This window comes from Leucopleurus acutus (assembly GCF_964270905.1).
Source record: "Leucopleurus acutus genome assembly, chromosome: 13".
In the NCBI taxonomy this organism is placed as follows: Eukaryota; Metazoa; Chordata; class Mammalia; order Artiodactyla; family Delphinidae; genus Leucopleurus; species Leucopleurus acutus.
The window spans coordinates 70,331,533-70,473,001 of NC_139155.1; the positions used below are offsets into that span (position 1 = coordinate 70,331,533).

The 141,469-nt window shown below is 49.3% G+C and overlaps 5 protein-coding genes across 6 annotated transcripts; 3 read left to right on the forward strand and 2 right to left on the reverse strand.

The window, feature by feature from the left end:
• Positions 1-20,025: 20,025 nt before the first annotated feature.
• TPST2 (tyrosylprotein sulfotransferase 2) lies at positions 20,026-40,184 on the forward strand. 2 transcript variants are annotated; one of them, XM_082852540.1, is made up of 7 exons: positions 20,026-20,093; positions 24,501-25,406; positions 29,403-29,601; positions 34,909-34,959; positions 35,877-35,915; positions 38,451-38,499; positions 40,078-40,184. In XM_082852540.1, the coding sequence occupies exons 2-6, from the start codon at positions 24,565-24,567 to the stop codon at positions 38,490-38,492; spliced, it is 1,173 nt and encodes a 390-aa protein (XP_082708666.1). In that variant the 5' UTR covers positions 20,026-20,093; positions 24,501-24,564; the 3' UTR covers positions 38,493-38,499; positions 40,078-40,184. The 2 variants fall into 2 exon arrangements, with proteins under 2 accessions (XP_082708666.1, XP_082708667.1); XM_082852541.1 differs by lacking the exon at positions 35,877-35,915.
• Positions 40,185-45,385: 5,201 nt separating this feature from the next.
• On the forward strand, positions 45,386-67,609 carry TFIP11 (tuftelin interacting protein 11). Its single transcript, XM_082853427.1, has 13 exons — positions 45,386-45,460; positions 47,114-47,334; positions 59,000-59,153; positions 59,460-59,616; positions 60,761-60,888; positions 61,284-61,436; positions 62,921-63,448; positions 63,552-63,658; positions 64,241-64,409; positions 64,512-64,755; positions 65,194-65,336; positions 65,760-65,925; positions 67,160-67,609. Exons 2-13 carry the CDS (start codon positions 47,123-47,125, stop codon positions 67,513-67,515), a joined length of 2,517 nt encoding a protein of 838 aa, XP_082709553.1. The 5' UTR covers positions 45,386-45,460; positions 47,114-47,122; the 3' UTR covers positions 67,516-67,609.
• Positions 67,610-67,628: 19 nt separating this feature from the next.
• SRRD (SRR1 domain containing) lies at positions 67,629-88,515 on the reverse strand (the record flags this gene model as incomplete). Its single annotated transcript, XM_082853428.1, has 7 exons — positions 67,629-67,867; positions 68,284-68,329; positions 68,833-68,987; positions 70,676-70,774; positions 70,861-71,120; positions 72,679-72,719; positions 88,307-88,515. 7 exons carry the CDS (start codon positions 88,513-88,515, stop codon positions 67,646-67,648), a joined length of 1,032 nt encoding a protein of 343 aa, XP_082709554.1. The 3' UTR covers positions 67,629-67,645.
• A 47-nt stretch (positions 88,516-88,562) lies between these two features.
• On the forward strand, positions 88,563-114,067 carry HPS4 (HPS4 biogenesis of lysosomal organelles complex 3 subunit 2). The gene is made up of 14 exons (XM_082852667.1): positions 88,563-88,612; positions 90,090-90,610; positions 92,935-93,025; positions 95,053-95,196; positions 99,832-99,939; positions 100,396-100,512; positions 101,957-102,051; positions 102,629-102,701; positions 104,583-104,619; positions 105,512-105,608; positions 106,244-107,162; positions 111,484-111,616; positions 112,070-112,178; positions 113,787-114,067. Exons 2-14 carry the CDS (start codon positions 90,570-90,572, stop codon positions 113,956-113,958), a joined length of 2,136 nt encoding a protein of 711 aa, XP_082708793.1. The 5' UTR covers positions 88,563-88,612; positions 90,090-90,569; the 3' UTR covers positions 113,959-114,067.
• A 9,079-nt stretch (positions 114,068-123,146) lies between these two features.
• On the reverse strand, positions 123,147-130,038 carry ASPHD2 (aspartate beta-hydroxylase domain containing 2; the record flags this gene model as incomplete). The annotated part of the gene is made up of 3 exons (XM_082852668.1): positions 123,147-123,256; positions 123,852-123,965; positions 129,156-130,038. The coding sequence occupies 3 exons, from the start codon at positions 130,036-130,038 to the stop codon at positions 123,147-123,149; spliced, it is 1,107 nt and encodes a 368-aa protein (XP_082708794.1).
• Positions 130,039-141,469: the final 11,431 nt, after the last annotated feature.

Below are 141,469 nucleotides of genomic sequence, written 5' to 3' on the forward strand. Positions count from 1 at the left end.
GGAGACATAGTGGAGTGCTTACTACAGGCTGGGTGTTCAGGGAAGATTTTCTGGAAAAGGCGATGCTTAAGCAAAGGCAATAACAAACAGGCCAAGGTAAGGATGAGGAGAGGGTATGTAGGTACCAGTTAGTTGGGGCTCTTGAGTAACAGAGACAGAAACCCAGTTTCCATGGAATTAAGCCAAAAAGTAAATTTATAGGCTCATGTAAAAAGTTGAGGGGTAGTGATGGCTTCAGGCATGGCTGGATCCAGGAGCCCAACTAATATCAGTGATTCATGTCTCTATCTCTCAGCACCACCTTCTTGGGTTGGCTTCAGTCTCAGGAAGGCTCTGAAGTGGTGACTAGAAATGGCCCTGTACCCTAATTGTTTCGCCTCCCCAGAGGATCTTGCAAGAGTCTCTAGCCAACTGCCATTGACCTAGATTGAGTCATGTATCCATCCCTGAACCAGTACTGTGACCTGGGAGCAGAATGCTATCATTATCCAGGCCCGGGTCAGGTGTCTGCACCTGGAGTCTAAGGTAGACTGAGAATGTGGATAGGAAAATCAGGTGTGCGTGCCACCCTCCGGGCTGATAGTAGTTCTGTTTGGCCAGAGCTCGGGGTCAGATGGTGAGGCCCCCATAAGCCATGTGAAGAATTACCTCCTGAAGGTAGCGGGGAGCCTTGGGGAGTCTGAGCAGTGTCGTACAAGCAGAAAGTGACAGGCCCGCTGTGTAGAGATGGGCAAGAGCCGGGGGCCAGGTTTGGGGCGCTGGACAGGGCTGAGTGGTGAGCTGGATCAGGCTCATGGAAGGGAAGGGGTTCACAGGGATCTTGTTCGACAGGGAAGCCTGGAAGGGAACCAAGGTCAGGAGATAACGTGGTGAGTTGAGGTCGCCCTGGGAAGTTGGGTATTTCATGATTGCTGTGCAGAGAGGGGCCCGGAGAGGGGCCCAGGGCAAGAATTCTGTTCAGTAAGTATTTAGTGCTAAGTATGTACTATGCTCCACTCTGGCGAGCAAAGCACTCAAGGACCCCAGACAGTTAAGTATGGGAAGTCAGTTACGGGCCGTGTTAGCTACTGGGAAGTGCTGGGGAGGAAAGACAAATGGTGCAGGTTAGGGGGGTCTGGGGTGCTGTGTTGGTGGGGGCAGGTTGCAGTGTGAAATGGGTGATGGGGTGGGGGCATGAACGAGGACAGGAAGGCCAAGTGGATGTCTGGGGAAAGGGCATCCGGGCAGTGTGCGTGTGTGTGTGCACACACGTGTGTGTATGGAACAGCAAGGGAGCCGTGTAGCTGGCAGAGAGCGAGACAGGGCAGGTGCGGAATGAGGACAGAAGGCTGTGGGCAGGGTTGAGCCTCCAGAGCCTGTGGGCCGTGTGGGGACTGGCTTCTTCCGAGTGAAGTGGGAGCCATGGGAAGATTCAGAGCAGAGGAGGGGCCGAGACCTGATTTCCATGTTCATCCAGTCACTGGCTGCTCGCTGACAATGGACGGAGGAGACTAGGGCGGAATCAGCGAGGCCAGTTAGGAATTAGGCAGACAAGAGACCTGGGTACCTTGGTCCAGGGTGATGAGACATGGATACACAAACTACAAACGCCCAGCAAGTGTGAGTGATGTGGAGCAAGTGGGTTCTGGCTGTGGTTTGGTGGGGTTTTTTTCTCTTTTTTTGTTGTGTTAGAATACGCACAACATAAAATTTATCATCTTGACCATCTTTAAATGTGCAGTTCAGTGGTATTAAACGTCTTCACATTGCTGTTTAGCCATCACCACCACCCATCACCCCAGTAACTCTTTCATCCATCTTGTAAACTGAAGCTCTGTACTCGTCAAACACTGGTTCCGCATCCTCCCTCCCCCAGCCCCCGGCAGCCACCACTCTGCTTTCTGCCTCTATGAATTTGGCTGCTCTAGGGACCTCATATAAGTGGAATCATCTGGTATTTGTCTTTTTGTGGCTGGCTTATTTCACTCAGCATAATGTCCTCAAGCTTCATCCATGTTGTAACATGTATCAGGATTGCCTTCCTTTTTAATGCTGAATAATATTCCATTGTATAAACCACCACATTTTGTTGATATATTCATCTATCGATGGACACTTGGGTTGCTTCCACATTTTAGCTATCGTGAGTAATGCTGTGAGTAAAAATACCTCTTGGAGACCCTGCTTTTCAATTCTTTTGGGTAGATACCCAGCCCTGGAATTGCTGGATCCTATGGTAATTATCTTTGTAATTTTTTTGCGGACCCTCCATACTGTTTTTCACAGCGGCTGTACCACTTTACATCCCCACCAACAGTGCCCAAGGGTTCCAGTTTTTCAACATCCTGACCAACTTGTTATCTTCTGTTTTTCTGGGTTTTGTTTGTTATTAACGCTAGCCCTCCTGATCCGTGTGAGGTGGCATCTCATTGTAGTTTTGACTTGCGTTTCCCTGATGAGTCGTGACGCTGGGCATCTTTTCACGTGCTTTTTGGCCGTTTGTATGTCCTCTTTGGAGAAATGTCCTTTCAAGTCCTTTAGCAGTTTTTGAATCGGGCTGCTTGGTTTTGGTTGTTGAGTTTTAGGAGTTCTCTATAGATTCGGGATATGAATCCCTTATCGGTTGTGTGATTTGCAAATATTATTTTCCCGTTCTGTGGTTTGCCTTATTACTCGGTGGATAGTATCTTTTGAAGCGCAGAGTGTTCTCATTTTCATGAAGTCCAGTTTGTTTATTTCTTTTCTTTTATTACCTGTGCCTTTGGTGTCAGATCCAAGCAATCATTGCCTGGCTCTGTTTTGAAGGTGCAGTTGACAGGATTGGCCGCAAGGTTGGGTTGGGTTGGAAGAGACAGAGAGGGGTCAGGCCTTCTTGCTGCCTCTGAGGCTTTTGGCCCGGGCATAATGAGCTGCCCACCACTGGAGTGGAGAGAGTTAGGGGGAGAAACGAGGAGATTAGCTTTGGATACGTTAAGTTTGAAGTCCCAGCTCAACGCCAAGTGGAGGTGACGCGGAGTCAGTTGCTGGCCAGGTCTGGTGTCGAGGAGAGAGATTTGGGCTGGAGGTGACAACACAGGAGTCATCAGCCTGTGGGGAGCAGAGGAAAGCCTGGCAGGAGGGAGGGAAGACGGTGGCAGACAAGTAGCAGAGTACGAAACCTTTTCTACCTGTGCCAGAATGGCCAGGATTGGTCCAGCATAAGGAAAAAGCCGGAAAACTTTCTCGCACCAAGCGGGAGAGAGAGAGCAAAACAAGCAGACATCACCTCCTTGGCCCCTGATCAGAAGCCACCCCGGCCTGGTGGTTCATTTTTTGTGTGTGGGGTTGGGGCGTGTGTGTGCCAGGCACTGGGGTGTGAGTGGCAAAATCGGGGGCCGAGGCTCAATCCACGTTTCTGTCCCGGGCACCTGGCATCAAGCCGGGCCCCGGGAGAGTGTCTGGCAGCCAGAGGTCCTTGAATGAATGAATGGAGTCCTATGTGTTCCTTTGGAACAGACAGGAAAGATGTGTGGGTGGGAGGATGACCAGCTGCATTTGGCAAAGTGTGATTCTTTAAGACTATTTTTATTGAAGTCAAGCAGACATACAGAAACGTGCACACATCATAAGAGGACCACTCGATGAATTTTCAAAAGATAAACGTGCCCGTGTGTACCCAGATCGAGAAAAACACATGCCCGGCACCCGCCACCCAAGACACCTATGCCCCCTCCAGGCTCCACGAAGGGTGACCACCATCCCAAAGTCTCCTACTAGAGATTAATTTCACCCGTCTTTGTACTTTATTTACATACAAAGTGCTTTACATACATAAAAATGCTTTACATACATAAAAGCTTATGTTCTCTTTTGTACTGGCTTTTTGGGGCTAATAGCTCAGCATAATATCTGAGCGATTTACCCATATTTTGTGAAGTTCTGCCTTGTTTTCTCTCCTGGCTGTTCAGCATGGATGGATTTATTTGTATTTGCTTATTTATCCATCCTCTTGTTAGTGAGCATTTGAGTGGTTTCCGGTTGAGGGCGGTTGCAAATAATGCTGCCAGGAACGTGACATGTGCTCTGCGGTGAACAGTTAGATGCATTTCTGATGATATATCCTTAATGGTGGAATTGCTGGTCATAGGGAAGGTGCAAGGTCAGCTTTTGTCTCTTATGCCAAAGAGTATTTCCAAAGAGATTGTGCCAGGTTACTCTCCCACCCGTGGAACGTGAAAGCTCTGATCGAATCACATCCTTGCTAACACTTGGTATTATCCTCTTTTTTTTCTTTTTTTAAACCATTCAGAGGTATAGTGGCCCCACGTTGTACTTTTATTTTGCATTTATTTCCCTGCTGGATAATGAGATTGAGCACCTTTTCACATGCTTATTAACTATATAGATAACGTCTTGGATGACGTGTCTCTTAAAATTTGCCCCTTTTCCTGATGGGTTGCCTTTCCTGTTCTTATTGATTTCCCAGAGTTCTTTATATATTCTGGATACAGATATCTTGTTTGCCATATATATTGCAAATATCTTCTTCCATGTGTAACTTCTTTTGATCAGTAAGAGGTGGAACCAGGAGTTTTGAGCCTCCGAGTCATTGATTTGAACAGCGCTCACCTGTCTGAGCCTCAGTTTCCCTCTCTCAACACTCTGCTAGGCTAGAGTGTTTAGCCTAGTGCTTGGTGTGTAAACAGAGCTGGGACTGTTATTAGCACCTTTGCAGGGATGAAAACCCTGAACTAAAACAGGCAAAACTAGCCCTGTGGGGCTTTTCATAAGTCATCCCTGTTTCTTGGGTCAGTTCTATAAATATCTATTAAGCATCTACTATATACCAGTTGCCGAGCTAGGGATTGAAAGTATGGCAGTGAACAAGACCCAGTTCCTGCCCTTGGAGGAGGTTGCACCAGGGTGAGTGCGGGGGGCTGTGGGAGCCCAGAACACTAACCGGGCGAGGGCATCATGGAAGGCTTCCCAGAGTAGGCGAGCTTCATAGTGGAGTATACTTGGGTAAGCCTCTTCTGTTTAGGTGCACGCTTGGATGCCTTCTGTGTTCCAGGCACTGGTTTCCAGTCAGGAGTGATTGTGTCCCCAGGGGACGCTTGGAGATAGTTTTGGCCGTCACCGCTTGGGGAGGGGACGCTACTGGCATCTAGTAAGTAGAGGCCAGGGATGCTGCTATACAATGCACACGACAGCCCCATAACAAGAATTATCTGGCCTAGATGTCGATAGTGGTGAGGCTGGGGAACCTCTAGATGGCCAATGCCAATGCCATGTGAAATTATTACAAGGGGGATGAGCAGAGGGACCGGGAATGTGATCTTGTGCAGTGGATGTCAGAGAGGGCTTGAAGCGCGAGATGCCGAGGAAGGACGCGGATGAAGGAAGTGGAATTGGCAGGAAATGGGGGACGCCGAGGAAGGACGCGGATGAGTCACGGTGATAGGAGCTCAGGGCATGCTTGGAGATTCCCCTCGTGTCTGGGCCAGGCCTGGAAAGGAGGTGTGAGAGGGCTGTGGGGACCAGACAGTTAAGGACTGAACCTGTGTGTCTGCTTCGGGAACCACAAGCCCCTTGTGGCTGTGGAGCCCTCGAAATGTGGCTCCTGCAGCTGGGGCACTGAATTTTCTATGAATATGATTTAAATGTAGATTTCAAAACAGACACTCCATTCCATTCTCGGCAAACGTTTAAATATGTGTAGAACTATTCGGGGATGTGGATGTACTTTTCCATCTGTGAATTTTATGAACTTTAGCTGCAGATTGGGTATTTCTACTGACAGTTGGTCATCCACATTGAGATGCATTGATGATAGAAGATACAGCCCCGATTCCAAAGAATTAGTACTAAGAAAGCAAGTAAATTGTCTCATTAATCATTTTTATATTGATTAATAATATTTTGGGATATACCGGGTGAAATAAAATTATGAAATAAAATTATTATGAAGTCTTTAAGTTCACCTTTTTCTTCTTACCTTTTTAATGTGGCTGCTGGAAAATTGACTTTCACGTGTGGCTGACCTTGAACTTCTACTGGATGTTGCTGTTATAAACCGTGGGGAGGAGCTGCAGCGTCCTGCCGAGGCTGAGGGCTCATGGAAGAGTTTAGACGGGGGGGACATGGTCAGGTTTCCGTGGCAGCTACACCCTCTGGCCACAGTGGCGAGAGAAGATTCCAGATAACAGGCCAAGACCAGCCATAGGGAGACCAAATAGCCTGGAAGGCCTGAGCTCTGGCCGCAGAGGGAAGCTGTGATGTCCCAGACAGGTAGTGTCCACTGCCAATCCATGAACAGGTGGCCAGGCTGGGCCCCCAGGGAGGAGGAACGTTTGGGGAGAAGTGGGCACGTCCTGGGACTGACCAGTCCTTCAAAGGGGCCTCACTGCTAAGAGCCGGTAGGAGAGACCTCGGCCGGTACAGGTCCACCTGTTCCTGGTGGCCACCGCTCCAGACACCCACCAGCCCCGGCCTGGCCTGCACCCCTACGCTGGCTGCTGCCTGCACCCCACTCAGGTTGGATACCCCGCCTCTTGCTGCCTGGCCCTGCTCGCCACTGCTTACCAGTTGTGCGACCCTGAGCAGGTGGCTTTCCCTCCCAGCGGGCCACCGGCTCTGCCTGACCTCACCCATGTTGTACAGAGAGTACAGGAGAGATTATAGATGCTGACAGGTGACGGGTCTTCCTGGGCTGGGTCTTTTGGGGATGACAGCATGGAGCCCGGGGGGAGGAACATCTGGTACGTTCTCCAGTTTGCCGGGGTTTCCCATCTCCGATCCCTGCACTACGTTCCCATTTCACAGCTTTGGAAGCTAAAGCTCAGAGAGGCGAAGCAGCTTGCCCTGTGTCACACGGCACAACAGAGGCAGGGTTCTTAGGAGGAGTCTGACCTTATAAGGTCCGTGGCCACCGCTCTCATGGCCACCGCTCAGTGTGTGATGAAGGGCAGGGTGCGGCACCTCTCTGAGCCTCAGCTTCCTCATCTGTCAAGTGGGGAGGATGGCGATGTGGAGCACAGCCGACTGCCGTGTCGCGGTAGTGAGTTGAGTGCAGCGGCGCGGTGCCAGCCCAAGGCAGGGCTCCAGACGGCGGCTACGGTTTGTTGACTGATCTGCACATAAGTCCTCACGGCAGCGCTCCAAAGTGAGTGGCATGAGCCCATTTTTCAGGAGAGGAGACTGATGTGCAGCTAGTGAGAGCAAAGCTGGGGTCCCCACCAGCTCCTTGGCTCCAGAGCCCTTTCCTTCCCCCATCCTTGCCCTTATCCCAGAGTCCTGGCATCACCTCCTGTGCATTAAAGGGCAGGTGGGCACCAGGATCCAGCCGGTCCTTTGTCCTGGATGACTGGACATGAATGGGCACAGGGCAGCCTCCCCGGTGGTATTTTCAGAAGCTCCCCTTCCCTCTACAGAGCTGCTCTCCCGCAGGACGTCTTCCTTTGCTAGGTAAGCAGCTTTGCTCTCTGAGAGCCAGAGTGCTTGGGAGGGAAGCTGGCATGGAACATGCTCAGGATGTGGCCAAATCCTAAAAGCCAGAGATGGCAGAGGCCTTAGAAGTCATCAGCCCCGGGGTTTGGTTGTCTAGCCTCAGTCTGCACATCTGGAAAATGGGAGGAATCGTCAGCTCGGCAAAAACAGTAACATCTGACAATACAGAGTTGGTGCAGACGGGGGAATTGCAGACCGTTGGCAGGAGGGTCTTTGGAAGGCACTTCTGCTGAAACGTAGAGGATGCCTGGCCCCCAAGCCAGCCAACTGCTTTTAGGTGGCTACCTAGAGTGGAGCCGTGCTTCTCAAGTTTTAATGTGCGTGGGGATGCCTGGGGGCTGGGTGAAATGCAGACTCTGATGCTGTACCTCTGGAGTGGGACCAGCAAGCTTCCAGGGAACCCTGCTGATGCATCATCAAGGCCGTGGGGTGCCTCTCACTCACGAGCACGAGGAGGCATGTCCCTTTGTGATGGGGCATGTTGCGTCAAAGATGGAAATAGCCTAAATGTCCGTCAGGAAGGCTTTGGCCAAACGAACGGTCAGCCATCCCTGACGGGGATGCTCTGGAGCAGTTAAAAAGAGGGAGGGAGACCCACTGGGGTCCTGCACATTGATGTGTCTTGTCTCCCGAGAGGATGGCCGGGGCTTTGCCTGTGTCATTAACTGATGTGGCCCCATGCTAGAGCAGGGCCTGGCGCACAGTGGGTGCTCAGGCAGTGTTTACCGAATGACAGAATCAGTATGCTGACATGGGAAAATCTCCCCAACCTGGTGTGGAGTGAACCGATCCAGTTTCAGGTTGCGTGTGATCCAGGACCTCTCAGCCCCAGTAGCATTACCGACATTTGGGGCTGGATGGTTCTTTGTGGTGGGTGCTGGGCATTGTAGCATCCCTGGCCTCTACCCATCAGATGATCCCTAGTTGTGACAGCCCAGACTGTCTCCGGACATCGCCAGTTGGCCCCAGAGGGGCAAAATCAGGCCCAGTTGAGATCTACTGTGTGACAGGACAGTGTGTGGCTAGAGGGGGGAAGCGTGAATGGAAGGACGAAAGGATGGGTGGCAGGGGGGCGGGAGAGGGGCCCTATGTGATTTCCATTCAGATTTGATTTTGGCTGTAACTTCATGGAAAGCAGGTGTCGGGTGCTCCTCCCTAAGATGGTAGACAGCGGTTACCTCTTAGAAATGAGGCAAGAGGACAAGACTGGAGATTTTGCTCCAAGGAGACTTAAGCCTTTTCTGTTATTTTTAAATATGGAGGTTATAAGTGTGACTTGAGTAATTAAATAAACTTAAAAAACAGAGATGGTCCAGGGACCCACTTCTAGAGTGCAGGGATTTAGTGAGGGTACACACCTGAAGTGCTCAGCACAGCGCCTGGCACCTAGCAGGAGCACAGTCAGAGGAAACCATTGTTATTTTATTGTGTTGCATCCCTCTGGCAGCCCCTAAGCATATGAAGCAGTTAAGCTCTTCTTTCCATATGGGCAAACTTGAGCTCAGAGATGGGAAGGGACTTTCCCAAGGTCACACAGCAAAGTAGGAGCTCGGCTTGACTGAAAATCGGTCTTCATGGCTCTGATGTAGGGGCCACTTCTCCTCTGCCACCCTGTGTTCCCTGCCGGGCATCTGGACCTCCTGATCATCACATGTGAGGCTGTGTGGGCTGCTTCAAGTCCCCCAGCTTGTTGATCACTGGATGTTCACCAGCCAAACTGGCACCCAGGAAGCGGGCAAGGCCGGAGGTGGCAGGGCTGTAGCCTGTGGCAGTTGCACTGTGGTTTGGCCCAGCAACTCTGGAAGGACTGCCAAGGATGTGGAGCCTGTGATGGAGGACCTTGGCGGAGACAGTCCCTGTAGGTGGGCGCTGGCTGCCAGCCCTGTGCAGCTGCAGAGTCGTACTGCTCCTCTCCTGCTCAAACACCTGCCATGGCTCCCTAGTACCCAAGTCGAAATTTCCTTCCTGTTGAGTTAGCATTGTATGCCCTACAAAAGATTCTCTATGACATTGCTAGATTCCAAATACTAATACTGGTAGTAATAATAATAGTAACAACAATAATAATAATAATAGGGCCTAGAGTACATACTGTTTGGTAGGCATGGTACAAAATGCTTTTCATGCATTATCTTATTTAACTCTTACAAAAGCCCTATGGCACTGCTGCAAGTCTGATTCTCATTGTACAGAGGAGGAAACTGATGCCCACAGAAGTTAAGCGTCTTGCCCAGGGTAACGTAGCTCATGGCCCCGCCAGGATCTGCAACCTGACTCCAGAGCCAGGCTCTTAACCAGGAGGCCAGCCTACCTCATCTTACTAGGAGAATGAACCAGCATGATGCCAGCAGGGAGGAGCCTGGGTCAGGGTGTCTGGAGAGCTGGGCCCAGGCCTGGCTGCACCATGACCTTGCTGTGTGACCTTGGCCAGACTCTTTGGGCTTTCACCAGGCTTCCTCCAAGGCCAGCTCTACCTTCCGAGGCTTCAGGTCTCAATATTGTGCAACAAACCTAGAAATCACCCAATTTCTTTTTTCCGTTCTTTTATTTTACATCACACCATTGATAAACGTCCACTGTAGAATAGTTAGAAAATCCAGAGGGAAAAAAGGAGAAATTAGTGAAGCTCCAGTTAGCAGTTTAAGGTATACCTTTCTGGAGTATTTTCCCAACATAAATGTCTACCAGAGTGGGATCAGATAACCTTTTTATCACCTAACATCACATCCCAGATGACCCATGGGGTAATGAATCCTTCTTTTTTTACGGTCGTATCCGTAAAAAATACCAGGTCTGTTATTGTTGTGCCGTGGAATATTTAATTAGGGTGTCTAGTTAGAGATGATGATAAATTAAGAGCTGACATTTACTGAAATCCTCCTCCTGCCGGGTCCTGCCCTAAGCACTTGCCTCAGTGGTCATCACAGCAACCCTCTGAGGTGGGCCGTTCAGCCCCATTTTACAGATGAGGAAACTGAGGCTGTTGACGTTAACCAGGCCCAGGTCTCCTGGCCTGTCCTTGGCAGAGCCGGATGCGGCCCCAGCCCCTCCCGAGCCCTCCATTGCAGGCCCTTAACCACTGGGCATCCCTGCCATGTGCCTCACCTCCCGTGTTCTCAGATGCCCTGTGTCTTTGAGGTGGGTGCGCTGTGACTGTCCAAGGAAAGGGAATGAAGTGGCTGCCCACTGAGCCCAGTGTGTGGAGAGGTGACACATGATGTATACAGCCAGAGCTCAGTAAATGCTCGTCTCAAAGCAGAAGTTGCAGTAGGATTTCTCAGGGCAGGTGGAGACAGAATCACTCCAGGAGGAGTGGGGCTTTGTGGGGACCCATTTCCACCACTCCACGTGGATTTCCTCAAGGGACTCCCAGCAGCCTCTGCTGTCAAGGCCGGGAGTGTTTTGGGGCGTGTCCCAAGCTCCCCGGCTCCTGGGTACAGTGTGAACAGAACTGTGTACTCAATTTAGGGTTTAGTCTGGAGGGATCCCAAGACCCAGAGCTGAGATTAGGTATATGAGGCCCTTGACTTGGGTACAGAATTTAAGGGAGTGCCCCAGAGCTCAGCATCAAGATAAATACTATTTTAATGCAAATTAAAAAAAAATAAAAACCAACGGGTGAACCTTGAAAACATTATGCTAAAGGAAAGAAGCGAAAGACCCTGTTTTATGTTATTCCGTTTATATGAAATGTTCAGAAGAGGCAAATCCGTAGAGACAGAAAGTATTGGGTTGGCCATAAAGTTTGTTCGGGTTTTCCCCTAAAGTGTTATGGAAAAACCCAGAACGAACACCTGGCCTGAGGCTAGAGTGGGGTCTCTGTGTCACCTCCTCTGGCCCAGAGCATTTGGCCTCTTGGCCACCTTCTTCTCTCTGTCCTCCGTCTCCTCTCCTTTGAGGTGGTCCCTGGATCCTCCGGCACCTCTAACCTGGCCTCCAGCCCTCGTCTACTAAGCCATCCTACACTAGAAAAAGCCGTGTCTACCCCCAGAGCCCCAACCTCACCAGCACTCACCACTTCCCACTGCCCCCAGGATAACCCCAAGCTCCTTACTTACAGCCTGGGCCCCGCCAACCTCCTTTGCCCACCCTCTTGCCCCTGCATTGCTGACTTCTGTCTCACATGTTCATGTGGAACCTCAGCCTCAGCCCTATGTGCTTTCTCACAGTTAAGCCTCCATCTCACTTAAATCCTCGCCGCAGCCTTGCTAGTAAGAGTTGGTGGACCCATTTTACAGATGAGGAAACTGAGGCCCAGGGAGAGGAGAGGACACCGCTAGGGGCCTGGAGCAGAGGCAGGTGTACACCCGGGCAGACTGACCACATACCTGGGACTCTGTCCTCTGCTGGCAATGGAGATGCACACGCCTTGTTCTCCTTCCCCTCAGGGCCCTGTGTGCAGTGTCTGAGGCCAAGGTCACCCCCACTCCGGTCCCTGATGTCCTCCACCCACTTCTGACTGGAGTTACTCTCCAAGGTCACGTGCTGGCATGTGAGGCCAGCATGGGTGGACGTCACATGCCTTTCATAATAGTTCCATTGTCTCTGATTTTTATTTATTTATTTTAAATATTTATTTATTTATTTTTTGCTCATGCCACACGGCATGTGGGATCTTAGTTCCCTGACCAGGGATCGAACCTGGGCCCCCTGCAGTGGAAGCGCAGAGTCTTAACCACTGGACCTCCAGGGAAGTGTCTTTTATTTTTTAAATAAAATCAAAACGGCTAAACCACACCCCAGAATATGCCATTGAGCTTTTCCTGGTACACACCCTTCCCATGCTCTCGTTTGATGGTGGAGCGAGGAAATGGGCAGGGAGAGGGAGGAATGGGACCCAGGGCCCTCCTGAGGCAGGGGTGCAGCTCTTGGCTCCCTGAGTCACAGTCTTTGGTTCCCAGGGGCCCGGGAATCTGGATAGGAAAAAAAAAATGACATCTTTATTTATATTAATTAACATCTCCAGGCATCAATGTAGGTGACAAATGGCAGTCATGGTAGTAGCAGCAGTAGTTGGGCCTTGGTCACCAGCAGAAACCGTATGTATCTTCATATCATATTCCTGTTGCCGCAGACACCTGTACACATCACAACACGCCAATGACGGTCATTTTGAGGCCCACCCCTAGATCTGGTTATTCATGGCTTTAATGAAGCAGCATATAGGTGACAGTATCACAGCGTCTTCATCAGTGTGTTCTTAGCCGGACTCGACTATAAATGGTTTCCTTTTACTCTTACGTAATTGATTCCATTTAAAAACACTCTTCTGGGAAGGGGTCCGTAGGTTTCACCAGATGGCTAACAGGGTCCATGGCAGCAGAAAGGTCAAAGACCCCATTGGGCGTGGGTTCGAGTCCTACCGCTGCCCGGCACCGCCCTGAGAGCATGGGCAGCCGCTTCCCTAGTCTGCATTTCTTATTTGTGCCCTGATCAGAGAGGTGCTTTCTCCCTCCGGGTTGTGGGAGAGTCAGTGATGGTGCTGGACGCTGCCCCGTGCGGGGTCCGTCCGGCTGACCGTTGGGTGTGGCCCTGGGAGCTCTAGCACCTGGATGTGCAAGCCCCCTGTCCTGGGGTCCTTCCCCCTCTGGGTGGCTTGTCTGTCTGTCCTGTGTCTGTTGCCCTGACACTCCTCACTGGCAGACCTGTGTCTCTCCTAAGAAACGATGTCACTTAAGCTCACACTGTGTGCCAGCCTCACGACAGCCCACCAGGCGGGTGCGCTTTGCACCCTTATTCTGGAGAGGAGGCAAGTAAGGCCCAGAAAGGAGAAGTCGCTGGCTCAGGGTCACACAGCTAGCGGGTGGGTGAGCCCAGATTGCACCTGGGCCTGTCCGGCTCTTGGCCTCCATGCTGGGACCACTGCAGTCCCCGAGCCTGGCCAGTACATAGCCCTCAAATGCTGAATTCAGTGCCCCACGCAGTGTTTCATAGCTCAGGGGGAGGGGCAGCGCTCGGTAAATGCAGATTCCTGGGCTCCGTCGGGGAACTTCCAAATCAGAATATTTGGGGGCAGGACGCAGGAATCTGTCTTTTAAGAATTTCAGGGGATTCTGCTGCGCGCAGAGGTTTCGAACCACCTTAAAGGGGAGAAATAACAGTGATACAGTAACAAAGCTCTGAGCGCTGTCAGTTCACGGTAGCACCCACAGATGAGAAAACTGAGGCACAGAGGAGTTAGGTAACATCGCTGTTTACCTCCCCTGCTCCAACCAAGGCTGCATTGCTAGTAACCACCAGAACCGGACTCCAAGCCCAGTGTGTACAACTCCCACTACAGTGCTCATCCCACCCCCCCACCCCTACTTCTGGAAGCTTCTAGACAGAGGAATGGAGACAGGTCGTGTGTGTGTGTGTGTGTGTGTGTGTGTGTGTGTGTGTGTGTTGTGTGGCGTGGGTGAAGGAAGCCCGGGCCTTGCAAGGTCACCCTGGCCTTTTCCTGTTTATACTCTTGATCAGGCAGGGGCCCGTGTGTTCCCGAACAGGAAGCCCAGAGGGAGGGCTGCACCAGGCGCTGGGGGCAAGGCTGGGACAGGGGAGCCAAGAGGCTGAGCTGGTTACTGCCCTGGGCAGCTGCATGACCTTGGACATGCATCGCCCCCATCCGTGAGTTGGGCAGGGTACAGGTTTGGGGATGATGGTTAAAAGCTTGGCTTCTGGCATCAGACAGAGCTGGGTTCCACTTCAGGCTCAGACCGTTCCTGTCTGTGTGACCTCGGGCTGCACGCTTCACCTCTCTGAGCCTCAGCTTCCGCCTCTGTCAAACGGGGCTAATAAGCGTGCCTCGCCCTACTCCCCGGGTTGTTAGACGCAAAATGCACAGCAAAGTGCCAGGCACACACAAGTCTCTCTCCTTAAATCTTTACTTGGCAACAGGCCAGACACCGGATGATTCTGTGTGCGCACATGCATTTCTTTTTCTAAAAAATATCAAATATTTTCCCGAGTTGTCCATTTTTCTCACCAGAGTCTGGCTGCCTGAGTCCTCCCACTAGGCCTTCTGAGATTGGGCCCAGAACCCGAATATGCACCGGCTTCCACGGTCACCCACGGCATTTGCGTTTTGTGAGTTTGTCCTAGTTCCCCTGGGAGCTCACACAGAGCAGGGGCCTGGCCCACGATGGCCTGAGGGACGCTTCGAGGTTGCCGCCTGATTTCGTTAATAGTCTCGCTGGAATCCAGCCGTGTGTGTTCCTGGATGTGCTGTTTCTGGCTGCTTTCATGGTGCAGAGGCAGAGTGGGTAGCTGTCACAGACCCTCTGACCCACGGGGCCAAAATCATTGGCTTCCTGGCCCTTCACAGAAGTTTGCCAACCCCGCCTCACCGGGCCACTGGCGTCTTCGTCTTCGGGTTCCTTCCAGTCTTCATCCGCGTGCTGTGATGACAATGATCATAATATTCAGTGCTGACGTTTTTGCACGTCTGTGCTGGGCACAATGAAGTTATGGAATTCCTCATGACTCTCTTTGTCCCAAGTGTTACTCCCATTTCTCAGATGGCAACACTGAGACTTGGAGAGCTGGATTGACGCAGGACACCCAGCCTCTGAGTACAAGAGCCAAGAAGTAACCTCTGCCCTCATCATTCCCCACCCTGAGCTTGTGCCAACAGGGTGCTGAACTGGGCCTCTGAGAGGGAGGCAGGGTGGCACGTGGGGGTCCAGCTTTGATCATTTTAGGTTAAAAAAAAATGCAAAGCTCGTCAGGAAGGAGAGGTCTAGGAGCATGGGCTATGGAGAGAGAGGAAGATTTGGGTTTTCCTTTTACTCCCCTGCTTACCAGCTCTGTGGCCTTGGGCAGGTGAACCTACCTCTCTGAGCCCCAGTAAAGAGATGGTTAATAAGGGGGCTTCCCTGGTGGTGCAGTGGTTGAGAGTCCACCTACTGATGCAGGGGACATGGGTTTGTGCCCTGGTCCGGGAAGATCCCACATGCCGCGGAGCGACTGGGCCCGTGAGCCATGGCCGCTGAGCCTGCGCGTCCGGAGCCTGTGCTCCGCAACAGGAGAGGCCACAGCAGTGAGAGGCCCGCGTACCGCAAAAAAAAAAAAAAAAAAAAAAAGAGATGGTTAATAAGGGAGAGTCAGATGGGATCATGGACAGGGTAGTGAGGACAAAGTTCCGTGATATATGCAAAACCCTTAGCTCAGTACCTGGTGCACAGAAAGTGCTTGGTAAGTGTGAGCTAATAGTTCTGAGGCCGCGCTCCAGCCTGGCTTTTCTTCTTTCCTCCTGAGCCACGTCATGGTGCTTCTTATGCTCAAGCATCATCCAAAACCTCAGAATTATTCTTTTGCCTCTTCCTCTTGCCCATTGGATCCTGGCAGGCTCTTCTTGGCTGGCTTCCCTCCGGAGTGGGTTGGAGGTCTCTGATCCCCAGGGATCCTGAAGGGAACTCCGGTCTCCCCTAATCTGCTCGGGAGGCTTGGGGCAGTGAGGTCGCAGGGCCCAGCGGCAGGTGGTTGCCATGGTGATGGAATGTTTGGGAGTTGGTCCCCACTGAGAGGGCTTGCGAGGCTGATGGCTGAGCTTAGGCATGTGGCTGCCAGGTACCCCTCCAAGGCTCCTCTGCAAGTGCCATGACCTGCCCCCTGAGCTGGCGTCCTGTGCTCCAGCCCCCCACCCCTGCCCCCCAATCTTGGGAACCTCTTGATCTGCCGAGCTTGGAGAAATCATGCCGAATTGGAAAGTTCAAATGAGTCTGACCCCTTAGGGCATGCCTTCCCCTCCCACGGAGGGCATTACACAATCACAGTTGTGATTATCTGATGTGCTGGTTTCCTGGATCCCCACTAGAACATCATCTCCGTAAGAGCAGAGGCCTTGGTGTGCCGCCCTTGAGGTGTTCCAGCATCTACTTGCAAGCATAGTACGTGCTCAGTAAACATTTGGGGAATGAATGAATCCGGCCTAAGAGCATCTTGAAGACTGACCAGCCCCCCTCCCCTCCCCTTCCTTCCAGTGGTCATTCAGGGCAGCCCATGGGTCAGTGAGAAGGGAGCGAAGTCCTCTCCCATCCTCTCCTGCTGCCCCCGTTTTATGAGCCATGTGACATGAGACCAAGGATGTTATTGTTAAGACAGAACCAGATTTGGAAACTGGCTTTCCCTCTTAGTAAGGCACACTTGCTGTGGGCCAGGTTCTGTTCTAACACGTTCTAACATTTATACTTCCCAATACTTGTATGAGGCTAGTTCCACATTTACACTGGCCACGTTTCTAGGGCCCTGGGGCCGTACATGAGCCTCCTAGGAGGTATTGTTGTCATCTCCATTGTACAGAAGGAAACCGAGGCTCAGAGAGGTTAAGTGACTTGCCAAGATCACACAGCCAGTAGCTGGTGGAGCCAGGATTTGAGCCCAAACAGTCTGACCCCCTACTATGGCTGGCATACAATTCAAAAAATACTAGCCATTTTATTATTATATAGATCAAGGTAATATAACAACACCATGTGTTCTTTTTGTTTTTTTTTTTTTTTAAATAAATTTATTTATTTATTTATTTTTGGCTGCGTTGGGTTTTTGTTGCTGCGCAGGGGCTTTTCTCTAGTTGCTGCAAGCGGGGGCTACTCTTCGTTGCGGTGTGCGGGCTTCTCATTATGGTGGTTTCTCTTGTTGCGGAGCACGGGCTTTAGGCACGCAAGCTTCAGCAGTTGTGGTTCGCGGGCTCTAGAGCACAGGCTCAGTAGTTGTGGCTCACGGGCTTAGTTGCTCCGCCGCATGTGGGATCTTCCCAGACCAGGGCTTGAACCCAGGTCTACTGCATTGGCAGGTGGATTCTTAACCACTGCTCCACCAGGGAAGCCCAACACCATGTGTTTTTAGGAGAAAAATATTATCACCTACCACCCCTGTGGCATTTTGAGTCTGTTCCCTTCTCATTTTTCGTACATGGGGTTTGTGTTTGCTGGTTGGTTCGGTTGACTTGGTGGTTTCGTTTTTTGGCACAGTCGTGCTTACCCTGAACCCCCATGGGCCTTTGTCATCCGTAAATTGGAGAACCGAGGCGCCCCTCCCCACTCCGCCCTGCCATTGAGTTATTGTGAGGAGAAAATGAGGTAGCGGTGTGGAACTTCCTTGGTCTGGTGTTAAATATACAGTGGTGCTTAATAAATGCTGATGTTCCTCCTGCAAGAAAAGGAGGGCTCAGTGACCCCTCCCCATGCCTCTCACGTGTCTTCCAAGTCTGCGTTGTCCAGTAGAACTTTGTGTGAATATTCTAGATCAGGGGCCTGAAAACTTTTTCTATAAATGACCAGATAGTAAATATTTCAGGTTTTGCAGAACATGTAGAATTTTTCTTATTGCTGCTGCTTCCCCCTCCCCCTCACCCCAGCCCCGCCCTGCATCCTCTTCCTCCTCTTTCCCTTAAAAAAAAAAATATGTAAAAGTCATTCTTAGCTTGCAGGCCTTACAAAACAGGCTGAGGGGTGGATTTGGCCCAAGGGCCCTCATGTGCTGACTCCATCCTAAATCTGCTCTGCCCAGTATGGTAGCCCCCAGGGGGCCACTGGGCTGTTGAATTGTGACCAGTGCCAATGAGGAGCTGGATTTTAAATTTTATTTAATTTTACTTTATTTATTTATTTTTAATTATTTTATTTTATTTTGGCTGCGTTGGGTCTTCGTTGCTGTGCACCGGCTTTCTCTAGTTGCGGCGAGCGCGGGCTACTCTTCATTGAGGTGCGTGGGCTTCTCATTGCGGTGGCTTCTCTTGTTGTGGAGCACGGGCTCTAGATGCGTGGGCTTCAGTAGTTGTGGCATGTGGGCTCAGTAGTTATGACTCGCAGGCTCTTGAGTGCAGGCCCAGTGGTCGTGGCACACGGGTTTAGTTGCTCCATGGCATGTGGCATCTTCCTGGACCAGGGCTCGAACCCGTGTCCCCTGCATTGGAAGGTGGATTCTTAACCACTGCGCCACCAGGGAGGTCCCCATTTTACTTGATTTAAATTGAAATACTGACCTGTGGCTAAAGCGTCATGTCGGAGTCTTGGCGTCACAGCTCTGAGTGACTGAAGGCTCTGACAGCCCCGTTTCACCACCCCGAAAGGGGCCGTGGGAGCTGCCCGCCTGGCAGGCCTCTTGAACTCTCTGGCATTTCAAGGGCCGCCTGAGGGCAGCTGGGCCTGAGCCATCTCGTCTCCGGAAAAGCTTCAAGGGCCCTGGCCCCTAATTGTGTTTGTTGTTGTTATTCCAAGAACCAGGCTTCTCTTCACTGGCCACCCATATGCCCTGGGAATGCCAAGCCTGTGTATTCTGTAGCTGGGAGGAGGGGGAGGGTCTGGGAACCCTTCTCCTCCTGGGGTTAGATATACTAATCCCGGGTATTTCAGGGAGAGGAAAAAAAACTGTATAGAGGCAAGGAGAGAGCGAATAGGAAGGGAAAGAGGACCCCAAAAATGGTCCTATGCCCAATGTATTTGCATCATGGCACAAATAAAATAATTGCTGAGATTTTTGAGTATTTGCTATTGTCTTGTATAAACCTCCCAATAGCCCATTTTACAGCATAGGAAAACCGAGGCTCGGAAGAACAACAATCTACCTAGTCAGGGAATCATCCAACTCCAGAGCTGCATCCTTAACCCCCCCCACCCCACCTCTTGGGCTGGGACTAAGCAGAGGGAAGTTGAGCCTCAGACTCTGTGACTCTGTGAAGAGATTTTTGCTCCCAAACCTCAATTTTCACATCTGTAAAATGGGAGAAGGCGAGAATTGGACTAAAAATCTGCCACCCACCCCCTCCCCCAGTAAATGGTAAGGGCATAGCAGTGACATGTACACCAGGATCCCATTGGTTCCCCATCAGCCAGGCTTCATGCCGGACCCCATGAGTTCACGGCCCATTCCTTTAATGCAGTGGTTAAGAGCTGGGCGTCAGAGCCTCACAGATGTGGATGGCGATCCTGGTTCCCCGGGTCAGTTGCTCTTCCTCTTGGTGTCATTTCCTCACCTGTAAAATTGGGAGTATCGTACTTTCCTCGTTGGGGGATTAAATGGCACAAGGCACTCACAGCAGGCATTTGGTCAGTGTTAGGTGGCAGTGGCGGCACGGCATTGTCCAACTCCAGGGGGCGCCATATTTGTCATAGGCTGGGTACGCAGTGCCCTTTGGAGTTGAGCAGTGCGCAGCCTGTTCAACCATACCCAGCAATTCCAGATGGTGATTCGTGGTACAGTGGTGGTGGTTGTTGCTTCTTGTTATATTTACTTTTCCTGAAGTCCAAGTTCCCTGGGCCAAGAAGAAGGGAGAGCCCGGTTGTAAGAGACCCATTACTTCCTAAGGCAGCAGTGCCTTAGCTCAGGTTCTCAGCTGACACCCCTCTGCCTGAGAAGTGAGCCAGTTCACTCCCTGGCTGAATCAGTGAATTTAGACCCCAGCTTCAACACCTTGGGCGGAGGTGGCCTGTCCCTGCCTTGCCGCTCGTCTCCCAGAGTCACTGTCGGGCACCCTTGGGAAGCCCAGCATCCCCTTCTGCCCCTCCGAGGGGGCCCAGCCCCTCTCCATAGCACCCACCCCTACTGCACCTAATGCAGCGTCTCTTCTGCCTCTGCAGGGCTCAACCCGTGGAGAGTCTTAGCAAGCAGCCACGAGGGCTAGATCCCAGGGATGAGAGTGTCCAGGGGAGGTAAGTGCTTCCCGAAGGTCCCCCAGAGACCCGGCTCCTCCAGGGACAGCCCCCAGCCTCCTGATTGGGCAGCCGAGCAAACTCCCCCAGGCAGCTCTCTCCTCTGTTAGAAATCCAGACAAAGCTGGATCCCAGCAGCGTGGAGAGGGCAGGCCTCTGTTCTTCCTCACCCCTTAGGAGAGTGATTCTCCCGGTGATGGGAGAAGGCCGAGTCCCCGAGCAGGCAGGACTTACCGGGCATTCGTGGGCAGATTCAAGCACGGCCAGAACCCAGCCGTCTGCGTGCCACCTTCCAGCCTCAGTGTTCGTGGCGTGCGTGCTTTGCCCTTCACACAGAAGCTCCCTGAACCTCATAACAGCTCCCTGAGCAAAGCTTCTTAGCATCCCCCCGTTCTTGGAGGAGAAAACAGAAGCTCAGAGAAGCGAAGTCTCTTGTCCGGCTCTCCAGCTGGCAAGTGGCAGGGGCTGGATTTGAACCTGGGGCTATAAGACTCCAAGTCTGAGGGTCTTAGCCACCATCCTCACTGCCAGGATGCCGGGACACCTCCCTCGACAGGGTCCAACAGGGTGATGGGGACGGAGGGCAGGCCGGAGTCCCTGGGCTGGGCCCTCTGGCCCTTCCTGGAATGGGCGGAGTCTCTGATTCTGGGTGGTCAGGAGGCCACCTTCTGCTTCGTAGGCTCCCAGCTGATTTCCCTCTGCCAAGTGGCCCTGCCTTTGCTTCTCAAGCCATCCTCCAGGTCTGTGCAGTCTCCTCCTCACGGCTGACTTGCCCGCTTTGAGCTGTTTTCTCCTGGCGACTGAGATGAGCCCTTCGCTGGGTGCTGTCCAAGGACAGTGAACAGCTCAGCCGCAGCCTGGTCTGACCCAGGCCTGCCACTCCAGCCATGCCATCCATCTCGGGCAAGTTGCCTCTTCTCTCTGAGCTGCTTGCTGGGCGGGAGGCATCCCTACCCCAGAGGTGGCGGAGAGGATCCCGCTACGTGAGGCATGGCATAAGCTTTAGCAGAGGACGTGCTCAGTCAATGTAAAAACACACAACTCAGTGCTTTGTTTTGAAGTGCTGTAGCCAGATGAATGCTCAGTATTAAGCAAAACTCATGAGTTGATAACATTTAAAAAAATTCTGTCTATCCCTTCTTCCAGGCCTTTTCCCCTGGTGTTTAGTATCCAAGTCACTTCCAACCCCAAACAGAAGCTCGAAGAGTACATAAACACACACACACACACACACACACACACACGGGCAGGCACACTGTGTCTATCCTTTTTGGAAACCACTTTCCCAAATTATCCCCTTTTCTCCCTTTCTCTGCATCCCCCATCACCATCTGTTCCCCAAAGCTTCAGTCTCTCACTCCCCACCAAGTGTCAGGAAGAAAGGGTGATTGTACTAATTCAAGCTAAAGTGTGATTGACAGTCCCCCAGGGTTTTGACACTGAAATAATAATCATTGGCAGAATTCTACTCTCAGGTCTAAGGGGAGAATTTCAGGGAGCATTTAAAGAAGCCGAGAGCTCCATAGAGGGATTTCTGAGGGACTTTGTGTCCTGTCCAGCCTGCTTCCCCGCTGAAAGTAGCCCTGGAATTAGATTTCCCCATGCCAGACATGAATCCAGTGTACACATTAACTGCCAACAGTTTCAGCAGCATATGATAGGCTCAGGTTTCTGGGGAGAGGGTCCCCAGCTATTTTCTGATGCTCAGAGAAGCCAGCAACCCCCGGATGAGACTCATCTTTGCTTTGTCAGTTGCTTCTAGAATCCTCACAGCAGCCTTTGAGGTCAGTGGACCCACCCGTCTTTGTAGCTGAGGAAACTGTGGCTTAGATGGAGGAAGTGACTCTCCCAAAGACACATGGCCAGGAAATGCCAGGGCCTCTTCGCAGTTTCGACCCCAGGCCCCAGGCTGTGTGCTTCTTCAGCTTTGATGTTTATTTTCCACTTGCTATGGCCTGAGGGGCCCCAGGCAGCCCAGGCCCTCGTGGGTGGATTGGTCCAGCTGCCAGCCGGGTCCTTTAGTGGTTTCCGGTGAACCTCCCATCCAAAGAAGAAGGCCGCCTCCCACTCCTTTCCCTTCAGACCCTGTCCCATCCGCCAAGCCACCTGAAGCCCCCCGGCATGCTGGGCTCTTTCCTGCCTGTTACTTTGCACTGGTTGTTCCCTTTGCCAGGAACTCCCTTCTCTCTCATCTCCACCTGGCTGTTCAGAACTTCCCTGTCCACTGCTTAGAACTCAGCACAAGGGCTGCCTCCTACAGGAAGCCTTCCCTCACCTACACAGGTCGAACCTGTCACCCCCTCCCTAGTGTGGGTCCACAGTATGAGTGGACTCGGGGGGCTGAGGCTGTGTCTCCTAACTCCATAGCCCAACTCCCGCACACAGTAGGAACTCATGAAATGTTGGGGTAAATGAATAACCAGTCAGTGATCATGGCTAATATTCTTTCAAATGCTCCCAATGTGCCGGGCACATTCTTAAGTTCTTAAAGGGGGTCATTTAATGTTCATAATAGCCCTTTGAGGTGGACACTCTTAGACCCATTTTACAGATGAGGCTCAGAGAAGTGAAGTCTGTTGCCCAAGCTCACACAGCCACACAGGAAATGGCAGAGCTGGGATTTGAACCAGGTCTGTCTGACTCCTTGAATGCCCAGAGACCTCAGGCCCTCACTTGGATTCTAGAAAGAGGTGAGAGAGGAAACGAAGGTTCTGAAACACAGTGGGGGTGAGGCAGAGAAGGGCTGGGTGGTCGGAGGTGGGCTGTCTGTCCAGCATCTGGGTCTGCACCTTTTGCGTTGGGCTGAGGTTGCGTAATCAAAGGGCCTTGAGGGTGAATTGGGGAGGAGGATAGATCTGACATTTGAGTGACTAGAGAAGGGGTGGCTGGGCTGGGTGGACCCCCACTCTTTGAAACCAGCCCCTACCTAAAGAATTGGCATTGAGGTCTCATCATCTTTATTAGTGACATTTGGGAGGGGTGAGGAGCTAGGCTCAGGGTCATAATTCATGTCCTAAGTCATCCCCTCCCCCTGTTCGCATGTCACCCCCCCCAGTCTGAGCATCCCCAAGTCTCCGCAGGACACGGGCAGGAGCCTCCTGACTGACCTCCCCGCCTCCGTTCCCACCCCTGCAGGCCCTCTCCCCAGGGGCTGCCCGTAGAGTAAGTCCAACTCCTTCCCCATCCCCTGAGGACATGCCTGGCAACTGCACACCATCTTCCCCTTCCCTCCCCTCCAGCCCCAGAAGCCTCCTCTCAGGTTCTTGAACACACCAAACCCTCTCTCTCCCATCTTGGGGTTTTGCACTCTCCGTTCCCTGTGCCTGGAGCCCCCTTCCCACACATTTTCACACCGCCAGCTCCCTCTCATCCAGGTCTCAGCTTGGACGTCACCTCCTCCAAGAAGTCCTCCTTAACCTCCCTCTTCCTTCCCCTTCTTGATCTCTCTCATGGTGTCCAGCTTATTTCTTTGCAAGCCATTATCACAGTCTGGCGGTAGCTTGTGTACCGTCCACATCCCCCACTCAGTTGTAAGCTCCTTGAAGCCAGAGGCCTGGCTGTCTTGTCCACTGTCCTGTCTCCAGCCTCAAGCAGGTGCCTGAAACCTTTTTATTGCTTCCGAGTGAAGGCTGAACGAACGGACGGCGATTCTGGAAGAAGCCCAGACCAGGATATTTTGCACCTTCTGAAAAGCCTCTCCTGCAGAGGCAGACTGTGGTCACTCAGAGCAGACACAGAGCCGGCTGATGAGCCTGCTGGCCTGGGTCAGAATCATGGACCCTGGCTTGGCCGCTTTCCAGCTGGACAACGGTGAACAGTCGCTCTGTACCTTGGTTCCCTCCTCGCTGTACCATAATCATTTCCTAGCACTTACTCTGTGCCAGGCCACGCTCATTGGACCCAAGCACGTTCTGTAAATATTTGTTAAGCATCTACTAGGGGCCAGGCACCGCGCTAGGAGCTGGGGAGACAGCCGTGAACAAAACAGGCAAAACCCATGTGTTTATCAAACGAGTGTGCTGCTGAAATCTGATGTTCTAGTGCTTTATTATTTTCACATTTCAAAGAATTTCACATAAATATATTTCAAGAAAGTCCATTTTTGAAAGAATTATTACTCTTTCCATTTATCAGTTGGGGAAACTGAGGCATTGAGTGGTTAAGGAACTGGGCAAGATCTCACAGCTAGGAAGTAGCCAGGAGGGATTTGAACCCAGGACATCGGGCCCCCTGAGGTAATAATAACAGCTACGCTTACGGTTGTTGGAGGACCTCATGAATTAGGATGGATGCAGCGTTCTGCTCTGAACGTCAGCACCCTCATACTTGCCGCTCTTGGGGTCTGGATGGTACAGCGCCTGCAGCCCGCAGGCCTCCCTGACCGCCCGTGTCCCTCTCTCTCCCCAGATGTGAGCCCGGCGGGGCTCCCGCCCACCTGTCGCTGAAGCGCGCCCCCCGCCCCGGGCCCAGCATGCGCCTGTCGGTGCGGAGGGCACTGCTGGCAGCCGGCTTCGCCCTGGCCCTGGTGCTGGCGGTCCAGCTGGGGCAGCAGGTGCTGGAGTGCCGGGTGGCACTGGGGGGCCCCCGGGGCCCCCGGCGGGCCATGCGGCCGGAGCAGGAGGACCTGGTGATGGTGGGCACGGACCACGTGGAGTACCGCTACGGCAAGGCCATGCCGCTCATCTTCGTGGGGGGCGTGCCCCGGAGTGGCACCACGCTCATGCGTGCGATGCTGGACGCCCACCCCGAGGTGCGCTGCGGGGAGGAGACCCGCATCATCCCCCGCGTGCTGGCCATGCGCCAGGCCTGGTCCAAGTCGGGCCGGGAGAAGCTGCGGCTGGACGAGGCGGGTGTGACAGATGAGGTGCTGGACGCCGCCATGCAGGCCTTCATCCTGGAGGTGATCGCCAAGCACGGAGAGCCGGCCCGCGTCCTCTGCAACAAGGACCCCTTCACGCTCAAGTCCTCTGTCTACCTGTCGCGCCTGTTCCCCAACTCCAAGTTCCTGCTGATGGTGCGGGACGGCCGGGCCTCCGTGCACTCCATGATCACCCGCAAGGTCACCATTGCCGGCTTCGACCTCAGCAGCTACCGTGACTGCCTCGCCAAGTGGAACAAGGCCATTGAGGTGATGTATGCCCAGTGCATGGAGGTGGGCGAGGACAAGTGCCTGCCCGTGTACTACGAGCAGCTGGTACTGCACCCCCGGCGCTCCCTCAAGCTCATCCTCGACTTCCTCGGCATCTCCTGGAGCGACTCCGTCCTGCACCATGAGGACCTCATCGGCAAGCCCGGCGGCGTCTCCCTGTCCAAGTGAGTGGAGCCCCCACCTTCCGCTCAGACCCCTGATCCCGGAGTCAGAGACGCTCAGTGGGAAGGTCGGCTCTGCCCCTCCAAGCTGTGTGGCCTTGGGCAAGTCACTGTGCCTCTCTGAGCCTCCTCTGTTGTACTGGAGAAGATCTGGGAAGAGAGTGGTTAAGAGCACAGCCTTGAACCAGATCTCCCACCTCATAGCTCTGTGGCATTGAATAAGTCACTGTACCTCTCTGAATTTCGGCTTTATTATCCAAAAAATGGGGCAGTCACTCCTCTCCAAACTGTGAATATGCTTTGTAGTGAGCTGTAGCAGGTAAAGGTTGAGAGTATAGTTTCTGGAACCAGGCTGTCTGGGTTTGAATCCCAGGTCTGCCATTTTTAGCTGTGTGACCTTGAGCAAGTAATTCTCCCTCTCTGTGCTTTCATTTCCTCATCTGTAGCATAGGGATAGAATCTACCTATGTTCACGTGTGAACATCAAATGGGTTAATACACGTTAGGTGGTTTATTCCCGTTATCATCGTTTCAGTGTTGATCTTGCTTTTATTGGAATACTCATCACTCTCGTTTATTGAGTGTCTGCTGTGTGGCCAGCACTGAGTGAAGCCACAAACAATCATTATTCCTTTAATCCCCACAGCCACCTAGAACATAGGAACTGCTCTTATCCCCATTTTACAGATGGAGAAACTGAGTCTCAGGAAAGTTACTGGCCTAAGGCCACACAGCTAGCAAAGGGTGGTGCCAGGATTTGAACGCAGGTCTGTTGGACTCCAGTGCCTGTGTTCTCAAGCCCTCCGTGGCTGGGACCCATCCTCCCTCCCTTTCTGTCCCTTGCTGTCTGCCTTCCTCCTTTGAGGAGGCTGTCCCTTTCCTGAGACAGTGCAGCACCAGAGTGTGCCATCCCCACGTCTCCATCCTGGTCAGTTGCAAGCATCTTTAACAGCCCAGTGGAAGGGCGGTCCTTCCTGGGACAACGCCTCCCATTTCTTTCATGGCTGGACCCTCCCAGGCTCTGCCCCCAAGAGCTCCTGATCCCTGAGCAGAGCGGGAGGCTCTCAGCAGCTCCTGGCAGCGAAGTGCCCATGGGCTGGGTACCCCCACCAGTTGGTGCTGGAGCCGGGATTTTTGTAAATCATCATGACAAGACATCAGATGACCAAAGGAATACATCCTGATTGCAGGAAATTGGGAAAATACATAGAACAGGAAAGAAAAACCACCCATAATCCCAACACCCAGATTTTGATTTGTGGCTTGCTGGTCCTTGATCAGGGTATATTGATAAAACTGGAGTCCTGCTGGTCATGTTCCTGTGTAACCTTTCTTCACCTTGTATTTGGGACGCTTGCCCATGGCCCCCAGCACTCTGCAGTGACATCATTTTGCATGGCTGCATAATATTCCACTACACGATCACCATATTCTGTTTAACAAATGTTTTTGGGCACTTTGTTTATTGACTCGTATCAAGCCTGGCTCCTATCCAAATTCTGGGAGGTATCTATGTGATTTCTGTCCTGTGAAGTCCTGGAGACACAAGGGTTGTGGCAAAGGCCAGGCACACGTTTGATCGTGTCTGGTATGTCCACTGTAAACATCTTTGCAACAAGCGTTTTGTTATAAAAGATGAAATCACTGGTTGATTGACAGTTCTGGTTTCATTACTCTAGGAAATGATAACATATCAGTTTCTGCAAATACTTCATTGAGCACAGTTATCCCTCCCACCTGTCAAAACCAAAAGGTTACTGAGCTGTGTGGTTCATAGGAAAGGGACAGCTGCCTTTGAGAGCATTAATGATGATCCTTTAGCTAATTTAGATACACTTACTTTCTCTCTCCTGCCATCTTTGCCAGATTTATCACACAGTATTAGACATTGGTGGCCATGTTCATAGCAGCACTACTCACAGTAGCCAAGACATGGAAGTAGCCTGTGTCCATTGACAGATGAATGGATAAAGGAGATGTGGCGTATATACAATAGAATGGTACTCAGCCACAAAAAAGAATGAAATAAAGCCATTTGCAGCCACATGGATGGACCTAGAGATTATCATACTAAGTGAATTAAGTCAGATGGAGAAAGGTAAATACCGTCTGATATCACTTATATGTAGGATCTAAAATATGACACAAATGAACTTAATTCATGAAAAAGAAACAAACTCACAGATGTAGAAAACAAACTTAGGATTACCAAAGGGGAAAGGGCGTAGGGGAGGGATGGATTGGGAGTTTGGGATTAATAGATACACACTACTGTATATAAAATAGGTCAACAACAAGGACCTGCAGCATAGCACAGGTAACTATATTCAATATCCTGTAATAACCATAATGGAAAAGAATATGAAAAAGAACACACACACACACACACACACACACACACACGTATGTATAACTGAATCGCTTTGCTGTATACCAGAAACTAACACAACATTGTAAATACTTCAATTAAAAAAAAAAAGAGGCAAAAGAAGCAGCAAGCTCCTCCTGTCCCCTCAGAAAGGAATGGTTACTGGATCCCTGATGTGTCTTGAAAACGGTGAAAATTCTAACAGAATCTGGCTTGGATTAGCTCACCGAAGGATTTGCAGAAACTGATATGTTATCATTTTCTCGTGTAATGTAGCTGTCAACCAGTGATTTTATCCCTTATGGCAGAATGGCCTTATGGCCAATTGTGGGGTGAAACTGCTTACAGTGAAGACGTTTATGGTGAAAATACCTAGAACCGTATTTGTGATTTTTTGACACACTGGCTAGAGTTGAGATTTAAATCCGGGTCTTCAGACTCCAGATCCATGCCCTCCCCACCAGTCCACACCCTCTCCCCTCCCCAGTTCCCCTCACCCCCCCTTCGCATCTTCCTTTTGCTCCATCTGTTTGCTTCTGTTCTTTGTTCCCAAGTTATCTCTTAGTTGGGATGGAAGCATCTAGAAATAGGTCCTCGATCCTAGGAGTTCCCCACCCTGTATCCTGTAAAGCCTCTGAACTATAATTGATAAGGTCATCATGACTCACACAGCTTGGTAACCCTGTTGTATGGGAGAGCGAGGAAGCACATATAAGATGATGACTGTTTCATCCTAACAGCAAAATGAAAACAACGTAAATATCCATCTTTAGGGGAATGGAAAAAGAATGAGGTATTGAGAGAGCAGGGGAAAAAAAAAACCCACCTACAAACCAGTACTATGTATAGTATATAATTTCTGTTTTTAAATCTGCAAGCAAAACCACAGATTTTCAGTGTGTATATGTGTGGGAGAGGGAGAAAGAGAGAGCTAACACTGAGACCTTAAAATGTACCAGATACGCTTTTATTATTACCTCATTTACTCCTCAGAACAGCCCCGTGAGGTAAGTACTATTATGATTCCCATTTTACAGGTGAGGACACTGAGGCTCAGAGAGGTTCAGTCAGTCTCCCAAGGCCACACAGCCAGTGTTGGTAGAGCTGGCATCTGCACCCAGGCAGTCTGGCCCCTGAGTCTGCGCTTAGCCACTCTGTTTTTAAAAGTACAGAAAACAGATTGGTAGGGTACGCTTCAGAATGCTGTGGTCAGGTCCCTGTAGGGAGCTGAAGGACTCAGAGTGGTGACCCCAGGGGGGCTATTCGCCTTACCATTTGTGTCTTCGAATTACTTCTCAAGAACAAAATACTCATCTTAGTCATATAAATAAAAAGTAATTTTTAAAAAGTCAGAGAGGTCAAGGAAGCAGAATTTCAACACCACTGAAGTGGTGTGCCTTGTCTAGCCCTTTCTCCCAGCTTCCCACCCCATGCTTTTATCCCCATTGTACAGAGCAGGTATGAGGAGGCCATATGACTTGCCCACATTCTTATACTTGATAAGAGCCGAGTGGGCCCTGGGGACCAGTCCCCCCAACCTTTCCTGCTGCCCCAGAGTCCCTGAGCAGGGAGCCCACCTGAGCACCACCCGGGTCTGCCCGTGCCCCGTCCAGCCCGTCCTCTCTCCCCAGGATCGAGCGATCCACAGACCAGGTCATCAAGCCCGTGAACCTGGAAGCTCTCTCCAAGTGGACTGGCCACATCCCTGGGGATGTGTTGAGGGACATGGCCCAGATCGCCCCCATGCTGGCTCGGCTTGGCTATGACCCCTATGCAAACCCGCCCAACTACGGCAACCCCGATCCCATCGTCATCAACAACACACACCGGGTGAGTGCACATGCACACGGGGAGATGCGTGCTCAGGCTGTGGTGGGGGTGGAGGCTCCAGCTACCCCAGAAAACACTTAGTTTCTTGATTCCTATGCAGCTGGTCTGTTTCTGTCTCAGGGACACGGTGATTCGGATGGCTGCTTGTATTTCCATTTTTGCTTGGGCCACAAGGAAGCTCAAAACCAACTGGTAGCCTGCCTCTCACACTGTATAGCATCTCACGGCAGGCCCATTCGTGCGCTAATTCCATCCTATTTCTCTACTTTGATTTACCCTTTTCCCCCTGCTTCCCTGGCTGTTTGTTCGTCTGTTTGTAAAGCACTTCAAGTCTCTGTTGAGACTGGGTGTGAATAAATCAATGATAGGTCCCTTTATGGCCCCCGTAAGGTTTAATTTTTAATTTTATTTATTTATTTTTGGCCCTGCCTCGAGGCATGTGGGATCTTAATTCCCCAACCAGGGATTGAAACCATGTCCCCTGCAGTGGAAGCACAGAGTCTTAACCACTGGACCGCCAGGGAAGTCCCTGCCCCCATAAGGTTTAATATTTACTTCTCAGACAAATGTAAGTTTAGGGTGGTTTAAATTACTTTTTAAGTTCTCCTTAGTGTAGGTGGTCAAGGGGAAATGACTTTGAGAAGATGTTTTTGGAGCATAGAAGTAGGCTAATCCTGGGTGTGGAACAGTTACCAAGTCGATATTATTTACATGTCACTGTCACTTCTCCTTTACTCTGGTTGCTGTGTTCTGACTTCCTCAGAGACACGAAGTTAATGAAAATATCTGAACATGGGACCCAGGCCTGAGGAAGAGCCCTCCTACCCCTTATGTCATTGAGACCCAGAGTTTTAATTTAAGCTGAGTTTGGCATTTCTTTTTTTCTCTTTTTTTTTAAAAATTAATTCTAAAGTCCTCTGATTCTACTTTCAGAGAACTACTTTGTGTTTGGTCTGTTGAACTAGAGAAGAAAAGGCACGCATCTTAAATTTATTTATTTAATTTATTTATTTTTGGCTGCATTGGGTCTTCATTGCTGCGCGCAGGCTTTCTCTAGTTGCAGTGAGCAGGGGATACTCTTCTTGCGGTGCACGGGCTTCTCATTGTGGTGGCTTCTCTTGTTGTGGAGCATGGGCTGTAGGCGCACGGGCTTCAGTAGTTGTGGCACATGGGCTTCAGTAGTTGTGGCTCACAGGCTCTAGAGCGCAGGCTCAGTAGTTGTTGCGCACAGGCTTAGTTGCTCCGCGGCATGTGGGATCTTCCTGGACCAGGGCTCGAACCCGTGTCCCCTGCACTGGCAGGCGGATTCTTTACCACTGCGCCACCAGGGAAGCCCGAGTTTGGCATTTCTGAGCACGTGCTGATTTTAGAAAGTAAACAGTTCTTTTTTTTCTTTCTCTTATTGCCTTATCACTGACTTATTATATTATTGTAGTTTCAGGTGTATGACAGAACAATTTGATATTTGTGCACATGGCAAAACGATCACTACAATTTGAGTCTAGTTACCCACTGTCTGTCACTGTACAAATTTACAACATACGCAGTACAATATTACCGACTATAATCACCGTGCTGTACATTACATCCCTGTGGCTTTATTTTATATTATCTTGACCCCCTTCACCGATTTCACCTCCCCTGCTCCCAACCCAACAGTTCTTGTATTGAATCAGAAAGGGAGAGAGTCATTACTCTTTATTCTCCTTTAATTCTTCAGTGGACTCAAGGAGAAAGACTCCATTTGATGCCAACAAGTCCTTAACACGTGCAAGCTTTCTCTCTCTCTCTCTCTCTCTCTCTCTCTCTCACTCTTTCTTTTTCTATTTTTTTGGCCATGCCGTGCGCCATGTGGGATCTTAGTTCCCTGATCAGGGCTTGAACCCGTGTTGCCTGCATTGGAAGTGCGGAGTCTTAACCACTGGACCACCAGGGAATTCCTGCAAGCTTTCTTTTTAACGGAGAGAGTTTACTAACACTGAGCGTAGGCAGCTCTGCCCTTGTCCTTGAAATGCAAGCCCGTCTATAGGTCTCATTACTTCCTCTTCCCCCGACATTAGTTGATTTTGTAAACATCTACTTGTGGAAATACTCAGGGATCCAAGGTAGATACCCAGAGTGCATGGAGGGCATGGGTGTTGGCAACCTGGATGTGGCTTATTTTTATGATTTTATTATTTTTGTTTTAAATATTATTAATTTCAATGTTTACTATTTAATAATAGTTATCATTCTTTAAACTGTACTTAGGCGCTTTATATACTTTTCTGTATACATGCTATATTTCATAATAAAAAACTCATTAACAGGATTAGGGACTTCCCTGGTGGCGCAGTGGTTAAGAATCCACCTGCCAATGCAGGGGACACAGGCTTGAGCCCTGGTCCGGGAAGATCCCAGATGCTGCGGAGCAACTAAGCCCGTGCACCACAACTACTGAGCCTGCGCTCTAGAGCCCGTGCGCCACAACTACTGAAGCCTGCGTGCCTAGAGCACGTGCTCCACGACAAGAGAAGCCACCGCAATGAGAAGCCCGTGCACTGGAACGAAGAGAAGCCCCCTGCTCACTGCAACTAGAGAAAGCCCGCGCGCAGCAATGAAGACCCAACACAGCCAAAAATAAATAAATAAATTTATTATTTTTTAAAATTCATTAACGGGATTAAAAAAGCAGCAGCAACTGGTGATGACCTTGAAATCCAGTCCCCAAATGCTTCTCAGAAGGGGTGGCTGGGACAGGATGAGGGCATCAGAGAAAGCTGGCCTCTCCTTACCTGCTTTTTTAGCCAGGGGCCCAGCTCCTCTGAAGTCCGTCTAAAAGGCAGAGGCCCCTGGCAGGTCCTAGACTATGGGTCAGAAGCTCCCAGAGTAAGGCCTGACCTTGGGTGTTGTATAAAAAAAACTCTGATGAGCAGTGATGGGTAGGAACAGCTGTTTGGAGCTCTGTTGTTTATTTAAAACAGAAGATGTCTCTGGGTTTCTTCCAAAGAGGTTTACTCCCCAAAGAAAAACTCTGTTTTCTACTAACTTATTTAATGACACAAGTGTTAAGAGAACCACAATTCCCTGATTCACTTATCCTCATCCCTAACTGAATTTTTGTGACAAATACACTTGTACTACTGAGAAGAAATATTTTGACACTTCATCTATCTATGCAAGTAGAGAATTGATAGGGTCACTTTCAAAAGTGATTTTTTGTATTTCAAGTTTCTGGCTTAAATATCCAACGGGGCAGATTTTTACATTTGTAAGAACTAAATTTGGTTTAAAAAAAGCCAAAAACTTGCTCTAGTTTTGTGACCCTGTGTACTTTTAAAATAAAATCAAGAAAGCAAAAAAAGGAAAAACAAAAACGAAACAAAAGAGCTTTACTCCTTGGGGGTTCCACAAGTTTTAACAAGTGCCAGACACCTTATTTAGTCTTTACAGTGGTTTTGCTGTAACTACAAAGGTAAGTCCCCTCGTTGAAAGCCACAAGGGTGTGCGTGTGTATGTGTGCGTGTGTGTGTGTGTGTGTGTGTGTGTGTGTGTGTGTGTGTGTGTGTATACTGAAGGCACAGAACGTTCCTGTACTGGATCCTAGGCAGTACACTCAGTTCTGAAATGATCCCAGTGCTAATGAAACTGTCTGTACCTGTGCTGTTCATTACAGCCACTAGGCTTGTGTGGCCACTGAAATGTGACCAGTGAAATGTGATGAGTCCAAATTGAAAGGTGCCGTGTAAGTGTGAAACACACACTGGATTTTGAGGTCCTCGTACCCCCCAAAAGCATGTAAAACTTCTCCTTAATCATTTTTATATTGATTACATAGGGAAGGAAAACTTTTCCCTTTTTCCCTTCTAGGTTCTTTGGCTGGTCTGATAATGAAATTGACATAAGACAGATTAATAGGGGACAAAACAAATTTAATATTGTACATACAGGGGCTCATAAAAATAGGAGATTCATAAGAAGGGGCCAAAGCAGGCATCTTTCATACCTTTTAGACGAAGAAAGAATACATTTGTGAAGTACTGATAAGACGAAGACATCTGGGCTTGGGGTAGTAAATTATTGAAGAAGTAACAAGGTTTGTGTACACAGCCCTTTTGGTCCTGATTTCTCCATCTCTGGTGATAAGGATGGCTCTCTACCTCCTGTTGCGGGGAGGGTACCTTTCACCTGGGAGATTTATTCCCTGCTCTCAAGGGCACTAAGGAGGGTCAGAGTGTCCTTCTGGCACCGGCTGTTTCTTAAATAACTTTAATTCAAAATAATGAATATGCCAAAGTGGTAGATTTGGGGGCAACCTGCCCTGAACCCCATCAATTACATGTTGAAGTATTAATATTTTAGCTATATCAGGTTAAATAAAAAATACCACTATAGGGAATTCCCTGTAGGTCCGGTGGTAAGGACTCCACGCTTTCACTGCTGAGGGTCCAGGTTCCATCCCTGGCTGGGGAACTGAGATCCCACAAGCTGCGCGGTGTGGCCAAAAAAAAAAAAAAAAAAAAAAACCCACTAGAATTAATTTCACCTGTTTCACTTTGTTTTTAAATGTGGCTACTAGAAAATTTTAAATTACAGACTAGGTTCACATTATATTCTATTGGACAGTGCTGGTCTATCCAGTGCCTTGTATTTCGAGAGATATTGGAAAGGCCTGGAATTTTCTGGTTCCCACCTCAGGGCCTTTGTCCCTTCTGTGCCCTCTGGCTGGAATGCTTCTCCTTCAGAGCGTAGCCTGGCAGGATTTCCTTGTCACTCAGGTCTCAGCACAAAGGCCATGCGTTCCAAGGGGCCCTTTCTGACCACCCATTCAGAAGAAGCGCCCTGGGCACTCCTAATCACACACTTTCCTTGTAGTACTTCCCATGGTTTGATATGTTCTTGTTTAATTGTGTTTGTTGTCACTTGTGGATTGTCTGGCCCTCCCCACTCCAGAACGGAAGCTCCAGGAGGATGGGACTTCTAATTGTCTGGGCAGTGTTGTAATGGCCCCCAACCCCCTCCCCACCCCCGAGCTTAGAATAACGCCGGAATAAGAGGAGCTTATTAATACATGTTTGTTGGATGGATGCATGGATGAGCAGGTGGATAAGCGGATGGGTGGGTTGGGTGGATGGATGGATAGGTGTGTAGATGGGTGGGTAGGTGGACGGGAGGGTAGATGGGGGGCGTGGATGGGAGGGTGGATGGGGGGATGTGGGTGGATGGAGAGGTAGATGGATGGGAGGGTGGATGGGTGGGTGTGCAAATGATGGACTCAATTTTATTTTTTGGTCATTTCTACAATAGCGATAATTTTTTCTTTCCTAGGTCTTGAAAGGGGACTATAAAACTCCAGCCAATCTGAAAGGCTATCTTCAGGTCAGAAACCCCAGGGGGAATTCTGCATCACCACTAGCTTCCTCTGTGCCCTTGAACACTTCACTTCTCTCATATGGTTGATGGTTTGTCCATCAGAAAATTGGATGGGGGTGGGATTCCGGTCAGAGGCTCTCAAGTGTCTGATCCACCTGGAGCGACATCTCAGTAGCCCTTCAGCCTGAGTCCCTTCCTTGTCCCCTGGCTTGAAAGCAGTTGGAGGAACTTAGTGGCGACTTTCTGTCAAACTTTCTGCCTCTAGCCTTAAATTCAGCTTCATTTAAAGTGGCAGTTCCTGGACTTCCCTGGAGGTCCAGTGGTTAAGATTCCGTGTTTTCACTGCAGGGGTGTGGGTTTGATCCCTGGTCGGGGAAGTTCTGCGTGCCGCACTGTGTGGCCAAAATAAAAAAGTATGAAGTGGCAGTTCCCAGCCCAGCACAAAAATTTCACCAGTCTACCAAAAAATGAGGGTCATGTGATGCAGGTATGTGTGCAAAAGTAGACATAATACAGTCCTGTGTCCCCACACGCATTGCCACAGGCTGGCCTCCCATGCATCCTGGGCGTGTCCATGGAGGCTGTCCCTGAATCTTGTCAAGAAGTACCGCTCCCAGGACTGACATAGCATCCTCCTTTTGGTGCCAAAGTGCTCCTTTTTAAAGGAAGGGTGGTGATGCTACAATCAGTAGTTTCAGTTTGTGTGTGTGTTTTATTTAACTTGGCCAGGAAAGGGTGGGGTCACCCTACGCTAATCCCCAGTTTAATCATGAAACTCTCAAGACTCTCATGGGTCGGGCAATGAGATTTTGGTCCTTTGGGGATGAGTCCACACTCCCTTTGTGGGAATCAGAAACCCATCTCTTGCCACTGTGAAAAAATATTGCCAGACTTAATCAGCACTAATCTGTTATTTGTTCTAGCCCAAAGAGGATGTAACAAGAACAACAAACAGAAGTGGGGTAAGGGGAATTAGCCACAATCTGAAACTCTTTTCATTTTTACATGCAGTCTTTTTTTTGCCCACCTGGATATGCATTTTTATGTTCCTTGCAATTCCATTGTATGAGCTGCTTTGTTTTACTTTCTTACTGTTTTTCCATCTTGGGGGTCTCACGTGGCCATTTCGATGGCTACATAGTTTTCTCTGGAATGCATTATGTGTCACCAGTTACTTAACTGTTGCCCTATGTAACTTTTGCAATATTTTGCAATATTTCAAATGATGTCATGCACCTATCATCCTGATTTTCCCTCTCTTCTGTGGGGCGAGGGCTGGGGGGGCCTCTATGGAATTGTTCCCTTCGAATACAATTTTCTTCTATAAATTTATTTATTTTTGGTTGCATTGGGTTTTCATTGCTGCGCATGGGCTTTCTCTAGTTGCAGCGAGCAGGGGCTACTCTTTGTTGTGGTGCGCGGGCTTCTCATTGCGGTGGCTTCTCTTGTTGCGGAGCACAGGCTCTAGGCTCACAGGCTTCAGTAGTTGTGGCACTCGGGCTCCGTAGAGTTGTGGCTCACAGGCTCTAGAGCGCATGCTCAGTAGTTGTGGCACATGGGCTTAGTTGCTCCGCGGCATGTGGGATCCTCCCAGACCAGGGCTCAAACCGGTGTCTCCTGCATTGGCAGGTGGATTCTTAACCACTGCACCACCAGGGAAGTCCCCAGATACATTTTTAAGGAGTGGAATCAGAGGATGGGAGGGTCTTTTTTTTTTGGCCGTGCGGCATGTGGGATCTTAGTTCCTGGACCAGGAATCATACCCGTGCCCCTTGCAGTGGAATCGTGGATTCTTAACCACTGGACCGCCAGGGAATTCCCCATGGGAGGGTCTTTTTTGAGACTCTTGAACTACAAGGTTAAAATTGCTTTACAGAAGAGTGGGACCAGTTTACACTCTCCTGCACTGTGTGGCGTATTCAAGCTGGCCTGGGACTGTTTTTTGCTCTCTTAGAAGCAAAATGTAAAGGAATAGCATATGCTCTGTCATCGTGAGCAGTCCCACCTTCTGGAGAGCTGCCCCACAAATTACATCAAACCCCTACTTTCGGCCCTTTTCTCCTCCACTGTGCACGTGATCTCCTGCAGGATATTGCAAAACTTGGAAACAATCTTAGGGCAACAGTTGAGTAATGGTGGTGTGTACATTGTATAGAATATTATGTAGCCATCCAAAATGGTAATCGTGAAACCCCAAAAATAGGAAGATAGGAAGCAAGCAAAACAAAGCTGCTCACACGTTAGAATGGCAACTCATGCAAAAATGTATACTCAATCCCTAAACTCCAAACACCCTCTCCTTTCCAGGGCTTTGCTAATCCCTCTGCTGGGAATGCTTTTCTACCCACATCCGTGCATGGCCGGCTTCATTTTCATCTTTTAGCTCTTTGCTTATGGGGTGTTTTCCAACACCAACAACTAATTCTCTTGATTATCTGGACACCAACTAGGTGTTGCGTAATTCAGTTCAATTCTGACGCTGATTTCCGGAGATAGCCTCTGACCCCACAGGTTAAGGGCCCAGTCCCACAAAACTGCCCCCACTTCAGATGCCCAGGCTACCTACCTTTCTGCCCAGCCAACTACACATTTGCGGGGTCCCCATGCCCCACCCCCACTCAGGTTTGGTAATTCACTAGAACAACACACAGGACTCAGGAAAACACTTTACTTCCTAGATCACCAGCTTATCATAAAGGCTGTAAGTCAGGAACAGCCCAGTGGAAGAGATGTGTAGGGCGAGGTATGGGGGAAGGGCGTGGAGCTCCCATGCCCTCTCTGGGGGCACCACCCTCCCGGCACCTCCCTGTGATCGCCCACCCCGACTCCCTGAACCCTATCACTTATGGATTTTTATGGAGGTTTCATTAAGGAGGCATGGTTGATTAAATCATTGGCTGTTGGTTATTAACCTCCAGCCTCCTCCCTTCCCCAGAGGTTGGGGTGGAGGGCGCTGAAATTTCCAACCCTTTAATCATGCCTTAGCCTTTTTGGTAACCAAGCCCACATCCTGAAGCCGGGGGCCCCCAGCCACCAATCATCTCATTTGCATACAAAAGATGCTTTTTCTCACTAGGGAGATTCCAAGGGTTCTAGGAGCTTGGTGCCAGGAACCCAAGGGCAAACACATGTAGGTTTTTCATTACACTCCACCTTAAATGTCATCCCCCGGTAGTGGCCTCTCCGAACCACTTTATCTGAAGGAGCCCCAACACCAGTCACTCATATCAGCCCATTGTATTGCCTGGACTTAATAGTGTCTTACGGATGTGTTTGTTGAGCAGGCTGTCCCCACTAGAATGTGAGCTGGGTGGGGATAGGATAGGGTCTATCATGTCCACAGTAGCCCCAGCACCCGGCACATAGTAGGTGTGCGGTAGCTACTCGGTGAGGGAGTGTGCCCGATTCAGTGACGCTGAGGGCTGAACCTCAGGGCAGTGAGGCCCTGGTACCACCACTTGGCTGTGACCCTTCCTCTGTGTGTTGTCTTCCTCCAGGTGAACCAGAATAGCACCTCTTCCCACCTAGGAAGCTCATGATTTCCAGGTAGGCCTGCGGACTTTGCCGGGACCTTCCGACACTTCTGAGCCCAGGAGTCACTTTTCTGAAAAGCTTGTCCTTCCTGAGCCTCCCTGGGGAGGAGTGGCCACCAAGGTGGGCTGACCCAGCCCCATCAGGAGGTTTCCCTGGCCCCAGCCTGGGGAGCTATTTATAGAATCGAGGCTTAGTCTCCTAGCTCTGGATCAGGGGTGTGGGCAGGGATCAATGCTGAACCAGCCAGAAAAAGGTTTATCTGGCGTTGGGGAGGGGGTACAGAGGACAGGTGTGATGGGGGGATTCTAGAACCATTTTGCACAGAATGCTGTCTGCCAACCCAGCTTCTATAAACAGCATCAGGTTGGCCCAAAGCAATTAATGTTGTAATAATAGTCGCAAGCAGTTCTGGTCTAAGAATAACCCCGACTGCACTGGGCTGAGTGCTCTTCCTGTGTTACTCCTTTAACCCTCAGCATCCCTGGGAGGCAGGTGACATGACTGTCCCATTTTATGGAGGAGAAAACCAAAGCCCAGAGAAGGGCGTTGATTGGCCTAAGGCCACAGAGCCACCGAAAGTCATCTCCCCCAGAGTTTGCTTTTCACAAACGATTTTAAGTGCATATTTATCCATCCATGTTTCGCCAAGGGGCAGGGAAGCAGGTTCTGAACTTGGGAAGTCAAAGATTTAAGGACTCACTTGAGGTTCAACTCCTGTTGGCCTCTGTTTTCCCCATCTGGAGAATGGGATTCATCACTGTCCGCCTGCAAGGGTGGTCATGAGATGAAGTGAGCCGGCCCGGGTGGGAGCGCTGGGACCTTGCGGCAGACGTGGGCCCTGGAGTTAAGGCTCCAGCGAGTGAGCTCACTTCCTTATGCTCCCCAGCCTCTCTGACCAGGCTCAGGGAAACCTGGGGGAGTCAGAGAGGCCAGGACCAACTTCCCTGGGTATCTGGCCTATTCTTTTAAACTGTAAAAGACCTTCTAGCCTCTAGTCGATTTTTAGTTTCCTTTTCTTATTTTTAAATAATCAGCATATTTTTTCATTTTTCTTGAAATCCACTTTGCACCAGCCCACAAGGCTGGAGACACAAAGTCACCCTGACTCTCAGCATTCCCATCCTGAGTTGTGCTAAGATCCAGGACTTCCGTTTAATTCCTAAGAAGTCTCACGTTGAAAGCAGTCTTTTTCCAAGTTTTTCCCCAACTCAATTTCCCTCTCTCTCTTTCTGCAGGTTCATTAGTAGAATCCTGAACCTTCTCGTTGACGAAAGCCAGATCTGTTTCTCGCTTTACTCTTTAGATGAGGTCCCAGAGACAGGGTACTTTAGCTAATCATTGCCATCTGCTCTTCATAAATCAGAAAAGTGATATCTTTGAGGTCAGGTGGCGACAGGTTGAGATGTGGGTAAGGACCCAAGAAACATTTTTAAAGGTAAATTCTCTCCAGCCATCTGGATGCTATAGAAAATCTCACATGCTTATATGAATGCATGAAGACCATCTGTCCTGCAATCGCACCTATAAATATACAATATCTCTTTCAGAATTGCGACTCTGGGCCTAACACCCGTTTTTCTCCCCTTTCAGATCTTTGCAAGTGGCTTTGTTGCCAGAAGAGAAGAAACGTTGCATTTGAGTGGAAATCGGACCTCAAATCCAAGCATATTGCTTGCTATTAATCGCCGAAACAGGACTGCTCATGAGGAATGTATTTGCATATGGTTGCAAAAGCTGAATCATTGAAAACTTAACCTTGAAACATTCTATCTTAGGATAGTCTGGGGTAGAGAACCAAGAGTGTGGAGGTAGTCCGGCTTTTGAAACTTAGGTATTTTATATTTTTCCCCTCGAGAAGTTTTTTTTAAGAAATGGATTTGCCATCCTCCTTAATTTGCAGGACTGCCTTGGTGGCTTTGTTTGCTGGGACAAGGCCCACCACCCGTGCCTCTCCTGTTGACCCTTACTTTTGAATTCAAAGAATCTATTTAAGAATTTAATATATGAACTTTCTTTGACTCCTCCTCAGTTTTACTCACAGAGAAAAAAATATATATATTATTTGAATAAACTGAACAGGGACTCATTTGTCTGTGCCTTACTTTACAGAGTGAATAGATTTTTTTCTTCCATGTCGAGTTTTGTCAGGTGGATTGATGATGAACAAAGGCTGGAGAATAGGTCCACACAAGGGCGCAACTGAACTCCTGTGTCAGGGAGCCCCAAGGCCACCCTTGGGTTTGGCGATTTGCTACAAGGACTCACGGAACTCAGAAAACCTGGTGGACTCACAGTTACGATTTATTACAGCGAAAGGATACGGATTAAAATCAGCAAGGGAAAAAGGCGCATAGGGCAGAGTCCAGGAGAGCCCAGGCACAAGCTCCCAGATGTCCTCTCCCACTGGAGTCTCACAGACACGCTTGATTCTCCCACCAACAATGTGTGACAACATGTATGAAGTATTGCCAGCCAGGAAGGCTCACCTGAGGCTTAGTGTCCAGCATTTTTTACTTGGCATCAGTCACAAAGGTATGCAGCAACTGACCATAGTTACTTGGTCTCCAGCCCTTCCAGAGGTCAAATGATACAGTGTGATCCAAGACCCCCCATAAATCACATTGTTAACATAGACTCTATGGCCTGTTGTGGTCCAGGGTCCTAGGTATTCAAAGGCACTCCTTCTAGTGAGGACATCCCAAGGGCTCAGAGGTGAGCTCCCAGGAGCTGGTCCAGGCTGGTCCTTTGTCACATGCAGGGTTTGTTGGAACTCTGCAAGCCTGCTGAGTTCATCTTTGGCTGCTCAAATGCTTAGGGATCAACCAGGCCCAGAATAGTTTGTTATCTTTTAAGGGTTAACTGTTTTACCCACACTGCCTTGCCTTAGCTCTCATGACAGTAGTGAGGCTTTGGGAAGGTAGTGACTCACAGTGGCGTGGGGTATGGAGTTTTGGAGTCAGGCCGAAGTACCAGCTGTGTGGTTTGCTCCCCTGTTTCTTCATCTGTAAAATGAGGAAGGTAGAACTTCCTGGGTTTATTGGGAGGGGCCGATGGGTGACGTGGGCTGTGGTGCCTGGTGTGTGATGAGCCCGCAGTGTGAGGCAGCTCTTGTCTCTCCTTGTCTTGAGACAGAGGTGGGATGGGTAGTTGATGGAGTCATGGGCACAGGAAGCTCATGATCACCCCTCAAGGGTTAGCAGAAGACATCCGGCCTCATTCACTGTTCTACACATCTATTGCTGCATGACTCAACAGCCCCCGGCTTCGTGACTTAAAAGCATTTATTGTTGAATCTCTCAGTTCTAGGAGTTAACTAGAGTGAGCTCAGTGGTTCTCACAGTCAGATGGTGGCTGGGGCTTCTGTCCACTGAAGGCTCCTGCAGTCACATGTCTGGTGCCTGGGCTGGGGACGGTTGAAGGATTTGGAGGCGTCATTATCGCCTCTCCCCACGGCGAGCCTGGACTTCCTTGTAGCATGGTTAGGCAGACTCCTTATATGGTGGCTGGGCTCCCCCAGAGTAGATGCCACGCAGCTAAGGGATATGCCTGGAGCTGGTGCAGTGTCACTTCACCTCACCTGTGTCCTTTTGAGGACGCTTGCTTTACAGATAATGTCCCAGGCCTGCAGAACCTTGTCCCAGCTTGCTATCTAAGGATACTGGTCACAAATTCTTGGAAGATAAGTAGGGTAGAAACCATCTGTAAGAAACACTTGAAAGGAAACCAAATTTGCTAATCTCAAAAGTTGATCTGGATCTTCAATTCTGCCAAGTTCAGGACATGATATATATATTTTTTGAACAAAACTCAAAATAAGACTAAGCCATGTGCAACTGTAGAATGTCAATGTCCCAGAAAAGGTACTTGTGCTAGGCTTTAAATATATCGTCTTTGAAATGCCACTTACAGATTGTTTCTATGGTACCAACCTATTTAAAGTTGTAACTGAGTGAGGATTCGCCCCGCCCAAATCTTTTGAAGGCAATATGGAAACAGTGCTGTATGGTGTGAGCTGCCTAAGGGGTGATTAGGAGTGTGGATTCGGCTTAGAAACGACCTTGGAAGGTTGAGGAATCGAAGAGATGACATATGCAGAGGTCTCTGTGACCCTGAACAGACAGTAGTCACCCTATAAGTATTAGCTCAAGTAAGTGGACAGAAATGATGTGGGTGGGTGCATGCACCATGTAGCAAAGAAAGGACTGGTCTGACTGTGTCCTTCAGTCGTCTGTGTGGCCCTGGTACCTCCCCTGTGGCGTGGCCTCCTCTGTTGCCTCTTCTGTGAGAAGGGAGGGCTGGACCAGTGATTGTCCGAGAGCCCTGCCAGGCTTCTGCTGAGGGACCTTATTGCCTGGCAACCCCCTCCTGGGAAGGCTACATGTCTGAGCACCTCATTGGGAATCTAGACATGGGCCTGGATGTCCCTGGGTCCCAAACCAAGGGTTTATCTGGGCAGTGCCAGGAGACCAGGCTGGGTATGAGATCATGAAACTACACCTCTGGCCACCTCTCTCCTTTCTTTTCCTGAGGCTGTGCATTTGAGTCCAAAAATCTGGAAAAACCACTATCTTTGAGGCTAGAGACCATCTATGCAGAGAGATGAGATTGGGTCTTTTAAATGAAAATAGCCACAACCATTTAAGAAGATCTTACTATGCCAGGGGCTTTACATGCATTAATTAGCCTTCCGCCTTTTTATTTTGGTCCTGGGAACAACCTTTTTAGAGCAGTGCTATCGTTATCTCCATTTTAGAGGTGGGAAAACTGAGGTGTAGAGAAGCAAAGCAACCTGCCCCAGGTCCCCTATCTAGGAAGCAGCAAAGTGGAGATTTGGATCCCTAAACTTTTACTCCAGAACCTTCACTTTTAAAAAATTCTAAGTACATAGAGAAAACATTATTTCTCTTAATCATTTGAGACTTAGTTGCCTATGTGATGCCCCTCCACCCTGCACCAAATACTTTAGTATTTCCAACAAACAGTGACATTCTCCATCGTAACCACAGGACAACCATCAAAATCAGGAAATGAACATGGACACATCACTACCATGGAAACCTCAGCTTACCCCATTTAAGTTTTGACAGCTGCCCCAATAACTTCCTTTATAGCAAAAAGATCCAGTTCAGACTCATGTGTTGCATTTAGTTGTCATGTCTCTTCAGTCGCCTTCAGTCTGGAACAGTTGTAGGGTCTTTCATTTTCATGACCTTGGCACTTTTGAAGATGACAGACTGGTGGTTTTGTAGAAGTCCCTTTAATGGGGTTTGCCTTCTGTATCCTCATGATTCCATTCAGGTTATGCAGCTTGGCAGGAAATCACAGGAGTGATGCTTCCATCTTCTCAGGACATCCTATCACGTGATTCCCATTCGCCCCATTCTAGGGGACACACACTTGATCAGAGCCTGTATTCTCAATGACCCCACAACCATCCAGAAGGTTTCCTTTTCCAGAAGCCACATGGTAGGGTCCATTTGGTGAAACAAATCCACTAGCATCCGTCTGTCAAGAGCAAAGTAACTCAGATCCATAAAATCTGCTGTAGAGCTATGGACATAGCTACTGAGAAGCCAGGCTTATTTTTATTTTTGACTTTGACTTATAAATAGTAGCATACACGTTTTCAGGCCCAGGCTCAACATGGTTTATCTCGTCTCCGTGTTTCCCTCCCTCTGCTCCGTAGTAGACTTTTCAGTCTGTAAGACTCTCTCCCCTGCCTTCTCCGCTACTAAAACCTCACTTTCCAGATTCTTTCCTGAGTACATACTATGTAGTGTGTGTCTATGTGTAAGGCACATGGACTGGACATGTCACTGGGATACAGAGACCATTAAGTCACAGTCCCTGTTCCCAAGAGGCTGGCATGTAATTGGCTTCATGTAGGTTCTCGTGTAATTAATAACAACCATGGGAACTTAGACCCAAGTCTTTTGACTCCAAGTCCAGTGCTCTGTGTATACTCTAACAATGCCTCCTGGATCTTTTCATCTTAGAGAGAGAGTGAGAGAAAACAAAGCAAAAATTAGCAGCTAACACTCTCTAAGCACCTGTTACGTACCAGGTACAGTTTTAATTGCTTACATATTTTATCTCAACCGTTTGCAGAAGAGAAAACTGAGGCTTAAGATGTATGTATGTAATGCCTTGCCCGAGGTCCACAGTTGGTAAGTGGCAGAGCTGAGACCAGAACTCTGGAGTCTGTGTACCCACACAGAGTCCAGAGCTGGTGAGGGATTCCCTGGGAGTGCCTGGTGCCTCTTTGTTCCCTGGATCCCTGGAGCCTAGCACAGCGTAGGCCCTCAGTACATTTTTATTAGATCATTGAATGGATTTATTTACCAATCTGTTGGAAAGGAAGAGAATGGAAAGATTTTCTGGCGGGAATACTTGGGAATTCTAGAGTTTGCCCATTCATTCCTTCACTCCCTCAAACACCTGTATAAGGCAACTGATGTGTGCCAACGACAGTGCTTATACTGAGAGACCCAAAGATCCAGGAGACAGTTTTGACCTTCATTATTTCTATTTGAATGCCATGTCTCGTCCCCACCTCTAACTCGCCCCCCGACCCCCGCAAATGTCTCACACACAGCTATCCCATGAGCTAGTCCTATATCCCCATTTTGCAGATTTAGAATCTCAGGCTGGCAAAGGAGTCTCCCTAGGCTAGGGTGGCTTGACGACGTCCACACCCGTCGTCACAGGCTGGGCGTCGCCCCGAAGCGGGCGCAACAGGGAAATCAGCCCTCCTCCATTCCGGGCCCTGAAAACCCTCCCTGGTAGCTCAGCCACTCTAGATCCAAAGCTGCCCTAGCGTTCCCTTGCTGCCATGGCAACCTGCGCGACATTTCCGCTGCCGAGAAATGTCATTTCCGGCGCGCCTGTCCCGGCACATCCGGGTTCCGGCCCCAAGCGACGCGCTTCTAACCGGGAGCGGGTAGTTGTGTTTGATACGCTGAGCAGGAGAGAGGTGAGCGGCGCCCGGGAGTGGGCAGGGGACTCGGGGGATTCTGTGCCGGTGGGAGTGGGGGCTCCGGTTCGGGGGAGGTGGGCCTCGGCCTCGCCAGTGGCGTTTCCCTTTCGCAGACGGCTCTGCCGAGGCGGGGAGAGGGGCGGGCCGCGCGGGGTCACCGGGCAGACGGGGCCTGGGCCGAGTTAGGCACCGAGTCTCCGCCGCGGGGCCTGGACAGCATGGCAGGGAGACACCCGAGCCCCGGCTTCAGGCCCACCTGGTTTCGAGCCCCGCCAGCCGTGGAACCTAGGGCAAATTATTTAACTTAGCCTCACTTTACTTAATCTGAAGCTTGAGGACGCTAGTAGTACCTTCCTCGTAGAAGTGTCTTGATTCCTATATGAGATTATCGGCCTGAAGCGTCCAGCAAGTGCTTAGCACCCCCCGGGGGCTCTATTACTCGTGACAACTATGTGGTTATCCCCATGCTCTGTGCCCAAGGAGGCAGCGGTGTATCTGGGACTCCCCGCCTCCTCTGAGAATGTTTCCCTCTTTTGCGCTCCTGGATGAGGCTGGGACCGGCAGCACCCAACCAGTGCACCAGTGAGTAGAGTAAGCAGGGAAACTTTCAAACAGAGCTGACCAGAGTTTAACACCGCCTGGGGAAGTAGCCATCCCGCGTCCCTGAAAGGCTGTTTGCAGCAACTGCTAGAGGCGAATCACAGTGCTGTCATATATTGAATGTATTGCTGTGTGGTGGCCCATGCGTGGCATTTCATCTGCATTTAATACTCATACACTGAGTACCTGGTAGAGTGGAGATTTGAGCTCGGGCTGTGATTTTAGCAGCTGGTTTCACAGCCACTTTGCTCGGCTCATTCCCGAATCCAGTAATAGGAAGGGCTATGAACCTAATCATGGGATTACCATAACAAGCTCTTCCTTGAGCACTTATTGTGAGCTAAGTGATTTTAAAGCACCATCTCGTTGAATCTGCCTTACAAGCACGCTCTAAGGTTGGTACTGCAGTTCATCCACTTAAGAGACAGCTGAATCTCATCACGCAGCTACCCTGAGATGATAGCTGTATTCCACCTCACAGCTGTGTACTGTTAAGGTCGTGTTCATAGTTACTACTGCCTTCTGGCGCCTCAGAGGAGGTTCATGTTTTGTGAAGAAAACTAAGGCTCATTTGATGAGGCTTTCATCAAATAATGTGTTTCAGAAAAGCGTCTTCGAAACAAACTCACTGTGCTGCGACTGTCGGAGGTCCAGATGAAGCTCTTTACTCGATAATAGAAAAAACTAATAAAATCTGGGGTCCAGGAAGATGTCTGCCTCATTTCTGAGGCAATAATACATAGAACAACATACTTCCTTAGTTGTTTTTATGTGGATTGTGTGTATGTGAGTGTGTGTGATGTTTTACGACATTGACAAGGAAATACATGCTTAAGAATCACAGGGACTGTTGTGACTGGTCTTTTGTTCCACCTGTTTTAGTACCTGTTGTTTTCTACAATATGTTTTTAGTGTGTGCTTTATTGAATTGTAACAATGATGTTAGTGAATTTTAGTTTGGAGAGAGTTCTGAAGGAGCGGGAACTCAGGAGCATGCTGCTGCTCCCAGGACTTGTCACAGACTGTACCTTCTTTTATCCCTTCCTTTAGTGACAGGGCATGTCACTGTCCCACTTGTACCGGGACGGGGAAGGCCAAGGCCTCATGGATGACGAGGACGAGCGGGAGAACTTTGAGATCACCGACTGGGATCTCCAGAATGAATTCAACCCCAACAGGCAGCGCCACTGGCAGACCAAGGAAGAGGCCACCTACGGAGTGTGGGCAGAGCGAGACTCGGATGAAGAGAGGCCCAGCTTTGGAGGCAAACGGTATGGCTGGCACGGGCTGCTTCCCTAGGAATTGGGGAGCTACCCCGCTAAGTAAATTTGTCTCCCAGCCTCACTGAGTCCCTTAGCTGCGGCATCAGCTTGGGACCCCAGTTTCGCTTTAGGTTAGAGCGCTGCTCTCTGACTGTTGATCATCAGTTGGTGTTAAGTGAGCAGTTATGTATATTAAGCCTTGTGCTGTCGACCCAGTCCTTGCTTTCCAGGAGCCCAGACTCTAGTGGATGGAGACAGGCTCACACAATGGAAGGGTATAACTGATTTAGGACCTGAGGGGAAACACATTTTAGGGAGTATGACCTATTCTGGGAGGTCAGGGAAGATTGGCCGGTAGGGGAGGCACCAGTAAGCAAAGGCCCTGGATGGGAGGCAGCAGGGCACCCACGAGGATATGAGAGGTTTTGTGGGCTGAAGCGGGGAGAGAGTGGGGAGTATAGTTTGAGAAGAGGCCGTGGGTTTGTGTAGAGAGGGTATGACTTGGGGAGAAGGGTAGAAGACCCTTTTGCTCATGTGCAAAGTTGGCGGGGAGCCACAGTGGAAGAGGGGGCTCTGTGAGGAGGCCCAGGCAGTGGTCCTGGCAGAGGTGCGGGAGACCTGGGCTAAGATGGCAGCACAGGGATGAGGATTCAGGCTGAAAGCCTCCTCCTTGGTGTGAAGTCGTGTGTGTGTTGGCTGCAACTCACTTGACCAGAGTGGGTAGTAGATTTGGGCTTGTCTCCCTCTCCCCACCTGAGGCTTGGAGGCTCCAGCCCATTGATATTGTACATTTTTCACAAAAGAAACTGGGGAGAAAGAGCAGAGATCAGTTCAACCTTTTTTCTTCTGGCAAGAAATCTAACAGCAGACGATGAGTAGATCAGGGGTCAAGAATTGCAAGATGATAAGATAATAATAGCAGCCAAAATCTTTGGGTTCTTAACAGGCCTGGTCTCATTGACCTTATGAGAATGGTACCATTATTTTTTAAATAAATAAATTTATTTATTTATTTATTTTTGGCTGCATTGGGTCTTCGTTGCTGCACGCAGGCTTTCTCTAGTTGCAGCGAGTGGGGGCTACTCTTCGTTGCGGTGCGCGGGCTTCTCATTGCAGTGGCTTCTCTTGTTGCGGAGCTCGGGCTCTAGGCACGTGGGCTTCAGTAGTTGTGGTTCGCGAGGTCTAGAGCGCAGGCTCAGTAGTTGTGGTGCACAGACTTAGTTGCTCCGCAGCATGTGGGATCTTCCTGGACCAGGGCTTGAACCTGTGTCCCCCGCATTTGGCAGGTGGATTCTTAACCACTGCACCACCGTGGAAGTCCGAGAAAGGTACCATTATTATCACCCCATTTTACAGATTAAGAAACAGCAGCCAAAAGTCACGCAGCTAAGCTGAGAATCTGGGCCTGTCTGACTCTAGAGTTGGGCTCTTATATTGCATCTCTTAGGAAAAAATTCTCTGAATTTTATTGCTGCCATGGGGATGTTTGTTTACTACGTTAGTCATTTTGTAAAGCATCGCCTTATTTTGCTGTATTCCCGGGGCTTTTCTTCGGAATCTTTTCTCTCCCTTTAACTACATAATAGAAAGCTATCAGCTCCAGTTCATACAAAAGGGAACTGTTGCTAATGACTTATTGTAACTACTGTTCTTGAGGCATTCAGGGTTAAAATCAATACTTTCCATCTCACGGAGTTAATTTCCTAGGTATTTTATTCATTTATTTATTTAATATTTTATTTTTATTTATTTATTTATTTGGCTGTGCTGGGTCTTAGTTGCGGCACGCAGGATCTTTTTAGTTGTGGCATGTGGGGTATTTTAGTTGTGGCATGTGGGATCTTTATTGCAGTGTGCGAACTCTTAGTTGCAGCATGTGGGATCTAGTTCCCTGACCAGGGATCCAACCTGGGCCCCATGCATTGGGAGCACGGAGTCTTAGCCACTGGACCACCAGGGAAGTCCCTCTTAGGTATTTTAGTTTTCATAAACAAATTTAATGGACATGAGATTTTCTAAGAATCTGATTGATATAATTGCTAATGTAATTTACATTCATATAATCTCTCTTAATATATTTTATTTATTTATGATTTTTATTTATGAGAATGTCTTTCTTGTTTGATTTTTCTACTTGAAATAGTGTCTGAAACAAATGCGTTTTTTTTTCAGATTCTTTTCCCATATAGGTCATTACAGAATATTGAGTAGAGTTCTCTGTGCTACACAGTAGGTCCTCATAGTTATCTATTTTATATACAGTAGTGTGTATATGTTAATCCCAGTCTCCTAATTTATCCCTTCCCCCCACATTTCCCCTTTGGTAACCATAAGTTTGATTTCCAGATCTGTGTGTCTGTTTCTGTTTTGGAAATAAGTTCATTTGTGTCATTTTTTAAATTAGATTCCACATATAAGTGATATCATATGATATTTGTCTTTCTCTGTCTGACTTAGTTCACTTAGTATGATAATCTCTAGGTCCATCCATGTTGCTGCAAATGGCATTATTTCATTATTTTTTTATGGCCGAGTAATATTCCATTGTATATAGGTACCACATCTTTTTTTTTTTAACATCTTTATTGGAGTATAATTGCTTTACAATGGTGTGTTAGTTTCTGCTTTATAACAAAGTGAATCAGTTATACATATACATATATCCCCATATCTCCTCCCTCTTGCGTCTCCCTCCCTCCCATCCTCCCTATCCCACCCCTCTAGGTGGTCACAAAGCACCGAGCTGATCTTCCTGTGCGATGCAGCTGCTTCCCACTAGCTATCTGTTTTACGTTTGGTAGTGTATATATGTCAATGCTACTCTCTCACTTCGTCCCAGCTTACCCTTCCCCTCCCCACGTCCTCAAGTCCATTCTCTACGTCTGCATCTTTATCCTGCCCCTAGGTTCTTCAGAGCCTTTTTTTTTTTTTTTTAAGATTCCATATATATGTGTTAGCATACGGTATTTTTCTCTTTCTGACTTACTTCACTCTGTATGACGGTCTCTGGGTCCACCCACCTCACTACAAATAACTCAGTTTCGTTTCTTTTTATAGCTGAGTAATACTCCATTGTATATATGTGCCACATCTTCTTTATACATTCATCTGTAGATGGACACTTAGGTTGCTTCCGTATCCTGGCTGTTGTAAATAGAGCTGCAGTGAACATTGTGTGTACCACATCTTTATGCATTCATCTGTCAATGGACATTTAGGTTGCTTCCATGTCTTGGCTATTGTAAATAGTGCTGCAGTGAACATTGGGGTACATGTATCTTTTTGAGTTATGGTTTTCCCCAGATATATGCCCAGGAGTGGGATTGCTGGATCATATGATGGCTCTAATTTTAGTTTTTTAAGGAACCTCCATACTCTTCTCCAAAGTGGCTGTACCAATTTACATTCCCACCAACAGTGTAGGAGGATTCCCTTTTCTCCACACCCTCTCCAGTATTTACTGTTTATAGATTTTTTGATAATGGCCATTCTGATTGGTGTGAGGTGATATCTCATTGTAGTTTTGATTTGCATTTCTCTAATGATTAGCGATGGTGGGCACCTTTTCAGTTGCCTCTTGGCCATGTATATGTCTTCCTTGGAGAAGTGTCTGTTTAGGTCTTCTGCCCATTTTTTGATTTTTTTTTTTTTTTTGATATTGAGCTGCATGAACTGTTTGTAGATTTTGGAGATTAATCTCTTGTCAATCACATCATTTGCAAATATTTTCTCCCATTCTGTGGGTTGTCTTTTTGTTTTGTTTATTGTTTCCTTTGCTGTGCAAAAGCTTTTGAATTTAATTGGGTCCCATTTGTTTATTTTATTTTTATTTCCATTACTCAAGGAGACAGATCGAAAAAGATATTGCTGTGAGTTATGTCAGAGAGCGTTCTGCCTATGTTTTCCTCTAAGAGTTTTATAGTATCAGGTCTTACATTTAGGTCTTTAATCCATTTTGAGTTTATTTTTGTGTATGATGTTAAAGAATGTTCTAATTTCATTCTTTTACATGTAGCTGTCCAGTTTTCCAAGCACCATTTATTGAAGAGACTTTTTTTTCCATTGTAGAGTCTTGCCTCCTTTGTTGTAGATTAATTGACCATAGGTGTGTGGGTTTATTTCTGGATTTTCTGTCCTGTTCCATTGATATGTATTTCTGGTTTTGTGCCAGTACCATACTCTTGATGGCTGTAGCTTTGTAGTGTAGTCTGAAGTCAGGGAGCCTGATTCCTCCAGCTCCATTTTTCTTTCTCAAGATTGCTTTGGCTATTTGGGGTCTTTTGTGTCTCCGTACAAATTTAAAAATTTTTTGTTCTAGTTCTGTGAAAAATGCCATTGGTAATTTGATAGGGATTGCATTGAATCTGTAGATTGCCTTGGGTAGAATATTCATTTTGACAATATTGATTCTTCCAATGCAGGATCATGGTATATCTTTCCATCTGTTTGTGTCATATTCAGTTTCTTTCATCAGCATCTTAAAGTTTTCGGAGTACAGGTCTTTTGGTAGGTTTATTCCTAGGTATTTTAGTCTTTTTGATGATGGTAAATGGGATTGTTTCTTTAATTTCTCTTTCTGATCTTTTGTTAGTGTACAGGAATGCAACAGATTTCTGTGTATTTTTGTATCTTGTAACTTTACCAGATTCATTGATGAGCTCTAGTAGTTTTCTAGGATTTTCTATGTATGGTATCATGTCATCTGCAAACAGTGACAGTTTTACTTCTTCTTTTCCAATTTGTATTCCTTTTATTTCTTTTTCTCCTCTGATTGCCATGGCTAGGACTTCCAAAACTATGTTGAATAAAAGTGGCAAGAGTGGACATCCTTGTCTTGTTCCTGATCTTAGAGGAAATGCTTTCAGCTTTTCACCGTTGAGTATGATGTTAGCTGTGGGTTTGTCATATGTGGCCTTTATTATGTTGAGGTATGTTCCCTCTATGCCCACTTTCTGGAGAGTTCTTTTTTTTTTTTATCATAAATGGGTGTTGAATTTTGTCAAAAGCTTTTTCTGCATCTATTGAGATTATCATATGGTTTTTATTCTTCAGTTTGTTGATGTGTTTCACACTGATTGATTTGCAGATATTAAAGAATCCTTGCCTCCCTGGGATGAGGGCCCCTTGATCATAGTGTATGATCCTTTTAATGTATTGTTCGATTTGGTTTCCTAGTATTTTGTAGAGGATTTTGCGTCTATGTTCATCAGTGAAACTAGCCTGTAATTTTCTTTCTTTTTCTTTTTTTTTTTTTGTGATATCTTTGTCTGGTTTTGATATCAGAGCGCTGGTGGCCTCATAGAGTGAGTTTGGGAGTGTTAACTTCCTCTGCAAGTTTGTGGAATAGTTTGAGAAGGACCGATGTTGGCTCTTCTCTAAGTGTTTGATGTAGTTCGCCTGTGAAGCCATCTGGTCCTGGATGGCTTTTGTTTGTTGGCAGTTTTTTATTCAGTTTTATTTCAGTGCTTGCAATTGGTCTGTTCATATTTTCTATTCCTTCCTGGTTCAGTGTTGGGAGATTGTACCTTTCTAAGAATTTGTCCATTTCTTCTAGGTTGTTCATTTTATTGAATTGTAGTTGCTTGTAGTAATCTCTTATCCTTTGTATTTATGTGGTTTCCATTGTAACTTCTCCTTTTTCATTTCTAATTTTGTTGATTTGAGCCCTCTCCTTTTTTTTCTTGATAGTCTGGCTAAAGGTTTTTCAGTTTTATTTATCTTTTCAAACAACCAGCTTTTAGTTTCATGGATCTTTTCTGTTGTTTTGTCTCTATTTAATTTAGTTGTGCTCTGATCTTTATGATTTCTTTCCTTCTGCTAACTTTGGGTTTTGTTTGTTCTTCTTTCTCTAGTTGCTTTAGGTGTAAGGTTAGGTTGTTTGAGATTTTTGTTGTTTCCTGAGGTAAGATTGTATTGCTATAAACTTTCCTCTTAGGACTGCTTTTGCTGTGTCCCATAGGTTTTGGATTGTGTTTTTGTTGTCATTTGTCTCTAGGTGTTGTGTGATTTCCTCTCTGATTTCTTTAGTGATCTGTTGGTTGTTGAGTAGCATATTGTTCAGCCTCTATATGTTTGTGTTTTTTACAGTTTTTTCTTGTAGTTGATTTCTAATCTCATAGCATTGTGGTCAGGAAAGTTGCTTGATATGATTTCAGTTTTCTTAAGTTTACTGAGGCTTGCTTTGTGGCCCAGCATGTGATCAGTCCTGGAGAATATTCCATGTGTACTTGAGAAGAATGTGTATTCTGCTGCTTTTGGATGGAATGCTCTATAAATATCAGTTAAGTCCATCTTGTTTAATGTGTCATTTAAGGCCTGTGTTTCCATATTGATTTTCTGTCTGGATGATCTGTCCATTGATAAAAGTGGGCTGTAAAATCGATTTCTCCTTTTATGGCTGTTAGCATTTGCCTTACGTATTGAGGTGCTCCTGTGTTGGGTGCATAAATATTTACAATTGTTATATCTTCTTCTTGGATTGATCCCTTGATCGTTATGTAGTGTCCTTCCTTGTCTCTTGTAACAGTGTTTAAAGTCTCTTTTATCTGATACGAGTATTGCTACCCCAGCTTTCTTTTGATTTCCATTTGCATGGAATACCTTTTTCCATTCCCTCACTTTCAGTCTCTATGTGTCCTTAGATCTGAAGTGGGTCTCTTGTAGACAGCATATTTACGGGTCTTGTTTTTGTATCCATTCAGCCAGTGTTTGTCTTTTGGTTGGAGTATTTAATCCATTTACAGTTAAGGTAATTATCAATATGTATGTTCTTACTGCCATTTTCTTAATTGTTTCAGGTTTGTTTTTGTAGGTCTTTTTCCTTTTGTTTTCTTCTCTTGTGCTTTGACTGTTTTTAATGTTGTGTTCGGATTGCTTTGGATTGTGGATCTATTGTAGGTTTTTTTTTCTTTTTTTTTTTTTTGTGGTACGCGGGCCTCTCACTGCTGTGACCTCTCCTGTTGCGGAGCACAGGCTCAGTGGCCACAGCTCACGGGCCCAGCCGCTCTGCGGCATGTGGGATCTTCCTGGACCGGGACACGAACCCGCTTCCCCTGCATCGGCAGGTGGACTCTCAACCACTGCGCCACCAGGGAAGCCCTATTGTAGTTTTTTGGTTTGCAGTTTCCATGAGGTTTTGATATGGCAGCCTACACACACACACAAGGATATTTTAAGTTGCTGGTCTCTTAATTTAGATGCATTTCCCATTTCTTGCATTTGTACTGTCCTCTTCTCATGGTTGCTGGTTTTGATATCATATTTGTGTGTGGATGATTTCTTTCCTTTACTGTATGTTTTCCTTTACCGGTGAGCTTTCCCATTCATAATTTTCTTGTTTCTGTTTGTGGCCTTTTCTGCCTCGAGAAGTTCCTTTAGCATTTGTTGTAAAGCTGGTTTGGTGGTGCTGAATTCTCTTAGCTTTTGCTTATCTGTAAAGCTTTTGGTTTCTCCCTCAAATCTGAATGGGAGCCTTGCTGGGTAGAGTATTCTTTTTTTTTTTAATTAATTAATTTGTTTGTTTATTTGGTGGTGCTGGGTCTTAGTTGTGGCAGGCAGGCTCCTTAGTTGCAGCTTGAGGGCTCCCTAGTTGAGCCTTGCTGGCTCCTTAGTTGTGGCATGCGAAGTCTTAGTTCTGCCTGCATGTGGGATCTAGTTCCCTGACCAGGCATCAAACCCAGGCCCCCTGCATTGGGAGCGCAGAGTCTTCACCACTGCACCACCAGGGAAGTCCTGGGTAGAGTATTCTTGGTTGTAGGTTTTTTCCCTTTTGTCACTTTAAATATATCGTGCCAGTCCCTTCTGGCCTGCAGAATTTCTGCTGAAAAATCAGCTGATATAACCTTATGGGGATTCTCTTGTTATTTGTTGCTTTTCCCTTGTTGCTTTTAATATTTTTTCTTTGTATTTGTCAGTTTGATTGATATGTGTCTCAGTGGGTTCCTCCTTGGGTTTTGGGTTTATCCTGTATGGGACTCTCTACACTTCCTGGAGTTGACTGAGTGTTTCCTTTCTCATGTTAGGGAAGTTTTTGGCTATAATCTCTTCAGATATTTTCTCAGGCCCTTTCTCTCTCTCGTCTCCTTCTGGGACCCCTATAATGCAAATGTTGGTGTGTTTAATGTTATCCCAGAGGTCTCTGAGATTGTCCTCATTTCTTTTCATTCTTCTTCTTTATTCTGTTCTATGGCATTGATTTCCACCACTCTGTCTTCCAGCTCACTTATTTGTTCTTCTGCCTCAGTTATTCTGCTATTGATCCCTTCTAGTGTATCTTTTTTATATTTATTTATTATTTTTGTTTTTGGCTGCGTTGGGCCTTAGTTGCATGTGGGCTTTTCGTTGTGACATGTGGGCTTCTCTCTAGTTGTAGTGTGCGGGTTTTCTCTCTCTAGTTTTGGCACGTGGGCTCCAGGGTGCGTGGGCTCTGTAGTTTGCGGCACGTGGGCTCTCTCGTTGAGGCACGCAGGCTCAGTAGTTGGAGCGCACAGGCTTAGTTGCCCTGCAGCATGAGGGATCTTAGTTCCCTGACCAGGGATCGAACCCGTGTACCCTGCATTGGTAGGCGGATTCTTTACCACTGGACCATCAGGGAAGTCCCCCTTCTAGTGTATTTTTCATTTTAGTTGTATTCTTCATCTGTTCGTTCTTTAAATCTTCTAGCTCTTTGTTAAACATTTCTGTGTCTTCTCGGTCTGTGCCTCTGTTCTTTTCCTGAGATTTTGGATCATTTTTACTATCATTACTCTGAAGTGTCTCCTTCAGGTAGATTGCCTATCTCTTCTTCATTTAGTTGTTCTTGTGGGTTTTATCTTGTTCCTTCACCTGAAACATATTTCTCTGTCATCTCATTTTGTCCTTCTGTGTTTGTGGTCCCCTTTCCACAGGCTGCAGGATTGTAGTTCCTCTTTATTCTGGTGTCTGGCCCCTGGTGGGTGAGGTTGGTCCAGGGACTTATGCAGGCTTCCTGGTGGGAGGGAGTGATGCCTGCCCTGTGGTGGGTGGAGCTGGGTGTTTTCCCTCTGGTGGGGAGGGCTGTGTCAAGAGGTGGCTTTAAGCTCAGTACTTTAGGCAGCCTCTCTGCTGTGTTCTTATCTGGCTGGTTGTTTGGACTGAGGCGTTCCAGCACTGGAGCCTGCAGGTTGTTGGATGGGGGCAGGTCTTGGTGCCAAAATGGGGACCTCCAGGAGAGCTCACACTGACCAGTGTTCCCTGGGGCCTCTGCCACCAGTGTCCTTGCCCCCCCAGTGAGCCATAGCTGACCCCTGCCTCCCCAGGAGACCCTCTAAGACCTGTAAGTAGGTCTAGCCCAGGTTCCTATGGAGGTACTGCTTTGTGCTGGGTCCCAGTGCATGTGAGACCTTGTGTGTGCCCTTCAAAAGTGGAGTCTCTGTTTCCCCAGCCCTGTGGAACTCCTGCACTCAAGCCCCACTAGCCTTCAAAGCTAAATGCCCTGGGGGTTCCTCCTCCTGACGCCAGGCCCTCAGACTGTCTTGGAAAGCAATTTTTTTTCAATATTTATTATTTATTTCATTTATTATTTATTTTTGGCTGTGTTGGGTCTTAGTTGCGGCACATGTGGGATCTTCGTTGTGGGGCACGGGCTCTTTGTTGTGGTGCGTGGGCTTCTCTCTAATTGTGGGTGTGGGTTTTCTCTCTTGTTGTGGTGCACGGGTTCCAGAGGGCTGGACTCTGTAGTTTGCAGCATGCGGGCTCTGGTTGAGGTGTGTGAGCTCAGTAGTTGTGGCGTGCAGGCTTAGTTGCCCCACAGCATGTGGGATCTTAGCTCCCTGACCAGGGATCAAACCCACAGCCCTGGATTGTGAGGTGGATTCTTTATCACTGGACCACCAGGGAAGTCCCTGGAAGGCTCTTTTTAAGTGGGAATGTCCCTGTGTAGCCTGCGTGGGTTTAATATTTTTTTAGTGCAAGTGTTGCCTTTAGTATGGATGTCTGCCACCTCTTTCTTCAGTGTATGCTGGCCGTTATCCCTTTGATAGGTGGTGTGACTGATGTTGTGACCAGAGCCTACACTGGCTATCGAGTGAGGCCTCCTCTTTGCTCTGTGGTTGTCACTGCCGTGTCAGGGGCAGGGTCTGCTCCCTAGCTGTTGGAGTAGAAGCCCTCAGATCTGTTTCTGAGCTGTTTCTGATCTGCGGTGCAAGATAGGTGGGATTGGAGCACTCCCACTGGGAGAGAAGCCACTGAGTATTCCTCCATGGGAGCTTTCACCTGTGAATGTGCTCTGTTGTGTCACTCTTCCCCCGCTGCGTGGGCTTACAAAGTACACTGTTGTTGGCACTGGTCCCACCTTAACTGCGGTGAGCCGGCAGTTGGCCCCGGTGACGCTCAGGCATTGTTTTCACCAGGCCAGCAGTGCACATGCACTGAACTCAGGTCCCAGGACCGCAGCAGTGCTGCACCTGGACCCGCTGTGGGGGCAGCTCCGACTCCGGCCTGGCCCAGCCCCACGTGTACGTGCCCACGGAGCCCTTGGCTGCTGAAGCCAGGCCTGTTTCAGCCGAGGGGGCACTCGTCCTCTCGGACGTCCTCTTGGACGTTCAGCAGGAGCTGAGTTTATAAAGCCCCCAGCGGAGGCGTAAATCCAGTTCGCGCAGCCGCAAGGAGAGACTTCAGCTCTTCTTCCGTAGTTTCAGGGCCCCTGGGGCTCAGCTGTGGCTTCAGCCCTACCTCTGCGTGCGGGCCACCCACGGGCATCTGCTCCCGAGGCTGCTGGAGCGCACGAGCCGGCTCGGGCGAGCGGGCTGCTCTGGGAGAGGCAGGGGCCGTGCGTGGGGAAGAGGCTGCGGTGGTGGCCCTGCGCTTTGTGCGCCTCTTAGAAATGGCACTTCACTTCTGTGGCAGCCTGGGCTGCTTTCACCAGCACTCCTGGTTGCAGAGCTCCGCACTCCCACCCCTACAGCCTGTCTCTGCACAGCCAGCAGCAGGCCTCTTCCCGGGTCTGTTCTTTAAACCCCACTTTCGGGCATGCAGCCCCTGCCTGTCCCAGCGGGCACAGGCCTCAGGCTGGGGTGTGTAGGGCTGTGGCACAGACCGTCCGCCTAGTTCTCACTCTGTCCTGCCTGTCACGGACCGGTTGCTGCGTTCTCCTCTGAGCCTCCGAAGCTCCCTTTCTGTCCCGGCTGATCTCTCCGCCCGTGACGAGACCTCCCCCCCAGGGGTGCAGGTCCTGTCCTGCTGCTTTTCTTTTTTGTCTTTCTTTGTACTCCCTGGTTCCGCGGAGCTCCTTCTTGTCCTTTCTGGTGTCCGAGGTCCTCTGCTGGTGTCCAGCAGGTGTTCTCTGAGAGCCGCTCCATTTGTACATGTGCTCCTGGCGTCTTGGGGGCGATGCCATCTCGACTCAATGTCACAAATGCTTTTTAAAGTAAGTTAACTTTTTAAAAACATAAAAGGAAGGTGGACATTCACATCATATTTACAATTTTAAGTCAACTCTGTTATTGGTAACTCTTAAGCCACGGAGTTGACTTGAACACATCAGGCAAAAATGTCAAACGTGATTACTGGGGCCCTTTTGATACGAGTCAATGGGTTGGTCTTTAAAGTGGATCCCACGAGGTCCGCCCTAAGGAAGTTCTCTGGCCAGCAGAGCTGCTCCAAGGGATGCCTGCGGAGAGTTCTCATGGACCCCGTGGGGCCTTGTGTTTGCCCGCAGGGCCCGCGACTACTCGGCGCCAGTCAACTTCATCAGCGCGGGGCTCAAGAAAGGGGCGGCAGAAGAGCCGGAGCTGGAAGGCTCCGACGATGAGGAGAAACCTGTTAAGCAGGATGAATTTCCTAAGGATTTCGGACCAAAGAAGTTAAAAACGGTAGCATTTTTATTGAAGGATTGTGACCTTAGTAATACCCCTGGAAGATCACTTTGGCCCAAGCATCTGCTGGGGGAGGGGTTCAGCTGGAGGCCGCTTGTGTGGGTCTCTCCCTGTGAGGTAGGTCTCCCTGAGGGGTGATACGTGCAGTGCAGTCTTGTCTCTTTCCTGAGACACATCACAGATATGTTTGGTTTGTACAATAGGATGCTTTTCACAATGCTCTGTGACTGCCAGCCATGTTCCCATCAGCCAAGCTTTCTTCCTTAGGTTTTTCCTTCTTTTGATTTTTCTTCTTCTTTTCAGGGCGGCAATTTTAAACCCAGCCAGAAAGGTTTTGCAGGAGGAACCAAGTCTTTCATGGATTTTGGCAGCTGGGAAAGACACACAAAAGGAATTGGACAGAAGCTTCTTCAGAAGATGGGCTATGTCCCTGGAAGAGGCCTCGGGAAGAACGCGCAAGGTGTGGTACCCCCACTCCACCGTCTCACACGAGGGCGGCCAGGCAGAGGCCGGAAGAGCAGCTGGGGCGTGGTTTGCCTTTTCTCTGCTTTTTCGCTTTTCTGGCAGCCACTGCACTTTATCAGAACTCAAGTTACATAAAATACACTTATTTTAGCAGGAGGGTGAGGTTAGGGTTCAAATAGGCTGCAGGCTGATAGGCTGAAAACAGGCTTCTTTCTGGCCCGCCCATTGTTTCTAAAAAAAAATCAAACTGGTTGCCAGTGTTTAAAAATCTGAATTCTAGATTTGCTTGGTGGTGAGTGGTTTCGCTGAATCTTCCTGCCCCAGGTAGCAGCCACGGCCTTATTCTGGAAGCCTTCTCCACACCCCAGCCCACTTTCCTTGTTCCTGTTAATGTTTCTGGGCCCTGAAGGCATAGGAGTCTGTGGTCCCTGCTCACAAAGGGGCAGGACAGGTAACTGTTAGCTGTATGAAAAATCCATGGACTTGAGTGAACATGGAAAAGGTGACCTGGAATGCGTGAGGGACGTTCTAACGTGGCATTTCCACGGTACTAGCTGGAAGGGGTGTGGTGGGAAGTTTGGGGTGAGGGCAGTTCTTCACTGAAATGTAGTCCTGTTTGTAAACTTTTTTACAGGAAAGACACATTTATTTCCAAGGCTTAAACATGTTATAGAACAAGTTAAGCACGGGAGACATGAAGTACTGAGTAAAATAGATGGCGTTTCATATTAAGTGGCAGCTTCACCTCACTTTAATCAGAATTAATATATTATCTGAATTACTGCCCTTTCTATATTAATAGGCTTCCAAATTAACAAAGTGTAGACTCTAGTATGCCAGAGTTTCCAGTTATAAATGAATATTCCCATCCACTAAAACAATGAATCCAAGTGGAAATGGAAATCTGTGTTTAGGACATACATATGGTGATATCCGCACACTGCTCTGTGGCAGCATAAATGCACAGACACTTCCGGTCACCCAGGAGTGGAACAGCGTTATGAGGGCACAAGTGCACTCTCCTTCCTGGGTGGTGCGTCGTCTTCAGTAAGGACCCAGGAGTGTGGTCCCCCTGAGTGGCTCACACACATGGCAACTGCCGTGACCTGAAGTCTCTGTCTTTTGCTGAAATTCGTCAGGTATCATCAACCCAATCGAAGCCAAGCAGAGAAAGGGGAAGGGCGCCGTGGGGGCATATGGCTCGGAGCGCACCACTCAGCCCCTGCAAGACTTCCCCATGGCTGACTCCGAAGAAGAAGCCGAGGAGGTGAGTCAGGAGACGGGCCGGGTGCTGTCTGTGCCCCTTTCAACTGGTGTTTGTTCATCTGCTCGCTCACTCACCCAGCTACCGTGTGCCACTCACCGTGCTGGAGGCTGGTGTCCCACGCTGAACGGGCGTGGAGCCTGGTGGACAGGGACGCGGTCAACAAGTAACCACAGTGTGGTTGCAGGAAGTCCTGGGGAGAACTTAAGGTTGGGTGTGTGGGGAAGGGGTCTCAGCATTGGTAAGGGCGGGGAGCGGGTGTCAAGCAGTGTCCTTGGCTGGGTTTAGTGTTACACAGCACGGTCCTCAGCACAGAACCTTGTGAAAGTCTCACCGACCCCACCTGTGGTAAAAAGTGGCCCTTCCTTCTTGTGATGGACTGTATCCCTCTGACTCAGGAATTTCAGAAGGAGCTGAGCCAGTGGAGGAAAGACCCCAGTGGAAGCAAGAAGAAGCCCAGATACTCTTACAAGACAGTGGAAGAGTTGAAAGCCAAGGGCAGGATTAGCAAGAAGCTCGCTGCTCCCCAGAAGGAGCTTTCTCAGGTCAAGGTATGGGGCCCGTGGATGCCTGGTGCAGGATGGGGGCTTGGAAGACACAAAGTTATCCCACACACCAGAGCAGTCACTGAACATTGGCTCGTAAGGTTCCCGCGGGCCTTCCATCCCGGCTGTGTGTGTGCTGCCTCTGTGGCATGAAGCAGCCTGTGCCCACTCCGCACTCACGCTCAGGCTCATCGCCGTCCCACCCCTGTGCCAAGCGCTCCCTGTGGCGTGAGAGTGCTAAATCGAACAGTGTCCGCAGCTTCCTGGAGCTTTTGCCGTCAGTGGATTTAATGATGCTCCTGTCACTCTGTTGCTAGACCTTTAACATTTCTGGTTTGGTTTGGGGCAGGTTAGCTTGTGTACAAAGGCTTGCCTTTGTTTTACAGCTGTTAAGGATAGAGTCCTAGAAGTGCAGTCACAGGTTAAAGTCATCAAGGCTCTTAAATCGTGGGAAGGTTGCACGAAACTCGCTTCTCGAGCAGGAGTGGGCCCTCAGGGCGTCCCAGCAGCGCATTTAAGATGATTATCGCTGTTCTGAGCTTTTCCATTACTGTCCCGAGCGGCCAGAGAACACTGGTGACACATGTCTGTTGTAGGGGACATAGCGTAGGAGATACAGTGCGGTGTGTATTACAGAAAGTCGAGTGGGGTTCTCAGAGGTCAGGGTGTTGTGTCTCAGGTTACTTGGGGACCTGGTGAGAAGAGCAGATGTCCAGGTCACAGCTGGAGATTTTGAGGCTGTAGCTCTAGATGGGGCCTGAGGCCTCATGCTCCGTTATTTTCCCCCAGGTATTTGTAATACAGGTGGTTCAGAGATTACATTCTCACCTCAGGTGATGGCGATGCTTCTGTTTCAGCACAGCCACGTTCTCGTTTCCTCAGTCTCCTTCAGACATTGAAGTTAGCTCATTTCCTTGGTTGCCTTTTGTATGTTTCATGTTGTTTTTAAAAAAACTATTACTACAGAGCAGTATGCAGTACATTTTAGACAATTAGGAAATAGAGGCAAAAATATTAGAATTACTTTCCTTTCCCATAAATGACTGGTTTTCACACCTGTGACGTACATCCTTCCAGGTGTTTTTGTCTAAATATGCATTTTTTTTTACCAAAATACGATTTTGATTGTGTTTGTTGTCCCATTGCCTGCTTTGATCAGTACAGCCTCTACTTTTCCATGAAAATAGATTTTCATCTCAACTAAATAGTCCACATTCGTATTTCATCAGTTTTGCTAAAAAGTCTTCTCCATCCGGTTGGTCCAGAGGGACCGAATCAACAACCGGTTGGTTGTTTTGTCCCTGGAGTCTCTTCCAATCTAGCGCAGCCCAGGCCCCACTTTGAGAAACACCGCCCTTCTCCAGCTCTGCTGAACGGTGTGGTTTTGACACGTTCCCACTAGCGTCGTGCCTTCCCCGGGCTCAGGTGTGTGTCTAACAGGGCAGCAGTGGTGAGCATTAACCCACGTGCCCTCTGCCACCTTCTCCAAGGTCATAGACATGACGGGCCGGGAGCAGAAGGTCTACTACAGCTACAGCCAGATCAGCCACAAGCACAGCGTCCCCGACGACGGGCTCCCGCTGCAGTCACAGCAGCCGCCCCAGCCCGGCAAGGAGGCCAAGGCCCCCGGCTTCGCACTGCCGGAGCTGGAGCACAACCTGCAGCTGCTCATCGACCTCACAGAGCAGGAGATCATCCAGAACGACCGGCAGCTGCAGTACGAGCGAGACATGGTGGTCAACCTGTCCCACGAGCTGGAAAAGGTGTCGGAGGTCCTGGAGCACGAGGAACGGGCCATCTCCAACCTGAGCAAGGTCCTGGGGCTCGTGGAGGAGTGCGAGCGGCGCCTGCAGCCCGGCTGCGGTGACCCCCTCACCCTGGACGAGTGCGCCCGCATCTTTGAGACCCTGCAGGACAAGTACTACGAGGAGTACAGGATGTCCGACCGCGTTGACCTGGCCGTGGCCATCGTCTACCCGCTCATGAAGGACTACTTCAAGGAGTGGGACCCCCTCAAGGTGAGTGGGCGGGGAGTCCGCCGCGCTGCCTCTCCTCCGGGGCAGGCCCGGGGGCAAGGGGGCCGTCAGCCGGCTGCCTCTCGGCTGATGTGTTTCTCCTCAGGACTGTACGTATGGCACCGAGATCATCTCCAAGTGGAAAAGCCTCCTGGAGAACGACCAGCTGTTGTCCCACGGGGGGCAGGACCTCTCAGCAGACGCCTTCCACAGGTGCTCCTCGGTGGGGGCGGGGGGGGGGGACGGGGGCACTGCCTGTATGAGCCCTGGCCACGTGCCGATGCTGCCCGGGGAATTTAAATTCATTCATTAGTTCACCCCACACCTGTCAAGTGGCCATTGAGGATCTGCCTGTGCTGCCTTACCCTGGGAGTGAAGAGACGGCCTGTCTCCAGTGATGGGAAAAGGCAGGCAGTAGAGAATGACAAGGGTGCACACCTGTGGGGGGGGCACAGGTCTCTCGGGGGAGGTGACGTTGAAGCTGTGACCCTAAAGCATGAGGGGCGTTGGCTGTGCAGATAGAGCTCCAGCTGGGGAAGCACACGACGCTTGGGGGGCGGGACCCGGCAGGTGCTACTGAGGAGACAGGCCCCAAGGCCAAGTGGGTGGCCAGGAGAGCGGGGTCAAGGCAGGCGCACGTCTGGCCAACACATGGGCCGGTCTGGTGGTTTTCTGTGACTGGATTGCCCCGCTGTTGCCATTTTTTCTTACCCTAGAGGTAGGTGGCGGTGTACTTTGCACACGTGGAAACCAGTCAGTGCTTTTAGCCAGCCGCCCCCTGCCTTTCTCGTATAGGCTGATATGGGAAGTCTGGATGCCATTTGTTCGAAATATCGTCACTCACTGGCAGCCGAGGAACTGTGACCCGATGGTGGACTTTCTGGATAGCTGGGTGCACATCATTCCCGTGTGGATCCTGGATAACATCCTGGACCAGCTCGTCTTCCCCAAGCTGCAGAAGGAGGTGAGGCTGGGCGTGGGAAACGGTTGTCATCAGGAAGCACGGGGGCTCGTTTCGCATTTCTCTTCATCTCTCCCTGCTGCCTTTCCCCCGCTCCTCCTGCAGGTGGAAAACTGGAACCCGCTCACAGACACCGTCCCCATCCACTCGTGGATCCACCCGTGGCTGCCTCTCATGCAGGCGCGCCTGGAGCCGCTCTACTCCCCCATCCGCAGCAAGCTGGCCAGCGCCCTGCAGAAGTGGCACCCCAGCGACTCCTCGGCCAAGCTCATCCTCCAGCCCTGGAAAGACGTCTTCACCCCCGGCTCCTGGGAGGCATTCATGGTCAAGAACATAGTGCCCAAGCTGGGTAAGGGAACGGGGACATGCATCCGGGTCGAGCAGCTTCAGTGCCTGGTCTCTGTGGCTGGCGGTAATGACGGTGCTGCTTAGAAACATGGCCTTTGAGCTCTGAGTGCATATTTCTCAGGATAAGAGGTGGCGTTTTGTGCACTGAGGCCGAATATAAATGTTAACCAGGTCCCTTTCTGCACTAACCACATCAGACCCTGCCTGCCTCCTGATTGGTCCCGTTCAGGCCTTTGCTGACAGTATAGCCACAGGTATTCTGAAATTTTTGTCATACTGGATTCTAAAAATAGAGCTATTTCTGGATTAGAGAAGAAAACAATTTTTAAGAGTTGCCACAGGAGCTTAAACTTGACCTTTAGACGCAGATCGAAAGCCGACATTGTCTGGTGATGCCACTGCTATGTGGCTTTGCCTTAGAGGCTGGGTTCTCTTCCAGGGATGTGCCTCGGGGAGTTGGTCATCAACCCCCACCAGCAGCACATGGATGCTTTTTATTGGGTCATCGACTGGGAAGGGATGATCTCCGTCTCCAGCCTGGTAGGGCTTCTTGAAAAGCACTTCTTCCCCAAGTGGCTTCAGGTACGCTTTGTTTTGCTTTGCTGGGGTGCGCTGGGGACAGGGAGGGAGTCACTGGAGCCTTGGGTGGCAGTGCTGTGGCCACACAATGAAGGTAAACTGCACGGCAAGGTAAGAATGAGGCGGGCAGGAACAGCGAGCACCACTTTATTGGACATTTGCCACGTGCCCGATGCTGTTGATTACCACCCCCACCCCCCCCCCCCCCCCGCAACAGCCCTGTAAGGTGGGGACTGGTATCGCGTGTGTAGGTGGGAGGCCAAGGTGCAGTTTACATGCAGGGCACTTAGCTACCGAGCTGACCCCCTGCAGGTATCATCAGCTTTTAGGAGCAGGACCCACACAAAACAAGTGGCCCCTTTGGAAGTTTTGCTCCCCTTTGTTGCCGCTGTGGATGCAGGTTTCGTATTTGTTCCCTTTTGGCAGGTGCTGTGCTCCTGGCTCAGTAACAGCCCAAATTACGAGGAGATCACCAAGTGGTACCTGGGTTGGAAGTCCATGTTCTCAGACCAAGTGCTGGCGCACCCATCCGTCAAGGACAAATTTAACGAGGCACTTGATATCATGAACAGGGCGGTGTCCTCCAATGTCGGTGAGTGAGGGTTCCATTTTATGGAGATCCTGGGCCAGCTCCACGTTTCTGAGCACGGAAATGACAGAGTTTTCAGGTACCAGTGGGCTCACCGTCACCTGCAGAGCACACAGACTCTTGCCCACAAGACCCGTCACATACTTATTTAGCTAGCAGCCACTCCCCCACCTCCTGGGGCTGGGAGGGGCGTTCTTCCCGAATGGGCACTCACTTAAGCTCCACCTGGGCTCTTCGGCATGTCTGCCCGGCCGGCGTTCTGTGGCCACTCCAGTGTAACAGCTCATGGTGTGGAGCTGGGTGACAGTCTAGCTTAACTTCTTTAGCCCATTTTCTTTACCTGTAAAGCAGTAGTAAGGACCCACTTCCAGGTTTTTATTAAGCACCGAGGGGGACCAAGGTACGTACTGTTCGTGGATGGCACTCAGTAGATGGTGTCTTTGGCGTGTCAGAAGTAGGCAGCTGGTTCATTTACTATCTATTCCCGAACTACTCAGTTCTAGGCAAGTCCCTCTGCCTGGGAGCCACTCAGCCAGTCCTCTGTGAAGAGGAGTGTGCTCACGTCTCAAAGCAAAGGCCAATGGAGCACCTAGTCTAGCCGTGTTTCACAGAGAAGGTCAAGAGCTCATTCAAGGTCACAGAACTACAGAGTGGCAGCTGGGATTGTAATTTCTATTTCCTGAGGCGAGGCTTTAATCCTTTCTACTTAGCCTATTACATGAAAACAGAGAATTCATAGACACATACTGCATTTAATGAGGCAAGTATGGTCCTGTATTATCCCTTCATCTGTGAAGCTGAAACATCTGTGTTTCAGCTCCCCGGATATAAAGTTCTTCCAGGGCTAGGGGGCCTGTATGGGTAAGTTAAATATATAACTAGTATAGGCCATGTGTCTTCAGGGTTCTAACAGCTGCCCTGGGGGAAGTGTGGAGTGAAAACTCCAGCAAGAAGGGAACAGAACAGTGTCTAATGACTGTCAAGGTTTCTGGCCCATAAGAATAAGTCCCTTGCTGATGCTTCTTTATTATGTGGAATATTTAATAATCTCTGGTTGCAGCCAGCTGGCCACATTTCCCCCAAGGTGCTTGATCATCTGGTTTATTTAAAACCAGTGCTCTGAGGCACCAGGAGGCCTTAGGAGACGGCGCCTGTGGCATACCCAGCCCTAGGCCAAGTCGGCGTCTCCATTTCTGTCATGTTGGGACCTGTCCCTCACCCCCCCTTTATCTGCCAGGTGCCTACATGCAGCCCGGAGCACGGGAGAACATCGCCTACCTCACCCACACGGAGCGGAGGAAGGATTTCCAGTACGAGGCCATGCAGGAACGACGAGAGGCTGAGAACATGGCCCAGAGAGGCATCGGCGTGGCTGCCAGCTCCGTGCCCATGAACTTTAAAGACCTCATTGAGACCAAGGCCGAGGAGCACAACATCGTCTTCATGCCCGTCATCGGGAAGCGACACGAAGGGAAGCAGCTGTACACCTTCGGCCGCATCGTCATCTACATCGATAGGGGCGTGGTGTTCGTGCAGGGGGAGAAGACCTGGGTGCCCACCTCCCTGCAGAGCCTGATTGACATGGCCAAGTAGACCGCAGCACCTGCCACGGACAGACTGGTGAATAAACAAACAGTATTTTAAATAGTATTTTAAGTCACAGTTGACGTACTTCCTGCCCTGTCTGAAAGGGGACTCACTGCAGTCCCTCCGTGGCGACACATCACAGTGGGTTCAAGTCAGTGGCTGAAGGGTCTTCTGTCTTGTTCCTGATGATCTCGAGACCCTCACAGTCCTGGTAATCCGGTTCTTCCCGGAAGGCCCAAGTGTCCGTGGAGAGTTGTGTTAGCTTTTGTACAGGAAACCAGTGGACGGAGGTGTCATTAAATACGTCCGTGTACTGTGAAGTCTGAGGGAATGCCAGCTCCTCCCGTCCTTTCAAAATCTGAGCAGGAAAATTCGAAAGTAAAACAAAACCTTGAGAGTCCCAGTAAGGCCCACCCTCCTGGGTTAGAGTCCCGTTTTACTATTCGCCCCCACCTCCCTTTTTTTAAAAAATAAGGAGTAAGGTATTTTAAGTGCTTTGTGCAATGAGTTGGAAGCCCCAAGGGCAGTGCCTACTGCAGACCAGATACTAAGAATAGAGGAAATAATTAAGAAAAAAATGAAGCGATGCACTAAAACGTCCTAGCTTTCTGGAACACAGACCCCTCGCGAGAGCTGACGGTGCTGTAACCTCGCTGTGCCGCCTTCGGTTAGCCCCATGGGAGCTCCCGCTGCTACAGGTGAAGGCAGAATTCTCCAGGGTAATGGAGAGGTATGTATGATGTCCCACCCCAGCCCCTTCACTCAGGCACATACCTTTGCAACATACGGATAATGTTTCTGCAGAATCCTTGTCAACAACCTAGAACAAAAATTTTTTTAAAAATCTGATTAGGTGGTTTGAGAGTGGTTTCATTCAACCTAAGACACAGAAGGGCAAGGTGACTGAAATAGATCAAAAAATCTTTTAAAAATGTGGGATGCAGAGTAGGTTAAATATTTAGTAGAAGGTGTGAACGCCCCAGTCACTGCCCATTTCATCAGGGGAAAATGACAGCAGACACCGAGGCATCGTGAAGCAGGAAGAGGATGTTATGCAGCTGTAAGACGAGAACTCAAATGTTTTTTCCCCCATTTTAAAAAGCCGTTTCTGCCTGTCCTAAGGGAAGGGAGGAATTATTGGCAGAAAGACTCCTTAACTTGCTTCCCAGCTTGACTCGGGGCTGACGTCTCCCAGCTCCAACCCCCCTGTCCAGGTTCCCATGGAAAAGCCTTTCCAAGTGTGAAATGTTTCCTGCTTGCAGGTCAGTCTGAGGAATGGGTTCACCTCAGGGCCTGGTGGCACCTCGGCGTTCCCAGGCTTACCTTTCCTCGAGTCCTCTGAAACTGTTCCCAATGATGACCATCTTGGAAAGGGCATCTATGGACCAGTTCCTCCACAGAAGGTTGTTGTAGAGCGCCGTCCCACAGTGGAGCATGTAAAAGACGGTGGGCTCGCCGTACACACTCCGTTTTCCTTCCTGGGGTACAACGTGCACAGGTGTAAACACACTTCTTACAACAAGGTGAGGGAGAGGGATGGGCAGAGTGATAATGAGCTGTGAGTTCTCACCACCAAAAAATGAATAATTCTGTGTGGTGCTGAAGGATGTGTTAGCTTGCTTGCAATCATCTTACCAAAAAAATGCATCAAATCAACTAGTGCACGTTCAACTTACACGTTACATGTCACTACAGGTCAGTGTAGCTGGACAAATGATGAGCTGAGGGGAAGGCGAACTGAAGCATCAAATGGAAACAAACTACTACACTCTCTTGTGGAACAGTTACATAAGTAGTGCATGTGAAATCTATAGGATTATACGGGACTACAAGTCAAGAAATGAAGTCCAGAAAGAACTCGCGTTTACTTAACAAATGCGTGTCCCATGAACGCAGAAGGCTCTGGACTAATGAAGGGACAGCTTGGGTCCGTGACAGCAGGGCAGGAGGGACAGCAGAGGTCACTGTCCCTCAGGTACTTGTGTTTTCCTGAGTCACTTTCTGCAGATCCCTATCGTAACTCAGTCCTTTTCAAACGTGCCCTGGGGGGTCCAGTCACCGCCTCTGAAGAACCTCTGCTCTATGCCATCTCTGCCACCTCTCGGGTGGGAACAAGCCCCCTGGCCCTTGCTGTCTGGCGCCGGCGACCCTAGGCCTCTCTTCTCTCCCTGCAGCTTCCCCGGCCCATGACACACTGGCCGTGGTTCCTGAGCAGCGGCTCCGCCCAGGCTGCCTGCAGTCCTGGCTCTCAGCAAACTCCTGGGAGACCTTCAAATCCCAGCTCAGACCCAGGAAGGCTTCCTGGACCCCCGGAAGAGCACAGGTGTCCTCCGTCTCAGTTCCCAGGCGTGGCTCTGCTCGCTGTCCACTTGTCATGCGCCTGTTCACAGCCACGTGCCCTGCAGTGGCGGAGAACAGCGCCCACCGCCCTTGGGCTCCCCAGAGCTCCCTGCCTTGCACAGAGCAGGCACTCAGAGCTCGGGATGACTTGAGCTGAACCGCAGTGTTTTAGGACCCCGCCAACATCAGAGACTGACTCTCCTCTCAGCTGGGCCTAATTTTCATGTTTCATAATAAGCAATGAGATGGCGGTTTCAGAACCAAGAGGAACAAAATGATGATTCTGTGATCCCCAAGACAACGCCTGACTAAATGTAGGGGTACCTGCGTGGAGTCGCTCCAGCCCTTGGCTTTTGCAGTGATGTTTTTTCCAGAGGTCTCAGAAATCTGAATCCCAGCCTTTTTAGGGGGTGCAGGGTAGGCCAAGGACTTAGCCGTAACCCTCAGCCAGGTGCTATGCGTGTGACTGGTCTACGGCCTCCCTCCCCCAGGACAGGGCACGTTCCAACCGGAAGGACCTCGTTTGAGGTGCGGAGACTGTGCCCTCTATTCTCCTGCAGCAACAGTAAATACCAACTAAGCATAAAATTGGGACACAATTCTTAACGAGAATTTTGCAAACCTAACGTGTTTGTGCCATTGTGTGATTTTTTTTCTTCTGACAGGCACAACATAGGTCCAAATGGGGTAACAGACCAGCCACACACGGACGCCCTGGGGAGGAGGCACCGCTAGTCACAGAGCCTGGCGCCCCGGGACAGGGCCCGGGGTCAGCTTGGTGAGCAGCTGCCCAGCCCTCCCTGCTCCCCTCTCTTAAACCACGTACCTCGTTCTCACTGAGAACAACCACACCAAGGGTGCTAAGAACCGCAATTTCCAGCTGGCTAAACAGAGGGTCATACACCCAGCAGTGACTTCTGGGGATCTGCAGAGGGCAAATGAGTGGCTTAGTCAACATCTGTGTGCACAAGACCAAGGAAGGAGACAATAAGAAAGGATACCAAAATTTACCTGGCACTCTTCCAGAAAGAGAAGCAAAAATGCGAGCTGGTTTCTAGCTATGATGCAGGTGGCGAAGTTCCCAACGCCGTAACACACACACTTCAAATGGCAGGATCCTGTGACTGGGGTCTCTTCTGGGACGGAGCCAGGGGCCACATCTGACTCACCTGGTGATGAGTCGAGATGCAGGTTTCCAAGGGCTTCTGAAAGAGGCCCCGCAGGGGCCTTCAGCTGTTCCAGATATTTCCTAAGACACCTGTTGATGGTTTCTGAAAGAGCAGGCCCAGTACAGTCAGAGGGCACGCTCTGACCCTGAGAACCGAATCCTCCATGGACCCAGGGAGAAGAGGAGCAGGCTTGAAAAGGCTTCAGCTCCTCAGAGAAAAGGGCTGCTGGCCTCGCTCCCAAACGTGCCCGGGACATGCTGCCACACCCACCCAGAACTGATGGCTGTCCGCTCCCTGGCTGCCCACAGCCCACAACTGAAAAGAATGTTTCAAGCAAAACTCAGGTTTCATTCATGGGCACGGTTTCCATCTAACGCTCATTGTCAACTCATTCTAATTTAATAAGAGGCAACCAGGTAAATGCAAGTGATGGTCTGAAATACCTACTTTTTTTAACAATAAAAAAGAATAGAGGAGCAGAGCTCTCAGAATGACACTATAAATAACTGGGAATAAGAATATTTAATGTGTAAAAAACTAAAAGAAAAAAAGGTAGGCTGGGGCTTCTAGACAGTAATGAAAAATACTCTGTCTAAAGCCTTTCACAGAGTGGTGAGTTCTCTTGTCTCTCCTCTTACACTGGTACTGAATTTAGCAGAACAAATCTGTACGTAGAACAAAACAAAAAGCAAACAGCCCTATATTCCCATAGTAAGATACCAGTTTTGACTTATCAGCAAAGATACCTTTAAATAAGACCCAGGCTAGGAAAGGTTGCACGAAAAGCTGGCTCTTTTCATCCATGCTGGTCAAAGAATCAGTAAAAGCTTTTTTTGGAAAACAACTTGACGGTGGATATCAAGTTGATCACTTCCACCTCTGGGAATATATACTAAGAAGATTACCCTAAATTCGGTAAAAGCTTTATGCATAAGGGTGCTCATTGAAAATTTATGTATATTGGGAATTCCCTGGTGGTCCAGTGGTTAAGACTCTGCACTTCCACCGCAGGGGGCAGGGGTTTGATCCCTGGTTGGGGAACTGAGATCCCACATGCTGCATGGTGCGGCTAAGAAAATTCTTTTAATTAAAAACATTTTTAAGTTTTGATTACTGTTTAAAAAAGGAAAAATTATGTACAATAAATTTTAAAAAAACAACAAAAAAGGAAACTAAGTGTCCCTCAATAAAAATTACAACTATGGTATGTTCACGTTGTGTATTAATATTTATGTTGCCACAGATTATGTTTAGGAAGAGAGTATAACAGCAGCGGGTGGGGTCTACAATGTAAAGTCAGGGGAAGAGCAGGATAAATATAAATTTCAACAACACTGATAATGACAACTAACAGTTACTGCCTCCTGTGCAGCAGGCACACACTGTCGTAAGCACTTTACGGAATGCCTCATTTAATATTCAAAATTACACTATAGGATATGCACATTTTCATGTCCATTCCACAGATAAAGAAACTGAGGACCCGAGTTAAGTGCCAAAAGACACACAGTTGTAAGGGGGAAGTCAGAATTAGAACCCAGCATGCACGCCACTCTGTGAAGCAAAACATCATCCAATGAGAGCTGGATTCCTTGCTTTGCCCACATCCAGGCCCTCCTCCCACCCTGACCGCCTCCAGCCTGAGCCAGATGGTACCCACCTAGTGCTGAACTCCAGAAATCAGAGATAAGCAGGTCCTCCCTGTTGAGAAAAAATGGCGTGGTCATCTCTCATCCCTTTCAGGGCTGCCCTAACAGGGACCTTCCTCCTGGCTGGGATGTGAGGATGGTGGAGCACCCTCAGACACAGAGTCCACCTGTGAGACTGAAGGAGGGTACCAGGTGAATATGGCCAGAGCAGAGCTGCTGGGGCTCAGAGATGGCAGGAGAGAGGGCTTCCTGGAGGAGGCCCCCGACCCCTGGGGACATGTTGGTCTGGGTCTTGGCACACAGGTGCAGCTCCACAATTGGTGGTTAGATGCAGAGATTTAGCCTCTCTGAACTTTAGTTTCCTCATCTCTAAAATAGGGATAAGAACCGTACCCATCGGTAGGAGTGAAATGGGTTAACACTCAACACAGTGCCTCGTACAGAGCAGGTACCCAATAAATGGCCTTTGTTATTACAAATAATTCCAAGGTGAAAGTAAAAGAAGGGACAAAACCAAGTGTCTAGGCTTTCTTTAAAGTCAACTGTTTTCCACAAATCAGAGCAAAACACAGTCAATAATTAATTTAAATGAAATGAATGAATTCTCCAATCAAAAGACATAGAGTTGGTAAATGGATTAAAACACAGGACCCATACCTACAAGAGAATCATTTCTGACATAAGGACACACAGACTGAAAATGAAGGACTAAGAAAAGATATTCCATGCAAACATAAACCAACAGAAAGCGGGAGAGCTATACTTCTAAGACAAGATAGACTTTAAAACAGAGACATACCAAAATTTATGGGACGCAGCAAAAGCTATTCTAAGAAGGATGTTCATAGTGATAAGTGGCTTCCTCAAGAAACAAGAAAAGCCTTGGGACTTCCCTGGTGGTGCAGTGATTAAGAATCCACCTGCCAATGCAGGGGACACGGGTTCGAGCCCTGGTCTGGGAAGATCCCACATGCCACGGAGCAACTAAGCCCGTGTGCCACAACTACTGAGCCTGCGCTCTAGAGCCCACGAGCCACAACTACTGAAGCCCGCGCACCTAGAGCCTGTGCTCTGCAACAAGAGAAGCCACCACAATGAAAAGCCTGTGCCCCGCAACAAAGAGTAGCCCCCCCTCACTGCAACTAGAGGAAGCCCGCGTGCAGCAGCTAAGACCTAATGCAGCCAAAAATTAAATGAATAAATACATACATTTATTAAAAAAAAAAGAATCCGCTTGCCAATGCAGGGGATACGGGTTCAAGCCCTGGTCCGGGAAGATCCCACGTGCCGCGGAGCAACTAAGCCTGTGTGCCACAACTACTGAGCCCATGTGCCACAACTACTGAGCCCATGTGCCACAACTACTGAGCCCATGCGACACAACTACTGAAGCCCACATGCATAGAGCCCGTGCTTCGCAGCAAGAGAAGCCACCGCAATGAGAAGCCTGCACACCACAACGAAGAGTAGCCCCCGCTGTCTGCAACTAGAGAAAGCCCGCGCGCAGCAACAAAGACCCAGTTCAGCCAAAAATAAATAAATGAAATAAATTTATATTAAAAAAAAGATCAGAGCAGAAATGAAGGAAATAAAGACTAAAAAGACAATAGAGAAGATAAATAAAACTAAGAGCTGTTTTTTTTTTTTTTTTGCGGTACGTGGGCCTCTCACTGTTGTGGCCTCTCCTGTTGCGGAGCACAGGCTCCGGATGCACAGGCTCAGTGGCCATGGCTCACGGGCCTAGCCGCTCCACAGCATGTGGGATCTTCCCAGACCGGGGCACGAACCCGTGTCCCCTGCATCAGCAGGTGGACCCTCAACCACTGCGCCACCAGGGAAGCCCAAGAGCTGGTTCTTTGAAAAGATAAAAATTGACATACCGTTAGCTAGACTCACCAAGAAAAAAAAACAACAGGGCTGGTCCAGGAAGATCGTGAAAGAGGAGACATAACAACTGATACCATAGAAATGAAAGAGAAGACATATAACAACTGATACCATAGAAATATAAAGGATCATAAAGACCACTCGGAACAATTACATGCCAACAAACTGGACGACCCAGAAGAAATGGATAAATTCCTAGAAATATATAACCTTCCAAGACTGAATCATGAAGAAATAGAAAACCTGAACAGACTGATTACTAGTAAGGAGGTTGAATCAGTAATCAAAAAACTCCCGGGCTTCCCTGGTGGCGCAGTGGTTGAGAGTCCACCTGCCGATGCAGGGGACACGGGTTTGTGCCCCGGTCCGGGAGGATCCCACATGCCGTGGAGCGACTGGGCCCGTGGGCCGTGGCCGCTGGCCCTGCACGTCCGGAGCCTGTGCTCCGCAATGGGAGAGGCCACAGCAGTGAGAGGCCCGTGTACCACAAAAACAACAACAACAACAAAAAACTCCCAACAGGGCTTCCCTGGTGACGCAGTGGTTAAGAGTCCGCCGGCCGATGCAGGGGACATGGGTTCGTGCCCCAGTCCGGGAAGATCCCACATGCCGCGGAGCGGCTGGGCCCGTGAGCCATGGTCGCTGAGCCTGCACGTCCGGAGCCTGTGCTCTGCAACGGGAGAGGCCACAACAGTGAGAGAGACCTGCGTACCGCTAAAAAAAAAAAAAACTCCCAACAAACAAAAGTCCAGGACCAAATAGCTTCACTGGTGAATTCTACCAAATATTCAGAGAAGAATTAATACTGATCTTTCTCAAACTCTTCCAAAAATAGAGGAGGAGGGAACACTTCCAAACTCATTTTATAAGGCTAGCATAACCCTAGCAAAACCAGACAAGGATGCCATAAGGAAAGGAAATTACAGGCCAATACTCCTGACGAACATAGATACAAAAATGCTCATCAAAAATATTAGCAAACCAGGGACTTCCCTGGTGGTCCAGTGATAGAGAATCCGCCTTACAATGCAGGGGACTCATTCCCTGGTCAAGGAACTAAGATCCCACGTGCCGTGGTGCAACTGGGCCCGTGCGCCACAACTACTGAACTGGCACACCTCAACTAGAGCCCGCGTGCTGCAAACTACAGAGCCCCTGTGCTTTGGAGCCCGCGAGCCACAACTAGAGAGACAAAACCCACACACAACGAAGGGCCTGCACACCACAACGAAAGGTCTTGCGTGCCTTAACGAAGATCCTGTGTGCCGCAACTAAGACCCAATGCAGCCAAAAAATAAATTAATAAATCTTTTTAAAAAATTAGCAAACCGAATTCAAAAATATATTAAAAGGATCATACACCATGATTAAGTGGGATCTAATATTCCAGGGATGCAAGGTTGGCTCAACATCTGCATATCAGTCAACGTAATACATCACATTAACAAAATAAAGGATAAAAATCACATGATCTTATCAATAGGTGCAGAAAAAGCATCTGACAAAATTCAACCTCCATTTATGATAAACACTCTGAACAGAGCAGGTATAGAGGGAACATAACATAATAAAGGCTATATACATATGGCTTTTGCACTGGAGAGCGAGCCTTTGTCATGAAGAATGCTCTGGATGTATTTTAAATGGTTAGTTTTCCCCTCCCTCTGCCAGAGGCACCGGGTGATTTTTCTTGGCTCTTCACTGTAAGACCCTGGTTGGGTTCCTGCAGGTAAAGCCCAGGAAAGTTTGGGGGTGCCCCTAGGACTGCAGCCCCCAGAAGGCTCTCAGAGACTCTCACACTAGTCCTCACTCAGCTTCCAGGAATTCATCAAAATGATCATAAGCGTCCTCACCAGTTCATGGCTCTGGCTTTCCCCATCAACAGGAGGACACCGAGAGCTGCTCAGAATTTGTGAAGTCTGATGCTTGCTCAATGGCAGCTTTGCTTCCTCTGAATCCTAAAAATGGCCTTGCCCTTCAAGAGAAACTAAACCTTTCAAAGCTGCATTGATTGCCCTTTATCTCCTTGTGTTTGCAGTCCTTGCACCTATCATCAGAATAGTAGCAGGAGATGCGTAAGCTAAAGGAGCATGTGTATAATGCATAAGCAGAGATTATGTCTCTGGGGGAAAAAAAGTGCATTTGGAACAGGAAATAAAAGGAGAAGTGAAACTACTGAATAATATCACTAATGATTTCAGGCTAAAAGATTGGGAACATTCTCAGACATTGAAAAATATCACTTTAATTCAAGGTCCTCCTGGACCCTCAGGTGAAAAAGGAGAGAGAGGTCCCACTAGAGGTGGTGGTCCACGAGGCATTCCAGGTCCAATAGGTCCACCAGGTCCTAAAGGTGACTGGAGACCCACTGGCTTTCCTGGAAGTTAAGGATTCCCAGGACCAATGGGGAAGACAGGGAGGCCAGTGCCCTTTTAAGATCAGGTGGGTTGGCAACTACTGAAGCCCGCGTGCCTAGAGCCCGTGCTCCACAACAAGAGAAGCCACTGCAATGAGAAGCCCACGCACCGCAACGAAGAGTAGCCCCCGCTCGCCGCAACTAGGGAAAGCCCGCACGCAGCAATGAAGACCAAACACAGTACACACACACAAAAAATACATCTACGTGAGGAATAATTCTCACAGAATATCTACTGAACGCTGGCAGAAGACCTCAGACTGCTAAAAGAGCAAGAAAATCTCCATGTAACCAGGTAGGACGAAAGGAAAAAAAAAAGAAAGTGAGAAAGGAATCAGGACAGAACCTGTGCCCCTGGAAAGGAGCTGTGAATGAGGAAAGGTTTCTACGCCCTGGGAAGCCCCCTCACCGGTCGGGAGATTGGCCAGGACAGACAGAGAGCTTCAGAGCCTTGGGGAGAACACAGCAGCTGGTTTGTGGCAGACAGAGGACTTCACAGACGGTCAGTGCCGTTGCCCTGCACTCCCCAGCCTGAGATGTGCATCCGCCGGCACAGGCAAGGGCTGGGTTCGGGAACCTGGGCTTCAATCAGACCCTGAGAGAGGGCTGGGCGTGGCTGTGTGGAAAAAAGCTCGGGGCGGGGGCGTGAGGGACTGGAATCTGTGTGACCACAACTGAGGGTGTATGCAGAGGAAGCCCAGACCACCTTAGCGGCCAGGTGACATTGTTTGGGGGGTGTGACAGGGGAGAGGCGGGACGCACCACTGTAGCCTTTTTCCCTGTGTGCGCGTTCACAGAGGGCAGGACACTGCATGGGTTCCAGGGGCAGTCGTGAGCTGCCGCTGCCACCCACCCAGATGCCAGGAGCGGTTGAGAGCCGCCTCCGCTCCCACTGTGTGCTCGGGGGGTGCGCCTAAGCCAACACTGCCACCAAGAACCCCAGGACTGGGCATCAGCCACCACACATCTGCACACCCCTATCAAGGGGACAATGCCCAGCACACGCTGAAGAGAGAGGCGACAAGCATCCACACTAAAAGCAACCCTTGCACCAAATATATTAACACCCACAAGCTACACAGGGACGCCTCCACATATAAATAGCCCTCCAAGACCACAGCAGACACTGCTTCTCCTAAACTCAGAGTAAGAGAAATGTAAGTAAAATGAAGAAGCAGAGGAACAGCTCCCAGTTAAAAGACCAAGAGAATTCCCCTGAAAGAACAATGAAACAGACCTCTTCAGTCTAATAGATACCTATTTCAAAAATGAGATAATGAAAATACTGAAGGAATTAAGAAAGGCTATTGACAGAAATGTAGAGTACTGTAAAACTATAAAGGGGAACCAAGAAAAATTAGAAAACTCATTTACAGATACGAAAGCTGACCGAAAGGCAATGAACGGCAGAACGAATAATGCAGAAGAACGAATAAGTGACCTTGAAGACAAAATAATGGAAATCACCCAATCAGCACAACAGACAGAAAGCCAAATGAAAAAAAAAATGAAAGCAACATAAGAGACCTACAGGATAATATACAGCATGCATAACAGGGATTCCAGAAGGGGAAGAAAGAGACAAGGGGATCGAAAATGAATTCGAAGAAATTACGGCTGAAAACTTCCCAAACCTAAAGGAGGAAACAGGGGCTTCCCTGGTGGCGCAGTGGGTAAGAATCCGCCTGCCAATGCAGGGAACACAGGTTCAAGCCCTGGTCCAGGAAGATCCCACATGCCGTGGAGCAGCTAAGCCTGTGCACCACAACTACTGAGCCTGCGCTCTAGAGCCTGCAAGCCACAGCTGCTGAGCCCACGTGCCATGACTACTAAGCCTGTGCCTAGAGCCCGTGCTCTGCAACAAGAGAAGCCGTGACAATGAGAAGCCCGTGCACCACAACTAGAGAAAGCCCACCCACACGCAGCAACGAAGACCCAACACAGCCAAAAATAAATAAATAATAAATAAATTTAAAAAAACAAAGAAGGAAACAGATATCCAGGTACAGGAAGCACAGAGGGTCCCAAACAAGATAAACCCAGACAGACCTACACCAAGACATATAATAAAAATGGAAAAAAGTTAAAGAGAAAGAGAGGATTCTAAAGGCAGCAAGAGAAAAACAAAGAGTTAATTACAAGGGAACCCCATAAGGCTATCAGTCAATTTCTCTACAGAAATGCTGCAGGCCAGAAGGAAGCGGCAAGATACATTCAAAGTCCTGAAAGGGAAAAATCTGCAACCTAGGATACTCCACCCAGCAAGATTATCATTTAGAACAGAAGGAGAGATACAGAATTTCTCAGACAAGCAAAAACTAAAAGAATACAGCAATACTAAACCTATCCTAAAGGAAATATTGAAAGGTCTTCCCTAAATAGAAAAGAAGTAAGAATATATAGGAAAGAAAAAAATCACAATGGGAAAGTAAATCACTTAAATAAGACAGTACACAGATTAAAAAAAAAATCAAAAAATTTCTGTGACAGTGATGATAACCACAGTGAACAGCAAAAGGATGAACGTGAAGATGTAATAGAGGACATCAAAATCATAAAATGCGGGGAAGAAGAGTAAGAAAATGCTGATTTTTTTTCCTTAGAAAGTGTTTGAGCCTATATGAGTACCAGTCTAAGACAAGTAGATATAGGAAGGGGGTAACATACATGAAAAACAGGGTAACCACAAATCAAAAACATACAATAGATTCACAAAAACCAAAAAGAAGAGAACATAAACATAATACAAAAGAATATCACCAAGCCATAAAAGGAAAAATGAAAAGGACAAAGAAGAAACATAAAATCAATGGGAAAACAAGGTTTAAAATGGCAATAAATACATATCTATCAATAATTATCTTAAATGTCAATGGACTAAATGCTCCAAACAAAAGACAGAGTGGCAGACTGGATTTTTTAAAAAAAGAGCCTATAATATGCTGCCTACAAGAGAGACCCACTTCAGGGCAAAGGACACACACAGGTTGAAAAGCAGAGGTTGCAATACTCATATCAGACAAAACAGACTTTAAAACAAAGGCCATAAAGAAAGATAAAGAAGGACACTATATAATGATAAAAGGATCAATACAAGAAAAGGATTTTAAACTCATCAACATATATGCACCTAACATAGGCACACCCAAATACATAAAACAAATACTAACAGACATAAAGGGAGAAACTGACAGTAATACAATAATAGTAGGAGACTTTAACACCTCACTCACATCAATGGACAGATCTTCTACACAGAAAATCAAGGCAACAGAGATCCTAAACATAGAAAATTTTAGACTTAATTGATATTTTGAGGACATTACATCCAAAAAAACCCCAGAATACACATTCTTTTCAATTGCACATGGAACATTCTCTAGGATCGACCACATACTAGGGCACAAAACAAGCCTCAACAAATTTAACGGTGCAGAAATTATGTCAAGCATCTTTTCTGACCACAAAAGCATGAAACTGGAAATTAACCACAGAAAAAGAAATGAGGATAAAATGATTACATGGAGACGAAACAACGTACTACTAAAAAACCAAGAGGTCAATGATGAAATCAAAGAAGAAATTTAAAAATACCTTGAGACAAATGAAAATGAAAACACAACCATACAAAATCTATGTGATGCAGCAAAAGCAGTTCTTAGAGGGAAGTTCATAGAGATACAGGCCTTCCTCAAAAAACAAGAAAAATCTCAAATAAACAACCTAACCTACAACCTAAAAGAATTATAAAAAGAACAAACAAAACCTAAAATCAGCAGAAGGAAGGAAATAATAAAGATCAGAGAGGAAATAAATAAAATAGAGATTAGAAAAACTCAGTAAAACCAAGAACTGGTTCTTTGAAAGGATAAATAAGACTGACAAACCTCTGGCCAGGCTCAACAAGAAGAAAAGAGAGAGAACACAAATCAACAAAATAAGAAATGAAAAACAAGACATAACAACTGATATGGCAGAAATACAAAAAACCATAAGGGAATACTATGAACAATTATACGCCGACAAATTCGACAACCTAAAGAAATGGATAAGTTTCCAGAAACATGGAGCCCACCAGAACTGAATCAAGAAGAAATAGATAATTTGAACAGACTGATCACTAGATGTGAAATAGAATCTGTAATTTTAAAACTCCCTACAAACAAAATCCAGGACCACATGGCTTCACAGGTGAATTCTACCAAACATACAAAGAAGAACTTATACCAATCCTTCTCAAACTCTTCCAAAAAAAATGAAGAGGAGGGAAAACTCCCAAAGACATTTGATGAACCCACCATCACTCTGATACCAAAACCAGACAAAGACACCACCAAAAAAAGAAAATGACAGACCAGTATCTTTGATGAATATAGATGCAAAAATTCTCAACAAAATATTAGCAAACTGAATCCAACAACACATAAAAAAGATGGGCTTCACTGGTGGCGCAGTGGTTAAGAATCCGCCTGCCAAGGCAGGGGACACGGGTTCAAGCCCTGGTCTGGGAAGATCCCACATGCTGCAGAGCAACTAAGCCCGTGTGCCACAACTACTGAGCCTGTGCTTTAGAGCCTTCAAGCCACAACTACTGAGCCCACGAGCCACAACTACTGAAGCCCGCGTGCCGAGAGCCCGTGCTCTGCAACAAGAGAAGCCACCGCAATGAGAAGCCCACGCACTGCAACGAAGAGTAGCTCCTGCTCGCCGCAACTAAAGAAAGCCCACGCGCAGCAACAAAAACCCAACACAGCCAATAAATAAATAAATAAACAAATAAATAAAATTAGTTAACTAAAAAAAAAGATCATACACCACAACCAAGTGAGGTTCATCCCAAGTTCACGAGGATGGTTCAACATATGCAAATCAATCAATGTGATACACCACATAAACAAAAAGAAAAGATAAAAACCACATGATCATCTCAATAAACACAGAAAAAGCATTTGACAAAATTCAATATCCATTCATGAAAAAAACTCTTACTAAAGTGGGTATGTATAGAGGGAACACATCTCAATATAATAAAAGCTAGTTATGACAAACCCCCAGCCAATATAATATTAAACGGTGAAAAGCTGAAAGCCTTCCAGCTAAAATCCGGAAGAAGACAAGGATGCCCACTCTCACCTTTTCTATTTAACACAGTATTGGAAGTCCTGGTCACAGGAATCAGACATGAAAAAGAAATAAAAGGTATCCAAATTGGAAAGGAAGAGGTAAAATTGTCATTATATGCAGATGATATGACACTATATATAGAAAACCCTAAAGACTCCATAGAAAAACTACGAGACCTGATAAACGAATTCAACAAGGTAGCAGGATACGTGATTAATATACAGAAATTGGCTGCATCTCTTTACACCAACAATGAAATTCAGAAAGGGAATGAAAAAAAAAAACACCTTTTAAAATCGCACCCCCAAAAATAAAATACTTAGGAATAAACCTGACCAAGGAGGTAAAAGACTTATACGCTAAGAACAATAAAACATTAATAAAGGAAACTGAAGATGACTCAAAGAAATGGAAAGATATCCCATGCTCTTGGATTGGAAGAATACTGCTAAAATGGCCATACTACCCAAAGCAATCTACAGATTTAATGCATCCCTATCAAATTACCCATGATATTTTTTCACAGAACTAGGGCAAATAATCCTGAAATTCATATGGAACCATAAAAGACCCAGAATTGCCACAGCAATCCTGAAGAAAAAGAACAAAGCAGAAGGCATAACCTTCCAAGAGTTCAGACAATACTGCAAAGTTACAGTAATCAAAACAGACCTATGGATCAATGGACCAGAATAGAGAACCCAGAAATAAACCCACATACCTACGGGCAACTAATATTTGACAAAGGAGGCAACAATATACAATGGGAAAAGGCAGTCTCTTCAGCAAATGGTGTTGGGAAAGTTGGACAGCCGCATGTAAATCAATGTAGTTAGAACACACCCTCTCACCATAAACAAAAATAAACTCAAAATGGCTTAAAGACTTAAATATAAGACATGACACCATAAAACTCCTAGAAAATATCACAGGCAAAACATTCTCTGACATAAATTGTACCAATGTTTTCTTAGGTCAGTCTGCCAAGACAACAGAAACAAAAGCAAAAATAAACAAATGGGACCTAATCAAACTTATAAGCTTTTGCACAGCAAAGGAGACGATAAACAAAATGAAAATACAACCTACAGAATGGGAGAAAATATTTGCAAATGATGCAACCAACAAGGTCTTAATTTCCAAAATATATAAGCAGCTCATACAACTCAACAACAAAAAGCCAAACAACCCAATCAAAAAATGGGCAGAAGACCTAAACAGACATTTCTCCAAAGAAGAAATACAGATGGCCAACAGGCACATGAAAAGATGTTCATCATTGCTAATTATTAGAGAAATGCAAATCAAAACTACAATGAGGTACCACCTCACAGCGGTCAGAATGGCCATCATTAAAAAGTCTACAAATAATAAATGCTGGAGAGGATGTGGAGAAAAGGCAACCCTCCTACACTGTGGGTGTGTTGGTGGTAAGTAAGTTGGTGCAGCCACTGTGGAAAACAGTATGGAGGTTCCTCAGAAAACTTAGAATATAATTACCATATGATCCAGCAATCCCACTCCTGGGCATATATCCGGACAAAACTCTAATTCAAAAAGATACATGTGGGGGCTTCCCCGGTGGCGCAGTGGTTAAGAGTGTGCCTGCCAATGCAGGGGACAAGGGTTCAAGCCCTGGTCCGGGAAGATCCCGCATGCCATGGAGCAACTAAGCCCATGCACCACAACTACTGAGCCTGCGTGCCACAACTACTGAAGCCTGCATGCCTAGAGCCCGTGCTCTGCAACAAGAGAAGCCACCACAATGAGAAGCCCGTGAACTGCAATGAAGAGTGGCCCCTGCTCTTCACAACCAGAGAAAAGCCCGTGTGCAGCAACGAAGACCCAACACAGCCAAAAATAAAATACATAAATTTATAAAAAACAAAACCAAAAAGATACACGCACCCCTATGTTCATAGCAGCACTATGTACAATAGCCAAGACCTGGAAACAACCTAAATGTCCATCAACAGATGAATGGATAAAGAAGATGTGGTGCGTATATACAATGGAATACTCCTCAGCCACAAAAAAGAATGAAATAATGCCATTTGCAGCAACATGGATGCAACTAGAGATTATCATACTAAGTGAAGCAAGTCAGAAAGAGAAAGACAAATACCATATGATATCACTTATATGTGGAATCTAAAATATGACACAAATGAACCTACCTATAAAACAGAAACAGACTTATGGACATAGAGAACAGACTGGTGGTTGCCAAGGGGACGAGGGTTGGGAGAGGGCTGGAGTGGGAGGTTGGGGTTAGCAGATGTAAGCTTTTATATATAGAATGGATAAACACCAAGTTCCTACTGTATAGCACAGGGAACTATATTCAATATCTTATGATAAACCATAATGGAAAAGAATATTAAGAAAAAGAATGTGTATATATGTATAACTGAATCACTTTGCTGTACAGCAGAAACTAATACAACATTGTAAATCAACTATACTTCAATAAAAAATATTTATCAGAAAAAAAAGAAAACAATCTCATATACAATTGCATCAAAAAGAATAAAGTACCTAAGAATACATTTAGCTAAGGAGGTGAAAGACCTGTACACTGAAAATTACAAGACATTAAGAAACTGAAGAAGACACAAATAAATGGAAAGCTATCCCTGCTCAGGGATTGGAATTAATATTGTTAAAATGTCCATACTACCCAAAGCAATTTACAGATTCAGTGCAATCCCTATCAAAATTTCAATGGCATTTTTAATGAAATAGGACAATCCTAAAATTTGTATGGAACCACAAAAGACCTCAAATAGCCAAAGTAATCCTGAGAAAGAAGAACAAAGCTGGAGGCATCATATTCTCTAATTTCAAACTCTATTACAAAGCTATATTAATTAAAACAGTATGGTTCTGGCTTAAAAACAGACACACAGATCAGTGGAACAGAATGGAGAGCAGAGATAAAAACCCATGCATCTATGGTCAATTAATTTATGACAAAGGAGCCAAGAATATACAAAGGAAAAGACAGTCTCTTTAATAAACAGCGTTTGGAAAAATCAACAGCCACATACAAAAAATGAGTAAAATTAGACCACTATCTTACACCATACACAAAACTTAACTCAAAATGGATTTAAGACTTAAATATAAGACCTGAAACCATAAAACCCTTAGAAGAAAACACAGGCAGTAAACTCCTTGACATAGGTATTGGCGATGATTTTTAATTTTTTATTTTAATTTTATTTTTTTGGCGATGATTTTTAAAAATCTGACACCAAAAGTAAAAGCAACAAAAGCAAGAATAAACAAGTGGAACCACATCAAACTAAAAAGCTTCTGCACAGCAAATGTAATCATTGACAAAATGAAAAGGTAACGTACTGAATGGGAGAAAATATTTGCAAATCATATACCTGATAAGGGGTTAATATCCAAAACATAAAGAATTCACACAACTCAATACCAAAAAAATCCCAAACAATCCAATTAAAATATGGGCAGAAGATCTGAATACACATTTTTCTAAAGAAGACATATAGATTGCCAACAGGTTCATGAAAAGATGCTCAACATAATTAATCAGTAGGGAAGTGCAAATCAAAACCACCATGAGTTACCACCTCATACCTGTTAGAACGGCTATATCAAAAAGACAAGAAATAGTAAGTGTTGGTGAGGATGTGGAGGAAAGGGGAATCCTGGTGCCCCACTGGTGGAAATGTCAATTGGTGCAGCTACTATGGAGAACAGTACGAGGTTCCTCACAAAGTTAAAAACAGAACTACCATTTGAGCCAGTAATTCCACTTCTGGGTATTTATCCAAAGAAAATGAAAACACTGACTTGAAAATATACATGCACCCCCATGTTCACTGCAGCACTATTTATAATAGCCAAGATGTGGCAACAACCTTTGTGTTCATCATGGATGAATGGATAAAGAAACCTATATATATATATATATATATGTATATCACACACATACTATACTTATATATATGTAGTGGAATATTATTCATCCATAAAAGAATGAAATCTTGCCATTTGTGACAACATGGATGGACCTTGAGGGCATTATGCTAAGTGAAGTAAGTCAGAGAAAGGCAAATACTGTATCCCACTTATATGAGGAATATAACAAACACACATGAAGCTCACAGATACAGAGAATAGACTGGTGGTTGCTAAGAGTGGGCGGGAGGGGGGTGGCGCTGTGAAACAGGTGAAGGGGGTCCCAAAGGTACAAACTTCTAGTTATAAAATAAATCAGTCATGGGGATGTAATGTACAGCACCGCGACTTCAGTTAAAAATACTGTACGGTGTACTTGAAAGTTGCTAAGACAGATCTTAAGCTCTCATCACACACACACACACAAAAAAAAAAATTTGAAAGAAAAAACAAACTGAATTTGTTGGATTTGAACCGACAAGCCAGAAACCAGTGTTCAGGGGACTCAGAGAGGAGACAGAATTGAAGAGGCTGCCCTCAGGTTCTGCCCAGAGGGTAAAGGAGGGCTGTAACGTACAGGGAGTGCTTTGTAAACTGGTGAGTGTGTGCACAGGAGAACAGCGTGTAAAGTGCTGGGCTCTTCTCTACTCAGAGCAATGGGGACTGCACCACACCTGGGGCTACAGGGAGAAGCAGGGAGTTCCAGGGGATACTGAAGAAGCTGAAGAGGAATAACAGTGTCAGGACACCTCTTAAGATATCTCCAAGCCCCGAGGCACACTCATTCTCAATGGCATCACCTGAGAACCTAGAAAAAGTCACTGATGCTTTTTTTTTCAGGCTCAGTCACCACTGACTCTAGGCCCTAATTCTGGGGGAGGGGAATACACAAAATTAGTCTCATTTCTCTCAGTTGTGAAGGTCCTTCAGCTGTTGATCCGAAGAAGCACTAACAAAAGCTGTTATTGATTGAGCCCTTAAAGGACTGAAAATAAAGGCACAATGCTGAATAACAAAAGTAGGTAACATTTATTGAGTGCTTCCTGGGTGTCAGGCACTGTTGTAAGTGCTATTGATGGGGTTCAGGGCAGGCTGCCCCCCAATATGCCACTGTGGCATATTGATTATCTGGAATTATAGTTACTTGAGAAACATTCACGGCAAGAACACTTTGACCCTACTTTGTTCCCCTGAAGGCAGGAAATAAATCTCCCATATGAAAGGATCCTCAAATACCAGGAAAATAGAAGGCATCTTTATCGCCAGAGATAGATGAGTCAAGGTTAAGAACGCTTTATAAACACACTTTGTTACTTCATGAACTTGCTACCCTAAGTCCAAGCCCCTCTGTTTTCTAACAAATAATTGTTTCCTTGTCTGAAAGATATAAAAGGTGCCTGATTTGGCCACTTTCTTGGGTGCCATGTTATTATGGGACTCCTGCACATTCCTGATGCAATTTGGTTTTCCCTCCTGTTAACCTGTCTTGTGTCAATTTTCTTATTAGACCAGCCAAAACAACCTAGAAGGGTAGAGGAAAAACTTTTCCTCCCCAACACTATGTAAGGTACACAGCAAGGCACGGAGCGATGATGGCGGGAGGGGTGGGATAAACCAGAATAACGGAGAGCTTTTAAGCACAGGTTTTGAAGTTACCGAAGACATGGGTTTGAAACATGGTTCCACACATTACCTATGTTTCTCTGAGACTGGGCGCCCTGCCAGGATCCTAGCATGGCTGAGATGTTCCTTCTGACAGTGTGTAGAGAGCTCAAGCCAGCGCCAGGCACGGAGCAGCTCCTCAATTAACGCGTGATGATAATCGTGAAGATAACAATCACGTGTGCAGGTTGCGGCCACGGTGTGAGCAAAACCGCTAATAACCAACATTAACATAATATTAATACCAAACACTGGTACTGCGCGTACCACACGCCAGACACTGTTGGGGAGGGTAAACCATTGACTAATTCACTGAATCCTCAAAACAAGCCTATATAGGTACTATTTCCACGTCCATCTCACACATGAGAAAACTGAGGCACAAAGATTACATACCTTGCCGAAGGTCACGCAGCTACAACTGCAATAAGAGTAATGACAAACTTTACTGAGCGCTTACTATGCTCCAGTCTGTAATGAGCTCTTTACCTCCGTTAAATCCTACCATAACCCTTAAAGAGTTTGCAGTTATTCCCACTTTACAGATGGCGAGACTGGGGCTTGGGGAGGTTCCCACGGACGTGAAGATTCGGACCCACGACCTAGCCCGTACTCACCTGGCTTCCTGGATGCGACGAAGCACGTCTCTGCCGTCCACCTCGGGCTGGGCTCCCGGGTCCCGGGCCGCCGCCGCCACCGCAGCCGCCACCGCCGCCGCCTCCCTACGCCGCGGACGCAGAGCCGCCGAGCGCCTTCTCCGACGAGACGCCGCCTGCCAGGCTTCCAGCGCCGCCGCCGCCGCCGCCGCCGCCGCCGCCGCCGCCATTGGTCTCTGACGTCATCGGCGCGCGCCAGCTCTGCGGGAACTTTAGGGGGCGGTAAGCGCAGGTGGCGCGTGACCCTGGGGCCTCTCCGCCGCGCGCGTAGGTATCGGGCGGGAGTCGCTGGGACCTCCGGGTCCCGAGTCCCGAGCCTTGATCCCGTATCCCCGGGCTGCCTGGCTACTCCGGCGGGTGGGCGGCGCCCGGGGGCGCGGGGACACCAAAGGGCGGGACCCCGGCCGAGAGCGCCTTTTGGCGGCCCCTCCGCGCTGTGACCCGGCCCCGATTGATCCCCGCACCTTTGCCCACCAGTCCCAGCCCCCTGGAGCTGAGGCCAGACACTTCCCACTGCTGCCGGCGGTTACCGATCGCTTTCATTAGCGCCCCTTTTCCCGCTCTGCTGACACACTGAGGCCACTTCCTACACCATCACCACCACCCACAGGCCTTTGCCGGCCACGTCTCGACTCCCCCGATCGTTACTGCCACTTCCCAGGCCAGAGCCTTCTCTGGCCACATCCCAACACTTGCCCTGTCCCCGACGGACCATTAGCGGCTTCTTCTGGACCTTTCAGAGATAAGAGAGTGGACCTTGGCAGTGTAGGGCCCAGTCCTATGGGAACAAGGGATGGGGGTTTCAGATTGCAGTCCTTGGTTCCACGGGCTTAGATGCCGCCTCCACAGGCACCCGAATATGAATATGACCCTAGGGAGGCCCACCCCAGGATATCCAGAGCTGAGAAAAGACAGAGGTTTTACAGGCCATCAAAGATTCGGTGGTGTCCTCCCTAGGGACTTCCCTCTACCAGAGGAGCTTAAAAAAACTCTCTTGTGTTCCCAGGAGGATGGCAGATGGTGAGCAAGCTTTCGAAACCATGTCGCTGGGGACATTAAGCTTGGAGAAAGCGACAGCAGGGATACAGTTTTGAAGTGACCAAAGGGTTGACTTGTGGAAGGATGAGCCTTGTTTTGTTTTCCTGGAGAGTGTGTGGAGGTTACTGCGAGGCCCGTTTCAGCTTGGTGGAAGGATAAATTGAACACTGAGAACTGCCTGTCTCTGGAGGGAGTAAGCAAGAGCCAGTCCAGGTAGTTTTTGAAGGAGAGTAAGGATTAGAGTGTGTGATGCCAGCGTCCCTTCTGAGCCTGAAATTTCTTGATACTCTGAGTTCTCTTTCCTCTTGTGGGAGTTTGAAAGCCACTTGTTAAATTCTCTTTTTGACTTTTGGAAACTTGCCCAGCTCTGGGATTCTACATGTGAAGATTAATTTTGGGCTGTCAAGGTGACAGTTCCTTAATTTGAGTTCCATTATTACTACACCAACCGCCTTATTTGTATAGCTGTCCTTGACACCCAGAGCTTTTTCACACCGGTTATTTAATTCTATCTTCTGTGTGATATATCTCTTCACGTTAACTATGGGACTTACTCTGAAGTTTTGCTCCCCTCACTTTTGGATTTTGAAACACACTTTTCAGCTTTCTGGAAAACTCTTTTGAAGCATACCATTTGCTTAACCCTGCTGGGTCACATGCTCACTCATGGGATTCTGAAATAATCTATTCCTTGTGTTTATTTTAGGGTCAAGGGACTGATGTTTGAAGGGAAAGCTTCAAAACTTTTTAAAGAAACCTTCAGAATGGCTTTGAACCCGACAAGCTAGACATCGCTTCAGAGCACCGCCTTCAGCATGCATCTGCCCTGTCAGGCTTCCCTGGCAAAGGGGTCGTTCTTTGAAGGGGTCGTTCTGCAGAGGGCCAGGGAAACGATGCTCACGGAACCAGATTGGTGGATTTGACTTTCTGGTAGAATTCTCTTGCTTTATTGATTTTTGCCCCAGAGCTCTGAGAGGCTGGAGGTATTGATGGGACCGAAGGGCCTGGAAGGAAGGGAAGAAGCATTTTCATGCTGAATGAAAACTAGACAAGTGACTGTTGGAGACTGAAAACACCTAAACGTCCCACATCCGGATTCAGCGGAGGAACCGTCACTGCTGGGGAGAAAGAAGCCAGACTGGAAAAGAAAACCCAAATAAAGAGAATGAGGGCCACCGAAGAGTAAATGGCCACCTCCACCTCGACGGAGACCAAGTCAGCCTCCTGGTGAGTAGCAGGGCCTGCAGGGGGTTAGTTCCTGCAGGCTGCTGCACGGATGTTTTGGGTGAACTGAGAGTCCCCAGCCAGACTGTCTTGATTTTATTAAGAAAAAAAAAAAAATACCATTTTCCTCAGAGCAGCAAATCAAGGGCCATTTCTCTCCAAAGCTGATGTACTGTAACCACACGAGCCTCTTGCAGGGTTTGACGAATCCAGCATTGCTGGTAGAAGGTAGAAAAGAGAGCCACGGCTGGATCCTGCAGCCGGCCTTGATAATACCGTGGGCACTGAAGTCTTCACTTTTGAGAGACAAGAAGCTGTGGCGGTGCAGAATTACACCACGAGAAGAGGTTTGGCCAGACTGGCTCTTCAAGGGTATTACACAATGTCTGCCTGAAACTCAGTTCCCTTCTCAACTGCAAATGGGTTAAGCGTGTCTTAATTTGGTTCAGCAAACATTTATGAAGGAGAGGAAAGTGAGAGGCATGGTTTCAATAGAATGAGCAGGATTTATGACTGATTATATGTGTGCAGTTCAAAACGACACTCAGGTTTTCTTTTGTGTGCCTGTAAGAGTGGGGTCACTTTCACCCAGGGAACATAAGGAAACAGTAGAATGGGGCCCAGCAGTGGGGTTTCATTCATTCATTCAAATATTCATCTATCTAGCTTCCAGTTTTAGTGACATATAGTTGACATACAGCACTGTAACACACATAATCATGAAAAGATCACCACAAGTTTAGTGAACATCTATCATCTCATATAGATATAAAAGGAAAAAAAAATGTTTTCCTTGTAATGAGAACTCAGGATTTACTCTTAAAAACTTTCATATATAACATACACATTGTTAATTACATTTATCATGTTGTACATTACATCCCTAGTACTTATTTATTTTGTAACTGGAAGATTGTACCTTTTGACTACTTTTTTTTGTGTGTGTGTGTGCGGTACGCGGGCCTCTCACTGCTGTGGCCTCTCCCGTTGCGGAGCACAGGCTCCGGACGCACAGGCCCAGCAGCCATGGCTCACGGGCCCAGCCGCTCCGCGGCATGTGGGATCTTCCCGGACCGGGGCACAAACCCGTGTCCCCTGCATCGGCAGGCGGACTCTCAACCACTGCGCCACCAGGGAAGCCCTGACTACCTTTACCCAATCCCCCTCCCCCCCACCTCCTGCCTCTGATGACTGCAAATCTGAACTCTTTTTCTATGAGTTTGTTTCAAGTATAATTGACCTATAACACTGTGCCCAACATAGTGATTTGCTATTTCTATACATTACAGTATGCTCACCACCTGGCAGTGGGGTTTCCAAGCTGGGTTTGAAACATTTTTTGAGGCTCTTTGATCTGTCCGGGCCCTGCAGCCAGCTGCACGTTGCGACCTAGAACTCGGGAAAGTGGATTGTGCTAGAAACAGAGTTAGTGCTTGTCATAGGAAGATAAGGTGGGAGCCGGGGAGGGCGCAGATCAGGGGAGAAGAGTGCAGGTGACAGAGTAGTCACTGCTCTGGCCTGATGGGTGTGCTTTCGGAGACTGAGAGGTTAAAACCCAGGTCCAGCCTGGGTAGTCTGCTTTGCGGTCTTAAAGAAGTAATTGTAGTTACACCAGAGAGGAGACCCCGAGTCTTTAGGGAGGAGCAGAGGGTTATGGGTATTGAGGAGAGAGCTTCCTCTGCAGGGAGGGAATCAGAAGTTTGATGAGGGATTGTGTTAAAGGAGGGATGTGATGCCTCTCTGAGCTCTCAGATGTCCCCGCTTCTCCCGTCATAGACTCGCTGCCCTGAGGGCAAACTGCATGTTTCCTGTTTCCCTTTCCTCGCGATGGCCCCCGAGGCTGGCACATGCAGCGCACACCGCAGGCCCTCAGCAAATGTGTGTTAAATGAATTCCTGGTAGAAGGGCAATTTCCAGAGACCTCGTGCCCAGCAGTTATGAAGACAACTAAGACATCCCTAACTTACTTCATTATCAGAGCCTTAAAAGACAGTTGACCAAACCACATGGTTATAGAGTTAAGGTTCAGTTTCTCAAATAAGAGGCATCATTGTGGGTGCCCTGTCTTTCCTTAGCTGCTCTTCTGTCTTTTGGGGCAGATGGTCTGACGGCTGGATAGAGGCGTATTTTTAGTTTGACTTGGCTGCACTTATGAAATGGTTTTATCTCTTTGTAGCTCTTGGGTCCCTTCTCCTCTGGGGCCACCAGAGGGCTTTTTAAATGCCGAATCATGAGCCCCTCTCCGGCTGGGCAAAAGGAAGCTGTGTTTTACAAGGCCCTGCTCACCAGATGGAAGGAAACACAGCTCCCTTCTGTTCTCTTGACAGGTGGAATTATTTTTTCCTTTATGATGGCTCCAAGGTGAAGGGAGAAGGAGATCCAACCAGAGCTGGCATCTGTTACTTTTTTCCCCCTCAGGTAAGCCGCACAGCATTTTCTTGTTTGGTGGGGATCCCACTGCCTCAAAGTGGTGACTTTTCCAAAGGTCTGGGGAGGGTTACATGTGGACAGTTTTCTCTGCGTAGTCCAGGCATTCGCCACTTCTACTATCTTATTCTTAGTCGTATTATTTGTTGCTGTTCTGGTGTTGAAGTGCCCAGGCAGCCCAGTACTTCCGCCTTCTCTAGCTCTCTGTTACCGTCATGATTTTCTGTCTGCCCCGCTGGATTAAAAACTTTTCTCCAGGGCTTCCCTGGTGGCACAGTGGTTGAGAGTCCGCCTGCCGATGCAGGGGACACGGGTTCGTGCCCCGGTCCGGGAAGATCCCACATGCCGTGGAGCGGCTGGGCCCATGAGCCATGCGTGTCCGGAGCCTGTGCTCCGCAACAGGAGAGGCCACAACAGTGAGAGGCCCACGTACCAAAAAAAAAAAAAAAAAAAAAAACTTTTCTCCAAACATATACCAAAGTAAAGAGGAGAGAATCATCGGCCCTCACGTGCCCATCATCAGCTTCAACAATAATCAACACTTGACCAATGTGATATGAGCTATCCTAACTCCTCCCCACTCTTTTTTTCCTGGAGTATTTTTTTAAAATAAACGTATTTATTTATTTTTGGCTGCATTGGGTCTTCGTTGCTGTGCGTGGGTTTTCTCTAGTTGCGGTGAGTGGGGGCCACTCTTTGCGGTGCATGGGCTTCTCATTGCAGTGGCTTCTCTTTGCAGAGCACGGGCTCTAGGCGCGGGGGCTTCAGTAGCTGTGGCAGGCTGGCTCAGTAGTTGTGGCTCGCAGGCTTTAGAGCACAGGCTCAGTAGTTGTGGCGCACGGGCTTAGTTGCTCCGCAGCGTGTGAGATCTTCCTAAACCAGGGCTCAAACCCGTGTCCCCTGCATTGGCAGGCGGATTTTTAAGCACTGCGCCACCAGGGAAGTCCATTCCTGAAGTATTTTGAAGCAAATCCTAGACATGGTGTCATCTCACCAGTATCAAGTAACATCTCTAACTGAAAAGGGTGTATTTTGTTAACATCCCATGCAGCAAAATTTACAATAATTAGTAACAATAATATCATCTGATACAGTCTGTATTCAAATTTTGCCTTTATTATCTTAGATGTTACTTAGTCCTTCCTTCCTCCCCCCTGCCTCTCTCTCCCTCCCTCCCTCCCTCCCTCTCCTAATCAGCATCCTAGCAAGGTCCACATACCCCATTCGGTTATTTTGTGTTTCAAGTCCCTTTTATCATATAACACTCCTCCCCCCTCCCCCCATCCTTTTTTCCCCCTGTGCCACTGAATTATTGAAGAAACCAGGTCTCTTATGCAGTAGAATGTCAGCACGTCCCCCACTCTGCATTGGGCTGATTACTTCCTCACGATGGTATCATTTAATGCTTTCTACCCAGTGCATTTCCTTTAAACTAGTAGTAAGATCTAGAGCCTCGATTTGGTTCAGGTTCAGCTCTTTTAGTCAAGAGTTCTCCGTTTTCCGTTGCATCACATGATGTCTGTCTGCCCCACAGTTTAGTTAACGTGAAGATCGATTAGGAGGCCTGTGTATTCACTCATGTGATCACACTTGACTTGGAGAGTGGGGATTAGTCTAGGCTGCTCTGGCCACTCTGCAGGGGATTTGAATGGGGATAAAGGCTCACTCTTCTACCCACAGGCCTATAATCCTAGGAACAAAAAGTAGTTCTTATGCATTCACTGTGGGTGTTTTGTGACAATTCAGGCAGGGTTCAGCAAACTTTGTCTCAAAAGGGCCAATGTGGGAATGTTTTGGTCTCTGCAAGCCGTGTAAGGTCTCTATCACGTATTCTTCTTTGTTGTTATTTTGACAACCCTTAAAAAAATGTAAAAACCATCATTAGTTCTCGGATTATATAAAAACAGGCAGCAGAGTCGATCTGGCCTCAGGCTATAGTTAGCCAACCCCTGCTCTAAGGAATGACACAGGATTTCGAGAACTTCAACGTAATGTCTGGAATTGGCTCTTTTCCCTAGACCCTGCTTGACCAACAGGAGCTGCTCTGTGGACAGATCGCCGGGGTTGTCCACTGCATTTCTGACATTTCCGGCTCTCCTCCCACCATCGTCCGTCTGCGGAAACTTAAGTTCGCCATAAAGGTTGACAGCGATTACCTTTGGGTAAGTTTACCAGGCTGAACCAGTGCCTGCAGGGTAGCCTCTACCAAGAGTCTTTTGTCTTTGTGAGAAGTATTGCGATGCTAGGGTTTAGAAATAATGCTTGCCATGGATCTTGAGCCTAGAACCTCCTCCTCTCCCCGCGTGTGCTGCCCCCGACCCCCGGTCATCTGCGATTCTCGTGTCACTTTCTGCAGGTGCCCATCAGAACTGAGTGCTCTCTCCAAAACACTGCTAACACATCCTGCATTGCACACGCCTGCTTTCTCCTCTCTTTTGGTCATCCTCTGGAAATTCTCTTTGCTCTGTGATGCAAATTGAGTTTTTAATCTCCATCTTTTCTTGTTTCTACTCTCTATACTCTCCACGCTTACTGGGGAAGGGAGCCAGAAACTCGAAGACACTGGTGCATATATGTTAGGTTTCAAAGAACCATTAAGAAAAAAAAAAGAACAATTTACAGCTAGTAGTACTATAGACTCTAAAGTACTGTTGTCTCATGCCTCCTCTTATTTCAAATTTATTCCTGAGGGGATGGGATGCTTAAGTGTAAGGAAGTATCTTCACCTTCGTAGGTATTATTTGCAACAGTTTGTTATGAAAATTTTCTAACATACTGAACAGTTGAGAGAATTTTACAGTGACTACTCACATACCTCCTAGATTCTACAGAACACTTCATTATAGTTGCTTTATCACACATTTATATATTCATCCCTTTGTCCTCTATTTTAACACTTGTGGGATTCATCCACATTGTTGCATGTACCGGCGGTTCATTCCTATTTATTGCTGAGCAGTATTCCATAGTCTGAATGTATCACAGTCTACTTATTCATTCTTTTTGTGGACACATGAACTGTGTCCAGTTTGGGGCACTTAAGAATAAGGCTCTAGAGGGACTTCCCTGGTTGTCCAGCAGTTAAGACTCCCTGCTCCCAAAGCAGGGGGTCCGGGGTCAATCCCTGGTCAAGGAACTAGATCCCATACGCCACAGCAAAGATCCCGCATGCCGCAACTAAGACCTGGTGCAGCCAAATAAATAAATAAGTAAATAAATAAATATTTTTTTTAAAAAAAGAATTAGGCTCTAGAGAAATACAAATCAAAACTACAATGAGGTACTACCTCACACCAGTGAGAATGGCCATCATCAAAAAGTCTACCAACAATGGGACTTTTTTGGTGGCGCAGTGGTTAAGAATCTGCCTGCCAATGCAGGGGACACAGGTTCGAGCCCTGGTCGGGGAAGATCCCACATGCCACAGAGCAACTAAGCCTGTGCACCACAACTACTGAGCCTGCGCTCTAGAGCCCTTGAGCCACAGCTACTGAGCCCGTGTGCCACAACTACTGAAGCCTGTGCTCTCGAGCCCTTGAGCCACAGCTACTGAGCCCACGAGCCACAACTACTGAAGCCTGTGAGCCTAGAGACCATGCTCCGCAACAAGAGAAGCCACCACAATGAGGAGCCCATGCACTGCAAGGAAGAGTAGCCCCTGCTCGCCGCAACTAGAGAAAGCCCACACGCAGCAATGAAGACCCAACGCAGCCAAAAAATAAATTAATTAATTTTTAAAAAAAAGTCTACCAATAATAAGTGCTGGAGAGGGTGTGGAGAAAAGGGAACCCTCCTACATTGTTGGTGGGAATGCAAGTTGGTGCAGCCACTATGGAGAACAGTATGGAGGTTCCTTAAAAAACTAAAAATAGAATTATCATATGACCCAGCAATCCCACTCCTGGGCATATATCTGGACAAAACTCTAATTCAAAAAGATACACGCACCCCTGTGTTCACAGCAGCACTATTTACAATAACCAAGACGTGGAAACAACCTATATGCCCATCGACAGATGAATGGATAAAGAAGGTGTGGTACATATGTACAATGGAATACTACTCAGCCATAAAAGAATGAAATAATGCCATCTGCAGCAACATGGATTGAACTAGAGATTATCATACTAAGTTAAGTAAGTCAGAAAGTGAAGTAAGTCAGAAAGAGAAAGACAAATACCATATATCACTTACATGTGGAATCTAAAATATGACACAAATGAACAGAAACAGACTCACAGACATAGAGAACGGACTTTTAGATGCCGAGGGGGATAGAGGAAGGGAAGGATTGAGAGTGTGGGATTAACAGGTGCAAACTATTATACAGAGAATGGATAAACAACAAGGTCCTACTGTATAGCACAGGGAACTATATTCAATATCCTATGACAAACCATAATGGAAAAGAATCTGAAAAAGAATGTATATATATGTATAACTGAATCACTTTGCTGTACAGCAGAAATTAATACGACATTGTAAATCAACAGTACTTCAAGAAAATAAAATTTAAAAAAGGAATAAGGCTCTAGAAACATTCCTATACAAGTCTTTTTGTGGACATATGTTTTCATTTCTCATAGGCAAATATCTAGGCATGGAGTTGCTGGGTCATAGGGTAGGTGTGTGTTGATTTTACAAGAAACTGCCAGACTTTTGCCCAGAGCGGTTGTACCAGTTTACATTCCCACCAACAGTGTATGAGAATTCCAGATACTGCCACATCTTCATCAGCAGTAATGTGGTCAGTTCGTTTAATTTTAGCCATTTTGCTGGATGTGAAGTGGTATCTCATTGTGGTTTCAATTTGCATTTCCCCAATGACTAGTAATATTAAGGCTTTTTCGTGTGCTTCATGGCCATTTGTATATCTTCCTTCGCAAAGTATTTGTCCAAAGCTCTTGCCCATTTTTTAAACTGGGTTTTCTTTTTGTCTTGAGTTGTAGGTTTCTTCATACATCCTGGATACCAGTTCTTTGTCAGATATACATTTTAAAAATATCTTCTCCCAGTTTGTGGTGTGCCTACTTTCTTAATAATGTCTTTTGATGGGAAGTTTTTAGTTTAGTTTTTTTTTTTAATAAATTTATTTTATTTATTTTTGGCTGCGTTGGGTCTTCGTCGCTGCATGCAGGCTTTCTCTAGTTGCGGTGAGCGGGGGGCTACTCTTCGTTGCGGTGCGCGGGCTTCTCACTGCGGTGGCTTCTCGTTGTGGAGCGTGGGCTCCAGGTGGGCGGGCTTCAGTAGTTGTGGCACGTGGGCTCAGTAGTTGTGGCACGTGGGCTCAGTAGTTGTGGCTCATGGGCTCTAGAGCTCAGCCTCAGTAGTTGTGGTGCATGGGCTTAGTTGCTCTGTGGCATGTGGGATCTTCCCGGACCAGGGCTCAAACCTATGTCCCCTGCGTTGGCACGCGGATTCTTAACCACTGCACCGCCAGGGAAGCCCTAGTTTTAAGGAAGTCTAATTTATCAGTGTTATCTTTTATGGTTATTGCTTTCTGTATTCTGTCTAAAACCATTGCCTACCCCATTGGAGAAGACATTCTCCAATTTTTGGTTTTGTAGGTTTCACAGTTTTAGCTTTTAAATTTAGGTCTGTAATCCACCTTGGATATAGCTTTGTGTATGGTGCGAAGCAGAGGTCAAGGGTCCTTTTCTCCATATGGGTGTCCGGTTAATGCAGCACCATTGTTGAAAACTTTCCTTTTCCTATTAGATTCCTGTGGCTCCTTTGTTGAAGATCAAATGACCATTTAAGTGTGTGGCTCTACTTCAGGGCTCACTATTCTTTCCCATTGATCTTTCTGAAGATTCTATACAAGTACTACTCTGTCTTGATGTCTGTAGCTTTATAATAAGTCTTAAAATCAGATGGTGGAAGTCCTTCAAACTTATTCTTCTCCAAGACAGCTTTGGATATTTTAGGTCCTTTGTATTTCTGTCGTAGAATCAGTTTGTCAGTTTCTAAAGAAAAGCTGGTGGGATTATTAGGATTTCATTCCCTCTATAGATTAATTAGGGGAGACATAAGCACCTACTGGGTGCCAGACTGTTGTCACTTGGATTACATCAGTGAACAAAATGCAGATCCTTGCATCGGTGGGGCTTACATTCAGAGAGCATTTTTGTTTGTTTGTTTATTTGTTTTATTTCACGGTTGCTTTGTTTAAGTTTCTGATGAGTCCCTTAGGAAAGACTCCTACAGGAAGGATTACTGAGTCAAAGAATACGAAGGTTTTTCAGGCTCTTTAAACATAGGCCCAGATTATTTCCTAACTGAGCAAGTGTTGATCTTTTGTGGCTGGAGCGATAATGCAGTCGGTCCCTGTTCTGGAAGCACTCCATCCAGCTGGAGAGACGGGACGGCCATTCATGAAACGGTCTGGGTCCAGTGTTTGCTGTGAAACCCAAATGAAACAGCCAGTGTCCAAATAACAGTGCTAACAATACAAGGGATCAGGAAACAGGTCGGCATTGTCTGGAGTGATGAAAACAGGCATCCTGCGGGGGCTGGCATCTGTGGGGGGGGGGGGCACGGGGTCGGGGGGAAGGCAGGGGGGAGTCCCAGGCAAATGAACAAGAATGGGAGGCGGGGGGATTTCAGCTTGGGCAACATGAGTAGGTACAAAAAGTATTTGTTTCCTGTGGAGACCAGCGAGGCTGGTGGAGGGTGTGGGGTCACACAGCAGAAGATGGATTTTGATGGGCCAGTGGAGTCCAGCTTTAGTGAGCCCTGGATGCCAGGATTCTGAGCTTGGCCTCAGAGAAAAGGAAGATGCCCGTCCTCCTTTACAGGTGCTGGGCTGTGCTGTTGAGCTCCCTGATGTCAGCTGCAAGCAGCTTCTGGATCAGCTCATCGGCTTCTTTAATTTTTACAACGGGCCTGTTTCTCTGGCCTACAAGGTATGGTGTTGAGGAGTCTTAAGTGGAACCTCCTTAGCAAAATCGATATCGGCAGAACACAGTGTTCACCCAGGGGTCTGGTACACTTGACAGAAACACATCGTGTCAGCGACAAGGTCATGGGCCCTTGGAGCCCCTCTCAGATGCCTTTCTTCCCCGGTGGCCTGAGTCCCGTTCACCCAAATGTTTATGCCTGTTCCCTCCTTCCTAGGATGGCTGGGAAGAGCAGGGCCTGGTCACGCCCTCCCCCCACTCCCCGCCCCGAGGGGCCCTGGTCTGTGGGGGGCAGGTTATCAGGGGCATGAGGTGAGGCCTCGCCTGGATGGGAAGTTCAGAACAGGCCCTCCCTTCTGGCCAGTTTTTCGTGCAGGAACAATTTTGTTGGTGGTTGGAGTCCTTGCCGAAGAGTGTGTCTCTTGGAATCTTGGGTGTTGACCTCCAGCTGTTCTGTTTCAGAGCTGCTCTCGGGAAGAACTGAGCGGGGAATGGGACACCTTCATTGACCAGATCCTGAGAAACACCGGTGACCTGCATAAGATATTCAACTCCCTCTGGAACCTGGACCGAACGAAAGTAACAGGCTCAGCCCCCTGCTCGTTGCATGGATAGGAATAGGGCTTCTGGACACGTTTTCCCCCTTGAACGAGGTGTATCTCAGTGCGCGTAGTTGTTAAGACCTGTGCTCAGATTCCATGCAGCCCTCACGAGGCTTGGCCCGTAAAATGGCCACAGCATAAGACTTGCCTCCCAGAGCTGTTCTGATGATGAGATGGGACAGTACGTAAATGACAGGAAGCAGATACTCAGTAAAGGGTGTTACTGTTTTGCTAATGCCCAGGAGTGTTGAACTCAGTGATCTGAAGGTCCCCTTCTCAATAGTACCATTATGTGATTTAATTATTCTCGACATCCAAAAAGGCCCAGGGCTGACATTTTAAAACCAGGGTTGCCACATCTGGGACTGCGGGGCTGGGAGGTGTTCTGTCCCTGAGCTGTCGCTGTTGCCGCTGGCACGCGGTGACAGGAGGCCACCTGTGTGGCTGGCCCGGCCGCCTGCACTGCCCCTTGCTCAGTGGCCTTGATCTGGCTGAGCATCACATCCTCACGGTCAGGTAGCCAAAGGGAGGTGCGAGGCACTGCCCCTCGAGAACCGCTGGCCCGTGCCCTGAGCATCTCGGAGGACGGGAGCCTTCCACTAAGTGTGGGCTGGCTCTCGCTGCTGTCGCTGACTGTGTCCCTTTAACAGGGATGTGGCACTGGGATGCTGCTAGAAACAGGGACAGGTTTCCCGCTCCTGTTTGGAGGGCTTCTTGGAGTTGGCCCAGAGCTTTCCAGACTGGCTGGCTGGGCCTGGGCGTCTTGAGGGCGTGAAAGAATGAACTGCATGCCTGGCTCCTTGGCACTGGGTTCTAACCGCTGCCCGGCAGGAAGCAGGAAGAGGCTTTTGGTTATTGCTGGCCTTTCTTGACCAGGCTCAGATCCTTTTCTGGTCTTTTTCGGGACTTTTTACAAGGACCGTGGACTGAGGCATATACTCCTGAGTGAAAGGCCATGATGTTATCATTTTCTGTTACGCAACAGAGTTACGGGATCTGGTCAGACATCAAGCCAGCTGCGTCACAGGGGTGCCTGGGCTTCAGGGCGACGGTGGAGGACGGGTGGGTGGGTTCACCGACACCATGACCTGAATTTGAGAGGTAGGTTCTCCTCTCCTGCTGCCTTCTGGTCTCAGCGTTGATCGTCAGGGTCTCCTTGGCCATCTGCACTGTCGCCCGTGAAGAGCCATATGCCATATCTGCTCTACCTTCCAGAGAGGCCTCCTTGTCCCCAGAATTTGGCATTTGTGGTGGCAGCCGTTCTGGGTGTCAGAGGCGTGACACAGCTGTCACTGTGCGGCACACTTTCCCTCCAGGCTTGGGCTCTGAGCTGTCCATCTGCTCTCCAGCGCCCCCTTCCTGTTCCTCCTTTGCTGATGGTAAGCGTGTTGACTTCGTGGCTTGCTTCTTGCCCGGCACAGGTGGAGCCCCTGCTGTTGCTGAAGGCGGCCCTCATTCTGCAGACCTGCCAGCGCTCGCCCCACGTTCTAGCCGGCTGCATCCTCTATAAGGGGCTGTGAGTAATGCCGGGTCCTGCCCCTCCAGCCCTGCCCATGCTGCAGAACTGACCACCCCGATCGGGGGCGGGGAGCTCTGTGTGTGGCCAGTTCCTGGTGGTCTTGTTGGGCAACTAGCGGGTAGTTTAGATTTGATATAGGGTCCCTGCCTGTCTTTGGGCAGAGCTGGGAAATTGCAAACTGTTGTGTCCAGAAAAGAGTTGGGAATATAAAAGGCAGCTTTGAAGAGATCCGTGAAATTCTCAGATAGGGCATGGAGGAGTCCCACAGCACCTTCCCCTGCTGCCCAGGGCCCTGGTGTGCTGGCCATAGCTTCAGCTCAGGCTCCTGCAGCCTCCTGGCTGGGTCCATCTCCAGTTGGCCTCTGAGGTCTCACTGCAGCTCTTCACACAGCTGGAGGGCCTCTTAGTGAGCTTGAGCACCCAAGAGCCCTCCACGGGGGCTCTCCCAGTTGAAACTCCCACCAGCTGTGTCCCCGAGATCCTCGCCACCACAGGGTGTCAGGAATGTTTCCAATTCAGAGTCCTGAGTGTGTTTCTTCTCATGGTGTCCTTGTTCCTGTGTCTGACCCCCCAGGATCGTTAGCACCCAGCTCCCACCCTCTGTGACAGCCAAGGTTCTGCTTCATCGAGCTGCACGTCGGGACCAGGTATCGCAAAGCCCACCCCGCTGGCTGGGACGCTTCATGTGGCGAGTCTGTCTTTATACCGGGCAAGGCTGAGCCCCAGTGCTAGATGGACGGGGGCAGCTGCCGCTGCCTTGTCCTTCTCAGGACCCCAGGTCCATCCGTGTGGTTTCCTTCGAGTGAGGTCACTGGCAAAGCCGAAAGAAAATGTTGTCTTCTGCGTGGTAGACTTGGTTGGTTTTTCTTCGATCCAAGTGGAGCTATGAGAATTTGACTTCCCTCAAGGATGGGCTTTATGTCAAAGAGATGTTGGATTTTTCAGAGAGAGAGAGAGAGACTGTAAAAGATGGCTTAGGACAACAGAAACTTTAAAAATACTTCCTTCTTATATTTACTTAACTGTTTTTATAATGAAGGAAAAGTCATATGTGCTCATGGGAAATAAAACTGCCCACAACTGGACTGCACAGAGAAAATCACTGCTAGCATCTGGCATATTTCCTTTGAGTTCCTTTTTCTTTTGTTTTACTAGTTGATTCTTACTGTGCGAGACTCTGGTTTTAAATGTGTCATCAGGCTAGCTTCTTACACTTATTAAATCAGTAGACATTTAAAACACGTGTGTGGCTCTAGCCGGCTCCTTCCCACCGTGATGCAGGGGTCGTTAGGACAGCCTTCCTGGTAAACTATTTGATAATGAGAGGCTTGAGGATGCCCTTTCCTTTTTCCTCATTGCTCAGCACTACGAATCAATACTAAGGAAATCATCTGACTGCTGAAGAAGGTTTATACTCAAAATTTATCGCAACAGGATTTACGAAAGTGAAAAATCAGATATAACTTAAATGTCTACGGTAGGAGCTGGCAGACCATGGGCTGTGGGCCAGTCGCCTACTGACAGAATTTTCTTGGCCTGCTTTTGAGCCACATCTGCAGGTTGAGCAGTTGGACAGAGACTGTATGGCCGCAAAGCCGAAAATATTCACTATTTTCAGAAATGATGAATTCTCCTGCACCACTGTAAACTTCATAAAATTTTGGTCAGCCGTTGAAAATGGCCAAAGATGCTTTAATGACAGAAATTGTGTGTCACTCTTTCAAGCAGAAAAAAAAGTTTTACGTAATGTGGCCTCAGAGTATTAAAAAAATGCATAGACTTAAAGGAAAATGTGCCCAATGTTAACAGGATTAGCTTGCGGGTGAGGGAATTATATGTGATATTTTGGAAAAGAATTTTTGTCTAGAGTTAGTTTATGGTAAAGAAAAAAAGAAAGCCACAACACTTCTTAGGAGTGAAAGTCATTTTGGTGAGAAGAGCAGTTTTTGTTTTGTTTTGGTGGGTCCTTTTGGAACCTTTAGGTGGAGATGGCTGGAAAGCTCTTTTGAGGAGATTCCTGGGTTTCTCACCTTGATTGTAAATCAGAACAAGAGATCTGACCTCACATCTAGTTTAGGTTGAATCCTTCCCTTGTGAGGGTCACAGGCCCTTCACACTTTTGTTATAATGGGATCTGTGTGAGCTCTAGGCCAGGGCTGTGGTAGATGTGGCTTTATTCCAGGAGATAACTTCCCTGGAGGTCTGAGAGGTAACATGAATGAATGCTTGCTGTTACTCCCAGAGAGGAGAAACTGAGAAATCAGAACGGGAGGAAGCCTGGTGTGAGCCGGGGTGGTGTGGCCGCCCCAGCCAGCGTGGGCCCGGCTCTTGGCTGACCCCAGCCACGGCGGGGGGCAGGCAGCTTGGGGGAGCTTCTGTTCCATCTGCTTTGCTGTTGGCATGCGGCTGGGACCAGCATCCTGGGCCTGGCTACATTTCATGAACAGATGGCACCGCGCGGTCCTGATGGTTAGGTTGGGGGGAGAACGCGGTGCCCAGCACCAACTTCTCTGTGTGTTTATTTTCAGAGAAAACCTCTAGGAGGGGATGCCCTGCAGGAACACGGTAAGCAATCAGGTGCCTTGTTACATCTTGGGAATGGTCTTCAAGCTGCCTGGCCCCATCCAAGTCACGTGAAAGGCCGAGTAGTCCTACATGGTAATTCCATCAGCTCGTGAGATTAGGAAAAATATATAGAGCTTCAAGGACAAAGTTACCCATCAAAATCCCAGTTGTAAAGCTCGTGATTTTAGGCACACCTCTGAAATCCCCGTTTTCAGATCCTCCTTAACTCCCCGTTATGAGACTACTCAGACGAGTCCCAGAAGGTCACGATTAGGAACGGGTGCTATCGGCGGCCCCTGCCAGGAAGACCTTTTGCAGCAGTGCAGGTGCCCCCAAGAGGGGGATTTGTTTCATTTTGCATCATAAGTCAGGGCAGACCCGTTTGGTCAGGTGGAAGTGCTTTTGTCCAGCTTCTGTCTTTTTTTTTTTTTTTCCGGTATGCGGGCCTCTCACTGTTGTGGCCTCTCCCGTTGCGGAGCACAGGCTCCGGACGCGCAGGCTCAGCGGCCATGGCTCACGGGCCCAGCCGCTCCGCGGCATGTGGCATCTTCCCGGACTGGGGCACGAACCCGTGTCCCCTGCATCGGCAGGCGGACTCTCAACCACTGCGCCACCAGGGAAGCCCAGCTTCTGTCTTTTTTTTTAAGTGCCACTAAACTTTCTTCCACCAAACGTCACCCTGGGTGCAGAGTTGCCCACATGGGCTTTTCCCTGCTGATGGCTGACGTTGTAGCTGCAGTTTTGTGGCTTTTGTTCTGGGTTGAGGAACGTAGCCCAGAGCTGCTCTCTGAGCCCGCCTGTGGGTTGGATGCGTCACCCCAAGAACAGTCCCTGCCCCTCTGTCTTCTCTGGCCCAGGGGAGGGCCCTGGCCACACCGCTTTGCAATTCTAGGAGCAGCACTCCCTCCAAATGTCCAGATTGTGCCTGTTTTCCTGACCGAAGAGGAAGCTGTCAGTCTCCGTGAGTTCCCCCGGGAGCCCACGACCAGGTAAGGGAGCTCACAGGGGTTCCTCCTAACCCATGCGTTGGGCACTCCCTCCCAAGGATTTATCCCGGTGAGCCCCTGGCATCTGATAACCGATTCCGTCTTCTCCGTGCTCTGCCTTGGCAGGGGCATCTGGAGCTTCAGCATAGAGATCAGAGGTATCTGCCAGAGTGAGATAAGCGGAGGTTTCAAATCCCAGATCTGCTGCTTATCAGCTGTGTGACCTTGAGCAAGTCCATTCCCTGCCTGAGCCTCAGTTTTTTCAACTGTAAAATGGACCCAGTAATGTCTACTTCACGGGTTCCTTGCGAAAGTTGGGAATAGTATGTGTGTAGCACCCAGTATAGGGCCTGACTCACAGTCGGCCTCCAAACGTGGGTGGCCCTGATTCAGTGGGCTCTGCCGTTTCCTGTAGGTGATCCCAGTGTCACTGTGTGAAGCCCCGAGGGCTAGGGCTAGGTGTTGCTCTAGGTTTCCTCCTGTGCTTTGACCATGACCTCTTAGGCTCTGTGGCCTCAGCACCCACTTGTCACCAATGCCCATGCTTTTTAGGGAAGCACTGCTTTAGTCTCCCCCAGGGCAGGGCCCTTGCCCACGCTCAGTCGCCTGCCCTTCCTCATGCCCGCCTTGTTCGCCAGCACTCTGGCATCTCCAGCCAGACTCCCGGAGCTCCCAGCCCAGCGCCCTCCAAAGGGTTTGAACACATCTGCCCTGAAAGAAAACGCCCCCAGACACGTGGAATCCACGGCTCGGATCTCAGCGACCAGCCCTGAGCCCACATCTCCTGACGTCACCCGGCCAAATGGCAGGGGGGAGAACGGACACTGGTCAGACTGTGATCTGAAAAGCATCAAGCCCCCAATACCGCACCACGCCGCCGGGGGCCGGGGGCCTGGGCTCGGCCTCTCCCTGGTGAAGGAAACCGGTTTGTCCAGGGGGGAAGAGGAACTGGACTTGTCTGAAATCCACGTTCCAGAAGCTCAGGACGCGGGAGCATCCTTGGGTTATTCTGCCTCCAACGGCGGGCCTCCTGGCTGCAGGGCATCTGTCAGTGACTCTGGCAACCCCGGAAGCCAGCCACCCGAGGCCCTGCCTGTGGCTGTGGGCACAGCCGTGGAAGGCGCCCTCCCTCCCTCCACTGCTGAGATGCTCACCCAGAATGGAGCCCTAGAACGGCCCGGAGACCTCCCTGGCAACAGCAGCCAAGCCCCCGTCCCCAGGGACCACCTCCTCAGCCCGACAAGCGGGCCGTTGCCGTCGCCTTGCTTGGATTCGAGGCAGACGGGGTCTGAGCTGCCCGTGGGGGAACAAGGCGAGGGGCAGCACGGCGATGGGGTTCCTGAGGGCCGCTCAGCCTCCAGCCCGGAACGCGCCTCGGGCTCGGCAGACCCCCCAGGCGACGGCCCCTCCGCAGACAGAACCGGATCCAGGGCGACCCCCGTGTCCCTCGCGCGGCTCGTGCGGATGAACCTCTACACTCACCGCGTCAGAGGCCTGGCGCTGCTGCTGCTGGCCGAGGAGCCGCTGCTGGGAGATGGCGCGGCCGTCGAGGACGTGGTGAGTGTGCAGACCCCCTGGCCCCTGGCAGCCCGCCCCCACCTCCTCGGAGTGGGGACAGGCAGGGGCGCTCGGCCAGCAGCTGTGTGACCTCGTGCCAAACGTCCTTGTCCACACAGTGGGGTGCCGGTGGTGCCCACCTCCTCGGCTGTTTGTGGGGGGGTGGGTGAGTGAGCGTCCAGGGCTGAGCACAGAGCCAAGTGCAAAGGCATCCACAAGTGTTGCCCCTTCCAGCTTCTTCCATTTTCTCAGCGCCTCTGGTTCGTCATCAGCAGTGTGGGGTGCAGGGCAGCCATGCAGGCCGTGACCACACACGGCCTCACTCCCTAGCCCGGCAGCTCTAGGCTCTGTGTGGCCGGAGTCTGTGCGTGTCACCGCCTGGATTGGGAGTTTTCCGCCAGCCCTGACTTTCCGTCCATCTGGAGCTCCTTCCTAGAAGGCCCAGGACGTCTGAAATGCTAACTGGATCCAGAAGGCTCCTCTCAAACCCTTGCAGCCCCTTCCCCACTTCGAGTGGTAAGCTGACCTTCTCTGGGGCCTGGGCCCACGCTGGATCCAGTTGCCATAGTAACAGCCTTGCTTTAGTTGGCCGGGCAACGGCAGCGATAAAAACAGCAGGTTAAAATTGCTGCAGGGTGAACGGTGTCCTGGGGCTTGCCTTGTTTCTGTTCTTAAATCTATATTATTCTAAGCCCATCGTATTAGCAGGCAGGCCCGTGGCCCTCCGTACATGAGCAGGTCCCCTGGAACGCAGTGGAGGAGGGCGGCGGGTCCTCCGCGCGGAGCCTGGAGACAGAGCCTGCGCCTCTCGCACTTGCCTGGCTCCTCTCCCCTTTCCACAGGCCCTGCAGCACCCTCCCCGAGTGGCGGCTTCCTTCCACCTCCTTCCCCAAGGCTCTGAGCGACATCTCCACCTCCTCCTCCTTATAGCAGCTCAGGGATCCAGGGCTGCAGTTCTGTGCATCCATCTCCCGGCCGATGCCTTGGTTTCATGGTCTGTCCTGCTTAGCACTGAGCTTAGATGCGGCATTTTGCAGGCCCGGTGTTGGCATGCAGTACAGTGGATACCACCCCTCTTTTTTTACTTTCCCCCCAAAAAAGTAAAAGAAGAAATAGTGCAGGCTGCTCTGGGAGAAGAAGGTAAATTAAGATATATTCTGCATTTGCTGTATGTAAATACTTTACATCTGCCACTTTAGCCAAGCCTTGGAACAGCTAGCTCTGGGGGCAGGCACGGTAGCTCCCATTTTGCCCTTAAGAAAACCGCCTCTTTGAGATCAAGACCTAATGCACATGGTGGGGTCCAGGATTCCTGCCTGTTTCTTGTCTCCCACCCTCAACCCTCTGTCCCCCGCAGATCTGACTTTGGCATGGTAGGTGGGAAGGTGAAGGAGTAAAGTCCCTGCCTTCTGTGCCCCTTCATACTCGGACATGGGACTTGGTCTGTCACAGCCCATCCTTGTTGTCAGGGCAACGACCTCGCTGGGCTTTCATGGAAAGTAGGGTTTGGTGTTGGGCAGGAAAGAGAACGCAATTTTATGGAAAAAGAAAACTAGTCTTTTCTAAGAAGAGTAGGGCGTTAACGAACTTTGATCAGCTTGCTGGTTTGTGAGTGGAGTCGGTTGATCAGACCCAAAGGCCGTCTATTTTATAATCAGCAGAGAGCTTTCATTACCTTTTTGTCCCGGTTCTGCACACAAAACAGTCGACCTGATTTCCCTCCAGACCCTCTGCTGCTAGCTGTCCAGAAAAAGCCAAGCCACTGGTTCAGAGGAGCAGAGTAGGCTCACGCCAGGGGGCAGCAGAGAGCCGCTGATAGCTTCCTGCTCAAAACCCAAGATAAGCCTCTCACTGACCCTCAATTATTCATCATTACAGTAGGACACGGAGCTATGGGTACAGTAGACAAAGCCTGGGTATAGTGTGTTAGCATAAAATACAAAAAAGCACCCTTCTCCCGTGAAACTGGTGCTTCTGAGTAATGTGAGTTCCTGCATCGTTTCTTCTGCGTGTTTGGGGACACACTGACATTGAGCCCCTTGCTGTGCTGTGGACTAGAAGGCGGAGGATCCAGGAACAGCCCCGGCTCCGTGTCTCCTAGCGCTGCTGTGAGGCTCTCGTATGTGGTAGTGTGTCTTGGGTCGGCAAACTTTAATGTAAAGGAACACATAGCAGGTGTTTTCGGCTCTGTACAGCTCTTCGAATCTGCTGTTGTAGTACAAAAACAACCATAAACAATATGTAAATAAACGGCGTGGCTGTGTTCCAGTACATTGTTTATGGACACAAAAATTGAAGCTTGATATAATTTTCACATAACAATATTATTCTTTTGAGGTTTTTTCCCCTAACCATACAAAAATATAAAAACCATTCTCAGCTCTCAGGCTATCTAAAACAGTGTCAGTAGGCTGGATTTGGTCCACGGGCCGTGGTTTGCTGACCCCTCGTATATATGAAAGCACTTGCTTACCAGTAGAAAATTGCCCACGTGTCATCTGGTATAGCATCTTGTGATTTAACTGCGTTGATGGTTAAGTGATTTTATCCTGGGGACAAGTTAGGCAGAAGATTCCAGAAGTGGTTCGGTGCCTACAGAGAAAGCTCAAGGTTTGGCATGGCTCATTCTGTCCCCGTTTTCCCTTTCCCTGGGCACCCGCTGGGGATGGAGGGATGACTGTTGCAGATTCCTGAGATCCAGAAACTTTCAGCGCGGCTGTGGTGTGACTTCGTGGTAAATCCTGTACACACACACACACACACACACACACACACACAGCCTCATCTGCCTCTGTCAATTGCGTTGGTGAGGCTGATCCAGGGATCCGAGCAGGGGACAGTGTGCTTGTCCTCCTGTTCCGTTACTATGGACCCTCGACTCAGCCCGCACAGCTCGTGGTGGACGGTGCCTGGTGTCGGTCACACCCGCTGTCCAGTCACCCAGTGGCTGTTGACTGGCACCTCCTGGGAGCCAGGCTCGCTGCTGGGCCCTGGGGACGCAGAGATGAGGGTGTCACGTAAACCCTGTTGCCAAACCTAATGCCTTTAAGTACCATTTCTACGACATGGGATAGAAACGCTAATTTAAGTCCAGGACACTCCCCAAAATCACACTTGAGTTTCATGACATTCACCTCAGAACATTCTCTTTACATCTCTGGTCCTTTTATGTGAGCTTATTTTTTTACACAGCTGTTGTGAAATAAGTCAACCCACAGACAAGTCGTATTAGTCCAGGGACGAGTGCTCATGGAAGAGGTCCCACTTCTTTAATAACGACAGTTTTCATATTCTTGACTTTAAGAAAATGCCTTCGCTCCCAGCACTTCAGAGCGGACAGAATGGATAGATGCTATTTGACCTCAGCCACTCAGCAGCCCTGTAGTATCCCTATTTCGCAGATGAAAAAAAGCGAGGCGCAGAAAAGCCAGTAACTTGCCCCGGGTCATCTAGTCGGGAAGAGGCTGGGCCAGGAGGTCCTTCACCTGGGCGCCAGCTGCTGCCCAGGGCCCGCGGCCTCCTTGTGGCTTTAGCAGCCCGGGGCAGCCCCAGGAGGCCCTGTTTCAGGCTGAGTCCATCTGGACGTGACGGACGTACTTGGCGGGGCCCAAGATGGAGTTCAGCCGTTCGAAAATGACGTTGCGGGAAAATAGTTCACGGATGAAGGACGAAGTTCATGCTGTATCTTTAGGTCACAGAACTAGCATCAGTCGTTATTTATGGTCTGACTCCATCTTTAGTTTATAAACAACAAATCGTACAAAATGGGACAGTCCAGCGTTCCCAGCTGCACCTGCAGGTGACATCCCCTGGGAGGTGTTTTAAAATACAGGTGTTTGGGCCTCACCTCCCAGACAGCCTTCCTCAGCTGGGTTCCTCCTCTGAGCCAGAGAGCACAGAAAACCATTTCACCCACACTTCTCAGGCCTTCGAGAACAGTGGCTGGTGCCATTCTAGGTACATGGGAGGGAGGTGGCCTCCCTGCAGACAGTCAAGAAGCACGGGGTGGGGGAGGAGCGGGGCACAAACGCCAGCCCTGGTCATAGGAGATGCACCAGGGCGCCACCAGTGGCTCTGCCTGGACGGTGAGATTCTGGGCCAGTTTTCCTTGCTTTTTTTTTTTCTTTTATTTTTCTGCTCCCCCCTATTTTCTGATTTTTCTACAAGTTTGAAATGCATTAGGACATAAGGGCAGAAGTCAGGACTTCTCTAACAGCAGGTCAAAGCACTGGTCAGAGTCCTTCTTGCTAAGTCAGGCAGCCACGCAGATATCCCCTGGGTGGCTTGCTCAGTGGCGGCCTGTCCCCTCCCTGCCCCGCAGTACCACGGCAGCCTGGCGTCCCTCAATGGGCTGGAGGTGCACCTGAACGAGACGCTGCCCCAGGACCAGGCGGCCCCCGCGGCCAGAACCTATGGCTTCGCGCACTACGACCGCATCCAGAACGTGCTGGCGGGTAAGGGGCGCCTCCGGTGGGTGGGAGTGGGAACCGGGCCCAGCGCACCGGGTGAGTGCCCTGCACTCAGGATGCTGCTTTCTCACCTGGAGCCCAGCTCCCACGGGGTTTAAATTCTCTTGGCAAACACTTCTTTTCTCGTTTATCTTATTTTGGCCGTTTCTCCAACATTTTGAGAGAAGCACACACACGTTCAAATGTCTGTGATGAGGTGGCCTCCTGATTCGGACCTTCGTGTGCAGAGACCGGTGTTGCCCACCATCGGGGGCGGCGTGTGCTCCGTGGCGGGGCGCAGCTGGAGGGCCCAGCACCCCGGCCTCTGTCCCGCTGCCCCTGGGCACCTGTACCCCAGGCCGGGGCCTCACCCTGTCCCAGTTTATGGTTCTGGGTTTGGGGGATGTTGCTGGAGGGGGGCGGTCTGCCACTCACGACTTCTGTGTCCTCTTCTGGAAGGCAACCTGCCACAGGTGGCTACAGCCCAGGACCGCCGCTTCCTCCAGGCCGTCAGCCTGATGCATTCCGACTTCGCCCGGCTGCCCTCGCTGTACGAAGTAACCGTCAGGTGAGCGTCCCCAGCTCACTGACAGCCCTGCGCCAGGAGCCGCCTTCCCGGTCCCGGCAGAGCCTCATTCATAACCAAATGAAGGACAGTCCAGGAACCAGTCAGGGCTTTCTTTGATCTGCTCCGGTGGCTGCTGTCATCTGCCCCCACGCTTCCCATGTCATGTATTTGCTGGGTCCCATCCTGGGGTTCGGACTGATTTACACACTGGGGTACAGCAGGGAGGAGACCTAAGGCCCTCACCACCTCAGTGCTTCCATCCGTCACTGGGGAGGGAGGAGGGGCCTCGGTCTCTGCCATAAACGATGCTGAAGTGCTGTCTTCCATCTTCTAACTTAACAAGCCCCACGTGCTCATGACCAAGTCTCCCAAGTCAAATGCTGCCCTCCCCTCGCTGGCAATATGGCCCAGAGACACCCACAGTTGATAGTTTGGTGTACATTACTCCAGGTTTCGTTGGTTTTCGTTTTTATTTTTTGCATATAAAAGATAGACGATTAGAATTTTTGATTATTTAATGGTCTTTCTTCTAGAAAACTGGAGCATACTAATGTGCTGATTTACAAGTTTCTTCTTTTCACCTTGTTGCATGTCCTGAGCGCTGCTGTGCCAGCACATCTAGATTATTATTATTATTGTCATTTACAATCTTTAACCAACTGAATTTCTACTTTTTCTCTCTGCAAGCTTCTCTTATGAAACCGGTAGCAGAAAAGAAGGCAAGTTAGAGGGTCAGAAGGGGGGGTGCCTGCTCTGTGTGTATCATTCAGTTAAGTCCTTGGAATGATTTGGTCCAGCGCATTCTTTTGAAATTGAAGCACAAACAGAATGAACGACTCGCCCCAGGGTCGCATTCTTACTCAGAGGCTGAGTCAGGATTTGAGCCTAGGTGTCTCAGCTCTAAGCACATGCCCCGGCCGCACACGTTTCCAGTTCCGGGGACAGTGTGGCTGAGAAGGAGGTGTGTGGGCTCTGGGCTCGGCTCTGGTGCTGACCAGGTTCTACTGCCTGTCACCGGCCACACAGGAATGCGGACACTTCTGCTGCCCAGCGCCATCTCCAGCCAGTATTTCTGTATATCTTTCCGTAATAAATGTGTCTCCTCTGGCTTTAAGTCACAGCTGCCCCACGCTGGCAACCTAGATCCATCACCCACCTTGTGGCCCTGTAGTATTTCATCTTCCTTGGAGCTGAGAGGGTTTTAGCGTTGGGATACGTAGCTCATTTGAATAATAGAAACAGAACAAACAGGCTCCATTTCTTAACCGCGCACCATGGGCTAAGCAATGTGTATATATGCCTACTCACTCTCTATAAAGTCTCAGTGAGGGAACTTACTGTTGTCATATTCATTTCACTGACGAGAAGGCTGGAGCAGCTGAGCCAAGGGCACACAGCCAGGAAGTCGCAGGGGTGGGATGAGCACCGAGGTCTGTGTGACTCCGGATCCGTGCTCGTTACCTGCAGGCCAAGGTGCCCCCTCTCCATGGCCGTAGTGACTGGTCCATGACTCGTCCTGCCGGGTCACTGACAGCGCCTCTGCGGGTCTCCAGGCTCTGAACGCTCACAGGCAGCGTCGGACTGTGGTCTCCTTTCTTCCTCCAACAGGAATGCCTCCACGGCTGTGTACGCCTGCTGCAGCCCTGTCCAGGAAACCTATTTCCAGCAGCTGGCGCCGGCGGGGCGGAGCTCCGGCTTCCCGAGTCCGCAGGACAGCGCCTTCAGCCTCCCGGGCAAAGCCAAGCAGAAGCTGCTGAAGCACGGGGTGAACTTACTTTGAACAGTGGGTTCGTGACCTCAGCAGATGACTCTCACATCGAATCCCAGCAAAGGAAGCTCTGCCTTGTTAAATGGAAAAGTCCCACTATTTTGTTTTCCTTGGAATAGTCCCTTGTTTTTAGGAATGTAATGATATTTAAGTGTTTGTTGCCCCTTCTGCAGATTGGCGTTGGAGGAGGTAGCTCTCCGGGTCAGCAGACCTAGAGCACATGGTAAAGAACTTGATGATGTGGGCAGCACTGCGGCCAGACTGGGTGCCTTGGTCCTTACACCCAAGGGGCACAGGGCCAGTGAGCCCCCCCGTCACACTGAGCCCCGGGCGCCTGACATTTCTTGCTGCTGTTCCACCCCAGCCTTAACTAGGACCACAAAATCCCAGGTTGGCCTCTTTTCTAGAACCTGGTTGGCCCTGTCTAGAGTATCTGTCCAGCCCTGTCTCCAGGGGGCCGGTCTGAGGTGTGAGTGCCCAGCCAGGAGGCAGATTTGTCAGCGAGCAGACCAGAGCTCCCACTTCTCAGGTTACCCTGAGGGCAGTCCTTCTGGGAGGGCGGGACGCCTCGTGCAGTGAAGCAGTCAGGGATGCTGAAACCACCTTGTTTGGATCTTCTGGAACTATATTCAAAACGAGCAGCCTGTTCTTTGGCTCACCCGCAGTGGGGGCAGATCTCAATGACGTGGAAGGGAGTTTGGGGTGCCAGGACCGAGAGCTGGGTGCCGACAGGCCAGACTGGGCCCCCTGGGTGGAAGTGGGCTGTGCTGCTGGTTCCTCCCGAGTGAGTGAGTGTCCCAAACGGGAGTTTCTAAAAGGTTTTGGTGCAAAAGCAGGACTGTGCTTTTCAGCGGTGGCTGCATGAAAGGGAACAGCATTCGTTTGTGTGTTTCTGGGCTGGAGTGGTACTAGAACATCAGTTCTATTACGTTATAGCCTGACATTTTATGATATGACGCAGGTCACAGGATGAAAATATTTCACAAAATCCTAACCAGATGTTTACTGGAAGTACCTGCGATTCCATTTGGAAACTGTGATGTTAATAACTTCATGTCAGTGAACCATTATCTCATGTTTCTGACATGGTGTCTTTTTCTTGAAACAAGTTTCTAAGGGCTAAAAATAAAAATAGCCAAAAACACTAATGAGTTCTGAGTAACAGTAACATCTCTAGTGACAAAGTAAGGAAGAAGGTATGTATGTATATATGTACATATGTGTGTATTTCACGTGGTCACGTTTCTCTTTGCCCTGCCTGATCCAGCCTGGCCAGGTGAGGAAGAGCGCATGACAGAACGGTCCGTGCGAGGGTGGCGCGCTGTTCCAGGGAGCACCAGCTTCAGCGTGGCTGGACCGCACACCAGGCCCATGTCACCCTTTCTGTCACCTCTCTGGGGTCCCTCCTGCCACTGGCTGGCCTAAGAGGTGAGCTTCCCAGATGGAGGAGGACCACACCTCAAGCTAGGAGAAATGTACAGTGTCCTACTTCTCTGCCTGATTCTCCAAGGAAAAGTCCCTTACAAATCCCGGGGCCAAGCTCTCACGGAACATTCCCGTGACCTCCTTACACAGAACATGTTCCCTTTCTGTCCTGAGGTATTTTCAAGCACCCACACTTTTTTCCTCTTGCCACTGATGCTCCAGAACTGTGAGATCTCCAAGTCCTGAGTTTGGTGAAATTCTGACCTGTTACGTGTTGACACACGGACAGAACCTGGAGCCCCTGAGCCCATTTTCATCTGCGCCCCCGGTACCTCAGCTAACTACCTGGGCTCAAGGACTCTTCCAAACAAGATCTGCTTCACAAGGAAATCTCCTGCCTGTCTCTGAGCCCTTTCCTGGCTGTCAGGCCATTGGCAGAGCTTAATCTCCTCTGTTTTGCTTTCAGAAATCTCTCTTCCCATCTAATTTCCCAGGGCTGCTGTTGAGCCTAAAATGTGTGTAATACAAAATGCTTGTTCCTGAGAATCAGTGCTCGAGGCAGCCCGGTGCTTCCCTCTGAGCTGAGTCTCAGCGATCACAGGTATGAGGTCCTGTGATCTCGGGTCCGCACAGCAGAATGTGAGACCTGCGTGCGACGGCCATTTTAAAATAAGTCCACAATTTCTTTGCTACAAATTAGGGACCTGATTCTCCCCCTTGAGTGTGGGCTGTACTTAGTGATTCGTTTTAATGACTAGAATGTGGCAAAAATGACAGTGTGACTTCTGAGAGTAGGTTATGAAACATCACAGCTGCCAGCTCTCTCTCAGTTCACCTGTGTTGAGGAGAAGCTGACATCCGGGCAGCCCTATGGAGAAGCCCTCGTGGTGAGGGTCTCCTGCCCACGGCCACGTGAGTGAGCCTTCTTGGAAGCAGGTCCCCCAGCCCGGGTGCCTTCAGAGGACTGCAGCCCCTGCCGACACGTGACTCAGCCTCGTAAGAAACAGCCAGAACCATCCAGCCGAACCACTTCTGAACTAGCCCTCAGGCAGCGTGGGAGACAATAAATGTGTGTTGTTTTACGCCACTCTTGGGGTGATCTGTTACAGCAACAGACAGTACACTCGCAAGCCCACATCTTAGCCCCCGACCAGGTTCCCTGCAGCTTTGGCCCAGGGGCCCTTCAGCCTCGGTCCGTATCCAGCCACCAGCACCCGCCGGGCCGCACCACTAAGGAAGGAACCGAGCGCTCCCTCCCCTTTCTTCCTGCCAGTTCCAGAGTCCGATCCTTCCCACGGGGCGAGCCCCACTCCTCCGCACCCGTGCCCCCAGGGACGGCAGTGTCTGCAGGACGCCCTGGTTTACGGCACACCCCCCATCATCCAGGACGACTGCCTCCCGCCAGTGAGCGGGGAACATGGGAGGACGGAGAGCAGTGAGAGGCTCTGTGAACCTCAGGGAAAAAGGTCCCATGGTGTGATTAACAGTGGCAATCGATCAGATTGCCACTCCTGCCGGGAAAGGCTCTCTGGTCCCCGGAGGGATGTTGAGCCTAATCAAACCGCCTCCCGCTGGAAGGAAGCATCTAGGCTTATGGCCCTTGTCACCTTGACCGTACAGCCAGTGGGGACTGACTCTTCGTTGCAGTCACCGTCTCCCGAGCGTTGAAGCCCCATGGTGGGCCTTTCTCATGTGGCCGAGACGCTCTGCACACTCCCCCAGTTACTGCGTTCCTTACACCCATCCTGCAGGAAGTGGGGTGCGGCTGCTCCCCGCTGAGTGTGCATCCTCACACCGGACCACAGGCCCTGTGTCGTGGGCCCAGCAGTGGCCCCCAAAGATACCAACCAGGTCCTGTGAGCGTTACGTCGTGTGATCAGGGTGGCGCAGGTGCGATTAAGGATCTTGAGATGCAGGTCATCCGAGTGCCCTCACAAGTGTGCTTGTCAGAGAGGCAGAAGCAGGTGACTCACGGAAGAGAAGGAGAAGTGAGGACGGAGGCAGAGGTTGAGTGATGCGGCCACAAGATGCAGAAGGGGCAAAGGATGGACTCTACCCCAGAGAGCAGGATTCTGTCAACACACTGACTTAGGCCCAGCGAAACCAATTCTGGACGTTGGCCTCCAGAAGCATGAGCGAACAAGTTCGGTTGTTTTAAGCCACCAGGTTCATAGTAGTTTGTTAGAGCAGCCATGGGAAACTAACGTGCCCACCCTGCAAACTTGATGTGTCTGTCCTGGCCATTCCAAGCCTCTGTCTTTCAACAGTGCGGTGCCACGGAGCGCGGGCGGGGAGCAAGGGCTCGCACCGTGAAAGCCCTTGCAAGGTGGCCGAGACACTGGGCAAAGGGGAGCCTTTAAGCAGGGCAGTGACTCAATTTGGTTCCCGTTGGAAACGTCACTGGCTCTCAGATGGGTGAGAAGCAGGGCAGGAGCGGAACCACCAGGAGGCTGCGGCTGTCCAGGTGGGAAGGGTTAGTGGTGCGGAGCAGGGAGGTGACATGACTGAGAGAGATGGGCAGGTTTGGGGACTACCTGGGAGATTGGAAGCGCCTCACTTGGGGCAGATGGAGGGATGTGCCTGCTTTATGATGGGCACTATCTCCAGACGGAGGAAGCCACGACGGAGAGAGGGAGACCCCTACTAATAAGGGATCCACGGGGGTGAGCAGGGAACCGACGGCTGACGCTCTCGAACTGCGTGCAACGCTAGCATCTGTTCACCCCCTCCCGCCTTACACACACACACCCCCCTTCACTGTGGATTGTCCTGGGAAAAGAGCAGCGGGAGGGGAAGTACCCTGTCCCCTCCCCCTAGGGAGGGCGGGGTGTAAGATCCACACTCGTCATCGTCGCTCAGGAGAAAAAGGCACGCTGGATCTTTTCTCAGTATATTCATTGAATCTGGGAAGCTTAAGGTGAAGATTCTAAGGGCTTCAAGGCTGAAAAAGGACACTTCCTCTCTGTTTATTTTCAATGTCTGAACTTGAAACCAGCTGTGTTTCTCTGGGGAACAAAACCCAGAGTGCCTTTTGAATCCTGTCAAGCGCCAAGAAGAGGCCATGTCATGAGAGCCTGAGTGCGCTCGGGTCCAAGCTGAGTGCTAGCCCTTCTCTGCCCTGCCCTCCTACTCGGCGGGGCTGAGGGATCCCCGGGAAGGGCGCGGGGCACGGGGACGGTGAGACGAGCCCTCTCCCCACTCCATCTCCCGTGTGCTCAGAGGGTGCGTCCTTGCTCTCCAACCAGCCCCAACTGGTTCCTGGGGCAGTAGGAGCACGCGGCTCTGGTGTGAGACCAGGGTTCAGATCGCAGCTCTACCACCTAGTGCTTTGGAAACTCTCAGTATCTTCTTTAAAATGCAGAGGAAAGGCGATGTAAGTAAAAGTGTGGCACGTCGTGGACCCACAGAAAGTGGGGCTCAGTGTCCTGAGAAGGCAAACAGTGTCCTGTGTGTCCTGAGAAGGCAAACGGCCTCCCCACGGGGGTCCCTCTGCCCGCCGTGGAGAGAGAGGCCTGAACACATGACCGGAGTTCAAAAGCCTGGGGATGCTGAGCCATGAGCCGGGACGCCTGGCTTCTGTTTCCAGCTCGCCCTCCAGCCGGCACCACAGCCTTGCGCTTGCCCACTGCCCCGAGCCTACGTTTTCTCGTGTTAAGTGAGCATAACTGTCCCAGCACCCACCCCCGCGGGGCCACAAGTATTATGGGACAATAATGTATACAATAGAATCTTCCAGAGGGAACAGTGCTGTCTGTACTCGAGGACGCAACACACTCACCTTGAATCCAGGGTGGCTAACGCGGCGGAAGTGGGAAACATGGGGAAGGGTAGGTGATCCGAAGTTAGGACCAACGTGTGTGCCTGGGAAGGAGGCGGAAAGTCAATTAATCTCTGTGTGTGTTGCCTCCTGCCACCCAATGCTACAGTCTGCTTGAGTATTTTCACTGCCATCTGTCAGCAGCTCTAAAGTATATAGCCTTATTCTCTCCTGTTCCCTGTGTTTACATCTGGTTAGCAAGATTCAGCCAGGGACATACATGTCACGGGGAGGCGGCTGCCAGTAGGGCATCATGGTCCTTAAAAACAGCATTTTGTACTTAGCCTCTGCTTCTCATATTTACATTTTAAAAACATGTAAGAAGCACTTCCCACCCACCCACAACTTGCCATAATCTTATCTTATTCAGACCTCACTTTAAGCCTATGAGAGGAAGCATTGGGCACATTTTCGAGATGAAGCTCACAGAGTGGATTTGGACATTTGGTAGCAACAGACAGAAACCACAACTCAGACTTAAGAGTTAAAAGGGAGTTTATTGGCTCATGTACGGAAAAGTCCAGAGGTAGGGCTGGTTCCAGGCAAAGCTATATGAGGACTCAGATGATCTCCACAAGATGAGAGACCTGCTCTCCTCTGTGGGTTTCTCTCTCAGATTTTCTTTACACTGGATCCCCCACTCCCATCCCTCGAAAAGTAGCCTCTCTTTCTCAATGGTCCCAGGAGAGAACATGGATCACGTGCCCAGCCCTTAGTACCCAGGAGTGTGGAAGGCTCTGATGATTGGTCAGGTGTGGGTCATGCGCCTAGCCCTGCAGCTGGGGTTGGGTCAGGTCCTGGAAATCCAGGGACTGAGAAAGGGGAATGTTACGGTCTTGCAAGAGGCTCGTCAGAGTACTGCTGGAGGAGAGTGTTAAAACAGTGACCGTCCTCTAGAGGCCAAGGTTAGGTGGCCTATCCCAGTATCACACAGGGGCACAGCTGAGCCTTGAACCTCCAGCTGGCTGATTTCAAAGGCCTTGCCATTTTTGCTACTCAGGGCATCGACCCTCAGCTCCAGCTACACATTAGAGTCAGCCCAGGAAATGAGTTGAAACAAATACCGAGACCTGGCCAAAGAACTGAGATGCCTTGGGGGCAGGGTGTGGGCATCAGTATTTCTCAAAAGCTCCCTGGGTGACTGTCCTGTGCAGCCAAAGTCCAGAGCCAGTGGGTGAGGACTACCCTTCTCCTCCCCCACCACACGCTGCAGGGCACTACTCAATGCTGCAAGGGTGGCTGCTGTCAGCAAAGGAGGGCTCAGAACCCAGACAATCTAGGCGACTTTGGGGGATGATGAGCAGGTGCCTGGGAGACCTGGGAGGTGACCTTGTCAAACTGAGTCACCGATCGGCCTTGCAGCCGAGGCGGCCTGCCTCTGCGTGGAAGGCAGGGCTTCCCACTCGAAGCTGGGCAGGCATGCTGCCTCCCTTTTCTCACCTTGGGCATCCCCGGCTGCAACATGTAAATTACTTTAGCAGTTGCCTAGCTGGCAACGCGCGCTTCAGGAGAGCGAGAAATACCGTGGCCCAGGGTGCACGGTGCTCTTCCCTCCCACCTGCTGTGGCAGCCTGGCCAGCTTTGCTATGAAAACACCTGGCAGCCAGGCATCTCCTGGGGCTCCAGGCCACCAGAGCTCCCTGTCCTTCTTCTAAGACAAGGGGAAACATTCAAAACAGAGCCACCAAGGGCCCCGCTTCTTTCTCCCCGAGGTTAGACACAGACAGCAGAAAGAAGCCGCAGCTCCCCGGCCGCCTCTACCAGCGACCCGGTGGGCTCGTCCATCTCTTCCTCACCCATCCTCCCTCCTCACCTGTTTGTCTGTAACTGCTTAGAACCCCTGCTATGTCAGGAAGGGAACCCACCTCGCTGCTTCACGTGCCAGGCACTGTCTCTACGGTGAAGGAAACTGAGGCTCCCAGAGGCTCCATGACTTGCGCAAGGTGACGTGGGAGCAAGTTCCTGGCACCGAGTCCCGAATCCTCGGCTCTCCTGAAGCACGGTCCTTGTTCTTTGTCCAGAGTGACACCTGCAGCTCCTGAACATTCCATGGATCTGCTCCTTTCCCCCACTCCGCGCCCATTACTGAGAACTACATCTTGCTTCATTCCCTGTACGTGATCACCGTTAGGGGCCCGCCTGTCTCTGTGACACGATCCAGAAACCAAGAGCCTGCAACGAGTGGCCCTCTCGGAGCCTCTGCCCAAGTCCCACGTCATCTTTCCAACAGACCGCTTTACCACTTCACTCTGGTTTTCAGCAAGATCTTTTATTTACCCCCTGCTCCCCAACCGCGTCACGTGAGCACAGGTAGCCAGGGGCCTGTGTGGGCTGCTGGCTGTGTAAACGTAGAGCAGTCAGTACGTTTAGAAATCATGCACCTCAGGGATTCTTTAACAAGAAACTTAACAAGTAAGAAGACTTCAGGTGTGTTTGACATTTCTGCCCTTTCCTGCATTCTAATCGCTGAAAAACATCTGTGTAGAAATTGTACTCAAATGTAGACACGGTTTCTTTGCACACTTGCTAGTAACTACCTAGTGCGTTTCAGACCGCGTTTACTTCTGACGGTTGCTCCTCCCAGAAGCTGCTGGTTTCCGTTTGGATAGAAACACTGGACCCAGACGGGACAAGCAGTATGTTCCGTACAGCTCCAAGGCTTTGCAAACCTGACTCTGCCGTAATACATGATTCAAAAAAGGCATCTCTAGGGTGACTGGAGGAGACTCCTTCACACATCGGCCAACGGGGGGCTGCTTCTAGACTTAGTGCCTCAAACTGGCCACGTCCTTCCCAGGAGACCCGGCGCCGCGACCATGGGTCCTTTGGGTATGTAGGTCCCCCCAGTGTCCTCACGTGCACACACTGGCTTAGGTGGCCCTCACCACACCCTTGTGCACTGACAGAGACACAGGGCCGACTCTGCCATGATCTCCGAGCCCAGCGTTCGAACGCTTATGTACAGACAAATGGGAAATCATAGGAAACAGAACTCCAAAGCACAACAGACACTTCGGGCGGATCTACGATTCCAGTTTTGCCAGAGGAAGGCTTTTCCAGAACGTCACTGGATGAGTGAGGTCTCATCCCACCTCGGCGCCCATCAGCCAGCCTGGGGGTCTGAATGCTCATCACCTTGGACTCCAAACAGCTCAAACGGGGAACTCTCCAGGCCCGGCTTGGCAGCAGGGCTTCTGTAGGCAGTGAGGTAATCAAATCACATGTTCGGCTGCTGAACCGAGGGAGCCCCAGCTTGGCTCTCGAAGACACCAGCCTCAGCTCTGTCGGAAAGCAACGTCTACAGAAAAGCCTCCATTGCCACCAGCCCGATGCTCTTGCCATCAGGGACCCGACTGGGTTCAGGGTGAGGTGAGCAATGGTGAGTCTGCCCCGCCCTGACTGGGCCACCCTGCCGAGGAACCCAGCAGGGGACAGCTGGGGATGCGGACCGCGGGCTCCCCCGACCCGGGCGTCTGAGGCCCAGGGTGACCGTGACAGCAGCAGAGGCCACGTCCTCCAGCTCTCTGATCTGCAGTGTTTTGTTTTGTTTTTGTTTTTTTCTTTTAAGATGACAGGAAGATTTACGTTATTACATCCAGACAAGTAACCATTTGGCGACCCTATTTCAGAGCACTGACGAAACCAAGTAGCAGCGTGACACAGACGACAGGGACCCCGAGCCTCTGGTCACAGAGCAAAGTAATGCGCTTTTAGGCAGAAAGGAATCGCAGAAGCAAATGATTGGAAGGGAAAAAAAAATCTAAGGAAATACAAGCTGAAAATTTCCCACTTTCAATAACCGAAGGAAAGAGGGACCCAACACGACCTAAAAACCAAATCCCAAATGAGAGCATTCTGTCAAGGCATGGAATTGGAACAGGGGCAGGGGCCGGGCCGCACCCCTGTCTGCCCGGGCGGACCGCGGCCACTCTCGGCGACTGCAGCACGACCAATGTTCTCATCGTCCCGGGGCAAAGATGAAATCCAGGGCCTGCCGTTCGGCCGCTGCGACGTTGGGATGCCACAGATCCACCATGAAAACCACCCGTGGGCCGTCCTCCGCCGAACCTGGGGGAGGGCGGCGAGAGAGGAGAGGTTCAAACCGCCCGGAGCCAGGACCCGGGCAGAGCCAGACCCACGCGGTCAGCTTTCGGGCAGGGACCCCTGCTGACCCCGGCACAGATCGCAAGCTCTCCTCCTCTCTGATCAACAACATTATCAGAAGACCCCAGAAGGTTCTGAGCAGAGTGCACGAAAGGAAACGGGCAGAGGGAGGGAAGGGTGAAAACGTGGTAGGTGGAACGCAGAGGACTTTTAGGGCAGGGAGGTTACTCCGTGCGATCCTGTCATGGTGGACGCATGACATCACACGTTTGTCCAGACCCACAGAGTGTACAACAGTAAGAGTGAACCTTCATGTAAACTACGGCCCTGAGTTACTGACGATGTGTCAAAATTGGTGCGGCCATTGTAACCAGCGTACTCCACTGTTACAAGGTGCTAAGAGGGGAAATTTATGGGGGTCACGGCAGGGAGCACACTCTGTACTTCCTGCTCAGCTTTTCTGGGAACCAAAAACTGCTCTAAAAAGAAAGTTTAAAGATACATGTAAATATATATATTTATATTTTTAAAGGTGGCCACGGGGCACACAGACACTCACCTTCATGGAACGCGGCATGCAGGAAAGAATCATCGAAGAGGAGGCAGCGGCCTTCTGCCCAGCACTGGGGCTCCCCGCCCACCACCAGCTCACAGCCACTTGGAGTTTTCAGACCTGGGGGCAAAGCAGAGAAAAGAAAATGAAGGCGGGCAGGGCCAGGGACGCCGGAAGTCGGGAGTGGCAGGCTTTGGAGGGAGCTCTCGACCTCCAAAGCCCCGACCCTGCGCCTCACCCCTCGGGAGCCCCACTTGGTGGGTGGGTGGAGGCAGTCCGTTAGGACGGATGCAGGCCGTGCACCTGCACCCTCACTGTGCTCCCTGGAGAAACTCATTCCTCTGGTGGCTTAATCTGTTCTGGGCCAGGGACTACTCTGATTAAAGCACGGACCAAGGTTTGCGCTCCTTGTGTGAGACTCCTGAAGCCCAGTCGTGGGGCCCCGGAAACCGAGGGAGGCCAGGTTCAGAACCCTACCTGCCCAATAGGCAAAGGCTGCTTCCGTCGAGATTAAAGACTCGGAGACTCACACAGTGCCCTCCTCTTTAGGGTCCAACGTTTAAATCCACTGTGAGGCCTGAGGATGGCATGTTCACAGTCCAAGTTTCCCCAGCCTCATTCTGGGAAAATGGTGACACCCCTAAAGAAACGCCTGAGCTTTCAGAGGAAACGGACTGCCACCCTCGTAGGGAGCCGTATGTTCAAAATGCAGGCGGGGGACCCGAGCTCGGGTATATAACCCCGGAAAGGGGGGTCTTCTTCAAGCGCTGCCGTGCAGGCACTTTCACACCCCCATTTCCAGCTCAAGGGTCTGAAGGAACGCTTGGCCCCTGGCACTACCTGGTCATCTGTGAATGAAGGCACCGGCACAGCCACCTAACTGACTCAGAGGAGGCTGGGTAGGCCCTGAGCCAGGAGGAAGTGGGCCCTGCAAGAGGGCCTGGGATCATGGTGTTCTGTCTGTCTTCAGTGACCCACCCTGACAATCACGACCCTGGGCCAGTCAGCATCCCCGCTCTGATTTAATGTCCCTACGACACACATGAAACAGCGTACTCTCAACAGTCTGAGGATTTAACACACCCTCTGAACCAGAAATGGATGGGGCCAGGAGGCACATATGGAGTAAGAATTCAAACAAAGAGGCCACGTGGAGTAATGGGCAGGAGAGAGGACTTCAGGTCAGACGACCACCCTTACGTGCTGGGTGACTCTGAGCAAGTCACTCAACCTCTCTGAGCTATAGCCTCCTCATCTGTAAAGAGAGGCCATGAGCACACTTGCCTTCCAGGCTGTGTGACCACTGTCCTTGCTACCAATCACTGAAGACTTACTGTGAGCAGGTTTGTGTTAAATAAACACTTTACGGACATCACTTCACACACTTTCCAGATGGAGCAACTGAGCTTCAGAGAAGTTAAGTGACCTGCTGGAAGTCGCTATTTAGTCCTGTGCGAACTGAGATTTGAACCCAGATCTGTCTGGCTCCATGGAACAGGCTCTTACAACACTGGACAGTAGGATATAAATGCTAGTTGTTACATCGGTAGCAGTGAGGCTAAGTGGTTGTCAACTTCCCTGTAGTTAATATGTTTCAACTATCAATAGTACGTTTCACTGAATCAGCTGACACTGTCAGTTCTGCCTCTGGAACCAGGATCTCCCACTACTGTTAACAACTGCTGGGGGAGGTTAGGGCTGTAAAGGAGCTCCGCTCCGCCTGAAAGATTTCCATGCGTGCCCTCACCACTTGGTTCAGTGGAGAAGGCCTTTAGGGATAGGTGGTTCTCTGCAGGGACAGAACACCCCAGGATTCCAAAAAGAAGCTCCCCTTTTTCTGGGCCACGAAATGATTCATCACCACCCCAATGGTACAACAGAAAAACGGCCTGGCTTGCCGGCTTCCCAGCCCCTGCTCACTCGCCTCCGCCTCCCTTCACTGCGCCCCAGCCTTCCAGCGGCCCCACCATCCCCGCCTACTGCCATAAACCAGCCTGGCTGGCAGATATGATCAACACTCGCCCAAACAGAGCATTCGGGCGGCTACTGGGGACACACAGGCCCCACGCATGGCCTCGGCCAGTCCCATATCCCCAGGCCCCCTCTGGCTTAGGGCTCACTGCTTTGTCTCCAATGCCCATGGACAGAGGCGCAAGACGGGTGGAGAAAGGGCTCTGTCCACCACTTCAGGAGGCTGGCAGCTGGCACTCAGGGTGGGCAAGGCAGACAGGAGCTGACCAGCTTGTATCACCCAGCCGGATGGCCGAGAAATCCAACAATATACTCATGAAAGGAAAATGAGAGCCTAACGGGCTTTTGTAGCGAGAATCTGGATACACTCACACACTTTCATCCACCCTTCCCTGAGGGTCTGCCACTGGACCGGTATCTGCCTCCTGGCTAACAGCTGCCTCATTAGTTTCAGAGGTTGTTCCCTGGAGCTTCATGACAGTGGGTGGGGACCTCGCAGCCCCGTACAGGGTGCTGGGTGACGGCTGGGCCGCATGGACGGGGTGCTGAGCGATGCCACCTCTAGCGGAAGCTCGGAGTAGGCTCAGCAAACGTGTACCATCCGGAGGCGCTGACGGCTGAAGAGCGGCGGCCGGGATGACGCCCCCAGCCCCCACTCAAGACGGAAGGTGGAAAGGGAGGCTGCGGGGCACTGCAAGGACACAGTTCTGGAACCGCAGGTGCCTCCCCACGTCTGCCAGGTAACTGGCGGAGGTGTGGCCGCTGGCACGTACCAGGCCCTTCCTGCCTCTGACCTCATTCTCCGGACACCCCCTATGTCAACACACGAGGTCACGTGAGTCTCACACCCCTCTCTTTCCTTCCTGGGTGAAAGGACAGAGGAGAGGAGGAAACGGAGCAAACCCAACCCTGGCGCTCACCCTTGCCATGGGGACAGCTCACGCTAGTGGGACGCCTTCCAACACCGCCTGCTGTCCAGGGTGACACGGATGACCCAGTTTTTCCGGTGGCAAGTGACTCTCTGGGCCGGGAGGGGAATGACGGATCATAAAGAGGCCCACGTGGGCACATGTTACACACACACACACACACACACACACACACGTACACTGCACACATACACAACAGGCATGAACACCCAGGAGGCAGGTCCACCAGCCCTTCCTACTCAACACACCTGCCCGGAATTCTACCACACCCAGCTCAAGTGCCCTTCCCTACACGTCCTTCTGAAGCTTTTAGAAAACTTACAAGGGAAATCTTTAAAAAGAAGAGCATTGCTCCCCGACGCCCACAGCCTGGCAGGGAGGCCCCCTGCGGTTTGCTCCCACTGAGCTGGTCAAGCTCAGCCCCACCAGCGGGCTCCCCAGCTAGCCCAGATACGGCGCCCCAGCCCCAGGGGAAGCCTCCTGCTTTGCTCCACCCCGGCGGTCCCAGCGGTCCTGCAGGGTCAGACCCCCTTCCCAGAGCAGCCCACAGGCAGCCCCTGTGTCCCCTGAGCTCAGAGGGCGCCCTGGTGCCTCACACAGAGATTTTATTACAATGATCATCACTAAGACGATCATCTCACTTCTTAGATCAACCAGAGCCCCCTTTAACTGACTGCCCTCTACCTGCCAAGCACTTCACACACAGGACATACTTCTAATCTTCCAAACAGCCCTCCAGGTAGGTGTTACGCCCATTTCAGAGAGGAGAAATTGGAGGCTCAGTTTCAGAGCCTGCCCAGGGTCACCCGGCAAACGGGGCTAAGCCGGGATCTGAGTCCAGGTATGTTTGCTTCCAGAGTCTGTGCATTTTCCACTGTTTCCCAGGGGCAGGGACTATGTCTTATGGGTCATTTTTCACACTGCCCAACACAGTGTATGATCATAAAAGCTACTAGCTACCATTTATCGAATGCCGTCGCATGCCAGGAGCCGTGTCAAGCAGCCATGGCAGATATGACTTCACTGAAAGCTCTCAACATTCCTGTGAGTAAGTACTATCTCCTCATTTTACAGATGTGGAAACTGAGGCCCGGAGAGATGTGGTTATTTCCCAAAGTCTCACAGCCAGCCACGAAGCCAGGCCACTCCCTCCAGAGCCCCTACCCCGTCCTGCTTTTACTCTTGAAATACTCAAAACGATGTCAATTGCTCGAATCTAGTTCCTTCTGTTTTTTTAAAGCAGTGAAGCCCTCTGTCCAGTCTCCACAGAGAGAGCGGGAGAAGCAGAGGGCTCTGGGCGAAGAGGGGCTGAAGGGCCCGGGGCATCGGGCTCAGGTACCCCAGGCAGCCCCGAGGCTGCCCTGTGGACCATGGTTATGAACCCCCTTCTTCAGGCTATACTGGGGCTCCTCCGTGCGCCTCTTGTCCCTCCAACACAAAGCTGGGGCGGACTTCCAAAGCGGGACCTTGCTCAGGCTCTCGGCAGCTCCTCTAGTCTGGGATGCTAACCAGTGGTGCCACTGCCCTGGTAACCAATATGTTACCATGACTCACTAGGAAGGAGGCATTCTGGAGAACCAACGTCCCTCTTCACCAAGTAGTTTCTGAGCCTGCTTTTATCAAGTACTCACTATCAGGCTCTGCCTGAACAAACGCCTCACGACGCACGTCATCACACCAGAGCCTCGACAACTCTGTAAAAGATGATCTTTTTATAATACCTCCACTTCCCAAATGAGGAAGCTGAGGCCCAGAGAGGGGGACTGACTTGCCCAAAGTAACACAGCCAGCTCATGGTGGGGTGAGGACGCAAACACAGGCAATCTGACTCCAGACCCTGTTCTCAAAACCACTGCTACACACACTACACGTGTTACCAACCTCCCTAGAAGCAGAATAAAATCAACTTCACACAAAGTGTCCCTTCGTCCTTGGTGATTCGGAAGGCACAGCCTCCTGAATCACCCCAATAGCCTCTGGCTCTAGAACTACTCTGTCCAATACAGTAGCCAAGTGTCATATTTTAAAATTTGGATTCAAGTAAAAATTGAGCTCCTTAGTTGCACTGGCCACATTTCAGGCACTCAAGTTACATGCAGCTGGTGGTTCCTGCACTGGACAGCGTAGATGGAGACCATTCCCATCTCAGCAGACAGTTCCTTTGGACGGAGTTTCTGTCACAAATTAGGTTTATACTGACCACACGTTTCTTTTTTGACTCAATTCTCTGCTGCCAACACTGTTCACACGTGACCCATCCATTTTTGATCAGAGTACAGTGAAGCATGAGAAAAAGCCCAATCCTGGCTACTGACTACAACTCGTGGTGTCTGGGCTCCCGGCCGGCAGACGGGCTGGGATGTACTTACTAGAACAGCGCGTGCCGGGAGGCCCTGTCCCCGCCACGTACCTAAATGGCAGCGGAGGCGGATGTTCGTGGGTCCGTAGTGCTCCGTTATCACGGTGCCGGGGCTCAGCACGGAGATGCACGCGTTCCCAAAAACATTGTTCCCAATACAGGTCCGAAGGCTTCCAAGCAAGCGGTACGTCCGTGGGCACTTCCTGCAGTTCCGGGGGACGCAGACCCCCTGATTGACCAAGTAAAAGGTGACCCACTCCCCACTGGGGGTGCTGTTCATTTTCCAGCCCTGTGGGAGGCTGCAGTTCGAAAACGCTTTGTACAGGGCCTCAAACTCGCACAGGATGGTCTGGAAGTTGCGCTCCAGCAGCTCCACGTCATGCTTCTGTGTGTCCCGGGCGAAGTAGGGCGAGGTGGGGAGGTCGGGCAGGAAGAAGACCTCGGGCTTCTGGATGGAGGGCCGGCTGCTGAGGTAGCGGCCCTGCTCGCGGATGCCCTTGTGGATGCGGCCCATGCCGGACCAGGAGTAGCGCTTGGCGTACTCCTGCAGGTTGTGGTAGAGCTTCTGGTTGAGACCCTCACTGTGGCTGCAGCGCACGCACTCGGGGGACTGGCAGTACACGAACCCGTTCTGCAGCCCCGTGGCGTCGGGGCCCTGCATCAGGGCGTTGACCGAGACGTAGGGCCGGGGCTGCTCCCTGCCCACGTGGTAACAGTACCACACGAACAGGACCAGCAGGCAGGCCACGGTGACCGCGGCCGTGGTGTCGCAGTCCCGCACGGACTGCATGCCGGTGGCGATGCAGTCCCTCAGGCCGTCCAGCGACCAGCTCCAGGCCACCAGCCACTCGAGCGACATTTTGGGGGAGCTGTTGGGGATCCGAAGAGAGGTCAGCTGGTCAGTCCTCGGGAGTCCCAAGGGCATGCATACCATGCAGGTCAGTGTAGGGGGTGAGGGGCGGCTGGGGCAGGCGGAGGCATGGCTGCCACGGTTCCTCGGGTCCTGCCAAGGGCGGCATGGAAAGACATCTGTGCCCAGCCCCCCACTCCCGGCAAAAGTCACTGCGGGTAGGGACAAAGGAGCGGCTTTAGGTCACGTCGGCAAGTGGGGCTGGTCACCGTGAAATGACTTTTTTAGGCAGTCCAAACCTGAGATGAAAGAAATAATAATAAACCGGCATAAATTTTTACCCCTGGAAAAGTCCTCAAGTGAAACGCAAAGCCCCAGCTCGTTTTGTCAGGTCTCTGTTGGAAGGGGACACGCTTCTCAATCCTGTACTTTCTCCTTCCATTTTATCACCACCTCCTTTCCCAAAAGGCCAGTAGTGTTTAATCTGCATCAAGTACTGTTTGATCATTACAGTAGTCCCATCTGTTTTGTGTCATCCTTAGCAGGTGCTGTGATCCCCATTTTATGGATGAGGAAACTGAGGCTCAGAGAGGTCCTATAACTCACCCCAGTTCATGCAGCCGGGGCAGGGACACAGAGCCCATCTCACTTCAAAGCCATATCTATCCATTTTGCTATGCTCTTGCACAGTAGGTATGTAATAAATGCTTATTCTCCTTAAATCTCTGTACCTTTTATTAAAGAGAAATCTGGATTCAAAAGCATCTTACAAATGGTAAAGGAATTTGGAACTGCATATTCTCCGTTTTACTTGCTCTTTTCACAGCACTTCATCATTCTTATTTAACCTCTCTTGCCCTTCTGACATAGGTTGGGCTTAAATCAAGCTGGAAAAGGAAGTGGGCTCCCCGGGGTCACATCTGTGGCAGACACCAGGCATTTTCTGTCTACTCGCTTGGGAGGCTATCTACTGGCCTCACCCATGAGATTATGAAAGTGAAATGATGGATAGAATGAAAATAGAAGCCCTTTCCGGTCTGTCTCCAAAACACACAGAAGTGCTGTGCTTTGCCACGTATCCTGCCGATGGTTTGGGCCAGTGTCCGGCACGCTGATTATCCTAACAACCTAAGAGATGATCGAAGCCCAGCTGTCTCATTGCCTGTGTCTATAGAACCCCGGCCGTGCTTCCCAGGTGAAACTCTCTGTCCATCCTGCTCTAATTGGATGAAAACAGCCAGGTCTATGTTCTACTACATGTGTAATACATTCCCTCACCTCGAGGAGCAGAATAATTCAGAAATTTCGCTTGGTACCATGCTCTACCTTGTCTCACAGGAACGTGAGAAGGCAACTAATAAAAACAGGAAAGCTGTACCCTCCCCCTTCTCCGGGGACTAAATTTGGCCCCAACATTCTTGCAACGTAGCAGAGAGGTTAAGAACCCAAACTGGGCAGGTCACTCCCTTCTCTAAGTCTCAGTTTGCTCATCTGTTAAGACGGGGTAATGCTCCTCTCATTGGATCAAGGGGAATGATGGGTTGAAAGCACTGATGATCACATCATGGTGACAGTTCAGAATGTGCTAGTCACCGCCGTGACATGTGGATTCCCATCTCTAGTAGCCAGCAAACCACAGGTGGGCCATCAGGGAAAGGTATCTCAGGTCTGAGAATTCCAACAGCCAAAGGTAAACTCTTGTTGCCACACATCTCAATTTTTTTTTTGGGGGGGGGCGGGTCCCCAGACGTGCAAAAGCTATTAAAATTAAAGGGAAACCTTAGATTGTCCTTAACTCCCTACTTATATCTTCCCAGCTTAGGTTGAATAAAGAATCGCTTGACTATAATATTCAGTCAGAAACGCATATGCTGAATATTCACGGACATTTTTATGTTTCTAGGAAAAATACAAGAGTCGGGAGGTTAGAAGCTAAATTTTTTCCTCATACATTCTCCATGTCTTCACAGATTTGGGAGAAGAGGGAAAGGTTGGGCCCCCTGGATGGAAACAGACCCCTCCCCCACTCACCCCGGGGGCCCTGGTTCTTGACTAGTCCTCCCATAACTGGCAGCTGTTTCCTCTTGAGGAAAAGGGAAGGAAAATCATGATGAAAGGTATTTTGTTTGCAAGCCATCTGCCAAACAGAACCCCAGGATTCTTGAAGTTCAGTGTGAAACTAACATCTGTATGATAACAAGCACTTTTACTAAAAGGATTTCCCCCATCGCTGAGCTGAAGCCCTAATTGGAACTTTGAAAACCCAGTCCCTCAGGAAGAGAGGTTTGTTTCTCTTAAATGTTCTAAGAGTGACATGATGATCATTTAACAAACACCTGTTAAGTTTCAGTTCCCATCAGCCCTGCTTGAAGTTTAAGTCAATCAAAATGAAGACGCGGAGTACCGGGTAGATGACGAGGGAATCTCTCCATTGGACAGTCACACCACTTACCCTCTCCCCAGGGAAGCCTCATTCTGTACAACACTGGCCATGAACGCTCCCTAAGCTGAGCTATAAACAAAACGCAGAGGATCCTCAGGCCCTGGACCCCAGCTTCAGACCCTGCTCACAAGATCACAAACAGCACTGAGAGCTCAAGTAAGGACTTCTCACATCTGCCACTTACTTTTACCCAAACTACGCTGGCAGGACCCTGAGCCCGGAGGTGGATTAACAAGCTCACAGCTGAAACGTGACACTAAATTAAACCTTTACCTTTACAGGGTGATTGGCAGTTTATCAAGTACTGGTTCAAACATGTGACCCTCATAGACCCCAGCCCTGCAGCTGCGAGGGCATGAATTCCACCCCCCCACTCCCACCCCCCAGCTCTTGTCTCTGTGACCACAGTAACTTCCAGCTTCCTTTACACATCTGTTTCCATTTCTTGTCCTCATCAGGGATGGGGACACCTCATTGCAGTTCTGCACTTTAATAATACGCAACTCCAGATCTTCAAAGTCAGCCAGCTCTGGGGAATAGGGTCCGAATTCATGGCCACTTTTTGGTGAGCAAGTCGAATCAAATATAACTTCTGATACAATGAACACCTAGGGAGAGAGACACTCGGCTCAAACCTGGCTAATCCAGTTCACATTACCAGTCCGAGAGGCTGCCCAGTGCCAGAGAGCTTCTGCTCACTCTCAGGGTACCCTAGAAGCCCCCCAAGGAGCCGGGCAAGCAGTGTGATGCATGCACCCAGGAGCTTGAGAGCTGCCCTGGGGCCAGCCCTCTGCCGCGGGGAACCGGAGACCTCTCCTCCTCACTTTCTCGTCCAGCTTTTTCAGTATCCACCCACTCAGGAGAGTGGGGGAAAAGGGGAGTGCACAGAATAGGTTAATACAGATGGTGACCACCAGGAGGTCGGGGCGGGAGTGGGGGTGGGGTGGGGGGAATGGGACGATGGAAAGGTACTGACAGGAAAAGTGGGCGATTAGGGAAGGAGGCTCATGGAACACGGGAGGAGGGTCACCACGGGAAATAAGGGAAATGGGTGATGCACAGGGCTGGGGGGGAGGGGAAGAGCAACAAGAGAAGGGACCAAGGAGGATGGTGACCGAGAAGGTGATGGTGCTGGGGCATGTTAACACGGTGAACAGAGTCGCGAGGGAGCAAGGGGACAAGGAGGGTGATGCCCGGCCCGGGCCGCGTACACTGCCAAGGCGGCGGCGCTCAGCACGTAGCGAGCGCTGGGCGGCGGGGGCCCCTCGTACGGGCCGAGATGCGGGGCGCTGAGCACCCTCCGCGGCCGCGCCGCCGGGCGTGGGGACCGCGGGCCTGCAGCCGCCCGGCCCCCACCTCCTCCCCCTCTCTCAGGGTCGGTCCCGTTGCGCCGCCGTCCTGCCCCGCAGCCCCCGGAGAAGCCGCTTACCTGCGCCCGAGCGCGCGGGCGGCGGGGGCGGCCGCTGGGGCCGGGGCGACGCCGCCGCCCGAGGGCGCGGACGCTCGGACGCCCCCTGCCCACGCCACGGAGCCACCGCCCCGCTGCTGCCCGGCCCACGCCGCCGGAGCCCGAGCCAGAGCCGAACCAGTTCCCAGCCGGTGCCGACGCCGCGTTGCGCTCCGCGGGGCCGCGGGGACCACAACTCCCACAATGCCGCGCGCGGCCGGGAGGCTCGAGGAGGGGATGCGGGCGGGGCCAGCGCCGGCGGCCTGAGGGGCGGGGCTGAGACCCCCAGCGGCCAGGGGCGCTACTCGCACGCGGGGTGACCCGGGGCCGGGATCGCGCCGCCTGCTCGCGTGGCTTTTGCGGGCGCGGCCGTGGGCCCGAGCGGGGAGACGCACTGCCCGCCCAGTCCCAGGGCGCGCGCAGGCGGGCGGGCGTTGGGTAATTCATGAAGTCCGGCGGGCGTTAATTCACCCGCTCCTGGTTCTCCCTCCCTTGGTCTCTCTCTTTTCTCTGGTTCTCCCTCCTACATTTCCTCCTTTCCTTCTCTTTCACTTTCCCTCCCTTTTCTTTCCTCCCTCACTTCCTCTTGCCCTGACACCCTGTTTCTTTATTGATTCATTCATCTACTTGAGGCCTCGCAGGCACTTGGAAGGAAACCGCAAATCAAACAGGATCCTTAAGTTTCATGGAAGAAAAACTCATTCGCTTGATACAAATGATTATTGGGCAACCTCTCTGGGGCTGGCCCTGCGCTCTCTGGCGAGCCGTCCAGACGTGGCCCCTGCCCGCAGGGAGTCACCGGCTAGCCAGGAGTAGGCGGTGCCCAAGTAATCACAGGTACACATCTACAGTCACCTACCAGGCAGAGTGGTTACCAAGAGAAAGGACAGGACAGGATGAGAATGTGTAACAGGGGGGCCTAATGCGGGGTTGGAGTCTCCAGGGAGGCATCTCTGAGCAAGTGATGTTCGAACGAAGGCTTGTGGGAGACAAATAACAGGGGCCATGGGTCGTGTTGTGGGCTCCGGGGGAACTATGCATGAGTGGGTTTGGGGAACACGGAGTGGGAGGACCAGCCCACAGTCCATCCGTTCTGTCCCAGAATCCACCTTGCCCCTTCGCAGACCCCACCTCCCACCACCCCCACACCCAGAACCCACCTCTGTCGTGTCCCAGAACCCACCTTGCCCCTTCCCAGAATCCACCTCTCACCCCCCGACCCAGAATCCACCTCTCCCTGACCCAGAATCCACCTTGCCCCTTCCCAGAACCCACCTGGTCCCTGTCCCAGAACTCACCTCTTCCATGCCCCAGAATCCACCTCACCTTTGTCCCAGAGCCTAGCTCTAGGATGTCCCAGAATCCACCTTGTCTCTCTCAGAAACCACCTCTACCATCTCTATTATTGCTCAGAATCCACATCTACTGTGGCCCAGAATCTGCCTTTACCATGTCTTAAAATCCACTTCATCCTTGTCATCTCCCCCCTTTTCTAAGTCCAAAGGAGGAAGAACTTCTCTTTTTTTCTCTTTTATTCCGGATGCATACATTGGGAAACCATAAAATGCATATGGATTTGCTCCAAGTGTGGGTAATCGACACAGGCATCAGATTTAGAAACATTAAACATGTTGTATCTTTTCACTGCCAGCCTCGGAATGGTTGAGCCTGGGTAGGGTGGAGAAGATGGGAGGGTATTTGGTGCATCTCACATTCAGAAAGTTGCTCATATTTAGACTTCTCCAAAGACACATATGTTCAGTCACTGCATCACACTGACAGGGATGAAAAAGAAAACTATTCTTCATACAGTTGTAAATGTGTGTTCCATTGCTGGACCACACCATCTGTAGTACATTATGAATTAATATTGTCTATAAATCTTGTAATTATCTTTGACCAGTGCAATTATATCGCTCTGTATTTGTTAAGAGCATTTATTTGTTCAACGGCAAAATTACCATACACACATTTTGCTAACCCTGCTTGCCATTCTTTCCTCTGGGAGACCCTGGGAGGTGAATTCCCCCCAGAAAAGGGTATCCGGGCCTTCCAGAGGGGGCTTTTGGGTGAAAGCTCATGATAAATGTTCATTGTGCTAATGGAGGAGTTGAGATAAGGGCCAAGTGCTTATAAATTGCCTGGCTTCAGCTTGGCTGTTACCCGCGTCCTCCTCCTCTCCCCGTTGTCTCTAGGGCAGTCATTCCCGACCCACTCTGAGGCTGCACAGCCTATCATTATGCCATCTCGTACACTCGTGGGGTCCACCCAACTCCCTCCTCCTACAGATGGAGTCACTAGGGGTCCAGAGAGAAAACATGCCCTGCTCACTCAAGGTCACAGCAAGTCAGTAGGGGAATGTGTAGACCCTCGACAAAAATACTTGTTTGGTGGGTGAAAGAAACTGGTATAGTCACTTTATAGAGCAATTTGGTAGTATTTGCTAAAATAACAACAACAACAAATCTGTTTCCCCTAAGAACCAATAATTTCACTACTCTATCTGCCCTAGAGAAATTCTAGGGTAGATAAAGTAATAGTAACATCTTCATGTTATATAATACTGGGCAGCTATTAAAAAGGAAGAGCTAGATGTATGTATAACAATATAAAGCTCCTGAACAAATGATAAAGCAAAAAAAAAAAAAAGCAGAATTCTACGTGCAGTATAATTTCATTTACATAATATGCACATATACACAAAACGTTACTCTACGGTTTCTGTGGATGTATACACATATTTATGTAAAAGCAGGAGAAAAGCACTGGCAGAATACCCTAGTATGTCCTTTTTAAAACTTAAAGTAATACAATGTTTGTAAATATAAAGACTATCCCTCAGAGAAAGCAACTTAGAGGGACGTCAAGAAGGAATGAGAATTGGACACAGTGGACAAAAGGAATTCCAGCATTTTCTGTAATGTTTTAACTTCATTTAATATTTTCAAAGGGATTTAAATGCTCCTGGAACAAAAAGCAAAAAGGACAAATGACTTATTAGGACTACCCTTCTTCCCTATCCCTCAACCATCCAGTTCCCTTTCCTTAAGAAAATCATTATAACCAATTTCTTACCCATTTTTCCAGGAAAATGCTATGCATTTGCAAATATACACAAGTATTTTAACTTTAAAAAAAGGAAAAGACATGGATGGTCACTCGCACCACACCTACCCAACATTGTACTGGGCCTTCTCACCAGTGCAATAAGGCAAGAAAAAGAAATAGGAGGCATTTGGAAGAGTAATTGAAAAAAAAATTCATAGTAGCAACAAAACAAAACTGTAAAGAACTCAGGAATGAATTTAACTAAAATGGGAAAGATGGGGGGAAAAAAGTGAAATAAAAATATTGGAGGGCACAGAATAAATTGTGAATAATGACAATGTATGCAAAAACTCCCAAAGAGACAACATCACAAAAATGTCAGTTTCCCCAACTGACCTATAAAATTTAAATCAATTTTTATGACAATCCCAATGTTTTTCATGCAACGAGATAAACTGATCTTAAAATTTATAGAGAAAAGCAAAGGGCCAAGAAAGCTAAAGACAAAATAAAATTATCTAATAAAAATGAGCCAAGGATAAGAGCAGGCAAGTCACACAAGAGGAAACACAAATGGCCAGTAAATAAGCAGGAAGGTGCCGTGCCCATTGCTCATCATGGAAAGGCAAACTAAAACCACAGTGAGATGCTGTTTTGCTTTCATCCTCTTGGCAAAAATTGAAAGGCCAGTTGATGCCAAGTATTGGTAAGGCTGTGGAGCAACAGGTGCTCTTGTACACTGCTGGTGGAGTGTAAATTTGCACAACTACTTTGGCCCTCTTTTGTAAAGTTTGAAGGTGTGCGCACCCCCCAGTCCTGCCATGCTACTTCCTGGTATATGCTCCAGGGCACTGATTTTCAAACTGGGGGTTCCACTGATGGTTGTAGAATTGACAGAGTGAGTCATGACCACAATTTGAAACAATGAAATAGACAACAGACAATCAAAAATTACAAAGAGTGTTTCTGAAAGTGTCCTAAGAGTACTGTGTGTTTGTGTTGCACTGGGTCCCAGTGTAAAATGCATTTCTGATAGTGGGTGGCAGTCAGGTCAATTTGAAAGCCTTTGCCCTAGAGAAGTTTGCAGAGTGCGATGCATACAAGAATATACATTGCAACATTTCGTGAAAAATTGGAGGCAACAAACATTATCAAGAGGAAAATGCACCCATAGATTCATACAAATGAATATGATATAGCAGGTAGAGTGCTTGAGACAGAGCTAAATGTTTCAACATGTATAAATCTCCAAAATATAATGTTGAGCTGGAAAAGGAAACAGCAGATTGGTATTATAGCATAATATTGATCTTAAGTGTGAACTCATGCAAAGAATACAATATGCTGTTTAGGGAATATGTATATAATATGTTACATATGTGTACATATACACATATACATTCAGGAAAAATGCATATATTAATATATGTATTAATAGTAAAAATCTTGCATGGGGACAATTAATGCAAATTCAGGATAGTGGTTATTTCTAGGGAGGGAGCATACAGGAGAGGGAGTAGGATTAGGGAAGGGTACGTGGGGGGGGGGGCTTCAACAATATTTTAAATATTTTATTCCTTTCAAAAACCAAAGCAACAAAGCAAAATGTTAAGTTTGCAAAGGAAAGTGGTAGATACATAAATGTTTGTCCTGTTATCCCTATGAATGTTTGAACTATTACACAATTATAAATTATAAGGAGGCAATTTTTTTTTTTTTTTTTTTGCGGTACGTGGGCCTCTCACTGTTGTGGCCTCTCCCGTTGCGGAGCACAGGCTCTGGACACGCAGGCTCAGTGGCCATGGCTCACGGGCCCAGCCGCTCCGCGTCATGTCGGATCTTCCCGGACCGGGGCACAAACCCGTGTCCCCTGCATCGACAGGCGGACTCTCAACCACTGCGCCACCAGGGAAGCCCAAGGAGGCAATTTGATTAGGTAAAATGAACTTTGTTTTTAAAGGTCTGGGTTACAGGTTTCCAGTATGACTTGAGCTACTTGGAGATTTTCCAGAACAGCTGCTTCAACTGTGTTCCAACTTTGAGGTTCCTAGTAGCCCTGGTAGGGGCAACAAGAGAAAGGGGATGAAGATAGTGGGTGACAGGCACACTCCCAGGGTCTCTTAGTTGCTTGCCTCTGAGCAGCTGGGTTTTCATTGGCTTCTGTACTTGTATTTTAGTTCCTAAAACTAAAATAAGTTTGTATACCATTGCCCTAGGCTACCCCAAATAAAAACTAGGAAGCTTTGGGGGGAGTGGGAGAGGGAAGAATTGGGAGTTTGGGATTAGCAGATGCAAACTATTACATATAGGATGGAGAAACAACAAGGTCCTACTGTATAGCACAGGGAACTATATTCAATATCCTGTGATAAACCATAATGGAAAAGAATATGAAAAAGAATATATATGTGTGTAACTGAATCAGTTTGCTGTACAGCAGAAATTAACACAACATTGTGAATCAACTATACTTCAATAAAACAAAACAAAAGAAAGCTGGGAAGCTCTGCTCTGAGCAACATTAGGATAAGCCTGAGTCAGAAATCCTAGGGAATGAGTTTGCATATCTCTCCAAATAGCTTTATCGCATTGGATGATACACTTTGGTTGGTTAGCATATACAGAGGAGTAATTCTATCTGTCCAGAAAGCAGAGCCACACTTCCGCGTTATCAAATGCTTAATGGATTCCAAGAACAAATCTAAATCACCTTGAGCTGATCCAATAAAGTGCCGCTAACATCTCTTTTGCGTTTGAACAGACGGTGAACTTCCTGCTTACAGTGCAAATAGGTAGAACGAGACGTGAGCCTGCTGCTGTGAAGACTGGGATAGCTTGCCTTAGACATTGGAGTAAGTGAATTCATTAAAATTTCTTCCCAAGGCCATCACCTGTTTCTGCCACTGTCTTCCACTGGGTCACCACCCAGCCCCCGCTTGACCTGGCTCACTGGACTACACCAGTCATTCCTCAATCTCCAGAAGCTTTGGAGTAGCTTTGGCTGGGCAGGGAAGGTAGGTGTGAGAACCTATCAGCCTCTGTGATGGAAAAACAGCCATTAGAAGCATGAGCAGGTTTATAAGGTCTTTAAGAGAATCAGCCCTCTACCAAACCTGGAATAGACTTCAACCTCTAAATGAACTAGAGTGTGTTTTGCTTCCTTTCCCACCTCTAAGAGCCTTTGTTGGTGGACACACACTGTGGCCAATATAGCCTTCCATTTGTGCACGCAGTGGGGCTTGATACTAAAATTGTTTAACAACCAGTACATCATGGCACCAACCATCAGAATGGATGCAGGCTGTTAAGATACAGGCACGGCCATATCAATGCCACATCAGCCTCAGTCTGAGTGGTAGAGAAATCTCATATTCATGGAACTCATCCAGGCTGCCCCTGAGCTCAGGAGCAGACATATCTTGAAACTCCCAGCTAGAAAGGAGAAGCGTCCTCTCATTCTGAACCCACTTTTTCTACATTCCCAACACAGGGAAGCTGAGAAGTCACCTGGGAAGACTATTTATTCTACACAGAATTGTTGAACACATACTCTGTGCTGTGCCCACTGAATATACGGCAGTGATCGAGTACTGGTGGCCTCTGTGTTAAATCCAGCATGAATATACATTCAGTGTGGCCCACAAGGGGCTTTTAAAAATCGTCAAACTGAAGGCAGAAGACCTAAATAGACACTTCTCCAAAGACCAACAGGCACATGAAAAGATGGCCAACAGGCACATGAAAAGATGCCCATCATCGCTAATAATCAGAGAAATGCACCTCAAAACTACAGTGAGGTATCACCTCACACCAGTCAGAATGGCCACCATCAAAAAGTCTGCCAAGAATAAATGCTGGAGAAGGTGTGGAGAAAAGGGAACCCTCTTACACTGTTGGTGGAAATGTAAATTGGTGCAGGCACTATGGAGAATAGTATGGCGGTTCTTTAAAAAACTGAAAGAGAGTTGCCATATGGTCCAGCAATCACGTTCCTGGGCATACACCCAGACAAAACAATAATTCGAAAAGATATGTGCACCCCTACGTTCATAGCCACACTATTCACAATAGCCAAGACGTGGAAGCAACCTAAATGTCTATCAACAGACGAATGGATAAAGAAGATGTGGGGTGTATATATATATATAAATATTACTCAGCCATAAAAAGAATGAAATAATGCCATTTGCAACTACACAGATGGACCCAGAGATTATCATACTAAGTGAAGTCAGTCAGACAAAGACAAATATCATATGATATCACTTATATGTGGAATCTAAAATATGATACAAATGAACTTATTTACGAAACAGAAACAGACTTACAGACATAGAAAGCAAACTTATAGTTAGCGAAGGGAGAAGGGTGGGGAGGGATAAATTAGGAGTTTGGGATTAACAGATACACACTACTACATATAAAATAGATAAACAACAAGGACCTACTATATAACACAGGGAACTATATTCAATATCCTGTAATAACCTACAGTGGAAAGGAATCTGAAAAAGAATATCTGTACTGTATACATACATATATATACACATATATGAAACTTTGCTGTACACCAGAAA

Coding starts and splice junctions, on each gene's coding strand:
- TPST2 (XM_082852540.1), top strand. CDS start 24,565: ATGCGCCTGTCGGTGCGGAGGGCACTGCTGGCAGCCGGCTTCGCCCTG. Junction 29,602..34,908: donor TCATCAACAACACACACCGG/GTGAGTGCACAT, acceptor TTTCTTTCCTAG/GTCTTGAAAGGGGACTATAA. Junction 34,960..35,876: donor ATCTGAAAGGCTATCTTCAG/GTCAGAAACCCC, acceptor TATTTGTTCTAG/CCCAAAGAGGATGTAACAAG.
- TFIP11 (XM_082853427.1), top strand. CDS start 47,123: ATGTCACTGTCCCACTTGTACCGGGACGGGGAAGGCCAAGGCCTCATG. Junction 63,449..63,551: donor AGGAGTGGGACCCCCTCAAG/GTGAGTGGGCGG, acceptor GTTTCTCCTCAG/GACTGTACGTATGGCACCGA. Junction 65,337..65,759: donor TCTTCCCCAAGTGGCTTCAG/GTACGCTTTGTT, acceptor CCCTTTTGGCAG/GTGCTGTGCTCCTGGCTCAG.
- HPS4 (XM_082852667.1), top strand. CDS start 90,570: ATGGCCACCTCCACCTCGACGGAGACCAAGTCAGCCTCCTG. Junction 102,052..102,628: donor TGCATCCTCTATAAGGGGCT/GTGAGTAATGCC, acceptor CTGACCCCCCAG/GATCGTTAGCACCCAGCTCC. Junction 111,617..112,069: donor CATCCAGAACGTGCTGGCGG/GTAAGGGGCGCC, acceptor CTCTTCTGGAAG/GCAACCTGCCACAGGTGGCT.